This window comes from Polyodon spathula, chromosome 42, assembly GCF_017654505.1.
Source record: "Polyodon spathula isolate WHYD16114869_AA chromosome 42, ASM1765450v1, whole genome shotgun sequence".
NCBI lineage: Eukaryota > Metazoa > Chordata > Actinopteri > Acipenseriformes > Polyodontidae > Polyodon > Polyodon spathula.
In genome coordinates, this window is record NC_054575.1 from 1,646,261 (window position 1) to 1,790,439 (window position 144,179).

The 144,179-nt window shown below is 42.1% G+C and overlaps 4 protein-coding genes across 6 annotated transcripts in view; 2 read left to right on the plus strand and 2 right to left on the minus strand.

Annotated features, from left to right (window-relative positions):
* Positions 1 to 12,086, minus strand: part of c42h14orf119 (chromosome 42 C14orf119 homolog) — a 29,326-nt gene extending 17,240 nt beyond the window's left edge. Inside the window, exons 1-3 of the mRNA XM_041236919.1 lie at positions 11,896 to 12,086; positions 5,989 to 6,245; positions 5,331 to 5,477 (exon numbers count right to left, since the gene is read on the minus strand). Coding sequence (XP_041092853.1) covers positions 5,331 to 5,477; positions 5,989 to 6,243 — 402 coding nt within the window. The 5' untranslated portion in view covers positions 6,244 to 6,245; positions 11,896 to 12,086. The remainder of the gene's footprint in view (positions 1 to 5,330; positions 5,478 to 5,988; positions 6,246 to 11,895) is intronic.
* A 5,728-nt stretch (positions 12,087 to 17,814) lies between these two features.
* Positions 17,815 to 83,145, plus strand: LOC121305238 (apoptotic chromatin condensation inducer in the nucleus-like). The gene is made up of 18 exons (XM_041236786.1): positions 17,815 to 17,994; positions 26,669 to 26,734; positions 27,382 to 27,493; positions 35,586 to 35,674; positions 37,975 to 41,379; positions 41,502 to 41,702; positions 47,472 to 47,566; positions 56,541 to 56,676; positions 65,405 to 65,450; positions 68,892 to 69,085; positions 69,530 to 69,697; positions 70,053 to 70,206; positions 70,511 to 70,656; positions 75,196 to 75,303; positions 76,424 to 76,531; positions 77,205 to 77,580; positions 81,164 to 81,264; positions 81,603 to 83,145. Exons 1-18 carry the CDS (start codon positions 17,857 to 17,859, stop codon positions 81,891 to 81,893), a joined length of 5,934 nt encoding a protein of 1,977 aa, XP_041092720.1. The 5' UTR covers positions 17,815 to 17,856; the 3' UTR covers positions 81,894 to 83,145.
* Positions 83,146 to 94,458: 11,313 nt separating this feature from the next.
* LOC121305260 (LIM domain-containing protein ajuba-like) lies at positions 94,459 to 113,554 on the minus strand. Of its 3 annotated transcripts, none has more exons than XM_041236822.1 (8): positions 111,819 to 113,554; positions 104,045 to 104,146; positions 100,186 to 100,253; positions 99,042 to 99,104; positions 98,072 to 98,202; positions 97,512 to 97,563; positions 96,077 to 96,145; positions 94,459 to 95,212 (listed from the first exon to the last, which is right to left on the minus strand). In XM_041236822.1, the coding sequence occupies exons 1-8, from the start codon at positions 113,446 to 113,448 to the stop codon at positions 95,078 to 95,080; spliced, it is 2,250 nt and encodes a 749-aa protein (XP_041092756.1). In that variant the 5' UTR covers positions 113,449 to 113,554; the 3' UTR covers positions 94,459 to 95,077. The 3 variants fall into 3 exon arrangements, with proteins under 3 accessions (XP_041092756.1, XP_041092755.1, XP_041092757.1); XM_041236821.1 differs by having other exon boundaries at positions 100,159 to 100,253; XM_041236823.1 differs by lacking the exon at positions 97,512 to 97,563 and adding an exon at positions 97,602 to 97,690 and having other exon boundaries at positions 95,126 to 95,212; positions 100,159 to 100,253.
* Positions 113,555 to 125,853: 12,299 nt separating this feature from the next.
* Positions 125,854 to 144,179, plus strand: part of LOC121305269 (matrix metalloproteinase-14-like) — a 27,591-nt gene continuing 9,265 nt past the window's right edge. The window contains exons 1-6 of the mRNA XM_041236838.1: positions 125,854 to 126,052; positions 139,626 to 139,774; positions 140,144 to 140,266; positions 141,183 to 141,490; positions 141,941 to 142,102; positions 142,509 to 142,690. Coding sequence (XP_041092772.1) covers positions 125,948 to 126,052; positions 139,626 to 139,774; positions 140,144 to 140,266; positions 141,183 to 141,490; positions 141,941 to 142,102; positions 142,509 to 142,690 — 1,029 coding nt within the window. The 5' untranslated portion in view covers positions 125,854 to 125,947. The remainder of the gene's footprint in view (positions 126,053 to 139,625; positions 139,775 to 140,143; positions 140,267 to 141,182; positions 141,491 to 141,940; positions 142,103 to 142,508; positions 142,691 to 144,179) is intronic.

Consider the following 144,179-nt stretch of genomic DNA (forward strand, 5'->3'; position numbering starts at 1 on the left):
CATAGGGGGCAGTGTGTCGTCTCCGCTGAAGCGACGAGATCGACCTGCGCCTCTCCGAGCCGTTCCCAAATGCGCTCTACCACCTGAGAGTGGAGCCGCCACACCGACAGATGTGGGCCCTCCCTCGAAAGGAGGTCCGCTGCCTGATTCTCCACACCCAGAGCGTCACCCGAAGGGACTGTAAGTTCTGTTGGGCCCAAATCAGAAGCCTGAAGGCTAGGCAATGCAACCCGGTCACCCTGATGGTTGACATACACCACCACTGATGTATTATCTGTGCGGATCAGCACATGTCTGTTCTGCACCATGGGTAGGAAGTGCTGGAGGGAAAGGAACACTGCCTGCAGCTCCAGCATGTTGATATGAAGGGGCGTCCAACGGCCTGACCAGGGTCCGCTGACTCCTCTGCCTTCGCAGACCGCGCCCCAACCCGAGTTGGAGGCGTCTGTCGTCACCACCCTGCGGTTGTAAACCACTCCCATTCGGACTCCTAGGCGCAGGTGAGAGGGAATCCTCCACCAGCGCAGGACCGCTGTACATGCGAGGCACACTGTAAGCTGACGGTGCCTGTCGCGTTTGGGAAGTAACCGGAACGCACTGAGCCACACCTGTAGCGGGTGCATGCGCAATAAACCCAGCTCGATGGCTGATACCGCTGCTGCCATCATACCCAGTAATTGCTGGCACAAAACAAGGAGCGAAACAGGTGGTGTTGTAAAGCTGCTACCCTGTCGTCTGACAGGTATGTGCGCATCATAGTGGAGTCCAGCCGGAGCCCTAGGTACGTTCTGCACTGCTCCGGTGTTAGACGACTCTTGGCATCGTTAATGGTGAGGCCCAGCCTCACTAGATGCTCCGTCACTAGCGCCGTGTGGGCCATCGCTCCCTCCCGTGACTGGGAACAGATCAACCAGTCGTCGAGGTAATTCATCTCCCTGACTCCTTGCAGCCACAAGGGGGTGAGGATAGCGTCTACGCACTTTGAAAACATACGGGGAGCTAGGGAGAGGCCGAACAGCTGCACGGAAAACTCGTCCACGCCGCCCTGAAAGGCGAAGTGGAGGGATTTCCTGTGCTGTGGACGAATGGGAACGTGAAAATACATGTCCCGTAAGTCCATCATGGTGAACCAGTCTCCCGGCCGGACAGACTGGAGTATGTGACGATGAGTCAACTGAGCTGTGTCTGTCTGTCTGTCTGTCGGCTGCAGTGTCTGTGCTGTGTCTGTCTGTCTGTCGGCTGCAGTGTCTGTGCTGTATCTGTCTGTCTGTCTGCTCCAGTGTCTGTGCTGTGTCTGTCTGTCTGTCGGCTGCAGTGTCTGTGCTGTGTCTGTCTCTCTGTCTGTCTGTTCTGTGTTTGTCTGTCATCTGCAGTGTGTGTGCTGTGTCTGTCTGTCTGTCAGCTGCAGTGTCTGTGCTGTGTCTGTCTGTCTGTTCTGTGTTTGTCTGTCTGTCAGCTGCAGTGTCTGTAGTTGATTCTGTGTGTCTGTCGGGGTGTGTGTGTGTGCGTCTTTCTGTGGAACTCTTTCTGTTTTAGAAACCGGTTGAAAAACCACAGGTCCAGGATGGGGTGAAAGCCACTGTCCCGCTTCGGTACCAGAAAGTATCTCGAGTACAACCCCTCTCCGAGAGAGGTGGGATCTATGAGACGAACTGTGCACTTGTTCAGCAAGGCTGCCACTTCGGTCTGGAGCACCGAGGCCTGAAGCAGATCCTTCACGTACGTATTCGTGACACCGCGAAAAGGAGGGGATACCAAGTGAAAGTGAAGCGCTTAACCGTATTGTGTGGTTGCGAGCACCACATCGGAGGTGTAAGCGTGCCAGTAGTGCAGCTGTTGCACCGTGAATTGGGTCTGAGGCTGCCAGCCTTCAGAGGCCCTGCTAGGGCGGAAACCCTGGAACCGCCGTCACGGTTGTTGCTGTGTGGGCTGCCTACGGCCATGCCCACCACGCTGAGGGAGGGTCCTGCCTCTCGTCTGAGATGAGGCCTGTAGGCGATGCCTAAGGTCACCTGGCGGGGCTGTGGGAACTGGCACTGTCCGGGTGACTGTTCGCGTCTGAGTAGCGTGCCAGTGACCTGCACCAGAGCGGGTGGAGGGAGTAACGTGGCTACTTGTCTCGAGGCCTCACGTTCCCTAAGAGACCGCTGCAGGATCTCCTCTGAACACCGCGTGTACCGTGCAGCACCGCTATAATGAGCACCATGTGCACCAAGCACTGCGTGCACAGATGCACCAAGTACCGTGCAGTACCGGCGCGCTAGCCTGTATCTGTACAGCGAGACAATGGGCACCGTGGTACCGAAGTAGCACGGGCAGAGTCTTACGCACCGCGGTATTAAAAAACACCGGGGCACCTAGGCACACTGCCTACCCTGACCGCATAGTCACACAGCTGAGCAGCGTGTAGCATGCAACAGGGGGACAGGGCCGAAGCCGTGGCGGGCGATTGACTTACACACACAGTAAACACAGTAATACAAAACAGTATCAGTTTTACTCATCCCAAAAAGCAGGCTTTTTGCTACTTACTCTTTTCTACAGTGCCTCTTTTGTGTGCTATCTACACTGCTACCTGCCTCTGCTACCTTCTACCCTCTATGTTGTTCACTCTGTCCACTATGACTTCTACTCCTATCCCAGTCTTTCTCTCCTATCGTGGTTGCACAATCTCTCACGAGCACTGCTTTAACACTTCCAACCTGACCTCTCTACCACTCCCCCATCTATTCATTCCTCCTGCTCTCTCTACCACTCCCCCATCTATTCATTCCTCCTGCTCTCTCTACCACTCCCCCATCTATTCATCCATCCTTCTCTTTCTGGCACTGCCAGTCAGCTTGCAACAAGGCTGACTTCATCACTGCAGTCTGGCAGCTATCTTCTAAGTTTAGTGACATGTACACCAACAAAGAATTGCAATAATTAGATAATCAGTTACAAATGCATTAAATTGGCAACATTTCTCAAATGATAATATGCTATCCTCACAACAGAATTAATATGCAAATCAAAAGAAAGCTCAGGGTCCAAGATAACACCCAGCTTTTCTCTCTAGTGGAAGAAAATGGAATCGCCATCAAAAATAATATGGATTGGATTACATTTCGCTAAACCTAGTTTAGAGCCAATTAACAAAACCTCAGTTTTATCAGTGTTTACTTTCAACCAGCTTGTAGCCATCCACGATCGGCTCTCAGTTAAACACTTTGTAAGGGTATCTACTACCTGTACTGGAAATGATGCATAGGATTTGTGTATCAGCATAAAAATGAAAGCCAAGATTGTATTTCCTCATAATGTCCCAGAGTCCCACACTGAGCAACAAATGGTCCAAAACAGAGCCCTGAGGAACGACAAACTGTATAGCATTTCAGGTGCAGTAGCCCGATTAAGCTCTTTCTCAGTCTCCTAAAAACCTAGGTGTTAATCTCAACCTGTCCTTCTCTCAACACATCTCTTCCCTTACACACACTTGCCACATCTTTCTTAGCAGCATCTATCAAATCTGTCATTTTCGCACTACTTATTCCACTAAACTCCTGGTCCAAGCCCATGTACTCACCAGACTGGACTGTCTAGCTATCCACCCCCTTCAGCTCATTCAAAATTCTGCTACTCATCTTGTATTCTGTCAGTCTCGCTACTCTCATGATAGCCCTCTGCTTTGCACCCTACACTGGCTACTTATCTCTGCTCACATTCAATTCAAGACCCCTGTTCTTGCCTATTGCTCTCTTCACCCCACTGCCCCCTCCTACCTCCAAACCCTCGCATTTCCCTACACCCCTTCTCCACTCTCCATCCTCCCGTGCCCGCTTCTTCTCTTCCCTAACCCCTCTGTGGTGGAGCAGCTACTGGAGAACTTCAGGACTGCTCCGTCTCTCACTGCCTTCTGCTGCCTTCTCAAATAGAGAGACCCCTCCTACTCTGCACTGTATTTTCCTGACCTAAGCACCACAGTGACTGGATCCTCACCTGATGCACTATTGCACTAGTATGTCATTTTACATATACATTGTTGTAATCTGAACCTGGTGCATCTTATTTCATATTGTAATTTAGTAGTATTATTTGCACTTACTGTAAACTACACTGTATTTAAATACTGACCTTGCATTGAAACCCTGTAATATCTGTAAAACACCTTGGATAAAGACGTCTGCCAAATAAATAAATAAATAATATTAAATAACTAGTTTAGTTTTGCTAGTTTTATAACAGTTACAAAAGCTGTGGAGAAAAATATCACAATGTTAAGTTTTACAAAATTGCAAATATGTCTTATTGAAAAAATATAGAAGAAAATCTATTACAAATATAAACTATATTCTGGCACGTGAAGAATTCTTTATTCTTAAAGGAATTTGCTTTTTTATTATTCTTTTTTTTATTTTTTTAAATTACCGTCCTCTTATTTTTTACAATATTTGCAATCACTCTGAGTGGTTCTTATTACTTATATTTAGAGCAGTCTGTGTTGCTTTGACCGAGTTAGTAGCTGCTCTTCAGTTCTAGTTCCCAGCACTAGACACATTTAGGTTACAACAGCTAAAGCGTCTTCACAAAAGAGCCACCATCATCTAGTGAACTGCCACTTTGGATCAAAACTGTGTTTTGCTGCAGTACACTAGCTGTGCACTAGATGGAGCTGGTACTTTCTAATCTAAAGATGGATGATCTGTCCTACATTACATATGGCATGCAACTGGAACCGAAAATGATCACGTTTATCAAAAATAAACACAGTATTTCAGTAATTGCAATAAGAACTACTTAGAATAATTAGAAACAGATAAGGTGACATAACATAAAAAAAAAATACATATGCTTTAATCACTAAAAATCCATATTGCCACAGAAACATACAAAATAATATGCCAGTTGCAGAACAGCCAGCAAATTCTGCCCCAATTTCTAGAGAGGCTCGTTATCAATGCGCCACAGAAATAATAATAAGACTACAGAGCACCTTTGAATTCAGCACTGTCAAAATGTAATTTTACAAACAGAGAATACAGAATGAATCTCAGTGACGGACCAGATTCCCGGCTTCAGGACTGAGGAACATCCTGATAGAAACTACAGAGTGGCAGAGACATTTTCTCACCTCTTATTAGAGGTAACAAAACATATTTAAAGACGCTTTGGTTGAAAGAGGAGCAGTGGTAATGCTGTAAGTAAAGGGATAGCAGGATAGTTGCTCTAATGAAACTCTGTTTCATTTCTTTTTATTCACTTGTCTTTCCAACAGACAACCTTGTAGCTCAAATTCATCGGAGACTGAAATCAGTCTGAAGCGGCTAGTCCTTGCCCGCAGTGCCAGCCACCTCCTGGTAGAATCGAGCCACGAAGGCCGGCTCCACCCCCTCCAGCTGGTGCAGAAACTCGTTCCTCTCCTTCTCACTCCAGGTCTCAAACCACTGGGTCCAGAGTCGCAGCTGGCACTCAAAGATACTGGGAGCTCGGTCACGCACCTGGGGAAACAAATTATGTGGTCTGTTGTGATATTAAAAAGCCTAGTCAAACTAAATCTGCAATCATTGTTATTTTTATTACTCAAATGTTGTTCATAAGGTGCTTTGACTGTGAGTTCAGGAGTGGCTCTTTAGTTCTACTTGCTTGCCATAGATAAATGTAGGCTACATAAGCCCAAGTGTCTTTACAATAGCATGTGTTTCTTTCTGAACTGCACACTTGAGACCTGTGTGACGAATGGAAATGCACAGCAGGATTTATGGAATTGTTTTGTCAGCTATAAATTACTTCATCATCCCTATTCAGCTATGGAAATATGACTGCTATTGCAGTTTCCCCAATTCCAGGTTTTACTACAAGATTCATTAGCCCCACAGTGTTTATAGGCAACAAACTCATGTATTATTAAATTGAACCAGGAATTGTACAAACTGCTGTGCAATTGGAGTCTTATTTCCATCCCTGCTATTAAATACTCCATTGCTTTCCCACACTGCTTCCTCCTCTCACCTGCAGTAGCGACAGCCCTCCCAGCAGGGAGCACAGTTTCCCAGGCACAGCTTTTGAGACCAGGTCCTCCAGGAAGCGCTCTCTCTGCACGGGGCCCCAGCTCTCAAACCAGCTCAGCACACACCGCAGCTCCTGACACGTGATGTAGGACAGGGCCTCCCCTCCAGCAGGGGGCAGTGTCAGGGGGGGTGCCTGCTGAGCCGGACCCTGCAGGGGCTCGGAAGCACCACCTGCATGGCTACTCAACCACGACATCTCTATGGGAGCCAGGAAAAAGGCAATATTCAGTTGGACAAAACTGGTTTACAGACAGGTTTAAAACATTTATCTGATTGTCATGAAACTTGATATTAACATGAACCTGCGCTGCACGACTCACCCTGCACACCAGCTGCTCGCCCAGCAAATATAAGTAAATGTACTACTTCTGTGCCACCTATCCCACTCAAACAGCCTTTAGGGCAGGAAACATTTCATTTTCACTTAAACACACGTGCCAATTAAAGACATTCTATAAGTGTCACATTTCCGTCATTCTTTTGGCAAGTTTTTCTCAAGCTCATTATCGTAACGTCTATTATTATCATCATAACAACGCTTAAACGCCTATTATAATTATACAATTTTAAACCATCCAAAATGCCTCTGGAACCTCCAAATAAAAAGAAACACAAATTTGTATGTCAAGAACGGAAGGAAAAGACTACGAAAAAAGAAAATCTAAAAAAACCTGTTGTTAAAATCGAAGATGAACCCGGTGTGTGAGTTTTTCTGCCTCAGCTAATTGTCAGGGTCAGTTTAAGAACAGATTCCAGACCCTCACGATTCTCTGTGTAAAAAAGTGCCTCCTATTTTCTGTTCTGAATGCCCCTTTGTCTAATCGCTATTTGTGACCCCTGGTCCTTGTTTCTTTTTTCAAAAAAGTCCCTTGAGTCGACATTGTCAATAACACATATTTAATGTGTTATTCAATATTCACATAGTTCTGCATGCTACCAGATTTTTTAAAAAGATGCCTGTATTTGTAAATTTCAAATCGTTTTTTCTCTACACTACTGCATTTGTTGGAAGAAATGCATGACTTTTGTTGGGAATTGCTTTCTGATTTTGTTTTAAATTTGAACCCTAGTTTTGTTTTCAAAAGCATAACCTATTTTTGGACCATTCTGCCACTTATTGGTCTGGATTTTGAAATAATTTTGCATAGCATTTTTAGTTTTAATTGTATTTTATTTAAATTAGTTTAACAGCAGTTCTCCTAACTGGCTGAACTCTAGCCCCTCCTTCTTCCCCGAGCCAGTAAATCGAGTCCTGTTTATTTTTATATTTTTTTTAATGACCCACTTAAGTTTTTTTGTTACGAAGTCCTATTCGTTAATTTTAAAATACAAAATAACATACCCTTGTCTAGGGGCCGCATAGTTTACTAATCATGGTGTAGTTTTACTAAAATCTGTGATAAAAAGCAGGCACATCCATCACATTGGTAGGTAAGCATTTAAAAATATATATATTTTCAGAAAACATTAGTAAGTACTTAAGCCTAGTAATTAGAAAATACATTTTTTTCTGTTTTCAGAGGTATATTATGACCCTATCTCAGAATGGGGGTACACGGTAGACTAGATTTTCTGAAAAGGGGTACGGGGCCCAAAAGTTTGAAAACCACTGGGCTAGTTTACTCAAAATCTGTCAGTCTGAGTCTGTGTTGTGCTTCTGCTGTTTGCTATTTGATCATGATGAGATGTCAGATTTTTCTAGTTGAACAAGATTTCGTAACTGGAATTTCGGAACCAAAATTGTTAAAAATATTTTAGCCAGATGATAATGCAGATCTGCACTCTGATCCTAGAATCAGATGTGTTCAGATTCTTTAAGCCCCTTCTTAAAACAGTCGTGTCTGAAACTGAAACAAGATTTGAGCTTCTGCTAGTTTAGCTTCAACTATGGATTCATGTTTGACATGAAAAAATGTGCTACTGACATACAGAATTGAGAAGGCGTGCAAGGATTTCTCAGCACGTGCAGTTAAAGATCTGTCTGGAGTGGGAATGGTTAAAAACCTAGGAGTTTTTGTTGACTCAGAAATGTCTTCATCTAGACAATGTGGGGAAGCTATAAAAAAGGCTAACAAGATGCTCGGATACATTGTGAAAAGTGTTGAATTTAAATCAAGGGAAGTAATGTTAAAACTGTACAATGCATTAGTAAGACCTCATCTTGAATACTGTGTTCAGTTCTGGTCACCTCGCTATAAAAAAGATATTGCTGCTCTAGAAAGAGTGCAAAGAAGAGCGACCAGAATTATTCCGGGCTTAAAAGGCATGTCATATGCAGACAGGCTAAAAGAATTGAATCTGTTCAGTCTTGAACAAAGAAGACTACGTGGCGACCTAATTCAAGCATTCAAAATTCTAAAAGGTATTGACAGTGTCGACCCAAGGGACTTTTTCAGCCTGAAAAAAGAAACAAGGACCAGGGGTCACAAATGGAGTTTAGAAAAAGGGGCATTCAGAACAGAAAATAGGAGACACTTTTTTACACAGAGAATTGTGAGGGTCTGGAATCAACTCCCCAGTAATGTTGTTGAAGCTGACACCCTGGGATCCTTCAAGAAGCTGCTTGATGAGATTTTGGGATCAATAAGCAACTAACAACCAAACGAGCAAGATGGGCCGAATGGCCTCCTCTCGTTTGTAAACTTTCTTATGTTCTTATGTTCTTATGTTCTTAAGTTGAAGCTGATCAAGGGTATCTACGGTGGCAGATATCACAAAAGCAATTGAATGCTTTAGCTCTCCACTCAATCAAGGGGAAAGAAGCAGAATCAAACTTTGATACTGTACTTCAAAAATTTGCCTCTGGAAAACCAGAGACGGAAAGTCTTTTGTTATTGACTGATAACTGTCAATTCAGCCCGTCCGAATTCACTACTTTAACTACACAGTTACATTTAAATAAAAAAATTATTATTACTGTGAAGTGTGAGTTCTGTTTTCTGTTAACTGTGTACTATGTAGGCTTCAGTAAAAAGGAAAATTAGCTAAAATCATTTAATTTTAATTAAAAATAATCTGTTACTATTTTCACACTGTACAGTAAAGTGTAAAATGCAGCAGCACAAGTTGTTTTGTGTTACCGATAGGCTGAAGTAAAAAGAACGTGTGCTACAGGTATTCATTGATTTTAGTGAGGGACTACCAGTTATGAAAACCTTTTTGATAGAGAATTTGGGCATGAAGGTGGGGGGTTCCCACTCGGGGTCCATTGCCCGGTGCTGACAAAAACCTGGAGCCGTCCCTGCTGTCACACTTTCACATGCTTCAACAGAACAAGAATGTATCCACATGCATCCACACTGCATACACTGAGGCAGTCTCAAATCAGCTAGGTACATTTTTTTTTTGAAAAAAAAAAAAAGTACAAAAATATATATATATTTTTTTTTTTAATAAAATGTGCCCATTTGAATTTTTTGGCATAATCGACATGTTTTCAAATTATTATTATATTTATTTGCCATTTTGCCAACATTATTGTCATCTCAGGTGATCTCTCATCATAGAAATTTGCCAGATGGTGTATTGAAACAGAAATGTTCGGCTCTCATTGGTCAGTTTCCCTAGTTACGCCACATGTAGCTCCAGAACTGGATCAAGATTATGGATCAGTGGAGGAGAGCTCCCAAGGGGCGGTGCAGAACTGGCCGAGCGACGCCCAGGCGGGGGGGGGGGGGGGGGGGGGGGGGGGCGACACTTAGATCAGCCAGGGTGTCCTCGGTTCACCACACACCAGCGACCCCTTTGACTGGTCGCTTGCCTGTAAGCCTCCCAGAGCTGCGTGGTCCTCCGACGCTGTAGCTCTGAGATAGCTGCATGGCAGGCCTGCAGAGTGAAAAAAAGCAGTCGGCTGACGGCACACTTTTCGGAGGACAGCGTGTGTTTGTCTTCGCCCCTCCCGAGTCAGCGTGGCTGTGGTAGCGATTAAGCTGACCCTAAAATCAACTGGCCATTTCAAACTGGGAAAATAAAAAACCTGGTAAAAATCAACTCGTGACTGCTAAAATGTAATAAATAAATAAATACATAAAAAGATTACAGATCAGTGGAGTCTGATCCAGACCCGCTTAGTACAACACCTTTTTTTCCCCATTCATTTTCTCCCCAATTTTGGAAAGCCCAATTACGTTTTTTTTATTTCAGCCCTGCTCACCGCTGCCACCCTCACGCTGACGAACAGAAACATGCATCCTCTGAAGCGTGTACCATCAGCCATCTTCTTTTCACTCTGCAGGCCTGCCATGCAGCCACCCTAGGAGGACCACACAGCTCTGGGCAACTTACAGGCAGTCCCGCAGGCACCCGGACAGTCTATAGGGGTCGCTGGTGCATAGTGAGCCAAGGACACCCTGGCCGACCTAAGCATTCCCCACCCGGGCAGCGATTGGCCAATTGTGCTCTGCCCCCTGGGAACTGGACTGGAGCATAATGCGGCACGGAAGTTTACGAAAATGCAAGTGTAAACAAACAAGTAAAAATGCATTAATTTACTGCATATTGGTATTGTGTCTGGTCTGGGAAGGGGGACACACGGGCGTGTTTAGAGAAATTCAGCGGGACATCTTTTATTTCAGGGGGGCATTGGCACAATGGCGCAGCCTAGCAGGAACACTGATTACATATGAGAAATGCATTGATTTGGTTATCAAACAAACAAAAAAAGCTTTGCATTTTTTTTGCCCAGGCGCAAGTGTAAAACAAAAAAATTCTCCTGACAGCACTGAAAATGTGTGTTTTTCTGTGTTATTCCACTGCAGACGGATTCCTATGATCCTTGTTCATGGCATAGAAAGAGTTTAACTGAGGGCATCCTTTCGATATGTTTGATTGCTCTCTCAGCAGCGTGGATGAAAACAGACTGCTTGGCCTTGCACTGCTGCTGTATGTCCACAGAGACACGGAGGTGTCCAGGGAGGAAGTGTTACAGAGTTTCGACAGATCAGGCCATAGCAGGATTGGCAAACTCCATACTTAAAGTAAAGCCTTCTAAATCGTGGCATTATACAGACTCAGCAGTCCGATCAGTCGAAGCACTAGTATCAGCAATCTTACCAGTCTGACCAGTCCCAGCAGTGGCAGCACCAGTCTTACCAGTCCCAGCAGTGGCAGCACCAGTCTTACCAGTTTCAGTGCATTTCAGTAGCAGTGAACCAAAGGCATGTCTCTCAGTTATGGTATAAACCCCATCTACTGATTCATATTTATAAGTTATATTTTTCTTGTCCTTTTTAATATCACATTTTTGCCTCAGTAAAACTCTATTCTTAGCTACACCTGTAATGTCATCTAGGTCTAACAGTAACATACAACTAATCCCACACTTTTTATTAAACTATTTATTCATTGCCATGTCTTATACTATCCTGTGCATGCTGCTGATTACGTCGGCATGGTCATCAGCTTACAGCCGTGACCATGAAAGCTGGACATTTCAACAGCGAGTATCCGCACTCAGGATGTGTGCAATGTGCTGGTCACAAACATTAAGGTAAACTGTAGAATTAATAAAAGACTAAGTCAAGCAGGCAGGTGTTTTGGGAAAATTCCTGTTTTCTCTCCCTCCATACATCCCCCAGAAGATTTAATAACTTTCATTTTGAATAGTCTTAGCAAAAGGTTTAAATCACAACTTGATAAGCAGTCTCAGGTCAGCTGCTGCACGGTCCAACTGTTGTTTTTGAAAATGTCTCAACCGCGCAAGAAGAAAACTAATCATTTAAAAACCCGACGTGCGCGCTGCTCCACTCGTAACAAAAACATCTACATACTTATAATTTCATAAAGCCTACTTTTTATTTAAAAACAGTGTTTAACAGTGCTATATACAATTGTAAACATGTATACGTACCGTTTAGGAACACACCAAATAATGCTTTCTTTAGAAATGTTTACTTTGTTGCTCCTTCCACGAAATCGACATGCTGTTTGTGGTTGTTTTACTAAATCAGTGTTCCTTTATTTATTTATTTTTTTATTCAGCAATTCAACAACATCATTTCTCCATTTTAAACCATATTCGTCCACTTCCGGAAACAGACCTGAACGACGGGCCGAGTGTTTCCGAACTTGTAATTCCGAAGAAAGCCGAAGACTGTATATGTCGATCAGTACGTTTACATGAGATTTTCAGAAAACGAATGTAATGATTCGGAAAATTGTGTTGTTTTTTTAAAGCGACACATTTCTGTGTTTACATGACTTGGAATAGATAATCCAATCACACTTCCGATAAATTCAACTGTGTGCATGGATTAATATTTTTGGAAAATTAGTAACGAATAGGATGGGAACAGACAGGGCTCAGTTCAGTCTGCAGTAAGACTGAGGCATGCATTATCAGGTATTTTATATTTAGCAAATTAGTATGCTGTTTTCAACAGATTATTACCATGTGCATCTCTCCTGCTCTAATTCCCCAGCGTGTGCAAACTGCCTGTTCCTTGCAACAGCGTAATGAATGAGCAGTTTGTTAAGATTGAGGGTGGATATTTTACATTTCACAATTTATTATTATTATTATTATTATTATTATTATTATTATTATTATTATTATTATTATGCCAAAAGGTTGTCTCAGAGTTATGAAAACTCATGCGTAGGTAGATGCCTATGGGCAGAGTACCAGACAGGTGGGTCCTCTTGTGAAAAAGTTCACTGTTTGGCCACAAGGCTACATCTTGTGAAAATATTGGACAATTTTCAAAACTCTTGTAGACAAAAACGACTTAAGATGGAGATCTGACAATGTCAGCATACGAATGGCCTATAAAAACAAAATGTTGCAATAAAATCAATTGGACGGTTGGTTTGCTCGCCGCGTTGTTTTTGCGCAAAGTATTCAAATATCTTCTTGTCTGAAACCGCAGTGTTGATTGGCACCAAAATTGTCACGTTTGCTCATGACAAGGTCTCCTTTCTAAGTTTTGTAAAAATCCCGCTTTTCTGTTGAAAACCTGGACGCAGCGAACAAAATAACAATTTCATGAGTGCTATATTTAAATATATTAAAGTATAAATCCATACTGCAATACACTAGAGACATGAAACTGAGTATGGCAGTAGAAATGGTGTGTTTTGGTCACATGGTTTGGCGGCCATATTGGAATTTACATTTAAATTTTCTCTCCTAGGGTGTGCAAATGGGGTCATAGCTATAATGGAACACATATAGGAAGATATATGTGCTTTATGAAAAAATGTCATCACCCGTGACCTTTGACCTCTCCAAAATGCTGACCTCTGCTAAGGTTCAAAACCCACAAACTGGCCTATAGCTCCTCAGCTGTATCTAACACAGATCAGTGCACTTAAACTTCAGCGTAAGATTATGCTCTGTACACGATACAACTTAAGTAGCCCTTTAATTATAGGAAATGTAGCGAGCTGTATCAGCAATTATTTGTGATGATTGAAGCATGTTTTCTTCGGAAGCCTTTATAGTTGCTAGCAACTCTAGTTTTAATTGCAATCCATGACATTTTCTTTTACAGATTGCTTGTGATGGCTGCAGCCTCTGGTTCCATTTGCATTGCATTAATCCACAGCATCAGCCAGAAGATGTAGACCATTCATTTTTTTATTGCTGCAAGTGCATACAATAATTAGGCTTCCAAGTCACAAGGTTGCACACTCATGGATCTTCACAGAAATATGCCAGATGTATATTTCCATACTAGGCCCCCTGTATTCTTCTTCTTCTTCTTCTACTTCTTCTTCTTCTTCTTCTTCTTCTTCTTCTTCTTCTTCTTCTTCTTCTTCTGTCAACTTCAAACTAGTTTTACACGACTTTTTGTTGTTTATATTAAGTTTATTAAAGTTGTTTCAATTTTGTTTATTTTTAGCCCAGATATGCAAATATTGCTTTTTTTTTCTTCTTTTCCTTTGCTGTTGGCGGTAAAAATAAGGGACTGTTCAAATAAAACTTTGATTTGTAACATTATGTTCTGGTGTAGACAGCTTTTATTTTAAATTGTATTAATGCTAACAAACGGTCATTACAATATGCTGGTGCCTAAGCAAACTGCAGAAACAGTGTGCAGAGACCACATCCCATTAAACTCCAGTGCTTAATATAATTGAACACCTCCTCACAGGACAGTCTGTACAAAAAAACAAAACTAAAACATGACACCCGACTTCAACGCAGACTTCTAGGAGGAACGCGAACGCAGCCAGATATTTACGTGCAGTTTACACTGAGGGATAAAGACAGCTTTAACCAAACAGAAGAGTGAAATATATTTTTTAAAAAAGACACGCTGCACAGTAGTGTTGTGTTTTACTTGGTCTGACCTACTAATTGCTTATTATATGTTATCGAAGTCTTTCTGGGCTGTGATACCTCATTAATTAGATTACATTTCAGATACAGAATTTCACGTCAAAAACAATATATAGAATTGCTAAAAATAAATATAATGTGACGCTTTCATGCCTCAAACTAAGAAAAACAATAAGCCTGAATACATCACGGTAACTAATAGTGTGGCGTGTATACACAGGTATATTTGACATTCCAATTCAACTGTATAATAAAGAATACAAATGCACATGGACAATAAAATAGTGTGATAATGAAGGTTTAAAATGAAGGTTACGAGGTCAATTAGTATTATTATTACGTTTAATTTTAACCTCATACATTAATCAGAACAGTTTGCTACTTTCTTTTTGTGTTTAAATGACCCACGCTTCCTTGAAACTGGGCGAGGCACTATTTGTCATTACTCATCGTCTCTGCTTGCAGTCCCATTTAGGCCTACATTTCCATTTATTATAAAGATAACAAAGGTCTCAATGATCATGAAGCTCAAATGAGATGAAACTATAGCCAATACCTTCTCTCAATCGCTCCAGGACAGACTCTGGCACTTCGCGTGAACACAGAAATGATACAATTTCCACACTCATGATATCTGTATTTCATTCACTGTGAAATAAATTGGAAAAAATAAGTACATATATTTCAATAATATATTCAGTTATATATATATATATGCCATTGTTGCAGTGGGCCTGTTTATTTATTCTTCATTAATAGTGTATTAATTAATTAAGCCTTTACTGTTCATGCTGGTTGGGGTTGGGTTGTTCTGGTGTCAATAAAAAGTAAAACAAAACACTGTGACAGGTACTGTAATACCACACTGTATTACCCTTTGCATGAATATGTGCGTTAAATTACAGCCTCTGACTAGCAGACAACACAAATATAAAACGCACACATAAAAACACATCATTTCAGATCAGTCATAAACACACACCACTTTCAGCTTTATAAAATCAGACACAGTAGCCTAAATACTTAGATCTACTAAATTACACCACCATCAAAGAACAAACCCTCAAAGTAGCCATGATTTACGATGTGTTAAACTCCAATGCTTATTGGAATAAAACAGTTTACAGCCTCTTTGCTCAATTGTGGCATAAATACTGTGGGCCATGATCAAAAGCCACTCAAACAATTAATAATTTTATTTAAACAAAATGTGCATTTTCTTGTGTAGACCATCCAGTAAATTACCAATATGCCCACCTGTAGTATTTAGGGCTAGGTTTATGTGCAAAGGGATTGGTGTGGGCTGTGCAAAACACTAATACTGCAACAGTAAATCCTATTTTATTTTTACTACAACACAGTAAAATGTAGGCCTATACACAAATATTACGCACAATATTTTGTTCTTCCCAAAAAGAACTGAGGCTTTGAAAAGACAGCTCCATCTGGCAGAGATATCACGTCCTGCTATAGCCAACTGCCTTTGTTTTCTAAAAAAAAAAACTTCATTTCAGTATTTCATTTGTGTTTAATGAAAAGAAAAACGTTTCTGCAATTTGAATCTTGCAGCTGCAATTATTTACACCACGCTTATCCTCCTTACAGGTCCAGAAGTGTTGTCCTATGAAAAAGATTTGTTTTACGTGTTGCAATCAATTTCTGATAACTTGCGAGCACTGAATAGCATAGGCCTCCACATTCATGTTTGTATAGTTATTATCGATAATTTATCACAGACAACTTGGCATGGGCTGCCAGATCTGTTGTAGTTGTGTGACATTAAGGTTTTCAATGTGAAACATTAAAACTACTTACAAGTACAACGCATTATGCAGCGCCTGGTACTTCAACTTGTGAAAGCAATATAGATGAACTCATGATTAGAAGTTAAAAAGTCCAAAGTATGAGTTTAAAAGTCCTACGTATGTAATACTTTTTTTATTTTATTTTTTTTTTAATTTGCACCAGGACGCTTCTGTACGCAGCAGACAGATATTTACTTATTCTTGGGAGACAAGTGATCTCGCGGAATCATTCATTCATTCATATATATATATATACACACACACACACACTGAGTGTACAAAACATTAGGAACACCTTCCTAATATTGAGTTGCACCCCCTTTTGCCCTCAGAACAGCCTCAACTCGTCGGGGCATGGGCTCTACAACGCGTCGAAAGTGTTCCACAGGGATGCTGGCCCATGTTGACTCCAATGCTTCCCACAGTTGTGTCAAGTTGGCAGGTAGTGGATCTCTACTCCGAATAGCTCGTTCCATCTCATCCCACAGATGCTCAAATGGATTGCGATCTGGTGACTGGGCAGGCCACTGCAGCAAGCTGAATTCACTGTCATGTTCGTGGAACCATTCCTGGACAATCCTAACCTTGTGGCATGTGGCATTATCCTACTGAAAAAATCCATTAGCAGACGGATACACTGCTGCCATGAAGGGATGCACCTGATTGGCAATGATGTTCAGATATCCTGTGGCATTCAAGCGCTGCTCCACTTTTATCGAGGGGCCCAATGTGTGCCATGAAAACACACCCCACACCATCACACCACCACCACCAGCCTGCAATGTTGACACTCGGCATGATGGATGCATGTACTCATGTGGTTTTCTCCATACCCTAGTCCTCCCATCAGCGTGAAACAGCAGGAACCAGGATTCATCAGACCAGGCAATGTTTTTCCAATCTGAATGGCACACATTCTTGAACCTGTCTCCCCTTCATCTGCACTGATTGAAGTGGGTTTAACAGGTTACATCAATAAGGGATCCTAGCTTTCACCTGGATTCACCTCGTCAGTCTATTTCATGGAAAGAGCAGGTGTTCCTATTAGTTTGTACACTCAGTGTATATATACAGTGTGTATGTGTGTGTGTGTGTATATATATATATATATATATATATATATATATATATATATATATATATATATGAATGAAGAAAAGAAAAGGATATTTTAGGTACTAAAAAAGTAGAACAATTGATTACAAATCAATTATCAGGACGTTTCAGACTATAAGCCTTCATTGGCTGAATACAAATAAACAGAACTGTGGTTTGTTATGTTTTGTATTCAGCAGATACATATACTGATATTTGATTTAAAAAAAAATAATTCGAAATAAAATAATTAAGAGAAAGTTTTGTTTATAAAACAAAGAACAGTACTGACGCAGTTCTCTAATTTTTACAGAAATAGCACTTCTTCTTGGCGGTCCAGTCTGTTTACATTCCCCAAAGGCAGTTTCGTGAGGCTTCAATGGGTCTGGAAACGTATACAAAAAAAAAACATAACAAACGCATTTGAACCATCGCTGATTGGGGACTGCAGAGATAGCCAGGGCAGGCATGCCACGACTTGGCCGAAGTGAACCCGGAGGAACCCGAGCAGAAAGCCTGCAGTGTGCGCCTCCCCCCTCGCCGCTCTCCCCTCCCTTTCCGGGGCCGCCGAGCCCTGACGCGGGGGGAGGAAGGCGTTGCAGTGGCCGAGCTGGAAAAGAGGAGTAAGATGGCGGAGCTGGAGGACGTCTCGTTGGACGGGAAGCCGCTTCACTCGCTGCGGGTTGCGGACCTCAGGGCCGCCCTGGAGCAGCGAGGGCTCCCGAAGAGCGGCCAGAAGAACGCGCTCGTCAAGCGGCTCAAGGGGGTGAGTTTGACTGGGTTCGTTATACCGGGGGTGGGGGGCAGAGCGAGAGGCCGGCGGCCCGAAACTTTGCTTGTTGACGCGGGGGGGGGGGGTCGCCTGTTTACTCCTTGGGCCCGTTCGACTTAGTAATAATAATAATAATACTAATAATAATAATAATAAAGGGAGGAGAAGAGTTTTTCTCGTGTGAGGCCGCGGGGGGGTGTGTTTTTTGCTTTGCGGATCGGTTGAACAGGCGGCCGACGGCATTGATGCTGTTGATCTGTGTGTCAAAAATAAAAGGTTCATATCAGTTAGTGTAGCGCAGTCGGGACCGCGCTTTGAGGGGGGAGCGGGAGCGCGCAGACTCTCGGTAACGCGCATCCTTTAAAAAAAAAAAAAAAGTCTGGGGAGGGAGCGCGCTTAATTTAATTTTTTTGGGGGGGGGGGGTGCGCGCCTGCTTATGTGCAGCGGGTGGAGAAGGGGCTCACCCAAGCTCGCCTCCTATAATTATTTAATGCTGCAGCTGCTGCTATATGCATTTAATGCAATACGTGTCGTACATTAATGGCTAAATAAAGCATGCAATGGTGGCATTTGAAATGTATGTGCTGTGTTTGTGCAGGTCGCTGTAATAATGTGTGTGTGTTTTTTTGCATATTGCTCGGGTTGTTTAGTTGATTCCCGTGTGTCGTTAGTAAGTGTGCTGGTAATATATCTAGTTTACTTTCTTTCAATTTCTTTTTTTCACGTTAGTACTGTTAAACAACTAATATGTTTGGTTGTGCAATTAAAAATAAGTTTGTTTTGTAGTTCTGTAGATAATAGGTGTACAAAGACAAATGCTTGTGTTTTACTGCTTGTCTGCATTCTAGCATTTCAGATTTTTCGATTTTGGCCCTATGTTTAAAACTTACAGGATCCTTTATCGTGCCAGTAATAGGGTTTAACACGACAGCATTTCATTGGGTGATCATAAACACCACTCAAAAAAGCAACCCTTATCGCAACGTTAGAGTAACAGTCGTTTATTGTTCATATATCTGTGTTGTGCTGTTAATTGGCCCTTACTGGCATCATAATTAACACGTGCCTAGATCAGAGTTACCAGTATAATTTCCAAGGATAGTTTCTGTGTTTAGGAACATGTATTTAAGCCAGTAGTAATAATAAAAGGTATATGTTTAATTATCCATTAATTACGTAAGTGTTGTTATTTGTAACGCATACATTAAATTGCATTGGTAAGTCGTCTGAACAGGATAGGCTACTTTCTGGTTTGAAAACATATCAATCACGGCTTGTAGTAGGATTGGAACAGTAATCGATAATCACAATAATTTTATTGCAGTGAAAAACTGTCTAATGATAATTATCATCTGTGATCCAATGACCATAAAAACATAAAGTTTACAAACGAGAGTAGGCATTCGGCCCATCTTGCTCGTTTGGTTGTTAGTAGCTTATTGATCCCAGAATCTCATCAAGCAGCTTATTGAAGGATCCCAGGGCGTCAGCTTCAACAACATTACTGGGGAGTTGATTCGAAAACTAACAAAAAGTATGTCATGTAAACACAATTCGGAAAACTTATTGAAATGGCATCCTGCGCATGTGCACACTTTGATCCTTTTCTCCTGCACGTGGTTTTAGAAAACAGAGAAAACTATAATAATCTGCAGTCAGTCTGCATGCATCAGTTTGTCTAGTTAGGGATCAAGTAATACATTTGTTAAGGTCTGTGTGTATTTGTTGATAGCCCATAGTGAAGCAACAAATGTTTTCCAGCTTTACAATGACGTGAGAATTTAAAATAATGTGTGAAAGGAAGTGGTAATACAGAACAGGGTGGAAAGGCTGATTGCACATTGTGGGGAATCTGAACAGAGGTATAGGACAGTAATCTTTGAATTGAAGACCTGACACTTCGATACAGCACTTGGTTTATTGGATTGGTCTCTGCTCTGTCGCAGAAACGTCCGGTCTGTTCAAATCGTGCTTAGGCTACTACAGTACTTTGCATGCAAAAATATCCTGCCTTTTCCGAAAACGTCAATCCATGTATACAGTTGCATTCTAATTACATTTTCCACCAATCGTGTAAACACAGTAAAGCAACGTTTTAAGAAAATCAGTTTTCTGATTGTTTTTCGAAAACATTACTTTTCAGAAAACGCTTTGTCATGTAAACATACTGATTGGCAATACCTTTTAGAATTTTGATTGCTTGAATCAGATTGCTGCATAGTCTTCTTTGTTCAAGACTGACTAGATTCAATTTTAACCTTTCTGCATATGACATGCCTTTTAAACCCGGAATAATTCTGGTCGCTCTTCTTTGCACTCTTTCTAGAGCAGCAATATCCTTTTTTGTAGTGAGGTGACCAGAACTGAACACAATACTCTAGATGAGGTCTTACTAATGCACTGTATAGTTTTAACATTACTTCCCTTGATTTAAATTCAGCACTTTTCACAATGTATCTGAGCATCTTGTTAGCCTTTTTTATAGCTTCCCCACATTGTCTAGATGAAGACATTTCTGAGTCAACAAAAACTCCTAGGTCTTTTTCATAGATTCCTTCTTCAATTTCAGTATCTCCCATATGGTATTTATAATGTACATTTTTATTTCCTGCGTGCAGTACCTTACACTTTTCTCTATTAAATGTCATTTGCCATGTGTCTGCCCAGTTCTGAATCTTGTCTAGATCATTTTGAATGACCTTTGCTGCTGCAACAGTGTTTTTCCACTCCTCCTATTTTTGTGTTGTCTGCAAATTTAACAAGTTTGCTTACTATACCAGAATCTAAATCATTAATGTAGATTAGGAATAGCAGATGACCTAATACTGATCCATGTGGTACACCGCTGGTTACCACACTCCATTCTGAGGTTTCTCCTTCTGTTTTCTACATGTTAACCACTCCCTAATCCACGTGCATGGATTTCCTTGAATCCCTACTGCGTTCAGCTTGAAGGAGTTTGTCAAAAGCTTACTGGAAATTGAAATAAACCGTTTCATATGCTTTGCAGTTATACATTGTCAATGTTACATCCTCAAAAAAATCAAGCAGGTTAGTTAGACACGATCTTCCTTTCCTAAAACCATGTTGACTGTCTCCCAGGACCCTGTTACCATATAGGTAATTTTCCATTTTGGATCTTCTTATAGTTTCCATAAGTTTGCATGTAATAGAAGTCAGGCTTACTGGTCTGTAGTTACCTGGTTCAGTTTTTTTTCCCTCTTTGTGGATCGCTATTACGTTTGCAGTTCTCCAGTCTGTTGGTACAGTGCTCGAAGTAAGTTTTTTATTTTAGGTGCCAGCAGACTCCTTTTTTTTTCTTTGTGGTCATCAGAAAAAGAAAATGGTTGCCCATAGCTGCATTGAAATGTATTAAATATAAATACGAACGACTGTTCAAAATAATATATTAAATGTATACATTTTTTACTTGAACAATAATATGCATCTCCAAGTGTTTTATTTCCTTTAAAAAATACTAATTGTTATTAAATATTGAGAAGTGCATATGTTAAAATAAATAAATAAATACAGCACAAAGTGGCCTCCTGGAGGCGACTAAAATAATATTTACAGGGCCAAAAGAAAGCCATGGCAACTAAAATGATCGCTACTTCGAGCACTGCGGTACAACCCCTGTGTCAAGAGACTGTTGCATGATCTTGGTTAGCGGTTTGTAAATAACTTATTTCATTTCTTTGAGTACTATTGGGAGGATCTCATCCAGCCCAGGGGATTTGTTTATTTTAAGAGCTCCTAGTCCCTTTAACACTTTTGCCTCTGTTACGATAGTTATTTAAAACTGGAAATGAATACGTCGACGTGGGGCATGTTGTCTATCTCTTAAACGTGTAAACTCCTCTTTGAATGTTCTCTTGCTGTTGTAATATTGGAAAAAACTTTTTGGAATTGGTTTTGACCCCCTTAGCAATGTTTCTATTTCTCTCTTGGCCTTTCTAACTTCCTTTTTGACTTGTGTTTGCAGTTCTGTGTACTCTTTCTGTGTACTTTGTTTTTGGTCCCTTTTTAACGCTCTGTAAATTGCCTTTTTTCGCTGAATATTTTTTTTAATTGATCTATTAAACCATTTTGGCAATTTAATTTTACATTTAGATTTGTCTACTTTAGGGATATAATTGTTTTGCGCCTCTAGTACTACATTTTTGAAGAACAACCATCCTTCTGTGGGTGTTTTCTCTATTTTACTCCAATCTACTTCTGTTAGTCTCAGTTTCATACCTTCATAGTTTGCTTTTCTAAAATTGTAAACCTTAGCTTTAGTCTTTACTTTTGGGGTTTTTAAAAGCACTTAAAATGAGACCATGTTGTGGTCTGAGTTTGCTAGTGGTTCTCTGACCTTTTTATATGGGGGAAGTTGAAATCCCCCATCACTTGTGCACATGTAAGACCTCATCTTGAATATTGTGTGCAGTTCTGGTCACCTCGCTATAAAAAAGATATTGCTGCTCTAGAAAGAGTGCAAAGAAGAGCGACCAGAATTATTCCGGGCTTAAAAGGCATGTCATATGCAGACAGGCTAAAAGAATTGAATCTGTTCAGTCTTGAACAAAGAAGACTACGTGGCGACCTAATTCAAGCATTCAAAATTCTAAAAGGTATTGACAGTGTCGACCAAAGGGACTTTTTCAGCCTGAAAAAAGAAACAAGGACCAGGGGTCACAAATGGAGTTTAGAAAAAGGGGCATTCAGAACAGAAAATAGGAGACACTTTTTTACACAGAGAATTGTGAGGGTCTGGAATCAACTCCCCAGTAATGTTGTTGAAGCTGACACCCTGGGATCCTTCAAGAAGCTGCTTGATGAGATTTTGGGATCAATAAGCTACTAACAACCAAACGAGCAAGATGGGCCGAATGGCCTCCTCTCGTTTGTAAACTTTCTTATGTTCTTATGTTCTTATCAGTATGGCTTCTCCTTTGCTACATGCATTTCTAATGTCATTGTATAAGAGATTATTTTGCTTGGTGTCTGAATCTGGCGGCTTATAGCATGCTCCTATTATTATGCCCTTTGAACTTTTGTCCGTTATTCTGACCCATATTGATTGGGCTTTATTTTCTTTGTCCAGGTTTAACACCTGGGCTTCAAGACTGTTTCTTATGCAGAGCGCCATGGTCAAGCCCTGTCTAAACAGAGGGTCTCCAAATGTTTAGCAGATAGTCAGGACTGCCTATGAGCGAGCCAACTTGCCCCCTCCAAAACAGCTCAATGCCCATTTCACCAGGGGCATGGCAACTTAGTGGGCTTTATTCTAGGACATTTGCAATGTTCTACAGACTTAATGTCGTGGATGCCAAAACCCTGGTTTTGTAACTGGTGGCTTATCAGTCAACCTTTACAGCACAGGCATAGAGGCGAGTATTTTTTTTTTTTTTAGCTTAGCTACTTGTTATTGGCGTCCGCAGGGTAACGCACAAGGCCGCCTGTCAGCTTAGCCTTGCAACATCCCAGTCTTTCTGCAATATTGCCCTTTGCGAAGGCCAGGGCTTGATTTTCAGCGTGAGATCGCGGGAATCGTGCATTTTCCAAGTTGCTCCCGCGTATTTGCAACTTTCCGTGCGGGAAAATCCTGCAGAGATATTTGAAGACACCAAGCTACTGTATTTTTCACCCAATTTAGCGGGTGTCAGTGACGAAGCACTGTGAGCCTCATTCTGAGTAGTTCTGGTTAAAATAAATAAATAAACAAAAGTAGTGCTGGATATTTTAAGTGCCGCAAGACTTTATTCTCTCGTATGTGATTCTCGGCCGCTGTCTTTAAGGATTATAGAAACTCAGTACACTGCAGTAAGTAAACAGTTTTGAAAAAAAAGCCAATATTAAGTCTAGGTGTTTTGCAAGAGTGACTTTTGCTTTAATTCTTAATACTCGGCCCCATTCATTGCACCGAAGGGTACGGCCATATTGCTCAGACACTGTAAAAGCCACCTAACGGAACTAGGATCGCCTGAAGTTGAGCCTCTCATCATGTGACAGAGTTCACAGCTTGGGTTTCGTTTTGGGTCCACTGCTACGTCATTGTAGCAGCTAGACTGAAAGGGGCGGTATTGTTGGAAACCTTAGAGGCTTAGATTCCCCCCCATGTTCATTTCATACTGAGGTTAAATGGTGCAGTGTGGGTTTTTGATTACTATATATATATCTATATCTATATATATCTACACACACACACAGTACCAGTCAAAAGTGTGAGTACACCTGCTTGAAATCAGGTTTTTCATGATTATCTATGCTTTTAACTGTATAAACTTGTCTATAAACACTTAATATTTCATTATATGATACGTGTACTTATATAAGCGGATAATCATAAGTGAATTGCATTCAAAAATTTAATTGTCAAAATGTAAATCTTGTCAGTTTTAATGAAATGGTCACCCAAAGCAAGGGGATTTCGGTCTGAAGCCCAAGTCAGTTAAGTCTGAAAAGTTTATAACACGGTGTTAGAACACTGGTCTAAGTATAAAAGTGTCTTTGTTAGATGTTCTGTGAGTTAACTAGCATGTTACCTAATTAACCTTTTGTCACCAATTATTGTTAACAGGTGAGGGTCCATGATTAATATAAATATAGGTAGCATAGGCACAAGTTTGTCATTCCTGAATGTAAGGGAGCAAAAAATGGCAAAATATGCTCAGTTCAGCAAAGGGGAAAAAAGAGTCTGTAATTACTTTAAGAAATTAAGGTCAATCTTTAAGACAACTAGCAAGAACTTTGCAAGTGTCTGTAACTGTTGTGGCCAAGACCATCAAACGATCTGAAGAAACTGGCACTCATGAGGACCAAACAAGGTCAGGCAGGCCAAGGGTGACCTCAGAATCAGAGAACAAGTTCATACGAGTTACAAGTCTGCGAAACCTGCAATTAGCTGCCCCTGAAATAGAAGCTCAGCTAAATGCTACTAGAAGTACAGATGTTTCAACATCAGCTGTTCAGAGGAGATTGCGTGAAGCTGGCCTAACTGGAAGAATTGCTGCAGATAAACCATTGTTAAGAGTGCAGAATAAGAGGAAGAGACTTGCCTGGGCCAAAAAACACAGAAACTGGACGTTTGAGGAGTGGACGTTGGTCTTATGGACTGATGAGTCAAAATTTGAAATATTTGGGTCCAACCGCCGAGTATTTGCAAGACGCAGAGAGGGTGAGCGCATGAGTTCTGCATGTGTGGTTCCCACTGTCAAGCATGGAGGAGGCAGTGTCATGGTCTGGGGTTGCTTTGCTGGTGACAGAGTTGGTGATCTTTACCAAGTCCATGGCAAGCTCAACCAGCATGGCTATCATAGCATATTTAAGAGGCATGCCATTCCATCAGGATTACGGCTAGTTGGGCAGTCCTTCATTTTTCAGCAAGATAATGACCCGAAACACACCTCCAGAGATGTGCAAGAACTATCTGGCGAAGAAGGAAAGTGAAGGACAGCTCAATCCAATGACCTGGCCTGCCCAGTCTCCAGACCTCAATCCCATAGAACTTGTATGAGACGAACTGGACAGAAGAGTCAAAGCAAAGCTACCCACAAGTGTCCTGCATCTCTGGGAATTGCTGCTGGGAAGACATGTCTGGTGATTCCCTGCTGAAACTTGTTAACCGAATGCCTTGTGTTTGTGAGGCTGTTATTAAGGAAAAGGGTGGCTATTTTGAGGAATCCAAGATTTAGAGGCAATTTTCTTGAACATTGCTTTGATACTCCTTATGTTTTGTTTTGTATATTGTAACATGTGTTTTCATATTCAAGTATTTACAGAAACGTATATGACATTCAATTATGAAAAAAAAACTAGTTTCCAGCAAGTGTACTCAAACTTCTACAGTGCATGCTACGATTGTGGCCATAAACACAGGTTTAAAGCTGTTTTGTTCTTGTGGTCACAGACTCGGGGATTGGACTGCCCTTGCATTTAAGATTTAATATATATTACAAAACCATAAAGAAGTGCTACACATTTATTTAAAATAAAAAACACTGGTAGGTAATGTTACTCACAGCTTACAATACCAGAACTGCTGTTTGTCTGTTATTTTTTAGCAATATTCAGAATGTAGCATACAATTCAAATTCAGCTGGCAAATAGTCTTTAAAAATACATTTAAAAAAAATGTACTGGTGCAGTTCTTAAATTGGTGATGAATAAAACTGCTGAGCGGTTAATGTGATTCGTACTTGTATTGGATGCTGAGCTCCAGAAAAAAGACCGGGGGAGGATGTGATATTCTACAGCGTGGTGATTGAAGTACTGTGCTGGAGATATAGCAAAAATAAAAAAAATCCCTAAATGTTTATTCGAGGGCGGCCTCTTTTATAAAGCGGATATGTGACTGTGGCGTCAATACGAGGGCGTTTTTATTGAGGGCGGTGCCAAATTTAAGTAATACGGTAGTTTTTTATATGCAAAAGTGCCTTTTCTTTTGCCATCCTTACACTGTCGGTGCACTAGAGCAGACATTTTGAAAAAGAGCTTTGAAAGACTTTAATGTTGTAAATGTAAAAAATTGTCAGGATGTTAATGAAAAGAAAAATTCCAGGTACATAATTTAAACATGTGGGGAGGTGGAACGCTGTATTTTTCTGAACCCCGCATCTTAAACTTTAAGTTGTTAAGAAAGACCATTCATGTCATTTCATGTTTGTTTCTCTGGCTTTTCAGGCGCTCATGTTGGAGAATCTGCAGAAGCACTCAACCCCTCACTCTGGTTTGCAGCCCAACTCGCAGGTAAGAACCACACAAGAGAATTCATGAATGAGAGGAGGCTGTTTGCCCATCAGTGCTTGACTGGTTACTACTGTCTGAGTGATCTCAAAACAAGTTTTAAAGGACCGCAGTGATTCAGCATGACTAGGTAACCCATTCCATACCCTCACGAGACTCTGGTCCTGTTTCTGTGCTGCTCTTAAAGCAGGTTAATGAATGCACAGAGGGGTTGTCATGTTGCAGGTGGGGTCCTAATAGCTGCTACACAGGGAGAGTGAATCTACAGTGTAGGGGTCATAGTTAAAAAAAAAAAAAAAAAAAAAAAAGTGAAAAATAAAGCCTGAAACTAAATGACCCATAGAAAAAAATAAGGGACTAAGTCATGCTTTTGAGTGGGATAACAGCCTCCCTGAATGATTGGAAACATTCCCATTCCTATATTGTATAATGTAAATTACTAGGGAACAAGACTTGTATTAATCATTGTGGTTCCTGGCCCTTATCGATTTTTAGAAATACTAAAATAATTAAATGACAAGCGCTTCGACTAGAAGTCTTTCTCTGGGTCTTCGATGTGATTGAATTGACTAAGTTTCATTGAGAAGAAATTCTGTTCTGTTGAATGTATTGCGTTTCTGAATTGAGTGATTTGCTTTCTGCATTCGCAGATCGGCGAGGAGATGAGTCAGAACAGCTTCATCAAGCAGTACCTGGCCAAACAGCAGGAGCTCCTGAGGCAGCGGCTGGAAAGGAAGGCGCGGGAGGCGGCCGAGGCTGAGGGTGGGTCTCTGTGACTGGCCTGCAGCAATACGATATTATTACAATAAATGCAGGGTTTTCAAAATAAGCAGGCGACCGGCGCGATCCAGTGCCTAATACTATATTTGTGCCAGGTACTATAGGTCAGCTCAGGTATAAATATAAAACCCGACCATGGCCAATCTGAACCAAGCCAGAGACCTTTTAATTTTTTCATACCCGACCTGACCTGACCCCAATATTGCTATAAATAATATCAGACATGCTATTGAAAAAGAGAAACATATTTCCAGTCAAAACTCAAATTAAGAAGAAAACAAATACTCTCAGAGCGAAGCAGGCAGTTAGATGAACGTTTTACTTGGTAGTCTCAGATACAGACATATTTGGATAAACCTAGCTAAAAACAGCAAAGTTAACGTTGAACATCAAATTATATGTCGATGACTTGTCATTATATCACACCAGACTTTAAACTCAATGCCAGTTTTAACGTGTCCACTGGAGGACGTCAAAACTGGTGAAAACAACGTCATTTACGTTTCTCAAACCACGGAATTACCAGGAACGACTGACTTGGCCCTGCTGCAGGGCGAGTACGTCCGTTTTCATTGACCACTGCAAAGATGAATTTCCAGTCTTTTTGCTGTTATATTTAAGTAAATGTTTGCAATATTTGCACTGTACAAATCCACTTGAACTTTTACTAATAGAATATTTAGCCTTTCCGGTGACAACTTTCCACTGCTAAACATTCTCCAGTAGACAGCTTTCTTTTTATATCAACAACCTCCATACTTAATAATGTAGAATCACGTTTTGGCTGTATTTTTTACAGCATAAACACGAGAAAGCTTTGCTCACGTGGGACCCATGATAAGTCGTAAGTAAGGAGGCATTTGCAAGAGGAAATCATGTATAGAGGCTGTATGCCATTAAGAAGAAAAGCATGATGGGATATCGGGTGAAACCCAATATTAGGGGCTTTTTTTAGAGTAAACGTTGCAAACCCAGGCGGAAAATGCGCATTTTTTAAATTTTCTCGTTAGGAAATTTCGTATATGTGGCTTTTGTTCTGTTTTGCAGTGCAACAGCATACTCTGCTGGTTTAGGGCGTGTTGTTTGAGTGATTTGTTTGCATTGCATCTGTGCGGCTGTCCAGTCACATTAACCTGCAGTCTGATGCAGTATGCGTCATGTGTTTTTCTTGGTGCGTGCGCCTGTGCGTCGGGTTTTACTGGTGAAGTGGTGTTTGACGAGCCTGTCACTAAAAAGCAAAAACGACCGAACGCAGTGGGGGGGGGGAATAAACGGATTCGATCACATGCCCACGGTCAAGTCATCCAGTTAAGATTGGGAATATAATTAGGATTTCATGGACCTGTTTAAACATTAAATGCACCTAAAAACAGTGGTACTTGCTTCCTTACTAAAACAGAGTGCCGTCATTTAATAAATACAAGCAGGCAACAGTTGCTACCCACATTCTCTGGTGTGGATTTGCCCATACTTTGAGACTGCACGTCTGCACCCACTGAAACACATTTATAATCCCGCTTCCCCATGGCAGACCCATCCCAGCACGTGTCGCATTTAAGTTAGAAAAAGCCAAGGCGAGGCGTTCCCTAATCGTCTCTGATCGGAAAAGAGGCAGAGGCAACCGAATAGACCATTTACAAGCTGAGCCAAGCCGAATTGAACAGACTGAGACGCACAGAGTGAGAATGGCGCAGAGAAGATAGTCAAGGCAGTCTGAAGAACTTGCACAGATGAAGACAGAAAGTACAGACAGAAGTAGTTTGGATGATGTAGTTTTGATCAATCTAGTGACAAGGAAGTAAATATTACACTATCTAAGGAAAGTGACCATAAACCAGACGTTCAGCCGGAGGGCGACTGGAGACGCTCATCGGTAAGTGCAGATGCTTTCACAAAACTCCCATTTATTGTGATAAATAAGGGATTTCAAGGGAGTACTACTTTGAGGACAGAACTGGAGTTTTCTCAGCTTTTTTTCACAAACGCTTTGTTTACTGAAATTGTAAATGAAACCAATAGCGAGTGTAAAACTAACAGGACCGCTGCGTCATAATTCTGTTTGGAACTCCTGCAAACCTGTTATCTTATCAGAGATGAAGGCATTTTCTGGTGTTCTGCTGAATATGGGGCTGAATGTAAAAACAGACATAGAATAGTATTTCTTAGAGGAATGGGCCGACAGAATGGAGTTTTTCAAAGATGTGTTCAAGAGATCACGTTTCTTGGAGATATTTTGGATGCTACAACTTTACACTCCCAGGTGCCTCAGGCTGCTTTTGTTAGCAGAGGACAACAACAAAAAGTCAGGAATGTGGTCAGCTACAGAGACACAAAATGCCATGAGCTATTTATCCCAGGTAGAGACATTTGCATTGATGCTCAGGACACTTCTCTCCCTGTCGTTTCATCTGCAACAGCGCAGACTGGTTTATGCTGTACTTGCTGTACAACTGCTTGCATGTGTTTCTTGTATACCCTGGACAGATAGAGTTGCCTTAGTTGGAGCAGGGCTCTTCAACTATTCTTTTAATTTAAGCGTGCCAGATTGGAAAAAGTTATGGTAGTCGGGCCAGAGTATTTTACTCTGCACATTTTTAAGTAATAATAAATATTACATCATGTTTATATATTGAACAAGACTTAAACATTTTACCATATGAATAGCACTTTAATAATAGAACAGTGTGAACATTTAACAGAGTATCATTACAAACATTTAGAAAGTTATGTGACATATCAATAGTATAACTGTTAAAAAGAGATCAGCGCTTCTAACTACTGTGCCCTCTGAATACGCATTTCCCAAAGCTCCTTGTTTGGTTTCATAATGCCTTTTCGTGTTGTATTCCTTAACCATTGACGCACATTCACTGCACTGTAAACACGCTGGCTTTGCGTTTTCTGTTCTTACTACAGTAACATTATTTTTTTTTTAAATATATAAAAGGTGCTGTTGCAAAACAGAATTCCATTCCCAAAATGTCAATTCTATTCCCAGTCCCTATTTCCACGATTCCATCTGATTCCGCGATTGTGGAAAATCGGTAGCCCTAAGGGGGGCGGTGCCAGGGTACACCAAGTCATCGGCTCAGAAGGGAAGCAATCTGGCAAGTGCGGATTGGAGGAGAAACGGTTGCACTCGCTAACCGGGGGCGTGGCTAAATGATCTGTTCCTTTGTTATGGTTGCGAGTGAACCCATGAAGGAGAGTAAAAAAGTAACAGAGTATTTAGTGTTTTTTTTTGTCGTTTGTTGTTATTAGACAGCTAGCACGTACCAGGAGCTGTCGCTTAATGCCAGCACCAACCAGGACAACACTTCACCACTGTGCACTAATAAATTGTATTTCACCACTTGCACGTTAGCACGCAGTATGTAGACCAGCCATGCAGCTAACCCAGAGCTACAGCGTCGGAGGACAACGCAGCTCTGGGCAGCTTACAGGCAAACCCGCAGGCACCCAGCCAGACCACCCTGGACAACCCAAGCCCTCCCACTCCGATTTCGTGCCGTTGAGTTGTCGATTGTGCCAATTAGGGTACCTCTGCATTGGTTCTGTGAAGTTACTAATTGAATAGGTTAATGTGGCTCTAACGTCAATGCTGGTTTGTAAATGATAAACAGTTAGCCTTGCTGAAGCACTAAGTCTCTATCTGTTATCTTAACTGGTGTCAGGCTTGTTTTTAATGAAGGAATCCCTGCTCCATAAATATGTCCCATTGCAGTGTATTTAAAAAAAGGGGTAGCAGCTAGAGTCAGGAGTTTTTTGGCTGCTTGCTGTCCAGTGCAAGTTTGGTTCGTTTCATTTATTCACTAAATAAGTAGGGAAAGAAAATCAGTTTAAAATGATTATCTCTGAACTTTTGTCAGATAAATACTATTACGGATTCCTATGGGGGCGAATTCAAGGATGAAAATTGAGGAAGGTCATGGTATAATTAAGTCTGATTTTTATCTGTCAAACAAGCACTTTGATACAGAAGGTTTATTTCCTTTCTCCCACATTACCATATTGACAGATTCATGCCCTGACATGGACAGTGTGCAACTGAACTACGGTCTCTATTAAAGTGTCATTTTTTGGCTAACGTTTGACAGTACACTTAGCTCAGACCTGGTGTAATACTGGATTGTAATTGATTGCTTAATATAGATGTATATTGGATTTACTGAAGTAAGTAATGGATTAGAGGGGGAGTGCATGTTTATTTGTAGCGTATTGTTGGGTGGTCTTCAATTATGTGAGAGAGAGGTGTATAGAAATATGCATTTGTATTGCATATGGAAGTTAAATTAAATTCTTCTATTGAGATAGCTGTACGAAGCATGATGCATGACCGTTACATTTGATGGTGTGTGCTTTTTTATTGACTCTGCAAATGGTATACTTGGTGGTTATGTGGAACAAGGGGGGCGGTGAGAGGTCTCAGGGATCTACGTTTTGGTTGACACTAGAACAGCCGAGATTTCGGACTTTATACAACTGCCACACCTGCGGCTCCATTTTAAAACGGCTTCGATATGAAAATGAAAAACAAACAGTTGGATACAACTTAATATTTTTATTTGTGAACATCATACATAACATTTTCAGAGCAGACATTACATTGAACATTTTTTTTTAGCACATACACGTAAACTGAACGACTAATAAAATAAACTTTACGCAATAAACTTCTGTATAAACAGGTGTAGAAAGCTGTATACACATGTAAAATTATAAATCATAAATAAACTAGTCATAAAAATATCATAAAACAAAAATATAACATGAAAGCACTTTGAGTGACTCATAGTTCAAAGGCTCTGGTAGTCTGTCAGAGTTCATTACAGCTTTCGAAGTACAGTCTACACAGAAAACACGCTTTTCAACTGTACCAGTGCATTTGCCACAGGTTGCCTTTTCACAACAGATGCAGACATCAAAAGTTCTGTTTTTATTGCATTTAGTAACCTGGCATTGTCTTTTATTCCGTGTGCCAGTGGGAGCAGCGCTGGCTGAAGGTTGAGGGGCATTTGCCAGCCGCCTTTCGTGTCTCTTATCAAAATGTTTCTGCTGTAGCTCTAGCGCTAGCTGCAGAAGCAACTCCATCCGAGTGATTGTGTTGCCAGTGCACTCCTTTACAAAACCAAAGCGTTGATGGCTGCCAGGTCGAAAACATTATAAAAAAAACAGCCACAGGCCACCTCTTAAGTGCCACCTTTGACAGAATACAGCCTTGCCATTTGATCCAGTATATCCACACCGTACTTCGTTGCATTTGGTTTTCATATAACATCAGTCCTGACGGTCACTGATTTGTGCAGAGAGCTTAGAATAAGCACAGTCGTTGTCCCTGAGGAGTGTAGTGGAGTGCAGGGGGGGCTCGCACGGCTTTAGCTGTTGGTGGTAACTGTCGTCTTGCCTTATTCACAGTCCCTACCAAGGTTTTGTTTTTGTTTTGTTTTTTTCCCTGGCCAAATGGAGAGAAGTAAAAAAAATAAATAAATAAAATTTGACATTTTTGGTGACATTTCGTCCTTTGCCCAAGTACTGTGCGCCCTCAGCCTCAGCACAGCACTGTCTCCTGGTCTCTTTACCAGCAGGGCACGTTTCATCCTTTCCCAGGTAGGGGAAATTGTTTACAAGGTATTAGAAATCCACGTCATCTGCAAGCCAGAATTTGATGCCAGACTTGTTTGGTTTGTTGGCGATGTACTGTGTCCAGCGACAGCGTGCCTTTGTGGGAAACAGCTGCTTATCCACGGTGATGTTAGGGCCAGGCTTATAGCAGGCAGTTCTATTTGTGATGAAGCTGTCCCAAACCTCTGATGCCATGGCAGATTTGTTTGTTCATTACAAATAAGTCGGGGTGCTCTTGTTCTCAAATCAAAACATATGAATCTCAGGATTTCCCGAAAGCGAGTCTGTGACATTGTTTCCTTGAAGGAGGGAAGACCCCACTCTTGTGAGCAGTAGATCTCCACATAAATGCTTTTGCCTGCATATGCGCCACGCACATGAAAGCTTGTAATTCCTGCATAGAGCTCAACACCAGAAATACACTGAGTGGGGTGTCTGTGTTTCATTTTGTGGGCAGCGTTGGGCCTGAAGCTTCAGACAAAACCATTTTCTGATGTGCATTTTCTCAAAGGATCAACACCAGGATTTATAATTTTCCAAACTGTCCTGTCTTTGCCTGTCTCCTGAATTACGCTTGGAGACACTGATGCAGTAGGTGGTAGTGGTGGTGGTGCTAAAGCAGCAGCTGCAGGAGGAACCACAGGGACAGCAGCTGTTTCTCCAGTACTGGATCTGCCGCTCCATCTCCTCTCCGCCTGGTCAGCGCTTGTTGTGTTTGACCTGCAGGTAAATTCTGCTCAGTGTCATATGACATTATCACTCATCTTGCCATCAGAATCTCCTTCAGCCAAATCTTGTAATAGTTCAAGCACTTCTTCGGTATTCAGTACTCGTCTTTGAGCCATCTTCTCAGTCAGTATACAGATAATAACGAATTGGAGTGCCCACAGCAGAGTCAAAAAAACGCTAACACCAGCCAGCCTGTCGCCAGCCCTACTGCTAATACAGTTAGCATACAAGAGGTGGCTGATCAAGGCATTGATCACAACACCTGGGTTTGCAATGTTCTCAAGATTTGAATTACATATATTACATATATATATTGTTTTGTAGCGTGCAACGCTGCAGTAGTTTTATACACATTTTAATATAACTGTTAAAAAGACAGCTGCAGTAGCTCTAGGTGTGTGTGTGTGTGTGTGCATCCGGTAGCTCTAGTGTTTCTGCTTTAATCAGCAGTGTCTTCTGGGTGGGGACAATTCTACTCTCCAAATGACCCAAGAAGTGCAAGACCAGCTAAAAGCATTTTCTTTATCCAAGTGTAGTACCAGATATGACAAATACATGTTTGCATGGATTTTTATTCTCTTCTGTACAATCACTAACTGGTAACTCCAGAGGGGTTTGCAGCAGGGTACAGCCAGCCATAGCCCACGCTTCAGTTTAGTTTCCTACTACTTGAAACTTGCACTAGCACTACACCCAGTCCTGATTATTGAGGAATAATTTAGGACTCCCATTGTGTTCGTTTTAGCCACCCCAGGTTTCGCTGTGACCCTTCAATGAACATAAGAACATAAGAAAGTTTACAAACGAGAGGAGGCCATTCGGCCCATCTTGCTCGTTTGGTTGTTAGTAGCTTATTGATCCCAAAATCTCATCAAGCAGCTTCTTGAAGGATCCCAGGGTGTCAGCTTCAACAACATTACTGGGGAGTTGATTCCAGACCCTCACAATTCTCTGTGTAAAAAAGTGTCTCCTATTTTCTGTTCTGAATGCCCCTTTTTCTAAACTCCATTTGTGACCCCTGGTCCTTGTTTCTTTTTTCAGGCTGAAAAAGTCCCTTGGGTCGACACTGTCAATACCTTTTAGAATTTTGAATGCTTGAATTAGGTCGCCACGTAGTCTTCTTTGTTCAAGACTGAACAGATTCAATTCTTTTAGCCTGTCTGCATATGACATGCCTTTTAAGCCCGGAATAATTCTGGTCGCTCTTCTTTGCACTCTTTCTAGAGCAGCAATATCTTTTTTATAGCGAGGTGACCAGAACTGAACACAATATTCAAGATGAGGTCTTACTAGTGCATTGTACAGTTTTAACATTACTTCCCTTGATTTAAATTCAACACTTTTCACAATGTATCCGAGCATCTTGTTAGCCTTTTTTATAGCTTCCCCACATTGTCTAGATGAAGACATTTCTGAGTCAACAAAAACTCCTAGGTCTTTTTCATAGATTCCTTCTCCAATTTCAATATCTCCCATATGATATTTATAATGTACATTTTTATTTCCTGCATGCAGTACCTTACACTTTTCTCTATTAAATGTCATTTGCCATGTGTCTGCCCAGTTCTGAATCTTGTCTAGATCATTTTGAATGACCTTTGCTGCTGCAACAGTGTTTGCCACTCCTCCTACTTTTGTGTCGTTTGTATCAATGAAAGTAAGTGACAGTCACCTGCCTGTTTCTGTGCTGTGTGTAATGTTTTGGATGTGTTTCCTATTTCAGAGACGGACAGCACTTCCGTACAGGAAGAAGAGTCGCCTCAGGAGGATAAGTCAGAGGGCTACGACAGCGTATCCTGTCAAGCAGACCAGGTCAGCACACAGTCCTTTATTTAAAATTCAGCCCAGGGTAAACCATTGAGATCACACATCTTTATCAAGGATGTCTAGGAAGGTTACACTTTCCATCCGTTCATTCCTGCATTTATTCATTCACTTACCTTTAGCTGATGTGTCCATAACAGGTACAGGTGGTTGCGGCAGACTATCTAATTTTACCTTAAATAAGCTGTTTGTGAAACCAGCTGATAAGAGAAACTTATTAAATTCAATGACAGAAGGCTCTCGCTGTCTTCAAAGACACTGAGAGATACGTCTCATCAAAACTTTTTTTGAGTTTCAGTTTCTTGTAGTATTTCTAAATTCCCCACTGCTGAGTGCTTAATAGTTACGGTGTCACAGGTACGGTGTTGGTTTTTTTGTATTATATATATACATTTTATCTTCAGGAAATTGCTTGCTGTGTTTTATTTTTTATGACGTGAATACATATTTTAAAAGCATTTATTTGTCTGTGTAATTTATGTCTATGCATAGTTAAAATCACTGCTTGCCAAATGTGTATTTCCTTTAAAAAATGTTGTTCATGAACATGTCATATACTGTGGGGTAAGCAAATAAGTGTTTATGTAAGTGGGTACAAACACTTTTCTTCATGTAGAGAATAATGTTTTTGATGATGTAATGAAGTCTACAGGATATATAAAAACCTTAATATAGAAAACGTACGTGTTTTTAGTGGAAGATGGTGTTTTAAGGTGTATCTGTAATCTGAGAAACGCACAAAACGATTGGCTTCCTATACATACCGTCCGAAAGTGCAGTTATATTATTAAATGAACATCTGTAAATTCCTGGTTGACATGGTGAGTGTACTCGCACAGCCCCAAGTACTGTACTAATAATTAACATGGCTCTCCAATTTAATCTAGTACCTTCTGCAAATCTCTGATTCTCACTTCAACAATTGAAGTCCCCACTCTTCAGTCGTTGTATTTCAGGAAAGATAAGAACATAGTTTGCAAACGAGAGGAGGCCATTCGGCCCATCTTGCTCATTTGGTTGTTAGTAGCTTATTGATCCCAGAATCTCATCGAGCAGCTTCTTGAAGGATCCCAGGGTAAAACGTCATCTCACAGGTTATACTTTTTACTTGTAGATTATTATGTGAAACTCTGTGTGAGAACTTGCTCTTAACGATATTTTCTAATTATTATGTTTTAAACCAGATCTCATTTATCAAATGAAAAGATATCATGAATATAATGTAGATATCATATAGCATTCATTGCATACCATACAGTAATACTATATACATATCTCAATAACAAAGATACTGGTATTTAAAAAGTGCACTTTTATTAAAACAACCAATGCACACCACATGTACACAATTCAAAATATACAAAACTATATATAATAAAAACAGAGTTGTAAGGATAGGTATGGGAACAGAAGGATTACATAAGGTGTGGTCTAACTCCATGCTGGAGGTTTTTTAGGAATATATCATTAACCAAGTATTAAGCGTCTGATTGCGAGATAAGTGTCCGGTGTTTCAAAACTGTCTGATAGCTTTCAATACGGTCTTAGGACCGCAGTATATAGGCTAATTGCAAGTCAAAATAAATCGCATGACAAATGATAAATTTTTTCAGTTTGTCATAACCCATATACAAAATGATGCATGTGTTGTATTTATTTCTGTTTCGCTAATTCTTGCAAATATATTGCAAGTACATGCATGAAGAAAACCTAGAATAAAGTAGCCAGCGGTTTAATGTAAACTACATAGCCTAAAGTTAACATCATATTAAATAATAATATGAAAAAGATGTTAATATTACAGCGACGTGTTTTAGATTTTTACCACCTATAATGTAGCTTTTAATAAAGATCCTGAAAAATTTAAGGGTAAAACAATTTACTTGACACACTGGAAACATCGCAATAACGGTCTGTTCTGAATAAAAGTACACAGACAAAGTCGACAGCTTAACCTTGCCTTTAAGCCCTAAGATTCGCGCATGCATGGAAACTCAAAAAGGCAAACGCTTATTTCACAGCTAACTTATTCCCTGTGACAACGCATAATGTTGTAATAAACAAATCATTTAAAAACAGTAATGCACGCCCTTCTTTGAGAGGAAATATTATTTCAGCTTGACGGGACATGACAACCAAAGGAACACTTTCCAAGTAGCGAGTTTATACAGACTATTTAAGAATTTAAATGTCAGTCAACTGCAGTTATTTCATTTTAACCTGTCCTCCTAGCTTGTGACGGTGGGTCCTTGAGTATTGTGTTAATGCCGTCCTTTTTTCTCTCCTAGGAGGAAAGCCTCGCTGCCTCCCTCCCTAAATGCAAGGCAGTGCCAGCCAGGGCTTCCTCTTCCCCTCAGTCCCAGCGCCGCTCCAGTACCAGAACGGTCAGACAGAGCCCGGCCCGGCCACAACCAGCAGAATTGGACAGCGAAAATCTGCTGTGTCCTGTTACTGCTTATTCCCCAGTCCCAGAACTGCAGACTGCAGAACCTGCCCGGACCAGACGGTCGAGGCACTCCAGAGACGACTTCTCCCTGGATCCCAGCAGCTCCCCAGTCCCGGACAGGACTGCAGACGGAGCAGAGCAGTCTCCCAGAGAGTCCAGAGCAAGACGGTCATCTTTTAGGGAGAGCAAGGACTCCTTGGCTGCTCCCAGCACTGTGTCGGTCGTGGCACCTCCACCACCAGCACAACAGACCGGTCATGCTGATCTGGTAGTCCGTGCTGAAGCCCAGTCGCCTGGCCCCAGAGCTGTGGCTTCGCTGTCTGTGCGGGTGGTAGGTGGAAGCACTAAAATCAGTGGGAGCTCTGTTGTGATGTCAGGTGTTAGTGGAGGAGTTGATGGAGAAATCAGAGGTGCTCCTCCCACTTACGTCAAACCCCAACAACAGGAGTCAGCTGAAATGGGCAAAGATGTCATGTTGACTGAGGGAGCTAGCGGGGTAGAGGTGGTAGGAGGTGGGGAAGAGAAAGCGGCCCCCAAAGAAAGTCGCCTGGCCACGACCATGAAAGACAACGACGACGATGAAGATAAAGGACGAGATGAAGAGCTTAATCTGACTTTGGAAAAGAGAAAAAGCATGCCTGAAGTCGTGGCTGTGGGAAGCGTGCAAGGGTCAATCCTGAAGCATGCCTCTGTAGAAAAGACCAAGGCTAAATTAGATCTGTCTGCAGGTAGCTCGCTAATGTTGGCAAAAGCCGAAGAAGACCCAGAAGCTCCCAGAGGAAGGCCTAGAGAGGTCCTGGGAAAGGGAGGGATCATGGAAACTGGTTTTACAGAGACCCTAGAAAAGTCTAAGGCAAAGGAATCTTCCGGGGCACCACTGAAAGTGGAAGAGGCACAGAAAACACTGGAAATGCTTGGTAAACCTGCCGAGGTCTCCAAACCAGTAGCTTCAGAAATTTTAGGATTGGGGCAGACCAGCAGGTCTACTGAGAGGAAAGAGGGTGAACTTCCCGAAAAAGCAAAACTCATTTCAATAACAAGTCCAGAAGGGCATTGGAAGAGTTCTCCAGCAGTATTGAGAGCGGTTGGAGGGAGCGTACCAATGAGCGTCGAACCGAAACTGGCTTTAGAGATGTCAAAAGAGGTTGATTCTGTGACCGATAATAAACCAGTTCAGGATTCTACAGCTGCACCAGTGGAGAAAACAGTTGCTGAGACATTTGTGAGCGCCACGAAACAGAGAGAGACTGAAAAAAATGAAAAAGCAGACGCTGTTTTGCTACATTATTCTTCAGCATCTGTGGAACAGGCAGCACAGATTGATAAGCCTGAAGAGGGTGCCTCAGAAAAGATCACCAAGCAGGCCACTAGAGAAAAAGAAATAGAGATTGACAAACGTAAAGATCCCAAAGAGGTTTCTACAGCAAAGACAACAGACAAACAGGAGCTGGACACGCAGGCATTCAAGCCTAAAGAGGTTTCTGGAGAGAGTAGCCAGGCGTCCGAGAAAGGTGCAGTCAAACAACGTAAAGAAGTTCCTGCTGTGCCGGAAAACCTCCCTTTCAATCTGAAACTGCAGACAGCAATGCCGCAGAAAGACCCTGCAATTCCTAAACAGGGTCCTCACAAAGGCGCTGCTTCCGAAGAAGCTGAAGCAACAGTAAAAGTTACAACTGAAGAGGTGTTTCAGCCGGGTAAAACGGAGGGCGTCCAGATTCTCAAACTGGACAGGGTCCTGCAGCCTGAAAAGGGAGTCGGGGAGATGACAGGAGTGCCAGAGCAGGCCAGGGCTATCCAGAGCCACCTTCCGTTGTCAAAACGGGGCAGGGATTTGGGCACATCGGATAAGAAACAAGAGGAGACCGACATCAAAATGCCTGCCACTGAAATGGAGAGTTCTCTAAAAGCAGCGCATCCTGAAAAGCTAGCAGGGGGGGAGGACAGTTCAAAGATTTCTCAAACTCCACTTAAGGAAGTCCCAGCGCTACACAAACTGGCACAAGAGACTTGTAGATTCTCTGAAAACCTGACTGTGGGGAGCCCGGCTCCTGAACCCGAATCTGTGGAGGTTACAGCAGAAGTTTTATCACAAAAGCAAAAGGAGACTTTGGTTATTCCCACACAGACTCCACTGACACTACAGGTTCAATCCTCTCCCAAGAATTTCAGAGTCTTTCGAGACACCCCTCCTTCTCCAGAGGCTGGGGCACCACCCAAAAAGATACAGGTCTTCGAGGATGGGCTGCCGGCTCCGGAGCACCCCAAGAAAAGCTTTCAGACCTGTGGGTTCGCCGAAAGAAGCATCCCTGAACCAAAACCTGAGAAAGCACCTCTGGTGCAGCAGGAGACGGAGAGGCTGGCTAGCCTGGAACAAGCTTCAGAGGCTGGGCAGTTGCCAAAGGAGTCTGGGTACGCTACTTCCAGAGAGGAAGGACCGAGAGATGCCACAAAGGTTACGGAAACGTGGAAGGAAGGGGAGGTGAGCACGACTGCAGAAATGAGCCCTTCAGACCCCAAACCAGGGTCAGAAAGCGTGTCCCTCAAACCAGTAGGCCCCCCAGCGCCAGTGGAGAAAGAAGGGCCGAAGCCAGAAGAGCAGAATTCACATGCTGTTGCCAAAAAGCCTGAAAAGAAAAGGGAGAAGACCCCGGCACCTGAAAACGAACCTCCGAAAAAAGCAGGAGGAGTTTCCCCTGAGACGGAAAAGGAGAGCGGCCCTCTCAAAAGAAAAGTAGGTGAGAGCTCCACCCTGGACAAAGACCCCCCCAAGCCAGCAGAAAAAGCAGCAGAAACTTGCAGCAGGCAGCAGGCACATAAAGAGATGCCTGAAAAACAGGAAGAGAAGACCCCCATGGCAGCTTCAGGGAAACAGGCAGAAGCCGCTAAATCATCAACCTCCGAGACACCCAGGAAGCCAGAAGAAAAGCTCGCGGCAGAGACGCCCAAATCTCCAGAGGGGCGGCTGATGAAAGCTGTGAAGGAGTTGGAGAAGGAGCCGATGGGCCCCGTCCTGCCACCCTCTCCTCCCCCCGAGGAAACGGAGAGCGGCCACCCGCCGACACCACCCCTCTCAGCCCCTGACACGGACAGGGAGAGAGGGAGGCGGAGCAGGGAGGGCGCCTCTCCTTCCTCTTCATCATCATCATCATCATCATCATCATCTTCCTCCTCAAACTCCTCGTCTTCGGCCTCTTCCTCCCGTTCGTCGTCGTCTTCCAGGTCGAGGTCCCCCTCAAGTGACAGGAGGGTGAGTTGTTGTGGTTTTGTTACAGTTATTCCTGTTGGATTATTTTTCATTAAGAGAGTTTACAGTATTTCCCACCCCCCTGCCCAATCCCAACCCTGTTTTTCTCGGTCATCTGTTTCCAGTCTGTAAGCCCCCAGCATGACTCTCTGTCCAGAGACAGCGGTGCTTTCTGCCAGCCTGAGGGGTCCCCCGATTCAGGACGCCCCGACGACCCCCCCGCACCCCGACACCACGAGCGGCGCAAGAGACGAGCGGAGAGAGAGAATGAAAGAGAGGAGGAGGAAGGGGAGCATGAGGAGAGAGCCGGGACCAGCCAAAGCAAGGTGAGACAGTCAGACAGATTAAGTTATTGTAGCTATCTGGTACAACAATAGGCAAAAGACATCTCAGTTTGCACAAGCCATGCTTTTAGACTGCCTTGTACTTCCAGGGTGAAGTTGTCTCCACCTCTTCACTGGCTTCTTTCCTGTCATTAGCCATCTATCTGCCCAGTTTTTATTTTTTTGCATCTCTTAGTCCTCAAATAAGCAATTTGGACAGTTTTCAAAACAGTTTTTAAAAACACACACTTTTTCATTTTTACTGTATTAGCCATCCATCTGTTATCAGTAACCGCTTAATCCTTTAAAGGGTCACGATGAGCTGGAGCCTAACCCGGCATGCACAGGGTGCAAGTCGGGAGCACACCCTGGACGGGATGCCAGTCCGTCGCAGAGTAGCTCACACACACGCACACACACACACGACCAAATCATGCGAGGATTGCTCCATGTAACGCCACTGACAACGTCCTGATAACTCAAGCAATCCTGTTCAGGCAGCACACTGGTATGTGTCACGTGACTCTGTCTGCTCCAGTGAAACGAAGGGCAAAATGGACACTGTGACACCACACCCCTGTGGTGTGTATAAGTGTAGCACGTTAACATTGCCGTTTTTATTTATTAACTTTGCAGTACCAAGTGCAGCAACAGTCTCGGGTCCAAACCGTCAGGCGAGTGTAGATAAAGTGCCTAGAAAGTCTACACCCCCTTGAACTTTTTTCACATTTTGTTGTGTCAGTGCCTCAGAGTTTCATGCATTTAAATGAGGATTTTTTTCCACTTATCTACTCGCCATACTCCACACTGCTAAGGGGAAAAGAGTTTTTATTGAGAAAGATTATATATTAAAAATACAAAACTGAAAGATCATAATTGGATAAGTCTCCACCCCCCTGAGTTAATCCTTGGTGGAAGCACCTTTGGCAGCAATTCCAGCTGTGAGTCTGTTGGGATAGGTTTCTACCAACTTTGCACACCTACATTTGGCAATATTTGACCATTCTTCTTTACAAAACTGGGTTCAAGCTCTGTCAAGTTCCTTGGGGAGCGTTGATGGACCGCAATCTTCAAGTCATGCCACAAATTTTTTGATTGGATTTAGGTCGGGGCTCTGACTGGGCCACTCAAGGACATTTCCCTTTTTGTTCCTCAGCCACTCCAGTGTAGCTTTGGCTGTGTGCTTTGGGTTGTTGTCATGGTGAAAGGTGAACTTCCGTCCCAGTTTCAGCTTTCTTGCAGAGGGCAGCAGGTTTTCCTCAAGGACTTCTCTGTTCTTTGCTCCATTGATTTTCCCTTCTATCCTGACAAGTGCCTCAGTCCCTACCGATGAGAAACATCTCCATAACATGATGCTGCCCCCACCATGCTTCACAGTAGACATGGTGTTCTTTGAGTGATGCGCTGTGTTGGGTTTGCGCCAAACATAACGCTTTGCATTTAGACCACAAGACTTTTTTCCACATGGCTGCCGAATCTCCTGAGTTGTTTCTTTGCTTACTTCAAACAGGATTCAACGTGGGCTTTCTTGAGTAATGGCTTCCTTCTTGCCACCCTACCATACAGGCCAGATTTGTGGAGTGCTTGGGATGTTGTTGTCACATGCACACTTTGACCAGTCTTGGCCATAAAAGCCTGTAGCTCTTGCAAAGTTGCCATTGGTCTCATGGTAGCCTCTCTGATAAGTCTCCTTGTTTGGAGGGACGGCCTGATCTAAGCAGGGTCTTGGTGGTGCCATACACCTTCCACTTCTTTGTAATCGTCTTGACCGTGCTCCAATGGATATTCAAGGCCTTTTGATATGTTTTTTATACCTATCCCCTGATCTCTGCCTTTCAGCAACTTTGTCCGGAGTTCTTTTGAAAGTGTCTTGGTGCTCATTGTTGAGTCTTTGCTTTGAAATGCACTACCCAGCAGAGGGAACCTACAGAAACTGCTGACTTCATGCGAATCACTACAGTTTAACACAGGTAGAGACCACTTAACTTGGTGTGCGGTTTTGAAGGCGATTGGTTACACCTGAGCTAATTTAGGATTGCTATTACAAGGAGGGTGGGCACTTATCCAAGCAAGCTATTTCAGTTTTTATTTTTAATTTTCTACAAATTTCTAGAATATTCTTTTCTCTTGGAAGTTGTGGGGTAGGATGTGTAGATAAATGAAAAAAAAACAACCCTATTTTAATGCATTTTAATTCCAGGCTATAAGGCAACAAAAGGTGAACATTTTGAAAGGGGGAGTAGATTTTCTATAGGCACTGTTTACTATTTACATCCTCGCTATAGCCTTCATTATACGATTTAAATACTGATTTAAAAAATAATAATAATCAAACTGCTGCTGACGTTGGCTCGTACAGCTCTGTGCAACCGGCTGTGCGGCTGCTGGACTATGTGGATAACTATCGAAAAACTAGTAGAAACTAATTAAAACAAGTCTGGAAAAACAAATGGTATGGAATTTTGATGTTGAAAAAGTGCATGAACCCTGTTATGAACCCAGCTGCTTCTCTTGTTGACGGACATGCTCTCGGTGAGTAAGACAGTGCTGAGGTGACCCACTAAGTAAAGCTGTGACAGTCTTCCTGGAAGGCAAGGAAAGCCTAGTACCAGAAGTCTGTTTTGAAGTTTAAATGCATGTGAGGCTTTTTCAGAACTGCAAATTTGAGACCTGTGTAGGTAGTGAAGGTGCAAATGGGTAAAATTACTACACACAGTCATAAGATAAAAAATATTATTAAACACTGGCATACTATTGGTAGGAAAATATTTCAATCTGTGCCCCTTTTTATACACTGTAGAGGCAGAAATGTGCGGGCTGTTAAATCAGATTCTTTTGAAGTTACTGCTAAAAATTTAGAAATGGAGTACAGTCATGAACGGTTTCTTTCCATGTCGGAAATGTGCAGCTTGTAACAGTGCTATTAAAACTAAAACTTTTAAGTTTTAAACCGAAAAAGAATGCAAGATTTCACAAGTTATTACCTGCACATACGATTTTGTAGTTTAATTTCCTGTCCTTGCAACTACAATATGTTGATAAAACCAAAAGAAAACTATAGGTGCGCATTAATAAACATAAAAGGGCTGTCCGTAGGAAAGGCGAATGCTCGCCACTGCCGAGACATTTTTCACAGGTAAGTAATTCCATTTCGGACTTCATTTTGTGGTATGCAAAGATTATTTCAGTCTTGTAAAGGAGGTGACTTGAATCAAAAACTACTTAACTCTCAGGACAGTACAGCCAGAAGGCATTAATGAAGAACGTGAATCATCATGTTATCTATAATATGTAATTATATATATTTTTTTTTATTGCTTCCATCATCTTAAAACCGTGATTTTTTGAGCATTTGGTTTACCTGGTCAAATTGTTGCCTGAGTGTCGGCTTTACTGAGTCACTGTAATACCAGGATGTGCACAACGCTACATGGGATACTGAGACCTCAGCGGCTTTGTTTATTTATTTATTTAAATGCTGGGAGCAGTGGAACCATTTTTACACTTTGCATTGCATAAAACTACTTCATAATATAAATGACATTATTGGATGGTATGAAAAGGGTAAATGTTCTTTTACATATGTGTTTTAGAAATGCTACCCCCGAGTATAAATTAAGAAAAACAACCAAGATCGTTCCAAACGTTGTGTCTTTGGTCAGAAGTGTTGAGCATCCTGGCAGCGTTGGGTATTCAGTAATTCTGTGCAGATTAGGGATGCACCAAATTCAAGTTTGGGATTTGTCCGAATTACTGAATCTACAAAAACTGTCAAGAAAACTGAAAGAAACTGTTGAATGAAAAACAGACTGGCAGCTACTAACAAAGGACTCGTGCAATGTATAGTTTTGAGCCTTTTAGTTAATAGTATTTTTTGTTACTGAATGGAACTATATCCTTGAAATAAGATTTCAGTTTGAAACTTGCACAGTTTACCGCTAGACCCCTCCCGCCATGACAGAAACGTCAAAATACAGAACCGTTTACTTTACTTTTACAAGAAAGGAGAGCTGCATCTTTGCCGCTGTTTTCTTTAATCACGTTTCAGCCTGTGTCACCTGATCTGAGAGTAGGGTTGCCAACAGGCTCCAGAATCTCGCGACACTAAGTCAGGACAGGTTTTGCAACTCTCCTCTCTAAACTGCAGTGTATTCAGTAAAGTGAGTGTGAATTGTACGAACTGTCGCTGAATTAATTGAATTGTTTAACTTAGTTGTTACCAAAAGCACGCATACCTGCGAGAATTGTTTCCATCAATCAGATCTGTACAGCAGTGTGGCAGAGCAGAGCAGAGCTCTGCCCTTTATAGATTGGCAGGGATGGGGTTAAATTCCCCAACCTGCCTGGGTTTATTGTGTTCAGGTGGCTGGGGTTGATTGGAGTAATTAATGATCAATCATCACCAAGCCACCTGACATAGAGGCCTTAGCTTCCCATTAGGGGAGGAGGGAGCTGAGGAAGCAAGCTGGTGTTTGTGCTTGCTTTTGTTTGGTTTGCTGTTTTGGTTTTTGTATTTTCTGATCGAGTGATCAGACCTTTTATTTTTGTAAGTCTTGTTTTGTGTCTTTCTATTTGTGTTTAAATACCTTTGGTTTGGCCTGTGTGCCCTTTTATTTTGTGCTTGTAATAAAAGTATTGTTTTTTTTTTTTTTAACTGCAGTCTCTTTCTGGGCCTCTATCCACTCGCTAGCCTGTCGCACTTGATGTGAGAAGTGGGACTATAGCGCCTCCATTAAGCTCAGAGCAGTACTGCAGGGTTTTTTTTTTTTTTTTTTTTTTTTTTTTTTAACTTTTGGGCAAAAAGCAGGCAGAGGCAAAGGCAGAAGGAGAGGCAGCAGCAGAAGAAATGTAAGCTGCTGCAGCCACCTCTGGAGAAACCGTCCAGCCTCTTCCCCTGATGTTCCTGGTGCGGGAAGGAGGACCACCGCTGGAGGTCCTGCCCAGAAGTGCCACCGACAGACTGGTGTGGACATTGAGAGGAGGACAGCTGCAACTTGGCAGAATGCCCCTACAATCAGGCCCAGGAAGAGGAGCAGTTCTCACCCTGGCCATCAGCGGCCACCCCACTACCTCCAGCACCACCACCTTCACCACCGTCCCAGGAGATATGGGACTGGCTGAAGAGCCCAGAGAGGGAGGAGCCGCCGCTCCCGAGAGGCCAGAGAGGGAGGAGCCGCCGCTCCCGAGAGGCCAGAGAGGGAGGAGCCGCCGCTCCCGAGAGGCCAGAGAGGGAGGAGCCGCCGCTCCCGAGAGGCCAGAGAGGGAGGAGCCGCCGCTCCCAGAGGGAGGAGCCGCCGCTCCCGAGAGAGAGAGGGAGGAGCCCAGAGAGGGAGGAGCCGCCGCTCCCAGAGCCAGAGAGGGGAGGAGCCGCCGCTCCCGAGAGCCAGAGAGGGAGGAGCCGCCGCTCCCGAGAGGCCAGAGAGGGAGGAGCCGCCGCTCCCGAGAGGCCAGAGAGGGAGGAGCCGCCGCTCCCGAGAGGCCAGAGAGGGAGGAGCCGCCGCTCCCGAGAGGCCAGAGAGGGAGAAGGTTGACGCTCCACAGCAGCCTTTACATGTGCTGCTGAGAGAAGCCCAGCGGAGGCGCGCCTGATCGTTACGGCAGGTACCAGCCCTGCCTCAGAGGCCACTAGAATGGCCACAGCCACACACACACTGGTCAACAACATTACCTTGTAAGAAGTGCCCATGTAGCGTTGCTATTGCCGTACTGTGAAACTGTTTATATCCTTGGCGGGTGTTTGTGTTTCTGACCTGCCTTGTCTTGTGTTTACAGAAGCCTTGCTTGACAGCGGAGAGAAGGGGCATTGCGGATGAAAAGGAATGGAGAAGAGCTGGGGAAGGAGAGAGCAGGGCTAAACACACAGCTAGGTGAGCTTTCTATACTTTTGTACCAGTCTGAAACCTTAATAACAGACTGGAAATAAGAGCATTTAGCAGGCGAGAGGAGGAGGAGGAGAGGAGGGAGCGGTAGAGGTCTAGGGCTGCAGGGAGTTTAGTTCTCTTCCATTTTTTTTAAAGAGCACAGTTTGATTCTTGCCGAGTGGAGCACAGAGGAGAGCCAGGGGAGGGGCGGGCAGGTAGGGAGGTTAGGGGACTGAGGGAGGAGGTGAAGGAGAAGAAGGTAGAGGTAGCAGAGTCTACAGAGAGTTGGGAGTTGTTGTCGATACGAAGGAGGCGAGAGAGAGCAGTGGAGGCAAGGACAGAGGGGTAAAGAGAGTGGAGGTTACAGCGAGAGGTGACAGTGGGGGTAGGTGGAGTAGGGAGAGAGGGGAGAGACGGAGAAAGAGGTGAAATAGTGAGCAGAGAGGTCCAGAGGGGTGAAAGGGTGGAGGGGCAGCAGGCCCTGGAGAAGGTGATGTCCAGTTGACGGCCAGCTTTGTGGGTAGGAGGGGATGGAGAGAGGAAGGAATCCGGCAGAGTGGTTGGGGTTGGAGAGATGGATATTGAAATCACCTAACAGGACAGTTGGGGTAGACAGAGAGGGGAGGGAGGAGAGGAGATGGTCGAGTTCATCGAGAAAGTGAGTGAGAGGTCCAAGGGGATGTTAAAGTACAAGTAGCAGGAGTTGACAGAAAGAGGTTAGTTGGACAGTGTGAAATTCAAAAGAAGAGGAAGAGGAAGAGAGGAGAAGTCCCACCTCCCTGTCCAGTGATACGCGGACTATGGACAGGCCATAGAGAGAACACAGGGCAGCAGGAGTCACAAGAGAGCCAGGTTTCAGTGAGAGCAAGGAAATCTCGAGAGAGGTTGGAGGCAAAGGCAGAGAAGAAATCAGCTTTGTTAGCATAAGAGTGACTGTCCCAGAGGGCACCAGAGTGCAGAAAAGATGAGTGTGTGGGAGGGGAAGGAGAGGCAGAGGGGTCAGGGGAGCAGCAGAGGAGAGAGGACGACGGGAGTGAGGACAGAATGACAGGGATGTGCGAGACAGTCACAGCAGGACAGGTGAGTCAGTGAGGTACAGTTCTAGTGGGAGAGTACAGATCTGTCTAGTAGTTGGCGTCTTCCAGAGCGCTGCTAGGTTTGGATTTTCTGCAACAGCCTCTCCGCGCACCCTCACTTTTCAAGGGAACTGGTTAACAGCTGCTAACCTGCGCTAAGACAATACTTAAGCAGTACAATAGTTTCAGTGCACTTCAGTGGGATTGCACAACTATAAAAGCTGTGTGGAAAACAATCAAATTGCAAATCAACCTATATTCAATTTAACCACACTCACCTGGTATAAAAGTCTTTTTCTCTCTCTCTCTCTCTCTCTCTCTCTCTCTCTCTCTCTCTCTCTCTCTATATATATATATATATATATATATATATATATATATATATATATATATATATATATATACATACATATAACATCCAACTAGGTTTCTGTGTGCACTTACTGAGAATTGTAATATATGTAGTCTAGACAAGATATTAAATTAGGTGTTCAAGGGATTACTGTAGCTTTAAATTAATAAAACTGTGCAAACTCGCCCTTGCGGTATAATACCAACAAGAATAAAAATTACAGGTAAAATAAAAACTACAATTATGAAACAACAACAATAATAGTGAGAATACACGCAGGCCCGTCAGTGGTTGTTATGGGAACACCCCATGAGAGCGCTCTGGAATATTCTGCAGTATTTGCAAACCCAGCTTGTTAATGAAAAAACAAGATCTTTAAAAAGGGCTCTGTTTGATGCCGTGTGTAATCTGATGGTACTTTGGTTACATGCATGAAACATAACCAATAATAATAATAATAATAATAATAATAATAAAGGCTATATATTTTAAAACATTTACGAGTTCCCAGCTTTTTTTTGTATGTTTATTAAAATGCCAAAATTCACAAGATAAACAAACAGGATGTGAAACGGCTTGACAATTATACTTCAGTCGGTTTATTTGATGTTTTGTGTATTTTATACTAGTGTAAAAAGACACATGCTCAATTATATACTAAAAAAAATACAGGCTTCCATACCATTTTCAGGGGCATTTTAAGCTAGCGTTTGATTTTTCGTGTTTCGTTACAAAAACATAAAACAGTATTGCGACATTTTCTCGAATGACATTGAGAAACACACATTAAAAAAAAAAAAAAAAGCGTCCAAAGCAAATGTTTAATGGTGTGAAGAAACGAAAACAGACGCCTGCTGTTAGTGCTGGAATTGTAATCAGGCGTTCTGTCTGGCCGCCAGCCGGTGTGGCTCCTGGAAGGAGACGGGGTCCTCGCCCTCTCCCGCAGACCGCACTCGGGTAAACATGGCCGCCGTGTGCTGCTTGTGCTGCTGAAGAGAGCGCAGCCGGTAAAGGTCCGTGAAAAACAAGCCCTTTATATTAAGAAATAAATCCAGTAAACCTCGTCCGACAACGGTCTTCCCTGTTAGACTACTCGAGAGAAGAAAAGGCCGTTATTGAGCGGAATTTACCCCGGGAAAATGCTGTCTGAGACCAACAAAGAGGGGTGAGTTGGGGTCTGCAGGGGCATTGCTGTGTTAGTGTCCGAGGAAACCAGATTCTGTGCTCCTGCCCTCCATTCATTTACTAGGATCGTAGCTTAAATATTAAATAGTGATTATAAAGATTGCATTTGAGGTTGTTTTGCTGGTTACGCAAGTCTGAAAACGCATTGTAATTTACATGTGTAAAACGTGTTGTAAAGTTTTTCAGTTGGGGTTGTATTTTCTAACGTTGCTTGTTTACATTTTGGAAGCACGGATAGTAACTGCAGACAACGCTTGTCGAGTAAAAGCTTGATTGGTTTTAAAGACACGTTTCCTGTGTCTGCTGTAACCCATAAGAGCTGTACATGTAAGTAGGGATGTTTGTATGTTATATTTATTAATCCTACGAACATACATTTTCTTATCTTCATTATTTCCGCCTAAAACTAGGCAGGCAACTGATAGGCTATTTTAAATGAGACGGTTATCAAGTTTCTCACTTTTAAATATAACCTGTCTAAATTCTTAAAGAATCCTATAACATTATTTACATATAGCTAAAGGGCTTAACTGTATAACGAGGTTAGAACCAAAACTGCTTTGGAAAATGAACTACCTCAAGCTTACTGTTATTTTGCTGTTAGAATATTTAACATGAGAGGCAGCTATTCAGTTAGGTGGTAATGATAGAGGGGGGGGGGGGGCATCCCTGTGAACACAGTTTTATTCAAATGTTTCAGATATGTACTGTAACTTTAGGTGACAAACTATACTGTTGGGTCACAGTGAAATTAAAAAATAACACAAGATTAACCACTATAGAGCAGGGGTGGCCAAGCCTTCATACCCTTCATACTGTACAGTGTATTAAACTTAAATGTAACACTGGTATTTTTTCATTGTTTCTTTTTATACTGTATGTATTATGCACTTTAAATAAAATATATTAAGATTGTTATGAAACAAAATATGATAACTGCCCTGATTTCACAGCACATAGACTCAGTTAAGTAAGTGAGCAGCTCAGTAAAAGAATCAGCTTAACGACCTGTTCAGTTCCGCTCCTGCTGAGCCACTCAGAGCGCTCCTGGGCATTTCCCATCAGTGATCAGAGGGAGCGGACATGATGGACACCTGCAGGAAACAAGCGGAGATGACAGGCAGGATTGACAAGTACGTTTGTCAAGAACGATTAACTGGTTTCCACTTATGAAGTTATGTATTAATTAGTTAAATAAGACGGTGAAAATGTGTTCAAATTTGTATCATTAAATTTCGGATGTTAGTTTGCCAGCCAGGAATTCGAAGGTCGTTCTAAAACTTTGAAGGTTCGTCAGGCGGCATTCACATACTGTTTTTTTTTTTTTTTCTGTTAACAGAAACAGTTTGCATACTGTAAATCACACCTTAAATGTCACTCGCATGCACAATTCAATATTTTGATCTGTATAGTGCGTATTACTAAAACAAAAGTTGTATTAAAATCCACTACCAAATTGTTATACGTTAGAGCAGGGTATATTATTCTGAAACACTGGGGGTGGTGGGGTTACTTATAGCGGCTGTATTGCTTCATTAAAATGTGTACTGAATACATAGTGTACAAGAAACACTAACAATTTTAATTTTGAAAAAAACTGAGAACCCCCCCCCCCCATTCAGCTCGTGTTTATTTGATACCGCGACAGCAAAACGTTGTATAGGGTAAGCTGTATTGAAATAAATGTTTCATGCCCTTTGCAGTTTGGGATTTATTTGTTAAATGTCCATATGACCAAAAACATGTTGAATGCAAACTGTGCAAGCGACTTGATGTATCGTGGAGGCACAAACTGCTAAATGCACCACCTGCAAGCTTCTCAGACATGGTCTTTCTTCTGGATGTCTTTGCAGGAGTCCAGTTTGTAATCCTGTAATAATGGATACTGCTGCACCTCATAAATGAACTTTTTTCTGTTTTGAGTCGTGACGTGTTTTGAGGCATGTGTTTGACGTGTGTCAAGACTGTTAACCTTGCTTCTGATTTGGTCAGTTTCACTCAAGTTGAAAGCCCCCATATTAGCACAATCCACACAGATGTAGTGCTTATCAACTTTTCATGTGCAGTTATCGCATACTGCTCTTTCACACTGAGCACAGATATATCAGAAGTTTTATTTTTATTGCATTTAGTAACTTGTCATTGTTTTCTGTTGCATGTGTCACTTGATGCGCACTGTATCCAGATTGAGCTGCGTTTCCCTGCCGCTTTGCAGCTTTCTGATCGAAATGTTTCTGCCAAAGCTCCGTGGCTAGCATCAAAATGAAATCTCTTCTACTGATTCCCCCCCCACGTTCATTGTACAAAATGAAGGAATTGATGATTGCCATGTCCAGTACATTGCAAAATACAGCAACTGGGCACCAGTGATTGTTTTCACTGAGAACTAATTTTTGCGCAGATGGTGGAAACATTCTTCTCACTTTGTTTACTAATCCAACCAGACCCCCCCCCCCCCCCCCCCAACTGTTTTGCTATTTACAGTGAAGTAAAAACCAGCTGCAGGGAGAGTTTCATCTTTGCACAGGCAGAGTCCGCTGCCAGCCAAAACTGGATCCCGAATTTGACTGGTTTGTTTGATGTATTGTGTCCAGCGACACTGTGCTTTTGTCGGAAACAGCTGCTTGTCCATGTAATGTTTTATATTTAGCTTGAAGCAGGCAATGCTGTTTTAAATTAAGTCGTTCCAATTTCTGATGCCAAGGAAAATGATCTGTAGTTGCTCTGAGATCAAAATGTAAAAAACATAGGATTTCTCAAAATTCTTGTAATAGTATTATAAGACAGAAGACTAATACATGCTCACCAGCCACGTTGCAGTGAATTACAATAGATATTTGGATAACACACATCAGACTTCAAGAGCAATATTCTATTCAAATACATACTGCTGTAAAGTCACTGGAGGTAGAGATAATAAACTGGCTTGTACACTTGTAACAAATAGCATATTGTAAGTTATAGTAACAATAATGACTACTTTTGGCGGTTCTAGGTAGAAGTGCTTAACTTATTTTATTTTTGTGATTCTGACTTTCAAACACCGTCAGGGTGTTCTAATACATGTATTTAGGAAAAGTCAAGAACAGACAACCATGGATCTGTAACACACGCAGAATAATTAATTTTAAAAGTGTAACATGTCGAAATGACTACCATGGCAGTTCTAATGTGAAGAAAGCAGGATCAGTTATTTCCTAATCTACAAAACACGTTACACGTTTGTGTTTCAGTTCTAGACTTCAGAAACTCGTGGCTCACTTGAAATATACCCGGACTGTCTTTCTAGTAACAGAACGAGCATAGGAAAAATAAATAAATAAAAACTACTTGCCTGACGGGCAAAGTATAACGGCAAAAGTTGTTGTCCTGGGCATGAGGTGATAAGAGTTGCACATCCCTGCATACGTGCGCATACATGTGTCGCACCTGAAACAAACTCAAATCAGTTTTCATGAAACCAGTGGTGGTAGTAGGAACAGTTTACCTAACGGACATTGTCTGATATCCCTCAGGATAATGCACAAATAATAAAAAATGAAAATACGAAAAAAGATTATTTTGATTTATTTTTTTTTCTAGCCAAGTTATTCTATTTGTATGCCTTTTTTCAACTTGTCCGTCACTATCTTCATTTCTTTTGGAATTGGAATGTGTTTGAATGTACCTAAAGCTTCAAGTAAGTGCACGTTGTTTTTCAGTTTGACAGAAACTGTGATCTGGAGTATAGAGAGTGATACATCATCAGAATGTGATGCATGTACCAAAACTTAACTTGAGTAATGTCAGAGTGGTACGCTGTCAGATTTTGGTACGCTGTTTTTTGGAAACTTAAACGCAAACGATCAATTTCTCTAAAGGAGAAACAATTTGCAAAGCTGCACAAGTAAGAATGTGCACGACCCAATGTATTGCATATGAGAAATATTCAACTACTGTTTTCATAATGGTAGAAAAATATGGTAAATTACATAAACGATGTAAAAGACTGGAAAATATGGTACATTAAAAAAAAAATACTTGAAAATAACACTACACCGCTAAGAAGTTAGTTTCACCTGTGACTACAGCATCTACTGTGACTTCAGTTTGGGTAAAATCTGCCAGTCCGATCTAGGACATTGCCAGAACAGTGTACTGTGTTTAAATAGTAAATTTAGTATGTATTATTTCTTTTGCAAAACAGAAACAGTTTCACTTTTATGCATTTGCAATTTTAAGTCTGCAATACAATGGTTCCTTTACAAGATTGTGCTTCAGATAATGTATTTACCTTTTCCCTTTTACTGTCATTTTTTTTTTTTTGCGCTTGTTGCTATCAATCAGTTATGTCCTATCAGTCTGGTATCTGCCTGTTTGACTGTCGGCAATTTTTGATTTGAGACTATAGCGTCTGGTTTTACGCTGATTTTGCCGGGTGAATTCATTGATGTTGCTTGCAAACAAGTGATGGCGTGTATTGGGAACGAGTGGAGATGCAAAGCACAGAATATTTAATCACACTACAACTTTCTGATATGAATTAACCAGCTCTAAAAGTGTGATTTATAACTATGATTTATTCTTTTTTTCATTAATTTGTTTTCAGTAAACTCAATTAAGGTGACCATTTTTTTATTTTCAGTGCAAACAAATAAATTCTATTTTTCAGGGATCTCTGCAAAATCAAATTATCTACTTTAAGAATACAGAAATTTTAGAAATGTATTTCTACAGTGCTTAAACTTAGAACACAGTTTAAAGTAAGAATTACTTGTTTACCATGCTGACGTTATTTATTCCTTTTAAAACTTAATGCAAAAGAGAGGCGCTTGGTCTACAATGGTTGCAGTTGGATTTGTGTATGGAGGGTGTTTACACTACAACCTAGCTGTCTTCCAGTTTCTTATTCTTACTAGGACTGGCTGCAGAGACGAGTCTTACAAGTCTGGTTCTGCATTATCTGAATTCTGCTGCTCTTCCAGGATTGAGCACATTTATATAAGTTTAATTTGTATTTTAATATTATCTGTATCCTTATATTAAAATGAATTTATTTCCTAATCATTAACACGTCATTGCCAAGTTATGTTATTAGTGATTTATTGTAACTGCTTGCTTTGTCAACATGTAAGAAGTTTGCCATGCTTAGGGGGTGAGTAATGATTAGTTGTATTGATTGTGAATAACAGTTTTGTGAGCTAGTTTTTCCCTTAGTTTGTCTGTATTTCAAAAAGGTTTATTTGTACCTTTTTTATTGCTGGCGTGGGCTATTTGGACATCACTGTAGTTGTCCAAATATCTGTGGCGGACCAATGAGTCAAAATTTGAAATATTTGGGTCCAGCCGCCGAGTATTTGTAAGACGCAGAGAGGGTGAGCGCATGAGTTCTGCATGTGTGGTTCCCACTGTCAAGCAGTGAGGAGGCAGTGTCATGGTCTGGGGTTGCTTTGCTGGTGACAGAGTTGGTGATCTTTACCAAGTCCATGGCAAGCTCAACCAGCACGGCTATCCTAGCATACTTCAGAGGCATGCCATTCCATCAGGATTATGGCTAGTCAGGCAGTCCTTCATTCTTCAGCACGATACTGACCCGAAACACACCTCAAAGTTGTGGAAGAACTATCTGGCGAAGAAGGAAAGTGAAGCACAACTCAATCCAATGACCTGGCCTGCCCAGTCTCCACACCTCAATCCCATAGAACTTGTATGGGATGAACTGGACAGAAGAGTCAAAGCAAAGCTACCCACAAGTGTCCTGCATCTCTGGGAATTGCTGCTGGGAAGACATGTCTGGTGATTTCCTGCTGAAACTTGTTAACCGAATGCCTTGTGTTTGTGAGGTGGCTGGATAGGGTGGCTATTTTGAGGAATCCAAGATTTAGAGACAATTTTCTTGAACATTGCTTTGATACTCACATTTTGTATATTGTAACATGTTTTTTTATTTAAGTATTTACAGAAACGTATACAACGTAAAACATTGTCAATTATGAAAAAAAGAGTTTCCAGAAAGTGTACTCAAACTTTTGTCTGGTACTGTGCATCTGCGCAGGTAACTGGCAACACTGCTAAAATGCTTTGGAGAGAACTTTGTTCCCAGCCGTCCCCGTTATTATTTTTTACTGAAAAGATGAAATTCAAAAGCTGTGTCCAGGTCTTTTTCAGGTATCTGATGAAAAGTTATCGTTTCTCCCACTGAACACAAATATGATGTGAGGTTTATGTTAGTGTTTTTCTTGCATTTTCATTTTCCTGCACTTTTAAAAAAGTTTTTGTTTTTTGTGTGTACAGTAGCTGTTGATTTGTAATCCTAAAGTTTTAATTTAAGAACTGGGACGTGTAAGGAATGTAGCACCCCTCATTCACCCTTTCCATCCTGTTGCAGTGAGCTGAAGCAGGACCACGTGCCTGCTGTGATGGAGTCAGAGAGACGCGCCGAGGCAGAAGTCTCTGCAGGTGGCCAGTCTGAGAGCCATTCTGAGCACAGGGATGAAAGGGGGAACAAGGGCCGAGCAGAGGAGGTAAGAGGGGCGTGAAAAACAGATGGAGAAAAGCAAGCCAGAGCAATTTTAAAATATTTGCTTTGTTTTTTCAGATAGTAAAGAATTTAGGGTTGGACTAATTGGGTTAGTCCATCCCTGGGTCGAAGGGTGATTAGGGGAGACCAGAGTAGACAGGGCCCTGTTTATATTTAATAAAAGGGTAATTCTGTTGGAATGGTGGCTGATTCATCAATATTAGACCACTGGCAAGCCCAAAGATTTTCTGATAATCTAACTTGTGTATTAGGATAGACTTACAGTATTCCTAAAAGCATTGGGCTACCCATTTGTCTTGTACTGAGTACTTATCAGTGTAGTGTTTTCATGGAATGACCCTATACATTAAATACATTCCACCATGCTGGATATCTGGCAATGAGAAATAGGTTGGCACTTTTTAAATTTAATACAATACAGCTTCTTAGTAAGAACTGAATAGTGTGCATGATAGTTCATTTAAAATAAGTGTAATTGTCATCAAGAAAAGCCCAGCAGTCACAGTGAGCAGGGTTAGCTGTATAGTCCAGTCACAGGGAGCAGGGTTAGCTGTATAGTCCAGTCACAGGGAGCAGGGTTAGCTGTATAGTCCAGTCACAGTGAGCAGGGTTAGCTGTATAGTCCAGTCACAGTGAGCAGGGTTAGCTGTATAGTCCAGTCACAGTGAGCAGGGTTAGCTGTATAGTCCAGTCACAGTGAGCAGGGTTAGCTGTATAGTCCAGTCACAGTGAGCAGGGTTAGCTGTATAGTCCAGTCACAGTGAGCAGGGTGAGCTGTATAGTCCAGTCACAGTGAGCAGGGTTAGCTGTATAGTCCAGTCACAGTGAGCAGGGTTAGCTGTATAGTCCAGTCACAGTGAGCAGGGTTAGCTGTATAGTCCAGTCACAGTGAGCAGGGTTAGCTGTATAGTCCAGTCACAGTGAGCAGGGTTAGCTGTATAGTCCAGTCACAGTGAGCAGGGTTAGCTGTATAGTTCAGCAGTCACAGTGAGCAGGGTTAGCTGTATAGCCAGATTTCAAAAGTAGTGTGTCAACCTATTAAAACTTACCAGATTTTTAGTAAACGGTTCAATGAAATGAGATAAATACAGCATTTTTATAAACAAGCAGGGAAGCAGATTTAGTTTGTAATATATGCAAAAACATGTTCTGGTGCTCCAATAGACTTGGGAACTGTTTTAATTTACAAAGAACAAGCTATTGAAAATGGTGGTGATGTTTAGTTTAAAAGGATGGATATACAGGCTGGCTTATCAGTTGTCCCTCTTTGTTGCATAGCCCTGATTTACCCAGCACCCCAAGTCCTCTGTTTAATTACTCATATTTATCTCAAGAACTACAGTATCTAGCGAGGTGATACTAAAATAATGACTTCCAGCAGTCAGTGCAACCAGGCTTCTGAGAATTAATTAAATGTAAAGTACTAAACAGTGTTGTATTGCTATTTGTAGATATTATGTAGCGTGCATTTTAAATGTATTTCAAACAATATTACCATGCATGCGTGTTTTTTTTTTTAAGGCTCCTTATCTGCTTACCTCTCAGTAATAATCAATTTAGTCAATCTTGAATGATTTTTTTTGTGAAGACATCAATACTGTCAACACTGCATTTCCAGAAATGCCCTCTTTTATATTACAAAATAAATACCCAATAGATCTGAGTGAATGCTTGTTTATGTTACTGGCAATTGGGTTTAACTTGAATTGGAGTTTTAAGTAGTAAACTGACGTGGAGGTTAAAGGGCCAGTATATAAAGGAGGCAACTGATATTGTATCAGGTATATACTGAGTTTAAAAAGGGCTTTTGAAGACTTATTTGAAATAAACTGGAGTCTAATTTGGCATGTTTTACTTTTAAATTGTAAAATAATGTATATGAGACCAATGGCAAGTTTCCTATAACAAATGTAATATTCAGTTTAGTGTTTATTTTAATAGATACACAGTCTATAAGTAAAATAGTCCTGCGAAACTTGGACTGAACAATTCTTATTTAAGTGTGTTTATTTTTATTTGTTAATGACCCATTCTTCAAAGCTGTGTCTTAAACTTTATTAGCACACTTTTAATAGAAACATGTACTTCGGACTGCTAGAATAGCAATTCCTTTGTGTTAGTCTGATAAAAGGATTACTTATTCCAGCCTGCTTGTAAGTTTAGCCTTTTAAAAAAATAAAAACAATAAATACGGGAAGTTTTGACAGATGAACTTGTCCTACAGCCAGTCTTGTCTGTTTTATACATATCTCCCTGTTTGTTTTGCTATACACATAGAATATTGAAATGAATGAGTTAGTGAAGGGTCATTAACTGTAATATAGTACTACAAGTCATCATGGCCTCGCTGTGAGTTAACCACATTTGTAAAAGGAAGGTGGTTCTGGATTCATATGTACATATTGTAATGTGCACCAGAAAACAATGCAAGCTTAAACAACATATATATTCTGGTTGAAATGAAAAAAAGAATGGAAATAGGACTCCTATTTAATAGAAGTTTCACCTGTTCACGTTTTACTATGAGCTTGATTAGCCCCGGTCGTTATAGGTAAAAAGCTCAGGTATCTCCTATTAAGCTTGTACTAGTAACAGGAAAGGATCGATCTTATGTAATGGGAGCCTTATTTCCATCCATAAACACATTTATTTCATGGCCAGGATTGTCGGACACTGCTATACAGTTTAGTGCAAGTACATGTTTCTGTTAAAGGTCTAAACCCTAGGGAAATAAGCACAGAGCATTTAAACTATTGTAAAGAAAGACTGAATAATTACCATTTTCTATGGAGACTGTTATTAAAACTGAAAAGGCAGAGAAAGATAGCTGCTAGAACAAGGGCGGCTTTAACTTCTAAAAACTATTTTAAATTACCTTTTATATAATCACAGAGCAACTTCATTGCAAATATGCAGACAAAAATGTTTTCACATATCAGAATAAGACAGTGTTAAAGTGTTTTTGGGTGGGTCTTACCCTCCCAGGGGTATATATCAGTAAGCTTATATACATATATCTGCTTATATTGGCAAAAGGAACTGATGTGACAATTGCTTTGTTGTGTAAGGTGCTCGCTCCTCTCTTGCACACTTTGGTAACAGAGTGGCTTTCACCTGCTGTACACCTGTCTTGGTAGTTCCTTGCTAGTAGGCACAGCATTCAAGTTAAATCCCACCTATCTACCTACCTACCTACTACTGGCGGAACCCTGGGAGTAGTACACTGAGGCCCCCCCCCCCCAACTCCCTACAGTGAGAGCTTGCTTGGGGGTGAGAGAGAGAGAGAGAGAGAGGAGGCTGACCTAATGATCCAGCATATCGCCATGGAGACGGCTGTGAAAGGGGAGGGGATAGCATGCAGGGGGAGTGGCCTGTTTGCTGTTAGGGCATCTCCCCCTTTTCTTTATAAACCTTCCCTTGAAAAAGAAACTGAAATCCCCATTTAAAGACATAAAGGTGAACCAAGTTTAAAATATTGCAGACTGAGAGAGAGACATTGGATGATGGGGTCAACCTTACTGTCTTAACAGCCCTCCTACTTCACATCCTACAGACTTTAATCTGAAAATAAAATGGTTTCGGCCCTTTAGTGAGCAATTTGTCTTTCTTCAGTCAAGCAACAAAGATTTTGGGGGTTTTGTTTGCATCATTTGAAAAGAGCTTCTGTTTTGGATTGTTTCAAAGACGTTTTCAAAAGGATTTTAAATATCAACACGGACCACTGGATTGAAAAGACCAGCGTTCACTACTTGCACTGCCATGATTCCAAAGTTTGGTTTTTACAGTAAAAGAAACAGCTACAAAACTGTAGCAGGAGATTTCATTTTGGTTTTTGGGGAAAAATCCAAACAAGATGTTAACCGTGGATTTAACAGAAGCGAAAAGGTTATTGAAGATCACAATTCACCGTTCATGCTGGACTGGTTCAAATAACTTTCTTGGGTGTGTGACCCAATTGTTTATGGGAGTTAATGCGAGTTAAAGCTGCATTTTACCCACAGGAAAAGAGACTTCTGGTTTCAAATGTCAACAAACCAACTACATAAATCTTCCCTGTTGGATTATAAAAAAAAAAAAAAAAATACCTTCTGTGATTATTTTTAAAACTGGACTAACCTGTTGGGAGTCATTTATGGACATTTACTATTGGAATGACCGTCCAACCAGCTCCCCAATTTGTCCCTTTTCAAATCTGGGACTCCTCGACATTCTGATTGGACCTTGGAAAGTTATGGGACATTCCTATTGGCTACTTGTCATTGGAACTTTTCTGAAGCCCTCTCTAAATGGTACAGGTGATAGCACATTTCGCCATCTGTGCAGAAGCTTGTGGATTTTACTTAAAAAAAAAAAAAAAAAAATAATGGATGATAAATATCGTACACACAAAACTAAATGCCATTTTCTACCCAACTTTGAACAGACAAACAAAACAAAAACGCTCTCTTAAAGGCAAATGACTTTATCCCACTGCTACCTCCTACAAACAACGTCTGTAATTCGGTTGGACCCCCTTTTAAAAGAACCAGAGAGAAATAAGGATTATTCTTGTACAAGGACTATAACTCTTGATTTACTTTCAGAAACTTTTGATTTGAAAGCCAGTATTGGACTGTCTGGTTCCACCATGCCTGCCTCTCTATGAAAGATAGAACACTGTGCCATCCTCTGTACCACCAGTCAGCCTCACTCTCATAAAGCCCGCCTGCCCGACACTGATTGGACCATTGTTGCCTAGATACATTACACACTGCCGTGCGATTGGTCGATAGCAACCCCAGGCCACCCAGGAATTGCAGGTCACAAGGGTACCTGGAAAATTTGTCCTTTTTAATTTATTTCTGTATTTAACATGTTTATGTAGTTGTCTGCAGTATGTGTGTGTGTATGTATGTAATATATATACACACACATACACAATATATTAATTAAAACAGCAAATTAGCTGAATTTAGTTTGTTTAGCTTTCAAGATGAGCACTGCAGGTTTTATGTTTTAGCATTAATATATATTTTAAATGTTTTTAAACATTTTATAAACATAGGGTTTTGTATCAGGATGCTTAATGGGGTCGATTTAAATAATCTTTAAGATCCTTCCCCCTTAAAATGTGGGTAGGTGTAACTGCAGTGCCATCCGAAATGAATTTTTTTTTTTTTTTAAAGCCCTCACTATAACCTGTATTGCTGTTATTCCTTCTCCAGGTTTCAGACAGTGACTTGGTAAGGTGGCGTGACTGAATTGGGTGGTGAAGGGGTTGATACTGCAATAATTAACATAGATAATGACTGTTGATTTAAACAGTTTCCTAGCAGTCATCCACAGTAGCTAACAATTGGGCAAAACAAATTAACATACAAACATTTGGGAGAGAGGAGGCCGGTCCTGCCCATCAAGGCTATTACATGCATTGATAACTTGAAACAGTATTAATGTCATCTCATCCAGCTCGGCTGCATTCAAGTAGTGACTCAGCATTACTATTGAACTGACTAATGGGCATCTTTTTCACATTTTATGTAGGCAGAGCACTTGTAATCACTGTGGTATAACCATGTGGTTGCAGTTTAATTTGATGTAGCTGTATATTATAAGCTTTTTAATGTCGGCATTTGTCACACTAAACTTATATAATAATAATAATAATAATAATCATAATGTCATCATCTTTATTTAGCATAATGCTTTTCACAATAAAAATTGCAGCAAAGCGTTTCACATATAAGGCCCGGTAGAGATCATTTTGGCCGGTAGTTATGAAGCACCACAGACCCGACTGGGCCCGTTAGATTTTTTTAACTGATATATAGTACGAGTATATTGCACATGGCTTCCATATGATGAATTGAGGAAAATGGACCATGAGTATCGTTTATACACATACAATTTTAAGCCTTAATAGTATTTTCATTTTCTGATCAACGCACAGGTTTGTTCATGTTAAATGGCTGAAATAAAGTATATTGTAAAGCTTTGCTCAGCCACTTTCTTTGTTATTTGAGAGACGTGGGCTGGCTTTGGTTACCCTATACCAGCTGTGGCCAATACATGGATCGCAAAAGATTTTCGGTGGATCTCGGGACAAATCGAACAAGCACTAGCATATAGGCGTACGACGTTTTTTTGTTTCGGCTGATGGGCAGACTGGGTTGTATTGTACTGAAAATATGTTAAACAGTGCTTCAAAACGGCACGCAATGTGGAAATGCAGACCATCCCGTTACCATAAACATGCAAGTAGCACATTCTGAGCAACATGCTGCCAGGCAGTTTAAAAAAAAATAAAAATAAATAAATTGTCAATTTTAATTTTGTTGATGCAAAAGTATTGAACTGCACAAGTATTATGTAAGAAAGCAAAGAACAAATATTTGTAGATTTCCCTTACATTTTCTCACTTACCTAAGAAAATTGTAATAGTTACAAGTTGTTTGAACAAAACTGTGTTGATAATAAGTAGGTTATCCTGCTGCAGTCGTGGGTCTGTGCTAGTTTTATTTGAGACATTGGTCGTGTTCTTATAGCACAGATTTCTGCAAAGCTGCACAGAATCTCAGAGATGCGCTGTAGACGTCACTCAACACCCACAGAAATATGTGCAGATTCTGCATAGCCCAGCGCAGCTTTGAAATGTTATTGCGGGAGGCTGGCTGCGGCTATGAACCAAAGGGACGATGCAAAGATCACAAGTGACCTGCTAATCGTAATGCAAATAACCACTAAAACTACTGCTGCCACTTTGTTAGCGGAGGCGAACAACATTTTATCATTATACAGTGAAGCCGTGAACAGCCTTGTCCACGCTATATTAAATAAATTATTTAAAAAAAAATGTACTAAATTCTTTAAGTGATGTATAATTTTACAATAGTTAATATTAATTGATTACATTAAACTGGCTGGTGATAATCCAGACAAATGTAAATATAGCATGCTGATAGTGTGTGCTGTGCTGCAAGGTTTGGAGAAGGCATTTCTCTAAAAGCGGCGTGTGAAGTCAGAAAGACAGCAGCCAAGAGCAGCAGGCGCACCAAGCTCTGGGTAACAGAACGCAGCTATTGAAACGTGTATTCTGTGTCGTTGACCGTTTCCTTCAAAACCATTATCAAAATACAGTATCGGTTCACAAAAAAAAAATCTTTCTCAGACACTTTGCTAAGGCTGCAAGTACCATCGCTTGATTTAGAATCGTGTTTGCCATTGAAGAATGCTTTAACCGGTGTATAACCGAATTACAATAATTGCGGTTTAGAATAAAATCAACTGTATTAATACCGTAATGTACCTAAACCACGGTAAACCGAAAAATTGGTATAACACCTTAATCTATTCTGAATCAGAAACTTCTTCTCTACTGCGTATGATTTGTAATATTTTCCCCTGTGCATGATGTATCGACTTGAGGTCTAATTAACATTTGGGCTAATGGTTCAATCCAGAGAAGCTTGGATGGAATCTTCCTTAAGCTGCTTCCAGGCCATTAATTGCACTGTGTCATCATCTTTCACCCAGGTCAACCCTGCTTTACCAAAAGCTGTGTGAAATCATGCGCGCCAACCTGCATGACACAGGGTCCCGACCCTGGTAGATTCCGACCCGGGTAGAGCTTGCCAGCGTGAAGAGGCTTTAGTGTGTGCTTTACTTGGAATTTGCTGGGTGCTACATAGTCAACGTGAACCACTAATAGCATTGTTTTTCTTATAAAAATGCCAGTGCATTTTGCACAGGGGTTTGAATTAAAGCTCCAGTTGCATAGCGGTATGAGAGCCACCACAAGTTTTATTACTGCCACAGCCTTACTTTTTTAGTAAAGACCACTGGGATTAATCGCTGTGCATCCCGGCATTGCAATCTTATTCGTCACCTGCTTTCAGCATTGTATGAACGCCTAAGAAACATTTGTTAATTTATTACCATGTGTTTATGCCTTTTTTAATATTTTGGACATTTATTTAATTATGAATTTAACAGAATATTGCGACATTCAGAAATGAAGCAAAAAAGTACTTTTTTTTTTTTTTAAAACTGAAGAAAGCATTACCGAAAAGTTTGTCAGCTGCATGACTTGGTTTCTTCTAGTTTTTATGGACTCAAGTTCTGGATGAACTGCCTTAATAGAGCTTCACAAGATCCACTCAGCAAGAAGAAACATGCATTATCCCAATGAAAGCATGAGCTGAAACATTGAACTGCTTGGCTTAGATTTTTCTAGTTTTACCTCTGCAGTTTCATTTTGTATAGATGAACTATACTACAACATCACAAGATGAAGAAGCTTTCATTGTGTCTCGATCAGATGAAGCACCCTGTTTGATTTTAAGTCTCCTAGTTTCCTAGAAAATAACGCAAGGTGCTCAACAAACACAAGGAGAAAATGTCTCTCACACACACATTGCACTGAAAGCATTAACAGAAACGCTCGACTTTCTAGCTTCTAATTTGACTTCCTTAGGGATAAAAGGGAGGCACTTGGTAAAACCTGGACTGGCTCTGTCTGTTATGCAGCTGGAGTATTGATTTCCCCCCTCCTGCTCACTGATTCCTGGAGAAAGGTATAATGGCATGTGTTTTTTTTTTTTTTTTTTTTGTTCTCTAGTTCTATAGCTCTTGAGTTTTTATAAAATTGAGTTCTCCCCCCCCCCCCCCCCCCCCCCACTCCACTTCTCTCGGTCTGACCACATCTTCCTGTTGTGGGGTTTCTATCTTTTCAGGGCATGCAACCCAAAACATTTACATCCAGGAAGATCTCGGTCTTGTGTAAGTATATATTTAATTTTATTATCTCCAAGCTGTGTATGAAGTCCCCTGTGAAGGGGATATAGTGGAGGTGGTCATGCGTTGATTGTGATGAAACTGTATTAACATTTAGATGCTGTCAGAATTCAGTGATATATACATATATATATATATATATATATATGTGTGTGGAGGTGTCTGTCTGTTCATCCATCTGTCTGTCACACTTATCTGAAGAATCACTTACTAAAGTTCCATTGTAATTTAATATGAACATTATTTAACATCAGTTCTTGAGTATCAGATTCCTTTCAAGTAGGGAATATTAACCAATACAAAATGGGTGTTTCCCCTTTAAGACACACAGACCTGAAACTTTATACCAAAGTCCTCTCTTCAGAGCAGTGTGACGTGGCTGCTGCTGGCCCCCGAGAGCAATATAGGAGCTGCGCACACTAACAACGATTTTCCTTTTCAAATGAACCTGAATACATCAGGGAACGTTGATAAAAAATGATCATCTTTCTAATTACCTTTTTCACATTTTTAGCTGCTTTGAAATGCTAAATGAATATATTGAATCACTGAAGTAAAAACTGATTATTTCTAGCTTTTCCTGCATTACGGCAGAGTGCTCTGCGGGAAGCCTGCGGCTCAAGTGCCATCCTTCCCAGGACCTTAGCAAGTCGGTTTCTGCTCGGCTGAGTTTAAGATTTGTGGATCTGTTTGCTTTGCTTTCTCATTTGTTTGTGTGTAATTATTATATGTTATTGTAATATGTTAATTTTATGTTTCTTTTTTCTTAGAGTTAGGATTGAAACGAAATGGAGCAGCTACTGTGGGCGTGCCTACTTTAGCAGCTTGTTGCCGAGTCAGTGCAGCTATCAGGCACACTTTTACAAAGGCTTGTTTACAAGAAGGGTGCTTCCAGTCTCCTGTCTGTACTAACTGGAAGGTTATCCATCCCTGTTAGCACAACATTAATTGTAACTGCGACACTGTAGCTCCTGGTACCAACACCAGGGCCGAGGTTATCATTGGTACAGAGTGTCGGTGCCGAGTGCACAGTGTCTCAGTACAGAGTGACAATTGACACTGTCTACTGTATGTACTGACAGTCTACTGTGTGCACTGATACCTGATGCTGTCTGTTTACTGTTATTACTGTGTGCACTGCTACATAGTACAGAGCCCTGCTGTGCCATGCCTGGGTTTCATGCATGTGTCTTTCAAGGTTAAGTTACCTTCAGAGGATGAACGTGATAAATGCATCACCTGTCTGGCTCTTGAACACACTCCTTTCAGGGAACAGAATACCAGTTCTGTGTTCTGCCGTTTTGGCCTCTCTAGCTCCACGCGTTTTTACAAAATGCATGGAGGCTATACTGGCCCTGTTGAGTTCTCAACTGCCTGGACAAACCAGTTACTGGTCATCACCACAGATGTGTGTAGAGGCATACAATGTGCTGTGGGCACAAGAGAACCTCGTCTCACTCCAGGCAATCCATCTGCTTGGACTGATCAGTTGGGCTGCAGATCTCCTCTCGAGGTCCCCAGCAGTGCAGAGTGCAGAGACTCCATCCTGAGGCTGTGAGCCTCATTTGGGATAGCAGAGGTAGACCTTTTTGCCTCTCAGGAGTTGGCACACTGTCTCCTGTGGTTCTCCATAAAAGGACACCGATGGCCAGCATGTCTACTGTATGCATTTCTACCGCTTGCGCTGCTCCCACTGTGCCTGGAGAAAGTCAGGCAGGACTGGGCCAGGGTGCTACTAGTCGTCCCATTCTGGCGGGACGACTCTAATGCAGCTTCTGAGCAGCCCACTGTGGGAATTGCCGATGCTCCCCAACCTGCTCGGCCAGGCGCAGGGCGCTTTGTGGCACCCCAACCCATCGAGCCTACAGCTCTGGGTCTGGCCCCTGAACGGCTCCATTTGAGCAGGCTGAGCTTATCGAACAGGGTGATTGACGTTGACGCCCTGCAAAATGTCAGGGCAGCCTCTACCCGTTCCCAATACGGGTACAACTGGGGCGTGTTCCAGGCGTGGTGCTTCTGTCATGGTTTCGAACCTGCGACATGCCCTCTGGCAGATGAACTGCAATTTTTACAGGACCTTTTTGATGAGGGGAAATCCTCCTCTACCTTTTTAAAGGTCTATTTGGCAGCCATCACTGTGCCAAGTAAAAATCAATTCAGTCTCCCAGGAGCTAGTTTTCTGGTGGGGCACTTTTTGGAGTCACCTGGCAGCTTAGGCCACTGATGAAGGATATAGTTCCTGGTTGGAGGTTGAATGTAGTGCTTTTCATGTTAAGAAGTCAGTGGAATTGGAGTCTTCCCACCCCCCTCCTTTTCAATCTGACAGAGACCTTCAGCTCCATGCGCTTTGCCCCCCAGTGTGGACATTAGCGTATTATGTTGACAGGACTGAAAGCTGGAAGCAGTCGGAAAATGGTCTGCTATGGGGCTAAATACCAGGGTCAGGCTCTGTCCAAGCAGCATCTAAGTGGTTGACAGGCACAGTTAAGACTGCTTGTGAACTGGCCAATCTGCCATTCCACCTGGGTCAAGGGACTTCATGAACTTTGTTCCAGGGTGCATCTGTGCAGGACATAAATAAGAGCATAAAGTTTACACGCAGTGCAGCAGTGTAGGTTCCCCCCCATACTTTTACAAGATTCTACCGACTGAATGTCATAGATCCACAGAACCCTGAGTTCGGCACTAGAGTGCTGAAGAGCTTCCCATTCCATCCTCACAAAAGAACATTAGGTGTTTTCATCCTAAATGTTTTTCTTCCAGTTATTGCTGGGATACTAATTAAGAAGCACAGAGTGGTTTTGGCTTAGCTTTGTAGCTCAGTGGTATACAACCATGTCTTGGGTATACTCACCCATTTTGTAGTGGTGAATATTCTTTACTTGAAAGGAAACGTACGTTAAGTTATTGACTTAACCCTGGTTCCCTGAACTAGGAATATAAACCATTAATGTTGAGGTCTCGACGTTCGTGATCGCAGTTCTCTAAGGAAAGTCGTTGTCAGTGTGCGCAGCTCCTATATTGCTCTTGCAGTGGAACAGCAGCTGTGTCACACTGCTCTGATAGTCTGGTATAAAGTTTCAGGTTCAGGTATCTTAAAGGGGAAACACCCATTTTGTAGTGGTTAATATTCCTGTTTCAGAGAACCTAAACTGGCCTTCACTGTACTGCAGTGTAAACACTAAGGCCTGTATAATTGACAGTGGTTAACATTCTAAGCGTTTAACCCTTGGCTAACCCCCATACTCACAGCACTTGCTGCAGGAATGATTTGAACTTTACTCTCCCAGTGGAGATATTAATAGCTGTAACCCTGAAAAATCCAATAATGAAAAGTAAATCCGTAGACACCACAAATAAAGTAGTGGCTTTCAACTGGTGTTTTTGGATTGATTTTCATTTCCCCTCTCTTTATGGTGTCTTCAGCAGCCAATAAGTTTCTTCCTGCAGTTTCCACCAGCGAGCCAGCAGGGGGCAGTGCAGCAGCAGCAGTCCCAGCTGAGGGAGCAGGTGGAGGGGAAGCAGACGGGAGCCAGATAGGAAGGAAGAGGCGCTGGGGTTCCAGCACCGCTGGCACTGCCAAGAAACCTTCCATCAGCATCACAACAGAATCGCTCAAGGTAAAGTGTGACGAGGCATTGAAATAGAGGAATACCAGCCTGAGGGTAATCCATCTCCTCGTTAAATATCACACTGGTCAACAGTAATCCTTTGGACAAACAAGCAACATTTGTTTACAGATTAGAAATACAAAAATAAACGGTGTAATTCAGTGTCTTGAAGATTTAAGATTTCTAGTCAAAGCGCCTGTCATTGGATTTACCAAGCTTATCTTGGTAGTGAGTTGTTTTTGTTTTTTACATGCATGGATTCGCAGAAAAAAATTATTTCTGGATTGCTTTTTCTCCTGCACATAGAACCACAATCCAATTTAATGTAAATTCGGAGGTTTTGAGATTCACTGACGCATCTACATTCCCAAAGTTCTTGTATTTTAATTGAACTTTAAAGATGTGTGTCCACTGCCCCACCACTAATGTTAATCTGTCTCCTGTCTGTTCCAGAGCCTGATTCCTGATATGAAGCCAGTGTCTGTGGCAGGCCAGGAGGCCGTCTTGGATCTGCACCCTGACGAAGGGCGCCTGTCTGGGGAGGAGAATGAGAGGGGAGAGGGTAGAGAGGAACCCGGGCAGCAGGACAGGGGACTCAAAATCTGCAGGACTGTCACACAGGTAAACAAACTCACAAAACAAACAAGTTTGCTGAAGGGTCAGAATCTGGAATTAATATGGAGGCACTGTCTAACTCTAAAGCTTGACATACTAGGAGACAGACATTAACTAGGGGTCTAATTAGCTAATTGTGGTGACACTTGGTGACGACATTCTGTATCGCAGGTTTAATGAGAATCTGGGTGTGTGTGGAGGTGCCTGTCTGTCTTGAATGTCTCGGGTGAATAGGTTGTCTAGACAACTGTTTTTGCAAATTGTGATGTAACTTGGTAAGGGTATTCTGTAGCACAAATATGTCGGTGTCTGCCCCTCTGTATTGGGCACTTAGTGGTTCGCCTGTATTTTTGTTTTTCAGGTGGTACCTGCAGAAGCCCAGGAGAATGGACAGAAGGAAACTCACAAGGAGGGAGGAAAGGAGCATTCCAGGTGTGAGGGAGAGAGGCTGGAACCCCAGAGCATAACCATGGAGACTCAGCCGCCAGTCACCGGGGAAACTGACGTCAAGAAAGGTGTGTGGAATTGCTTTATAGCAGAACCAAACAATGCCAAAAAAACCTAACAAAAGTCATTATTGATGTTGGGAGGTGCCAAAAGGTAATTTTTTTTTAAAGACTTCTAATGAAAACGCTTGCAACTGAATTTGTTTCTTTTAGTATTTAGAGGTTCGGCATTATTGAATGTTTAATAACTGAAAAGGCATTGAAACTACATAAATGTATCTTATAATGTAAATTGTTTATTTCAGATGTAGTTTAGTCACAAAATAAAGTAAATATTAAGGTGTACAGCCTTACCCCTCTCCTGTCTCCACAGCAACACCTAGTGGCACTCTAGTGCGGCGCTCCATCAACCAACAGAAGAGTGGGGTGTCTGTCACCATCGACGACCCGGTCCGCACCACCCAGCACCCCTCCCCTCCCCGTGGCAAAACCACCAACATCGTGCACGTCTCAAACCTGGTGAGGGCAGAGACTAGGAGTCTATTTTAAAATAGAGGGAGTAATCTCATTGGTTAACAAGTGTTCCAACCTGTGCAGATGTCACCCTACCAGAACTTTTGGAACCACTCTGCCCGATACCCTTGACAACCAGCTCACTCCAGGGTGTTCAAATATGGACCAGAATGCGGCGGGGATACAGCGGAAGTGGTCGTACATGTGTCACGCTGCACACATTTTAAACCATCTGGAGAAGCCCTTAATGAAACTTGCTAGCAGAGGTTTTTTTGAGTGTTCCCTGTCAAGTACGAAATGTAACCATTACCTCATGGGTATTGTGTTCTTTTAATACTGTCTAACCTGAATAGATAGGTCAAAGCTGCAAGTAGTGCTTGTGATGTAGTGGTGCCCGTCCCCAAGGGAATGACCACTGACACAAGTATTGTCATCATTTTTCCTTTCACCGCCTGGAGAGAGATCTACAAACAGATAAGTCACAGTGTTATATCCGACTTTTTGCTTGCGTTGTAACACTGCGATTTGTTTTCACGTGTTCTAGTAATATTTACTTCGTTTGTGCACTCATCTGTGGTTGTTTTGTTAGTCCCTCAGCGGCCTTGTGCCCCCGCACTAAGCCAGCAACTCCGTTACTCCTTCCCTGGGATTGAACATCGTAAGTTGTCTACTGGTGCTCTCTCTTAAGCTGCTAACTTCATCAAAATTCTGATGAAATACAGATAAATTTTACTGTAGATAAATAAAACAAATATTTTTTAGTTAGGGAAAGGTTTTGACTAAAATAACATGTAGGCAATAAACAACAAGGTGGAACAACCCCAACAACACGTCCTAACAAAATAGGGCAAGAGAGAGAGACGAATAAATCCTATCCAGGTAAACAGGTTGTGGGAGCGGAGTGAGTTAGTGTCTAACGCAGCGTATGAGACTCGAAGCATGGAGCAACACACAGAGCTTGGCACCGCCTCTTCGCTGTCACTTGATGTTGATGGTAAATATATATGTAATTCAGTAAATATCTGGCAGAGACCAATAAAATATGTTACGGAGACCTAGTGTTACACTATTATGTGATCAGGAGTTTTGTAGGCTCAGTAGTTCAAGTTTAAATCTGCAGAATGTACTGGTACGTTCATACTACTCAAAGGTTAAATGCCCCATGGCCTGTAGCCAATCCCGTTCCTTCTCAGGTATATCCTCTGGTACATCTGGATTTCCTCTTTTGAAGTGCATTTATCCTAGGGTCACCCGACTATAGCACCTTCATGTTCCTTGGGGACGCTGTACAGCTTACATGAGGCAGAAAAGCTTGGCTTGGCTGATTTTTCCACCAGTAGATGCTGCCATTGCATCACTAGTGCAAGCCCCAAAGCTAGCGCTTTTGAACAAGGAGACTACCTGCCCAAATAAATAATGCAGGGTTTCAGAGATTATTCTCAAGAAAGCTTGCTCAGCTGGTGTGTTTTGCTGCGTGGCTGGGCAGTTACAACAGCATCTTGGTGGGACAGGAGTCTGCGAAGGAACTGGCGTGTCTGCTTCCCAAGCGTATGTAGAGCAGCTCCCAACTGGCAGCCAAGATTCCAATAAGCTCGGAGGCCGGCCCAGCCGTCTCCTGCTAAAGCCAGAGGAGGTTTTCACAACCGACCTGCAGTTGCACAAAGAGGAAACTTCAGTAAGTTCCACTGTCAAGCGCAGAGGCAAAAGCCTCAGGCTAAGGCATTTGTGTTGTCTCGGGAGGCGACAGCACTGCTGCGGAAGCAGGCTGTTTGCACAGTTCATCCTCTTCACTTCAAAGAAGGTTTTTACTCCAGGTACTTCCTGGTGCCCAAACGAGATGGTGGCCTCAAACCAACCGTCGACCTCAGACAGGTCAGTCCATGTGAGTCGACGGAGGTTTAGAACGTTATCTATGCAGAGGTTGCTGCAGTCAGTAAGACCAGGTGACTGGTTCGCTATGGTGGACTTGAAATACGCTTATTTTCACATCCTGATAAAATCAGGGCAAAGGAGGTACCTTAGGGTTTGCTTTCCAAGGGATAGCGTACGAGTTTTGGGTTTTGCCATTCGGCCTCTCTTTAACCCCCTATGCCTTTTCAAAGTGCATGGAGGCTGTGCTGACCCCTTTGAGACTTGGGCATCAGAGTGCTCAATTACCTGGACGATTTGGTTCATTTGTGTTCAGTCTCCAGCGCAGGCAAGGACTTGCATGAAACACGTCACCAGACCACCTGCTTCAGCTAGGTCTGTCTGAACCTGTCTCGCACCTTCAGACAGCCTCGTCTTTAGGAGTGTGTCTGGATTCCAGGACCATGCTGTCCACTCTGTTGGAGGACAGAGTGCAGAGAATAGCCGCTTGTCTGAAGCTTTTTCAGCTCAACGGCAAGCTCACAGTAGTGCTGTTTCAGCGGCTCCTGGGCTTGATGGCAGCAGCTTCCCAGACCCTCCTTTTGGGTCTTCTGTGCATGCGCCCTCTCGAAGGCTGGTTCAACAGCAGGGTTTTTCAGCCCGCATTGAATTGCTGCCGTCTGCTGACAGTGTCTCGGTACTGTCCTGGTGGACATTTTTACAATTTGTAGCTGCTACTGTAAAAAATCATTTTTATTGGAAGAGCATCAACTACAGCCAAGTAACCCCTGGTCCTGGGGGAGCATCCCACTGAAAAATGCTTGGTCCTGAAAGGGTTATTGTTATAGCCCTGTTTACTTATACTGGGTTTCTCGTGGTAACGCGCAAGGTGGTCTTTGCCAAGCTTTGTAGCATGCCAGTTGGTTTGCAATATTGCCTTGCAACATCTTCGATATTCCTACCCATTAGGTAATGGTTACATTTTGTACTTGAAAGGGAACATTAGGTTATTATAACCCTGGTTCCCTGAAATAGAAATGTAACCTTTAACCTTCAAGGTCGCTACATCCATGATTGCAGCAGTCTTGAAGGAAAAATTTATGATACTTGTCAGTGGTCATTTATGCCCTTGGGGGGGCGGGCATGACTAAGTCATAAGCACTACGTGCAGCTTTGGTATATCTGTTCAGGTTAGACGGTGTTTAAAGGATAAATACCCATGAGGTAATTGTTACATTACATTTTCGATTAGTTTTGAAGTATGTGGCACTTACAAGGTAGTAGGCTGCACCAATGTCAGTGAGGCGCATTGGCATGTTTTTGCATTGTTTAAGTGTGTGCCAGACTAGTAGCGGTCTGCTAGTAGTTTGTGATAAAGCTCCTTCTTTGCACTAATGTAGTACTTCAGCACTGCTCGCAGCAAGACAAGATCAGCAAGAAAAATTTACTTTTGGATCATCAAGGCTCCTGCAATACAAGGCTGGCTGTAAAAAGAATTGGTGTTTGCTAAGAAAATCGAGGAATACTCTGACGCAGAATATTCCTTTCACTTAAATATGCTGATTTCCTCAGCATCGTTGATGTAAAAGTCCTTTTGGAGGGTTTGTCTTTCACGGGGCAGTCTGGAAGCCCGTTGAGGCTATATGAGAGAGACCGACCTCTGCTACGGCATGTCTCCCAAAGGTAGACAAATTCTAAAGTGCCGTTTGTTTAAACTACCCAAGATAGATTGCATCCTAGCTACACCAAAAGTGGCTACATCCTCCAGACCCCCAACATCAGATTACAAAGGTGGAGACATCCCTGAAAAGGAGCTACATGGCTTCAACGTGGTATAAGTGTCAGTAATCGCCAGGTGTATATACTGCAAAATGCCAGCATAAATTATGGAAGCATAAAAGTATATCCAAGATGCAACTTCAAGGTGGTTGTGACGCAAATGACACCAATGGCAAAGGTGTGGCAAGTGCAGTGGCCCCTCGAAGATGGGAGGGGGGGTTAGGTCCGTCAGGGTGTCCTCGGCTCACCTCGCACCAGCGACTCCTGTAGTCTGGCCGGGCGCCTGCAGGCTTCCCTGTTAGCTGCCCTGGGAGCTGCGTTGTCCTCCGACGCTGTAGCTCCTGATGGCTGCATGGTGAGCCTGCAGTGTGTAAAGAAGCGGGCGGTTGACTGCATGCACTTTGGAGGACAGCGTGTGTTTGTCTTCGCCACTCCCGAGTCAGCGCAGGGGTGGTAGCGGTGAGCTGAGCCTATATAATTGGGCATTTCAGATTGGGAGAAAATAACAACAAAAAATAATTGCCAACAACTAAAAAAAAAAAAATAAAAACACCTCTGCAAATGTCTGTGATTCTTTGAGCGCTGGATGCGGAAGCAGCTGTCTCCTTTCCTTGTGTCTGTGGTGCGTGGGGCTACTGTATTGCTCAGATACGCCCTTCTCGTCCAGCCATTAAAGTTTTCTCTGCTTTTTCCGGAGGAAAAAACGACTAGAGACCTGTGCTTAACGTCTTTTTGATGTCGGACAGGAAAGGGAAAATTGTAATGTTGGACTTGGTCCGACATAAGACTGCAAAGGGTTAACATTACTTGGCAGTTTTGGGGAATATCTGATTCTAGGGAATAAGTGTATCCAAACTCGCTCATTGCTGGTTTGTAGTAATCTAACCCCCCTCCCTCGTCTCTGGTGTTATATTCCAGGTCAGACCATTCACACTGGGCCAGTTGAAAGAGCTACTGAACAGAACCGGTACCCTGGTGGATGAAGGATTCTGGATCGATAAGATAAAATCTCACTGCTATGTAACGGTAAGGGGGGGGGGGGGGGGTTACACTTATCAAAATTCTGACTGTATAGAAACTGTGAAGTAGACCTGTGTTTTGGCTAGTTGCCTGTTGAAAAACTAAATGTAGACCTCTGCACCAACAAGCAGTGTTGGGTCTCAGGAGGTGATATTTAAGTGTGCCTATTCAGCAAGTGCATTCGCTGGACAACTTTATCAGCAGTCAGGCCATCACAGCAACAGCTGGATGAGTTGAGCCTGATAAATAAGAGCCTGCTGAGTTTGTCTAAACTAAACAGGCATGCGGTGGGTAGAAACCTGGCTGTGCAGTCAGCTTTGGCTTTCCCAGATGTATGCCCCTATTACACGGGGTCAGACCTTTGGTCCCACAGTGGGCGAGATGCTGCAGCGCTGTCTGCATGCACGGCAATCCATGAAGAAACTGGTGCGCTTGTTTCCAAAAAAAAAAATCCATGATTGCAGCAGGCTTGAAGGCAAAATGATGATGAGATTTGTGATTGTGTGTCAGGCTCATCCGAGCAGCTATTGGTATAGAATATTCAAAGTTCATGGTCTTTTAGAAGATAAAAACACATAAGGTAGTAGTTACATTTCTATTTCGGGAAACCAGGGTTATGGTAATAACTTAGTTGTCTTCCTTGCATTACCTAATTGGTCATCCCTGTAGGGTGGGTTATGTAGGTTGATCAATGAGATCAGGGCTAGAAATAAGACCCCCATTGTAGCACTGTGATTATTCCCTCCCGTGTATGTGTGTGTGTATTATAGATACACAGGGCTATACCAAGACTCCCACTGCATAACAGTTTGATCAGTTCCTGTTTTAACTAACTAAACACACCTGATCCTGTTACCTGTACACACAGACTAATCAAGCACATAGTAAAACCTGGAATGGATGAAACTGCTTTGCAATAGGAGTCTTATTTCCGTCCCTATACCTCGACCATTGGCGTGAATGTTAAATACAACGTGAAGTGATGACCAAGTACCAGGAAGCAACAACAGCAACATTTCCTCCATTGCGTTGTCTTTGAGATCTCTGTATTGAAACATGCAAAGAAGCAGGAGGAGAGGGAGGCGGTGGTGAAAGGTTTCTCTGACTTGTTGCTTGTCCCCCCCAGTATTCTTTGACGGAAGAGGCCGTGGCCACGAGGAATGCGCTGCATGGGGTCAAGTGGCCGCAGTCCAACCCCAAATTCCTTTCGGTGGAATTTTCAGAGCAAGATGAGGTAAACAGACCAACACGAGCGTGTGTATCAGTCTCGGCGTGTGTCATCCATAATTATTAAGCATGCAATAGAGCATGAAATACTAATAATCTAAAATTCAGTGACAAACGGTTTGTTTAGAAACATTAGTCATTGAATTCTGTTCTTTTTAGTATTTGTGTCTATAGGGGATGTTCCTGGTTTTAGATGATGGAAAGCAGGTTTAAGCTGTAGTGCCAAGATGCCCGACAATGTTATTAATGTAGCGGAGACTGTCGTATGTGTGTCCTCTGTCCTGATTTCTACATATATCTGGAGAACCGCTTATCCATGTAACATTAATTGTATGACATGGTAGTCCATTACTGGTAGCCCTGACTCATTGAATGGTAAAGTGACAGTCAACTAATCGCACGTCACGTGACTGAAGCTTGCCGTTTCAGATGAAGGAATGCAGTACATTAATGTATAAACAAGCAGGTACACATTTTAACAAAGCTTTTCTTATAAATTTCAAGCCGTTTTAATATCTACGTAACGTTCACAAAGAGCAACAGACATCCAACGACGTGATTGTGCCCGTTGATTTTGAAGGCTGTACGTTATGGTAGATGACCGCGACTGAAGTTGTGCATCCTTAGCCAAAGCCGAGGCCCTTTGTGTAATTTTGTATTTATTAAACTCCCTTTTACAGCTCAACTTCCACAAAGGCCTGGTGGCAGACCCCGGGCCAGCAGAGGGCCCCAGACAGTCGGACAATTCTCTCCATCGCTCTTCCAACGTTGCCCCCCCCTCCTCCGGGCCCCCGCAGACTCACCCCTCGGAAAGGGCCGTGAGGGACCAGTGGGCGGAGAGGGAGCGGGAGATGGAGAGGCGCGAGAGGACCAGGGCGGAGAGGGAGTGGGACAGGGACAAGGTGCGGGATTACAACAGCAAGCACCATGGGGGCGCTAGGGGGCCACACGCAGGATCCGAGGGGCCAGGGAGAGTCGGCCACAGGTCCAGGTCTCGATCCCGGGACAGGAGGCGCAAAGAGCGAGCCAAGTCCAAAGAGAAGACGGCAGACAAAGGTAGAGAGAGAGAGAGGTCATCCATACTGACAAACTGAATTGTGCAACAGAGAAATACTGCAAGACCTAGTAAATTCAAAGACAGTTGTTTCGACTAGAAGTTCGCATAGTCATTTCAATGTCTTCAGTTAAAATAAACTAGTATAAATTAATATAACAAACATTTTGAATAGAAGTCTTTCTCAATGTCATTGAATTGAAGACATTTGAGAAAGACTTGATAGCCGTTTGCCAATTGTGATTAAAGTTCCCTATCAAGTATGAAGTGTAACCATTACTGTATGGGTGTTCACCTCCTAAAGACCCCAAAACCTTAATAGGTGCTGAGGTCGATGTAAGTGCGGCTTTTTTTGTCTTAGATAGGTTTTTTTTCTGCAGAAATAAGAGCGCAGCTGCTGGGCTCAGCAGCTCTGCGTTGACAGAGATACGTGCTTTGGCTGAGATTGCTTGCAGTATTTGCCACAGAATCCCGTTGCTGTCTTGGCAACTGTTTGCAGCACCATTACGAAGGCTGTTAGGACTCAAGCTATGCAGAGAATAGTCCACTGGTTTTTGACTTGGTGGATGGTCGTGTTTGTGTGCTCTCTTTTTCTTGGCGAGGACGTGCCTGGGTTGCTATTTCTTATTGAACCTCCTCGTGGTGTATTATTTTCCCAGGAAGCTTGATGGTTGTCGATCGAATATATTGGACGGACACACAAACAAAATAAAATCAATACAGCCAGGCCGTTGGGGGAGTTGAAACGCATCAGCTGTCGGTTTTTTCCGCTTAGTTGTGGGCATTATGTTTGAAGTGTAGTAGGGGTGGGGTCTTTTTTTTGGTGTGTCGTGTTGTTCGGGTGGGGGGGGGGTGAGTTTAGCTAGGTGTATGTGGGCTCGGACTTGCTGTTGTGTCGGTAGGGGGTGTTGGGTGAGGGTTGATGGTGCTGACGTGGCATGTGGTGGAGGCCACTGAGATGTGGTAGCTAGTGGGGAATTGGGATTTATTAGGTAGACGAAATGTTATGCACTGGATCCCTGTGGTACCCACTGGTTACCAATCCACTTCCATGGGTACTCCACTGGTTACCTCCTACTGAGGTTTCAGTACTTTGTGTTCTAATCAAGATAGTTTCGACACGAACACAAGGGATCTACGACCATCCAAAAAAAAGACGTTTTATTCTCGCGTCGACGCCCGAGTGTGTCGAGACGCATACGTCTCATGCACGAAACCGCACTCTAACGAAAGTGATAAAACGGTGTCTTAGGCAACGACAGAACCGTTGACAAATAACGTCGTGGTAATGCTTCGACAAAATCCTGAGGTGTCGACCGAAAGAATCAGAACATACACAAACCAAAATGGTATTCGATACATCCACCCGTAGGGAACATGACGAAGAACGCCATTGGGCATGGCTGGCAATACTCTAATGGTAATTGGAATGTGCTCACAATTGGTAATGGCCATGAACTGGTTGGGCCGGGGCAGGGGTCATGTTCGGCCCAAGGTACGACAAGGCTGTCAAAGTAGATCCATTGTGTTTGTGGAGGAGAGTGCCGTACGCATGTGGACGGGCCCCACCTTTTGGACCTGCCGTCTGAAGAGGAAACAGATCATATCAACTTGGATACGCGGAGTCACTGCAGGATCCCTCATGTTAACCACTCCCTAAATCCATGTACATGCATTTCCTTGAAAACCTACTGCATTCAGTTTGAGAATTAATCTTTTATGCAGGACTTTGTCAAAAGTTTTCTGGAAATCTAAATAAACCATGTTATGCTTTGCTATACCAGAATCTAAATCATTAATGAGATAATCTAAATCCTTATCGTATCCTTGGCTTACGACTCGGACACCATGTGTTGCCCAATGGTGTGAGGGTCAGACCCCAAGAGGAGATTAGATCATGAAAAGACAAAGATGTAACATTGTGAGGGGGATTAGGTACACGTGCCTAAAAGGAACTTAGGGATGACGAATAGTTAAACTATTTATATGTAGAAAATACGTCCCGAAAAACAGTTTTGGTGTAAGACTTGTTCGATACATTTGGTACCAGTATACGAAACCGTTAATAGGTAACAGTACAACGGAGTGTCAATGTTGCATCCTCAAAAAAATCAAGCAAGTTAGTTAGACATGATCTCCCTTTCCTAAAGACCATGCGGACTGTCTCCCAGGATACTGTTGCCATATAGGTAATTTTCCATTTTGGATCTTATAGTTTACATAAGTTTGCATATAATAGAAGTCAGGCTTATTGGTCTGTAGTTATCTGGTTTGGTTTTGTCTCCTTTTTTTTGGATCTGTGTCATGTTAGCAATTCTCCAATCTGTCGGTACAACCCCTGTCTGCTCTGACGTTTGTAAATAACGTCTTTCATTTCTTTGAGTACTATTGGGAGGATCTCATCCGACCCAGGGGATATGTTTATTTTAAGAGCTCCTAGTCCCTTTAACACTTATGCCTCATTACAATAGTTATTTAAAACCGGATAGGGACATATGGGTCATGTTGTCTGTATCCTCCTTTTGTAAAAACTTGTGAAAAGTAATTATTTAATATATTTGCAATTTTTTTTTCTCTTCATCTATGATGTTGCTATTTGTATCTCTTAGACATTTTACTTCCTCCTTGAATGTTCTTTTGCTGTTATAATATTGGAAAACCTTTTTGGAATTGGTTTAGCCCCCTTGGCAATGTTCATTTCTCTCTTGGTCTTTCTAACTTCCTTTTTGACTAGCGCTTGCAGTTTCAAGTATGATGTGAGCCTCATTTGGTAGAGATTCGGGAGAGCAGAGAGATCTCTTTGCCTCTCGGGGTAATCAACCCACTGTCCCCTCTGGTTCTGTATAATAGGAGACGGGGAGCCAACTTGCCCCCTCCAAGAATCTCACTGCCCATTTCTTCAGGGGCATGGTAACTTCATGGGCTTTATTCCAGGGTGCATCTGTCACACGTGGCCGTGGGCTTAATCCCATTCCCATTTGTCATTCTTTCTATAGCGAACTTGTGCCGCAAGTGGACCTTCTGCACTAAAACGCTGGGAAACGAAACGAGTTGTTAAGGTACATTCCCTGTCGAAGCGCCTTTGGGAAAGTGGACATGGTTGGGGAAGTTCTCCCATCCATTTTTAGACCTAGTACTGTTTCTTGTGGAGATGTCTTACGTGCAGACACTCAAAGGTTTTTGATGCTTAGCCTTGTAGCATTCCAGTTGGTGTGCAATATTGCCTTGTGACAGCTTTGGTATTCCTACCCATTAGGTAATGGTTACATTTCATACGTGATAGGGAACATTAAGTTATTGTCATAACCATGGTTCCCTGAAATAGAAATGTAACCATTAACCTTAAAGGTCGTGCAATATTGCGTGACAGCTTTGATTCATACCCATTAGCAGTCTTGAAGGAAAAAGGATGACTTTTGTGCCCTTGGGGGCGGGCAAGACTGTGTCGCAGGGACTGTCGTGCAGCTTTGATATCTTCAGGTTTTCACGGTCTTTAGAGTAAACACCCATCAGGTAATGGTTGCGTTTCTATTTCAGGGAACCAGGGTTATGATAATAACCTAATGTTTTTCTTCTTTATTTTAGAAAAAGCCCCAGAGGAGCCTCCAGCTAAACTCCTGGACGACCTCTTCTGCAAAACCAAAGCGGCGCCCTGCATCTACTGGCTCCCTCTAACAGACAAGCAGGTACAAGCAAAACCAGTGTGAAACTAGCCTGAAATCATCACATTGTTTTTTCATCACTCACTATTATAAATGGTTTCCAATCTTCTGGTACTGTTCCAAAATCTTAAGTTAGCTGTGGTGAATCCATAATTAAAAAATCAACTTGGACCCCAGAGTGCTAACTAACTGTAGGCCAATGTTCGTGTTCCCATTTTATCTAAAATTCTAGAATTGGTAGTAGCAAATCAATTAAAATTATTTCTTGCCTTAACCCTTTGCGGTCCTATGTCGGACCTGGTCCAGCATTACAATTTTCATTACAGCATTATAATAAACTAACATTTTCTTTCTTTCCCCAGGTGGTGCTGAAAGAGGAGGAGCGTGCGGAAAGGATGAAAGAGCGAATCAAGCGCCGCAAAGAGCAGGAAGAGGAGGAGAAGAGGAGGGATGAGGAGAGGAGGGAGAGGCTTAAGGAGCGAGAGAAAGAGGTGGCGGAGAGGGAGCGAGTGAGGGAGCTGGAGAAGAGGAGAGAACAAAGGAGAGGGGGAGTGGGAGGAGGAGGGGAGCGGGGTGGAGGGAGAGGGGGCAGCAACAAGGGAACACGAAGCCGGAGTCAGAGCACTCCACCGCCCAGAGACCGAAGGCGCTGAGCACCAAACGGCCATCGAGCAACATTTGACTTTAAGTAAGAGGGAGATGAAAACTAAGGACCCAAAATGTACAACAGTGTAGAGAGAGGATTTTGGTTTGGGTATTTAATTGGGACAGAAATATGACCGCAAACGGCAACAGAGCTGTCTTTTAAACTAGGTGATAAGGATTTGTTTAATTATGCAAGCCTTGTAAATTAGAGGGCAAGAGAGAAACGAGACGAAACAAATATATATTTTTGAAAAATCTGCTAGCCATCAAACAAAACCGTGACTTTTAAAATCAGAGAAACAAGCTATTTAAATAGCATGACCATGATTAAATGAAAATGTGAGTTTCTAAAATGATTTAAAAATGCTGTTGAGCTCCTGGGCTATGTTGGGGAGAGAAACCAGACATGGCTTTAACAAAACAAAACCATGACAATAAAACAAACTATTCAAATTCAAACCATAACTGTATTCAGGTGTCTGTCTTTCTTTAATTGAGTAAAAAGAAGAAACACCAGAACAGCAGCAAAACAAAGCGATCTTCACTAAACAAAACAAGATTAACGTCACCCTAAGTAATCTAAAATATAGCTTTCTCATCCATCCCTGTCATTTAAGAAATAGTTGAAGTCTCTCTCCAAATCTCTTGCTCCATGTGTTTATTTAAGGGAGTTTTCAGAAAAGATGACAAACCTTCAAACTCTGCCAACCCCCTTCTGCTATTCCTAGCCTTCCATTGCATTTATTTAAAATGATCTGTAATATTTGAAGGAATCTTTGCACAGAGCATGTGTCACTATATATCTATCTTGTCATTTTGGAATCTATCTTGCATTAGGTATAACATGATGCTTTAGTGAAAGGATATATATATATATTGACAATTCAGACAATTATGGGTTGTTTTAAATAAGGGATTTGTTTGTTTTTAGTTTGTAATGTCTACAGACAACCCTTGAGAATCGAATAACTCGTTTTGTTTTTTTAAACCGCATTATCTTTGGTTTTGATTTAAAGCTGTAGAAGTTTAAATGTGTTTAAAAAATAAATATATATATATATATAAATATATATAAAATAATCCTGAGGTTTTCCTTTTTTTACTAAATGTTTAACCGATACAATACTGTATTATGAAGATCTCTTAATTTTAATTTCAGTGTCCTCTTGTACAGTATGATCGTGATATACTGTGCTTTAATACTGTGTTGAACATCAATTAATGAATGTGAAATTTGAAATAAATACAAAAGTTAAAATACCAGAGCAGATTTGTACCTTTTTAAAAAATATATAAAATAAATATTTGTTTAGCACTTTCTTCTAATGAAGCAAGTAGTTCTAGCTCTTTGCACGCACTACATTAGATGCATTTCCAGAGAAGACATTTTCTCATATATACATAAACACACACACACACACACACACAGTGGCTCTCAAAAGTATCCACACCCCCCTTGGACTTTTCCACATTTTATTGTGTTACAACATGGAATCAAATGGATTTAATTAGTTTTTGACACTGATCAACACAAAGAGAGTCCATAATGTCAAAGTGAAAAATAAAATCTACAAATTGTTCCAAGTTAATTACAAATACAAAACAGAAAATAATTGATTGCATTAGTATTCACCCCCTTGAGTCAATATAGTAGAGGCCCCTTTGACAGCCATGAGTCTATTTGGATAAGTCTCTACCAGCTTTGCACATCTGGACACTGCAATTTTTGCCCATTCTTCTTTGCAAAATTGTTAAAGCTCTGTCAAGTTGGATGGGGACCTTTTGATGAACAGCAATTTTCAACTCTTTACACATTCTCAATTGGATTGAGGTCCGGGCTTTGACTGACTGGGCCACTCCAGGGCTCTTTGTTTTTAAACCACTCCAGTGTGGCTTTGGCTGTATGATTGGGGTCATTGTCCTGCTGGAAGATGAATCTTCTCCTAAGTCCCAGGTCTCTTGCAGACTTCAGCAGGTTTTCCTCCAGGATTTCTTTGTACTTTGCTGCATCCATTTTGCCCTCTATCTTCCGAAGCTTTCCAGGCCCTGACGCAGAGAAGCATCCCCACGTCACAGTAGGGATGGTGTTCTCCGCATGATGTGCGGTGTTAAGCTTACGCTTAGCGTTGAGGCGAAAAAGCTCAGTCTCCCGCATACCTGCTGGCAAACTCTGGCCGAGATCTGACGTGAGTTTTTTCAACAATGGCTTTCTTTTTGCATTTCTCCCATAAAGGCCAGTTTCGTGAAACACCCGGGCTATTGTTGCAGTATGCAGTGTCTCCCAGCTCAGCCATGGAAAACTAACTCCTTTAGGTTGCCATAGGCCTCTTGGTGGCCTCCCTGACTAGTGCCCTTCTTGCCCAGATACTCAGTTTTTAAGGACGGCCTGTTCTAGACAGATTCACAGTTGTGCCATATTCTGTCCATTTCTTAATAATGGACTTTACTGTGCTCTGAGGGATATTCAATGCCTTGAAAATGTTCTTTTATCCTACCCCTGATTGGTGCTTTTGAAGAACCTTATTCCGGATTTGCCTCTTCTTCATGATGTAGTTTTTGTTAGGAAATGTACTAACCAACTGTGGGACCTCCCAGAGACAGGTGTATTTAACCTGAAATCATGTGAAACACCTTAATTGCACACAGGTGGACTTCATTCAACTATTTATGTGACTTCTAAAGACAATCGGTTGCACCAGAGCTTATTTAGGTGTGTCATAGCAAAGGGGGTGAATACTTACGCAATCAGTTATTTTCTGTTTTATATTTGTAATTATTTTAGAACAATCTGTAGATTTTATTTCTCAGTTTGACATGATGGACTTTTTTTGTGTTGATCAGTGGCAAAAACTCCTAATTAAATCCATTTTGATTCCATGTTGTAACACATAAAATGTGGACCCAACAGGGGGGGGGGGGGGGGGGGGGGGGGGGGGTGAATACTTTTGAGAGCCACTTTGTACCTGCACTCTAAGCATATTAAGCCACTTTTGCAACTCCAGGTTCCAGGGTCAAATTTATGTATAAAATTATCTTGTACATCCCCAAGGATCCGTGACACAATGTGTTCCATAGTAACCATGACCCTATATGCACTCTCTAAGAAGTTATAAAGCCAGTTTTGCAACTGATTATTGCAGAGATCAGAGGTCACAGGCGAGGAAAATTTTTGATAGATCATACATACATGGTTTCCTATATGTGTTCCATAGTAACCATGCCCATAGCTGTACTCTCAAATTATTTATAAGCAAGTTTTGCATTTGAGTTTTGGCAGAGGGCAGAGGTCACGGACAAGGGGATTTTTTGACAGAACATATATAGGTTCTTATATGTGTTCTATAGTAACCATGACCCTATCTGCACTCTAAGGAGTTAAAAGCTAGGTTTACATTTGACCTTAATGACAGGTTACATTAATTCCCATAGGCCTATACTGCTCTGTGAAGATTCATGAGTCTACAACATTCTGCTTTAGATAAATACTGCAATATACGCAAATATGTGCAAATTGACCATAGCTGAAATTTGATTGACTCAAGGTGCCCATGCTTTTTTAATGTAGCGACTCAAACTTGACAGACAACCTTGCTAAGGCTATATATGCAAAGTTTTGCTTCAATAGGCATAGCGGTTTCTGAAAAGACATTTTAAGTATTTTTGACAACTCCAACGCGGTTTCGAGAAGAATATATTTTTTTTAATTCTCCAAAAAGACCCAAGGGACTTTTTCAGCCTGAAAAAAGAAACAAGGACCAGGGGTCTCAAATGGAGATTAGACAAAGGGGCATTCAGAACAGAAAATAGGAAGCACTTTTTTACACAAAGAATTGTGAGGGTCTGGAATCAACTCCCCAGTAATGTTGTTGAAGCCGACACCCTGGGATCCTTCAAGAAGCTGCTTGATGAGATTTTGGGATCAATAAGCTACTAACAACCAAACGAGCAAGATGGGCCGAATGACCTCCGTTTGTAAATTTTCTTATGTTCTTAACATTCTTGAAAAATCCAATATGGCTGCCAAACCATGTCATCTATGACCTTCTTTTTCGCTTTGACACAACCTCCCAAGGCCTCTACCACCCTACCAAGCTTCATGCAACAGTTTTCATTTTATGCAAGTTTTAAGTTCTCTGCAGAAAGGAAAATATTAATAATTAGAGCTTAGCAACTTTATGGCTTCCAGTACCAAACACTTTAGCAAATAGTGCAGAATGCATACATGGGTTAGTGTACGTGTTCTATGATAACCATGACCCTACCTGCACTCTCTCAAGAGTTATAAACCAGTTTTACATGAGGTCAAAGGTGATGGGCAGTGACATTTTTCGATAGATCATGCATGGTTTGCTATATGTGTTCCATAGTAACCATGGCCCTATATCCACTCTACAAGGAGTTATTAGCCAGTTCTATAAGTTGATGATGTCATCCAACGTGGCCGACATGTTTTTTTTTTTTTATTGTAGCAACTTCCCTTGAACACCCTTTTAAAGACAACTACACTAGGATCATGTGTGCTAATGTTTGGTTCAATCGTTCTAGAGGTTTCAGAGACTTAAGTTTTTGTAAGCCAGTTTTGTATGTTAGAACATAAAGTTTACAAACGAGAGGAGGTCACTTGCTCGTTTGGTTGTTAGCAGCTTATTGAGCCCAGAATCTCCTCAAGCAGCTTCTTGAAGGATCCCAGTGTGTCAGCTTCTATTTAAATATAGCTGATACACGAGTAAATAAATAACTAACAGAACATGTTTTTGAAGTTAATACCATAGTTAGCAAGCTTTGTATCCATCTCTGTCTGGTTTGCAGACTGCTGCATAATCCAGTTTATATCATATTTGTTACGTTGAGTTGAATTTGTTTGAATTTCAGAAAGTTGGAAAACTGACATTTGAATCACCATTTTAGAGAAAGGCGTTCCTTTGAAAAGGGGCGGGACTGACAGTGATGTGAAACAAGCACATGGCAAACCAAGACTACTGAGCAGTGGGTAAGGATGTCAGATTATTCTATTTTTTCCTCCTGTGATGAGGTTTTTAACCAATCACATGCCATGATTTACAATCACTGATTCAGTCATTCATATATATATATATATATATATATATATATATATATATATATATATATATATATATTAAACACATTTAAAATCAGACATAACAGCAGGTCAGAAATTAAAAATAAAGAACAGAAAGCTTTATATTACAGCCTAATAAAAATGAGTGTGCAGTGTCTTTGATATGATATCAAATAACTTTCCCGTTGTATTATATGCTTTCAGAATTATTTTCAGCAAATTGAGAGATCTCGCTAGGAACGAAGGATCGATGAGGGAGGCAGCGCCTGTTCTGTGTCGTTTTTCATCAAGTTGTCAGCTTTAGCTTGGTCAGTTTTGGAAGAAAAAAACAATGTCAGCTGCATGAAAAAACTGCAGTCTAATGCTGGACTGGTTCGATTGTTTCTGGAGAGGGTGGTTAGATTATTTATGAGAGTTTGGGGGAGAGAGATTTGGAAAGGGTTCAAACTGAAATATATCTGATAGCAAGACATCCTACACACAACATATGAACTGCTTGTAAATTACACAAAATTACCCAGAAAACAATAAAAAAAGAGCTATACTTTTAATGTTACAAACTTTGTTGTGTAGTCTTGTGAAGCGTACACAGGATACCACTGGCATCTTGACAATCCATCACTACCACTGTTTGATTTCTTACACTTCTGTACAATGCACTAGTAAGACCTCATCTTGAATATTGTGTTCAGTTCTGGTCACCTCGCTATAAAAAAGATATTGCTGCTCTAGAAAGAGTGCAAAGAAGAGCGACCAGAATTATTCCGGGCTTAAAAGGCATGTCATATGCAGACAGGCTAAAAGAATTGAATCTGTTCAGTCTTGAACAAAGAAGACTACGTGGCGACCTAATTCAAGCATTCAAAATTCTAAAAGGTATTGACAGTGTCGACCCAAGGGACTTTTTCAGCCTGAAAAAAGAAACAAGGACCAGGGGTCACAAATGGAGTTTAGAAAAAGGGGCATTCAGAACAGAAAATAGGAGACACTTTTTTACACAGAGAATCGTGAGGGTCTGGAATCAACTCCCCAGTAATGTTGTTGAAGCTGACACCCTGGGATCCTTCAAGAAGCTGCTTGATGAGATTTTGGGATCAATAAGCTACTAACAACCAAACGAGCAAGATGGGCCGAATGGCCTCCTCTCGTTTGTAAACTTTCTTATGTTCTTATGTTCTTATTACAGATGGCAGCACAGCACGCTATTGCTGAAATGTATGATTTTCGTTGAAGTAAGAATCACTGTGGAAACCCCACATAAGTTATTCATTTTCCAGGAAAGGCCAAAGTGGAATTCACAAAACTTAAGAACAGTTTTAAAGGAATTTTTATTTTATTTTTAAAATTAAGAACTGTATGTAAACACAGGTTAAAACACTACTTTGAAAATAAGAATACACTTCTAACGGTCTCTAACCCAAATGAAGTGAAGTCAATTAACTAATCACTTGATTTTATGAACCTGATTAGCCCCTAAAGCTTTGTGATCAAGGTTCAGTAGCTGGAACTGCATTCGAGTTTGTCAGCTTTTCTGAAGGCAGGCCTGGAACCGGTCTTGCTAAACCGCGCTGGACCCCTGCAGAGTGAAATACTTTTTTTTTGTGGGTTTGTCTGCCTAATTGTTTTCTTCCTGGTTTTATAATATTTACAGATGTTTCTTTACAGAAAATACTACTTAGAAATACTAAAATTCAAATTCACTGACATGTTTTGACTGGAAAGTCTATCTCAATGACAAATATTTCTACTAAATCATTCTCACTGAGAAAGACCTCCAAACGTCTGTCAGTGGATTTATAAACTCAGTTCAACACATCTGGATAACCTCTGTATAAATACACACTTAAAAGAATATGTCAGTCATGCCACTTAAATAATATGCAATAGCAAAACAAATAGAACAGCATACAAACTCTTAAAAAGAAAAAGTAGCAATTAAAACAAAATGCAGTCAGTAAAAGTGCAAAATAATTGCTAGTAAAAGAAACAAACAAATACAGTAAACAAGTTTCTAAACACAACAGGTCTTGCTTTACAAACAGAGGCACAGGATTCCTGTTTGCTTACAGTGTTTGTATTATACAGCACTTCATTTTTACTTGCCAGAATTCTAGTACAGTCTATGAAATGAAGTTCAAACTGCAGTTAAAATGTAATCTAGTCCAGTGAGCAGACTGTGTCACAAAGTATTGTAAACCTCACAGAGCATTTACCGTACAGTGAAGAATATTAACATTTAAATACTGGTACCTTTTAAACGGGTGGAATAAAATACCTGTGGTATACTGTAACTGAACACACAGTGCAACAAAAAACTAGCAGTAAATCAGTCTATTTTTTTGTGCTTTAACATTGACCTGTTTGTTTTAACTAGAGGACTTTTAGCCCCTAACTACTGGGGAAGTCATAAAGGAAATGCTTCCCTTGTACCAAAGTAGGAGATCTCTCAAGTAACACAAGGGATTACTATGGAATGTTCAGTTTGGGGCAAGCCAAGGTTTCAAAATCCATACTCGCCCCTCTTAGTAGCTAAAAAAAAAATCTACTTTAACAGAAGAAAATCTACAAAATCGGAGGATGCCATTCTGCCCCTCAGTGATCGCCTGGTTCCGACGATCTCAAAACTCAAGTTGAGTCTTGACGGATCCCAATGATTCAGTATCAACAACACAGCTGCCACCCCCTCACCACTCTCTGTGAACAAGTGCCTCCTTCCCTCCAAGTCTTCCTCCACGCTAGTTTCTGTATTTTGTTCTAGACTTATTTATTTTCATTTATTTGGGGATGAAGCCATTTCATCCTACTGCTGCCACAACACAAAGTTTGATGGAGGTGCTGAACTTGCTCTCCAGATGCACTTCTTTACTTCCTTACCTAGATAACAGCCTCTCACTATGTTCTGTAGGCTGAGGGAACCGTGTATGTGGGGGTCAGGAGGTGTCCCATTATCTGGGACACAGGAAGGAAGGAAGAAGTGCACCTGGAGGGCAAACCAAGTTAGCCCTGCATCGGGTCTGGTACCCCTGAGTGACCAGCAAAAGCGGGTCGGGATCGGGTTGGAAGGTGAACTGTTTTGTGGTTTGCGGGTCAGGTCAACATTTTTTATTTCAGGTCAGGCTCGGGTCTGACTTTGAATCACCAAAAATGTTTTGTCCTTTCAGCACACTGGTCTGTAACTCTTTCACAAATAATGTAGTAGACGGTAACTGTCCCGCTACTTCCAGCACTAAAGCAGAAGGCGATTGGGGAGGGCAGCTGGCCAAGCAGTATCGTTCTCTGTTTGTTTTGCCGCTTGTTTTATTAAAGTGGGTTGGGTCGCTGGTAGAAGACAGTGCTGCAGTGGGTTCAGGTCAGGTCCTGTAGGAGCAGGTCTGGGTCAGAAGCGGGTTGTAAAAATCAGACCCACGCGGGACTCTGAACCGAGTTCTATACCGCCATCAAACTTAAGAGTTGTGGCAGCTCAACCCCAGATAAATGACAATAAAGTCTGAAAGCAGAAATAACTACAGCAAAACTCAGAGGGGCTCGGGTGAATGATGCACTGAATGAGAGACGCGAACGTATTTTACAAGTTTTGATTAAAAGTCATAATCAGTAAACTACGCAAATATGCAGACGACACAAAACTGGGAGGGGTAGCCCACTCTCAATCAGCAACTTCAATAATACAAAGAGACTGAGACAAGACTCAAGCTTGGGCTGACATGGCAGATGAAATTGAATGTAATAAAGGCAAAGTCTTGCATACAGGGCGTAAAAGTACAGCATGAATAGTAACAAAATATGAAAAGGAGTTGGGGGAATAGCGTATGAATCGCTAAGCCACCTAGTAATAAGCCATAATAATAGGAGCAAGCTATAGACCGCCAGATTCAGACGGTGAGCACAATAATCTGTTATACAATGACATTAGAAATGTGTGTAGCAAAGGAGAAGCCATACTAATAGGGGATTTCAACTTCCCCCAAATAAAATGGGAAAACACGGTGGGGAGCACGAAGGATGAAATAGAAATGGTGGAAATGACAAATGACTGCTTCCTAACACAATTTGTGAAGGCACCCACTAGAGGGGAGGCATGCCTTGATTTAGTCTTTTCAAATAACGAAGACAGAATAACTAAAACAGAGGTCAGAGAACCACTGGCAAACTCAGACCACAACATGGTCTCATTTGAAGTGTTTTTTAAATCCCCAAAAGTAATGACTAAAGCTAAGGTTTACAATTTTAGAAAAGCAAACTATGAAGGTATGAAACAGAGACTAATAGAAGTAGATTGGAGTAAAATAGAGAAAACACCCACAGAAGAAGGATGGTTGTTCTTCAAAAATGTAGTACTAGAGGTGCAAAACAATTACATCCCTAAAGTAGACAAATCTAAATGTGAAACTAAATTGCCAAAATGGTTTAATAGATCAATTAAAAAAAATATTCAGCGAAAAAAGGCACTTTATAGAGCATTAAAAAAGGACCAAAAAGAAAGTATGCAGAAAGAGTACACAGAACTGCAAACGCAAGTCAAAAAGGAAGTTAGAAAGGCCAAGAGAGAAATAGAAATGAACATTGCTAAGGGAGCTAAAACCAATTCCAAAATGTTTTTCCAATATTACAACAGCAAGAGAACATTCAAAGAGGAGATTAAATGTTTAAGAGATACAAATGGCAAAATCGTAGAGGAAGAAAAAAAATAGCAAATATATTAAATGATTACTTTTCACAAGTTTTTACAAAGGAAGATACTGACAACATGCCCCACATGTCATCCAGTTCCTATCCAGTTTTAAATAACTTTAGCATAACAGAGGCAGAAGTGTTAAAGGGACTAGGAGCTCTTAAAATAAACAAATCCCCTGGGCTGGATGAGATCCTCCCAGTAGTACTCAAAGAAATGAAAGAAGTTATTTACAAACCGCTAACCAAGATCATGCAGCAGTCTCTTGACACAGGGGTGGTACCGACAGACTGGAAAATTGCAAACGTAATACCGATCCACAAAAAGGGAAACAAAACTGAACCAGGTAACTACAGACCAGTAAGCCTGACTTCTATTATATGCAAACTTATGGAAACTATAATAAGATCCAAAATGGAAAATTACCTATATGGTAACAGGGTCCTGGGAGACAGTCAACATGGTTTTAGGAAAGGGAGATCGTGCCTAACTAACTTGCTTGATTTTTTTGAGGATGCAACATCGATAATGGATAATTGCAAAGCATATGACATGGTTTATTTAGATTTCCAGAAAGCTTTTGACAAAGTCCCGCACAAAAGATTAATTCTCAAACTGAACGCAGTTGGGATTCAAGGAAACACATGTACATGGATTAGGGAGTGGTTAACATGTAGAAAACAGAAAGTACTGATTAGAGGAAAAACCTCAGAATGGAGTGTGGTAACCAGCGGTGTACCACAGGGATCAGTATTAGGTCCTCTGCTATTCCTAATCTACATTAATGATTTAGATTCTGGTATAGTAAGCAAACTTGTTAAATTTGCAGACGACACAAAAGTAGGAGGAGTGGCAAACACTGTTGCAGCAGCAAAGGTCATTCAAAATGATCTAGACAAGATTCAGAACTGGGCAGACACATGGCAAATGACATTTAATAGAGAAAAGTGTAAGGTACTGCACGCAGGAAATAAAAATGTACATTATAAATATCATATGGGAGATATTGAAATTGGAGAAGGAATCTATGAAAAAGACCTAGGAGTTTTTGTTGACTCAGAAATGTCTTCATCTAGACAATGTGGGGAAGCTATAAAAAAGGCTAACAAGATGCTCGGATACATTGTGAAAAGTGTTGAATTTAAATCAAGGGAAGTAATGTTAAAACTGTACAATGCATTAGTAAGACCTCATCTTGAATACTGTGTTCAGTTCTGGTCACCTCGCTATAAAAAAGATATTGCTGCTCTAGAAAGAGTGCAAAGAAGAGCGACCAGAATTATTCCGGGCTTAAAAGGCATGTCATATGCAGACAGGCTAAAAGAATTGAATCTGTTCAGTCTTGAACAAAGAAGACTATGTGGCGACCTAAAACAACATTCAAAATACTAAAAGGTATTGACAGTGTCGACCCAAGGGACTTTTTCAGCCTGAAAAAAGAAACAAGGACCAGGGGTCACAAATGGAGATTAGACAAAGGGACATTCAGAACGAAAATAGGAGGCACTTTTTTACACAGAGAATCGTGAGGGTCTGGAATCAACTCCCCAGTAATGTTGTTGAAGCCGACACCCTGGGATCCTTCAAGAAGCTGCTTGATGAGATTTGGGGATCAATAAGCTACTAACAACCAAACGAGCAAGATGGGCCGAATGGCCTCCTCTCGTTTGTAAACTTTCTTATGTTCTTATGTTCTTAGTGCATAGCTAAAAAAAGGTAAATAGAATGTTAGGTTATATAGCCAAGGCAGTTGAATTCAAATCTAGATAGGTTACATTAGAATTATACAATGCACCGGTACAATCACACCTACAATACTGCGTCCAGTTCTGGTCCCTATAGCATAAGAAAGACATTGAGGCATTGGAGAGAGTACCACGATTAATCCCAGGATTGAAGGGCATATGAAAATAGACTGAAAAAGCTGAATCTGTATATCCTAGAAATGAGGAGAGCCAAAGGGACTTAATGGAGGTATTTAACCCTTCATGGTCCATTTACTCAGAGCCTGTCAGGCGCGTCGGGTCCAATTTATTTTCACGTGCCGTTTAAAAGTAATTTTATTCAAAGTAAAACAGGTTTAACAGGCCCTGCATATCAACAGCACACTCAGTACTGCATCTCCAGCCAAGCCCCACCCCTTGTTGACTGTATTTTTCACACACCTCTTTATAGACGTGCGCACTGATAAATCCTCTCCTGATCACTCGTTTTATCACCAAACTCCTCAATAACGTGATCCAAGTCATTATTTTATTAGTGTAACATCTCAAAGCCCTGCAGGTGTCTGTGATGTTCTGAGCGCTGGGTGCAGAAGCAGCGACCTTGTTTGTTTATGGCGGTGGTGCTGAGGCTGTGTGTTTTGCTCAGATCCGGCCCTTTTTTTTTTCCCGGCTTCTCTCGGCTCACTCGGCTATTGAAAGGTCTTCTCTGCTTTCCCCGGAGAAAAAAAATGACTAGAGACCTGCGCTTGACGTCTTTTTGATGATGCCAGACCGGAAAGGGAAAATTGTAATGTCTGACCCGGTCAAGCATAGGACCGCAAAGGGTTAAAATTGTCAAGGGGTTCAAGTAACTGCTGAGAATTATTTTTCACACAAAACAGAACCAGGGGCCACAGGTAGAAGCTGAAGGGCGGCACATTCAGAACCGAAGGGAGAAGGAGCTTTTTCACGGAAAGGGTGGTGAGCCATTGAAACGGCTGCTGTTGAAGCAGAGACTATCTGATCCTTCAAGAATAGACTGGATGCTGTCATGAACAATACTGTATAACCCTCTCTGTGACCAATAAGACCTTTAGCTAGCTGTCTGGAGGAAGGGCGGTCCGTTTAGCCACGGATTCCCAGAGGTTTAATTTCCCTTGCTAACCTGGTTAGGGTTTTTTTTGTTTTCTCCTGAGCGTTAATGGTCTGTGCTTGCATTAAGTGAGCAAGTATAGGTGGGCCAAATGGCCTTTCCTCGTTCTAGAAATTCTTATAAAGTAGTGCTGGGGCACACAGTATTTGTAACAAGCACTGAAATGTATTTTGAGGCAAAAATGCCTACGTTTGTATTTGTTCACATAACACAATTTATAAAACGACACAATTTGAAAAAGATTCAAAGGAATCCAGTGTATGAATGAAGTGTGAAATCAACTGCACCTGTTCTACTACTCTTTCTGTAATGAGGGGGGACCAAGGTGCTTTTCGTTTCCTACTCCCGACAGATTTATATTTAATGTAATGGGGAACAAAAATATATTTTTAATATAATTATTATTATATAAATAAGTTCTGAAACCAGTAACACCTTCTGCTGTAGAGAAGATTGTTCCTCTGCTCGTTCCGTAGGGAATCAGAGCTGTTTTACACTATGTTTGTTTGCCTGTCCCTGTAGGTTCTTTTCCCAGGGGAAGGAATAGCAGGTGCATACGGAAGGTAGGGTGGAACCCCAGGGCCTCAGTGGTTGTAGCCGAGGGAAGGTGTTTGTGGCTGCACGCTGGCTCTCCTCAGGTGACAGCAGTGACACAGCAGGTGTCCCTCCAATGGGAAGCACTGTTGACCTTCCTTATCGCTCAGCTGCATCCCACAGTCCTAGAGGCAGACAGACACAGGAGATGTCAAAATGTGCTCCACAATCATGTTCATTTTGACACTATGATATCATTTATTCTTGGTGTCTGTGTCAGTTTACCTCATTCTGAAAAGAGTTTAGTTTCAATAAAGCTGCAGGCCGTGTCCCACAGTCCTGTTAAGAATACACTATAGTTTCAAGTGTTGAGAGAGTATCGTGGCTCTGAGTTTATGTCTATACCCTTGAATTGATTATCTGAACTTTCCCATGAAGAATGAATCATTTACTCATGACAACAGATTTAATTAAGTAATTTACTTTTGTCTACCTGTATATGGCTCACTATTTAGGTAGACCCTCTCAAATTCAGCCACAATTAAGCACAAAAGGTTTGATATTTCTTAGCATCAAAATTTGAATATACAGGTCACCTCTCAATAATACAAATTTCAACAGTCCAGTACCAAAATGTGTCATCAGTAATCTGTATTATCATCAGTGTGCAACGAATACATACTGTCAGCTTCAATTGAATTTACAGGAACAAATTTAAATTACACAATAATGAAAAGCATTATAAATGCAAGAGTGCTTTATAGTTTATTAAACACAGCTGTACGTGAACTTTTAAAAGGTATACATTGCAAATGAAGTGCACTTGAAACATGTCCCATTCGATCACGTTACTTTTCAACCCCATATTAATTATTTATTCAAAATAATTTGCACTACCAGGAAATTATTTAAGTGAATTCGTATTATAAGAATTCATTTTCAATAAGTGACTATAAAACTTGTCCAGAAGCATGTAGAAAATTGGTTGTATCAGGACATTGGTTGCAATGTACATTGGCTATATTAATGGCTTCAAGCCCCTGTCTCACCTCACAGTGGTAGCACTCGAAGTGGTAATCTTTATTCATGGAGACCACTCTGAATATTTCCTCCGAGCCCTGGAAACACAATGAACACAGGTGAGGAGGCGAGGACGCTGCTGTTCGTAAAGCTACTTTAAACAGGATGAGGAGGCGAGGACGCTGCTGTTCGTAAAGCTACTTTAAACAGGATGAGGAGGCGAGGACGCTGCTGTTCGTAAAGCTACTTTAAACAGGATGAGGAGGCGAGGGCACTGCTGTTCGTGAAGCTACTATAAACCTGATCAACTCCAGGCGCACCAGGGGCTGGTTTTTCAAAACGTTTAATCTACATCAACGTGATACGGATGTTGTAACCCTATATTTTGTGATCGAGATTACTTTTATTTGAATTGTTTTGATCAGTTTTTTCAGAAAATGTAGCTGCTGGATTACTTTTATCCAGACTACAAATAATTACGATTACGAAATTGTTTATATATATATATATATATATATATATATATATATATATATATATATATAGAGATTCCTTATATATAAAAAAAAAAAACAATTTTATCATTGTAATTAAAATCCATCTTATAAATTTGGTTTAACCTGCCCCTGGAGGTACCAGAGATCAGTTTATTTAACAATGATCAGGGTCATTTATTATAGTAATACTGAAAGAGAGTTGAACTAGAAGCCTTTCTCAGTTTGTAAAAGTACATTACAATCCCATCCCCATTGGATCCTATTAGCAGCAGCAACCCTTATAATATCTCTGAGGAGTGTAGATCTACACTGTGTCGGGGCAGTCAACGACAAAGCATTCCAAACATAAACAACACCAGGTTCTATAAAACATTAAGTATTAATATCAAGGTTTCATCTTTTTTACTTACATTTATTGACTACTGTGGGTCCCTCTAACCGTGCTTCATTCTCTGACAGACCCCCCCCTCCCACAGCAAATAGTGCAAGAGAATGAAACACAATCCCAACATGATAGAGAGAGACACCCAACACTTAGAAACATATTATCAGAGACACCCGACACACCATAGATTAACTGAGAAATACCATACGATACTGAGGTGCAGGGAGAGGGCAGAGGGAGGGTCCATCATATATAGAGTGCAAGAGAATGAAACACAATCCCAACATGACAGAGAGAGACACCTGACACTTAACATACATTAAACAAAACCATTTTAAACATGTGGGGTTCGTTTAATTATTGTTTAAACCCAGAAATAATAATAATAATAATAATAATAATAATAATAATAATAATAATAATAATGGTTAAATAAACATCCCCCTATTAAACCAACTATTAGACTGTATTTAAAACTGTAGCTAGAATTACAGAGTCAAAGAAATATTTCAGTAAATGATATCATAATTAACAAATATATGAATATTATAATGAAGAAACCCAGAGTGAGCAAATGCTTACCCCTGCAGGTAGAATAGGCTGACCGCAGGAGGAACATTTTGGTGCGAATATCCTAAAAATAAATAAATATAAAATCAAACTCGTCTGTACCATGAACAAGTTGATAAGCGTGAGATTCACACCCCCAGATTCTGACACTCTCAATGTCTTGTGCCAAAGAAGGTCCGACAAGCGGTTCTCTAGAAAGACAGATGTAAAAACTGAAGTAATATTTTTATGATACAGTAGGTGGTGCTAGCACCTTGGTTCAGAGTGGGAGTAGTTTACAGATCAGACACGAGGGCACCCATCTATAAAAGATCAAATCGGGAAGGTACAGTAAGACCTCTGAATCCAAGTTTAGAGTGTTTTCCCATGTATAGAATTGTTGGGTAGTTCTGTACAGGGTTTTACATCGTACGGTCCCGCCAGCATTGCCCTGTGTACAGCACAGCACAGCAAGGCTCTACCCAGCACACAGCAGGCAATGCCAGCGCATTAGATTACAACTTCATACAGACACCATGTTGGGTAGCTGCTGTAGTTTTGTACAGTGTTATATAGTTCAGCAGGATTGCTACCTGTGGTAGTCAGTGACACAGTACACCTTGTTGGAGAAGTCCACAGTGAAAGGAACGCCATCGAGGGCTTTGTTGCAGATGACACAGCGGAAACAGCCAGGGTGATAGCTGTTCCCCAGAGCCTGTAAAATCTGAACCCAAAGAAAGAAAAAGTTACAACAGTAGCTCCAAAAGTCATTTTAACCAGCTCCAGAAGGAGCATTTGCAATACCATGCTGTGCCTGTGTACTTCAAGGTTTGCTGTCTGTTCTGTTTTTTTTCCAATCTGATCTCTCTGTATTCATGCCGGTCAGGAGGTGAGTGGTGTAGCTGACAAAGTGAATGTCCAAAAAGTCAGTTTTAATTAATAATAATCACTCTACTGTGTTGTTTTGTAAAACCATGTTGTTTGGGACTAAAAACCATCTGTTTTACCCCCACACCATTGCTGGTATAGGGGTAAAATGGCCAGTTTTCAGTGTAAGTGGTTGTTTTTGCTGCAATATTGAGTTATCACAGAGTTAGCAACTCACACTAGCCCTGCTGCAGCACTCAGTCCTGGGGTTCAGAACTCCCCTCAATGAAGTCTATTATTATTATTATTATTATTATTATTAGCCAGGAGTTTGAACAATCAGACCCCTGGTAAGTATTCTCTGAATGAACAGATTCACATCACAGCATGAATACATCTCACCTGTGAGTCGCAGGTCTTATTAATAGGACGTGTTCATGAAACATCGCACTCTGGCTCCTGACAGTGAAGCTGTAATTTACCTAAATCTGCTAGATTGTGAACAGCTTTACTCATTCCATTCAACCGTGTGACAACGTGACCTTTCAACTGTGCCAGCCCTGATATTTCAGCTAGTACCTTCTTCAGTGGCACTATTGGCCGAAAAGTCCGTCTGCTTGACTTGGTTTCGTATTTGTTAGGATTGCAAGGACCTTTTTGATTCTGTAGTTGGGTTTTTTTCGTGTCTCTGCTCACCTTTTCTAGAATGAGATGCCCACACACACAGCACTTCTCAGCAGCTTCCTGGAATCCAGAGAACTAAAACACATAAATACAAGCCCAGCTGAAGAAGAGCCAGCTGATTTCTCAAGTGCCATTTTAACTGCTCTTGAATGGGGTTTGTTATATTTTAAGGCAGTGTTTAAGGTGTTTACTGATGGCACTGCATCTGTGCAGGGCTAGTTAAGAGCGTTGTGCTACAATTACAAATTGTATCGACCGAGCTACAGTGCCTTCCGATTATTGTCTCAGGTAAGATGGCAAGAAAGTAAAGTGAGTAATGTTTGGGATACTCCGGTAACACAATTAATTTGCGTGACCAATTAATGAGACGGCACCCTGCAAAACTTCAAACAAATTTATTCATTTGAACCCCATTCATTTTTTTTTTTTGCTTTGACCCCCCAACTGGTACAAATCAACATGATTACGGTAGTTAAAAAAAAAAAAGACTTTTGAAACTGTAATTTAATTAAATTATTTAATATATATAATATATATAATACACACACACACACACACACACACACACACACACACACACACACACATTCACCACACACACATTACTATATGCATAAAATGATGTCATCAATTTAATATGCATAATAGTTTTTAAAGTGCTATTAGCAATGTTACACAGTAATCCGCAGCTCCATATGTATTACTGCAGGGTTTTTTAGTTTTTTTTTTATCCATTTCATAGCATTGATTAATCGATGCACCAATACATCGATAGTGAAATTGTAGGCATTGCCCCATGGTTCTGCATTACTTTGATACGGAGTTATCAATAGAACTGCCTCTCCGGCTTTGTGCTGCTTTGACTTGTCTGGAGAATCCCAAGTGCCGGGGAACTGAACATCCTTCCTCATTCCAGTCACATCATGTAACATTTGAACCCCATTTGAACCCCCTAACTATGAAAACACTCAGTAGTGCTCAATTCTTAAATACTAAGAAACGTAATAAATTACAATGGCAAATCTCCAAGTCTTTATCAATGGCAAAACCTTTGTCATGGGATTTATTAGGTTTATTTCAGTACATGTATTTGTAGATCTTTAACTCTGCTGGCCCAGCTTTTACATACAGAGAGGTCAGGCTTTGCTGTTTTTACCATGTAATCCTCTTCGCAATAGACTGACCCGTTCACATTGTAGAAGGCTTTCCCTCGTAATGTCCTGCCTGAGAGAGAAAGAGAGAGAGAGAAAACAGAATGGGGACATCCTTAGAAAAGCCTCCCACAGTAAAAGCACAGCAAAGTGTAATAAAGCACAGTGCAAGCATGGTGAAGTGTAATAAAGCACAGTGCAAGCATTGTGAAGTGTAATAAAGCACAGTGCAAGCATTGTGAAGTGTAATAAAGCACAGTGAAAGCACAGTGCGTGTAAAAGCACAGTGGAAAGCAATGGTGAAGTGTAATTAACGCACCGTGAAAGCACAGGGAAGTGTATATACGCACAGAGCAAGATGGTGAAGGTAATTAAAGCACAGTGAAAGCATGGTAAGTGTAATAAAGCACAGTGAAAGCACAGTGAAGTGTAATAAAGCACAGAGCAAGCATGGTGAAGTGTAATAAAGCACAGTGAAAGCACAGCGAAGTGTAATAAAGCACAGTGCAAGCATGGTGAAGTGTAATAAAGCACAGTGAAAGCACAGTGAAGTGTAATAAAGCACAGTGCAAGCATGGTGAAGTGTAATAAAGCACAGTGAAAGCACAGTGAAGTGTAATAAAGCACAGTGCAAGCATGGTGAAGTGTAATAAAGCACAGTGAAAGCACAGCGAAGTGTAATAAAGTGCAAGCATGGTGAAGTGTAATAAAGCACAGTGCAAGCATAGTGAAGTGTAATAAAGCACAGTACAAGCATGGAAAAGTGTAATAAAGCACAGTGAAAGCATAGCGAAGTGTAATAAAGTGCAGGCATGGTGAAGTGTAATAAAGCACAGTGCAAGCATAGTGAAGTGTAATAAAGCACAGTGCAAGCATGGTAAAAGCACAGAGAGGTATTGGAAGCATAAAAAAAGCATTGTAAACTATGGTAAATGCATAGTATTAACATGGGAAAAATGCAAAAACAGTGTAGTAAACGTTTATAAGGGTGCTTTGCTTTAGTGTATTACAATGTAGACCAGGAATCATAAGTGGGATTTGTGGCTGGTTTGGACACATGCTCCCTCCACTCACTGAGTTAACTAATCAGAGCATTATTGTTCTATCTTACTCACTAGCCCTTCAGTACTGTAATATGCATTTTGATTCATGTCGAATAGTGACCTGCTACTTAGCTCTCAGTGTCACTGAAAGATAGAAAGAATGAAGGAAAGTAACAACTAATGGATGAAAGATCGAGAAATAATGAGAAAGGACAAACAACGTTAAATGAAAGCAGCTCACCATGACACCCACCATCACCCATCCACAACACATCCACCTACACCCATCACCACCCCACATCCACAACAAACCACACCCACAACACACATCCACAACCCCCCACACCCACAACACACCACCCACCCAACACACCACACCCACAACACATCCACCCACCATCACCCATCCACAACACACCACACCCACAACACACACCCACAACACACCACACCCACAACACACACCCACAACACACCACACCCACAACACATCCACCCACCATCACCCATCCACAACAAACCACACCCACAACACACATCCACAACACACCATCCACAACACATCCACACCACACAACACACACCACACACCATCACCCATCCACAACCCACCCCACATCACACATCCACAACACACCACACCCACAACACACACCCACAACCCCCCACACCCACAACACCCACCCCACAACACAACACACCACACCAGCACCCCATCCACCAGGCAACAACACACCACACAAACAACACATCCACAACACCACCACACCCAAACACAACACCACCACATCACACCACAACACAAGCATCCACAACAAACCCCCACACCCACAAACCCCACACACCACCACCATCAACCCATCCACAACCCACCCCACCAACAAGGTCCACAACATCAGCACCACCACAACACCACACCCACCAACACATCACACCACAATCACACATCCACAACCCCAACACAAGGGGTGGTAGTGGGTCACACACCACAACACAACACCACACAACCACCACAACACATCACAACAGTTCACACCCACCACAACCCACCACACACACACCACACACCAACACCCACCATCACCACACCCACAACACACCACCCACCATCACCCATCCACAACACACACCCACAACACCACACCCATCACACACACCCACACCCACAACACACCATCACCCACAACAACACCCACCATCACCCATCCACAACACATCACACCCACCATCACCCATCCACAACAAACCACACCCACAACACACATCCACAACACACCACACCCACAACACATCCACCCACCATCACCCATCCACAACACATCCACCTACCATCACCCATCCACAACAAACCACACCCACAACACACATCCACAACACACCACACCCACAACACATCCACCCACCACCCACACACACACATCCACCTCACCATCACCCATCCACAACAAACCACACCCACAACACACATCCACAACACACCACACCCACAACACACACAACACCCACCATCACCCATCCACAACAAACCACATACACACAACACATCCACAACCACACCACACCCACAACACATCCACCCATCACACACACATCCACCCACCATCACCCATCCACAACCCACCCACATACACATCACATCCATCCACAACACACCCATCCACAACACACCCACCCACAACATCACCCCCACCCACAACACACCCACCACACACATCCACCATCCACATCCACAACACACCCACCCACCATCACCCATCCACAACACACCACACAACACACACATCCACCACACCCACCCACAACACACACCCACCAACACACACACACACCACACCACACCCACACACACACCACACCCACAACACATCCACCCACCATCACCCATCCACAACGCATCCACAACCATCACCCATCCACAACAAACCACACCATCCACAACCACCACACACATCCACAACACACCCACAACACACCATACACACAACACACACACCCACCATCACCCATCCACAACACACACCACAACACACAACACAACACACACCATCACCCATCCACAACACACCACACCCACAACACACACCCACCCACCCAACAACACCACACCCACAACACACACCCACAACACACCACACAACACACACACACCCACCACAACACAACCATCCACAACACCCACCCACACCACACAACACATCCACCACCATCACCCATCCACAACCCCCACCCACAACACATCCACCCACCATCACCCATCCACAACAAACCCACATACACACAACACACACCCACCATCACCCATCCACAACGCCCACACAACACATCCACCCACCATCACCCATCCACAACACATCCACCCACCATCACCCATCCACAACACACCACACACAACACACACCCACCATCACCCATCCACAACACACCCCACAACACACACAACACACCCAGCCACCATCACCCATCCACAACCCCCCACACCCACAAACACATCCACCACACATCACCCAGACAACGCATCCACAACACACACCCACCATCACCCATCCACAACACACCACACCCACAACACACATCCACAACACCCCACACCCACGACACATCCACCCACCACCACCCACCCACCCACCAGGTGGTGTGTGGTTTTTGGGGAGTCCAAAACTGTTAGGGATGGTTGGAAAGTTACCAACCTTCAAACCTTGGTTATTTAAATCTTTTTTACAAAAAATTTTGTTTTATTAACAAATAAAGTTGACAATAAAAACCCCCACCCCCCCCACCCCCCCCCCCCCCCACTGTGCCATCGCTCCCACGCCATACTCACCACAGGAGCTGCAGACGAAACACCGCGTGTGAAATAAACTGTCCAGCGCTTGACAGGCATTGTCTGCTCCGTACACCCGCTTGTTACACTTCATACACGTCCCTGCAAAGAAGACACGACAAGGCCTCAATCCACCGAGCACAGGAGTACAATGAGCAACACAGCCAGCATTGCTGTGTACAGCACGGCCCAGCGAGGCTCTGCCCAGCACACAGCAGGCAATGCTACTATGGAAAACTTTTAAGGGAAGTGAGGAGTTTTAAAAACGAGAGGAAATTGAGTTTTATAAACATATTCAAAGTAAAACCTGCAGCGTGGTTGGTTTCTCCCCCTCACGCTCTCCTGATTCCTGCCGGGAATTCTCTCTCTGGAGCCAGGCTCAAGCCCAGGCTTGTTCCAGTTGTGCGGTGTGCCAACTAGGGAGCCCATCACTGCCTGCATGGAGTATGTGTGCCCAGCACACTCCTACCCTCCTCCCAGCTTCCTGCTCACCAGCACTCACACGCAGACAGTCACGGTTGAACCACACTGAAGTTATAATAGTAGACCCTGATATCGATGTGATACAGCCATTTCAACATTTTTTTTTTTTATCTCAAGGTGGCTTGTATCGGTTAGTTTGTTTCACCTATGCTGTTTAACCCTTTGCGGTCCTATGTTGGACCAGGTCCGACATTACGATTTTCCCTTTCCAGGCCGATGTCGGACCCTATCCCACATCATTAAAAAGACGTCAAGCACAGGTCTCCAGTCATTTTTTCTCTGGAAAAACCAGAGAAAACCATTAAATGGCCGAGATGTTATAGTAATAAAATAATGACTGGGATCGAATTATTGAGGAGTTTGGTGATAAAAATAGTGATCAGGAGAGGATTTATCAGTAGGCACGTCTATAAAGAGGTGTGAAAAATACAGTGAACAAGGGTTGGGGCTTGGCTGGAGATGCCGTCCTGATGTCATTTTGCCATGGAATGTGTTTAAAACCTATTTTACTCAGAAAAAAATATTTTAAACAGGGCATGTGAAAATAAATTGGACCTGAAGCACCTGACAAGCCCTGAATAAATGGACTGCAAATGATTAATCATTCTGATCATGTTCAATCATGGGGTGTGGGGGGGGGGGCGCTGTGTAGGGTGATTGTAGCAACGATAGAAATAAGATCCCCCGCTGCAGAGCAGTTTCGTACATTCGTGGTTTTACTAGGAGTTTAATAAGACACTGTCACAAAGCCAGCCGCAGTGGGGGACGTCAGACCAGGAAATAAACGACAGACAGAGGTGGAGTTTGGTGGAGCTGAGCGAATGGTTTCGCTCAGCGTTTAATGAGTGAACAGAACAGTAAATAAAAAGGTTGTAACAAAAGCAGCACACGGCACGTGAGGCCAAAATAAACAGACAAACAAAACAGACTAACACTTACACAAACAGTGGATTAACAAACAAGATGAGTGAAAACAACGGTTATATATATTACTTTGTTTCGTTTTCTCATTCTTAATTATCTCCTCTCCACTCCACTCACCGAACACACAACCACGAGTGAGTGAAAACACACTGCTTTTATGCAGCTGTACCATGACTTGACTGCTAATCAATCATTCAATTGGAGTCTCGGTACAACTGCACGTGAATTAATAAAGTGCAATTCCCCGAGCTCACATATTATTACTTTTTACTTGCACGTGAAGTCCTGTGCAATCCTCGTGCCTAAATACAAATATACATTTTAAACACTCTTGTTACACAGACCTGTTTATATCCCGTGTACCAATGACTATACACCAACATTAACATACAACATATAACACAAAATACGTGCCCGCCCGTGAAACCCACATTATGCCACCCCCCCCCCCCCCCCCCCCCCCCCGTGCAAAGCACATATGGCTTCAATGGCCACCTCCCCCCTTAAAATCGCAAAAGTTTCGCTCAAAGTCCTGGGCCAAGAACAGGGACTTTAAGGGGTTGATGGGTGGCAATGTTGCCAGTAGCCAGGCTGCTACTGGCCATGCTGTCAGCAGACGTGCTGACACTGGAGCGAATCTCTCCTCCCGCTGTACCACTGGCAGAGGATATGCTGCCAATGGTGCGGCTGTCAGCAGATGTGCTGACAGGTCCCAGACTGACTCCTTCAGCCGGGGCAAGTCCAGCAGCGGAAAAGCTGCTGGGGTTGGTGGTCTCCAGACCTCCGGCAGTGAAACTGCTGCGGGGGAAGGTGGTCTCCTGACCTCTCCCCCCTTTATAGTCGGCAGCTCCCTCTGGGGGGACTCCAGCCCCCAGAACTCCTGCAGCGAAACTGCTGTGGGAGAAGGTGGTCTCCTGACCTCTCCCCCCTTTTTCATAGCCAGCAGCTCCCTCTGGTGGGGCTCCAGCCACACTGAACCCTGCGGCCAAGCAGCGCTGACTGCAACCCCTGGCGAAGTAGTTCCAGCGACCCCAGGCGATGCGGAGCACCAGGCAACCCCAGGCGATGCCAGGCAGGCATCCTTGGGCAAAGCGAGGCAGGCATCCTTGGGCAAAGCGAGGCAGGCATCCTTGGGCGAAGCGAGGCAGGCATCCTTGGGCGAAGCGAGGCAGGCATCCTTGGGCGAAGCGAGGCAGGCATCCTTGGGCAAAGCGAGGCAGGCATCCTTGGGCAAAGTGAGGCAGGCATCCTTGGGCAAAGTGAGGCAGGCATCCTTGGGCAAAGTGAGGCAGGCATCCTTGGGCAAAGTGAGGCTGGGAGTCAGGACAAGCTGGGGTGCGGGTGTTGGCCCTCTTCTCGGCCACTGTGGCCGGACGGTTCTTCCCCGTGCTTCCTTCACAGCCTATGCAAGGGCTGCTGAGGACCTTCAGCATCTAGTCCTGGTCCTTCTGGTGCAGGGAGAGGCAGCTCCTGCTCCTCTCCCCCTGATGGAGGTGGAGGCAGACGCAGCTCCAGCTCCTCTCCTCGTGATGGAGGGGGAAGTGATACCAGCAGGCATTCACCCTCTGCTGGTGGAGGTGGTGGAGGCAGAGGCAGCTCTTAAGAGGGTGGCCATTATACGAGGGCGACCTTTATTAAAATACTATGATTTTCAAAAGCTGCAATATTCTATTACATGATTCATGACATTTTTTAAGTATCGCGGTTGCTTATTTTCTATAATATGGCAGCCTACCTGTATGCAGCAGCGTGTGTGGCTAACCTACTTTGACTACAGCACATTTACTGGCGATAGTTACTGAAAGCCTATTAGGTGGGAGTTGGAAGGTCAGGGGAGTACTGTACCAGCGAATCAGGAGTGTGAATTGTTTGTTAAGGGGCGGGACAATGCTAGTGTGGCAGTTAAATACAAATGCGACGCAGATGTTTTTCTGCACTTCAGAATATCAGTTTGATTTCTGTAAAAACTACAATATATCCTACTCGGTTATTTGTTTTCCTCACTAACTTGTTTATTTGTAATTTCTCTGCAAGACAAACCAAACCTACATCTTCTCATAGATAGTAAGCTCATTGTTTTTATTTGTACAGGACTGAGGACGGGAATTACAATTGAACAAAGCAACAAAACCACCTATAAGATCTTCAGAAGGACTGCTGTTCTGTACACAGTTTATCTTCCATTTTCTTTTAGAACTGTAACGTGCTTACCGTGTGTGTGTACGTGCTAGATTAAGGTTACAATCAGTACATAACGTTTATTTGTTTACTCTGTGTGTGTGTTGTTTTTTAGTAGAGGGAGAAAAAAATACATTAACGTTTCTTTATTGATAGCGGCGTTTATTCGAGGGCGGCCTCTATTATAAAGCTGATATATGAATGCGGCGTCAATATGAGGGCGTCTTTAATTAGAGAGCGGCACCTACTTGAATACAGTGTGTGTGTGTGTGTATATATATATATTATATATATATCCTGCCACACACACACACACACACACACAACAATACACACTCCTACTGGGTTACTTTTCCAAACAAAATAATTCTCCTTTTCCACATTTAACTGTTCACCTTTCACCCAGTCGACACACAAGTCTCCAAACCATCTCTGACTTGCCAACAAGGAGCACAAAGAACCCTTTCAAATATGTTCCTTGATTAGCAGATTGGAGACAGCTTAACTTGAGCTGCTCCTACAGTGAGCTATTTAACCCTGTGAGAGACAAGTTCAAGTGCCTCCCAGCCCCTAGTGGACATTTCGAAAGATTACCATCTCTGAGTGAACTACTTCAACTTTAGTTAAACTAAAATGTCTTTAGTTTTCTGGGAACATCGCCCTCTTCATTCATAAACTGACAAATACATGTTTTCTAACACATTTCAACATTGAACTTACTTTATATATTAAGTATATATATATATATATATATATATATATATATATATACACATACATATATACATACATATATATACATACACACACACACACAGTACCAGTCAAAAGTTTGAGTACACTTGCTGGAAACAAGGTTTTTTTCACAATTAACAATGTTTTACATCGTATACCTTTCTGTAAATACTTGAAAATGAAAACACGTTACAATATACAAAACATAAGGAGTATCAAAGCAACGTTCAAGAAAATTGAAAATTGTCTCTAAAGCTTAGATTCCTCAAAATAGCCTAATAACAGCCTCACGAACACGAGGCATTCGGTTAACAAGCTTCAGCAGGAAATCACCCGACATGTCTTCCCAGCAGCAATTCCCAGAGATGCAGGACACTTGTGGGTAGCTTTGCTTTGACTCTTCTGTCCAGTTCGTCTCATACAAGTTCTATGGGATTGAGGTGTGGAGACTGGGCAGGCCAGGTCATTAGATTGAGTTGTGCTTCACTTTCCTTCTTCGCCAGATAGTTCTTGCACAACTCTGAGGTGTGTTTCGGGTCATTATCTTGCTGAAGAATGAAGGACTGCCCAACTAGCCGTAATCCTGATGGAATGGCATGCCTCTTAAATATGCTATGATAGCCATGCTGGTTGAGCTTGCCATGGACTTGGTAAAGATCACCAACTCTGTCACCAGCAAAGCAACCCCAGACCATGACACTGCCTCCTCACTGCTTGACAGTGGGAACCACACATGCAGAACTCATGCGCTCACCCTCTCTGCGTCTTACAAATACTCGGCGGTTGGACCCAAATATTTCAAATTTTGACTCATCGGTCCATAAGACCGACTTCCACTCCTCAAACGTCCAGTTTCTGTGTTTTTTGGCCCAGGCAAGTCTCTTCTTATTCTGCACGCTTAACAATGGTTTCTTTGCAGCAATTCTTCCAGTTAGGCCAGCTTCACGCAATCTCCTCTGAACAGCTGATGTTGAAACATCTGTACTTCTAGTAGCATTTAGCTGAGCTTGTATTTCAGTGGCAGGTAATCGCCGGTTTCACAGACTTGTGACTCGAATGAACTTGTTCTCTGATTCTGAAGTCACCCTTGGCCTGCCTGACCCTGCTGCATGCCGATTGGTCCATCAGTGTTCCAAGCCATTACAATATCCAGCACAATGTCACGATTAGGAACTACTGGTACTTAGGAAGAAAGGCAAATCACTGCACCTGTACTAAACCAGTTATCAGTGCGCCACCTATATCAAAGAAAACACCTTCAACTCCAGAGACTGTCAGCTGTGCCTGCCCAAGAGGCTTAATTTACTGATTGGCCAGTATGAGAATGCAGCAAATGGCTTTCTTGTGAATGGTTGGCCAATCAGTCAATTATCCCCCTAGGTTGGCACCACACCCTATAAAAAAAAAAAAAAAAAAAAGTTTTCTTTTGTTGGAGAAAAACCACAAGGAAAGAGAAGAACACTGTTTCGAAAATCTCGCTCCCGGTCCCAGTTCATACCTACAATCATTTTAACTTTGATGATTACTGAAGTTTGTGATGTGTGGTTTCTATAGCAGCTGTTAACCAACCACATTCTGCGTGCAACTTTTAAAATGTTTAAGATCCTTTCCTTTTGTGAGATTTTTAGTTTGATTCTAGTAGGAGTAGATGTGAAAGTCTAGTGACGCGGAAGTCGTTAACTCCACAAGTTCCTTAAGTTTACCATTGTAATCTATTTTTTGTGTTTTCTATCAATTGGTAGCTTCAAATGAGTCACTGTAACAAAGAAATCTAAGATCCACACACAAGTTCATAACCCCTCCATGCCAGTGCCACTGGAAGCACACCCTGTCACCTAGATCTAACCCCAGACAATGCAAAACTGAAGAACTCCACCACTTCAGTTAGGGTTATGTGGTACTCTCACCAAAGAGGCCATAAGCAATGCTCGAATGCATGACAAACGCAACTTCAAAAATCTGCCCAAAATACAAAATCCGCAGATACCAAAATGTTTTGCTTGACTCTTGTAGATCTCATCAACATCTATCCAAAAATATCTTTGGATGATTTTTTTTTGACCCCCCCGGCAAGTTATTTTGGCCTAAACTTGGTAGAAATACCAAAAATTCAAATATCAGAGGGGGTTAATGACCAGTGGGGGGGGGGACCTGAAACCAAAAGCATTTCAGAAAATTTGGAAGAGTGGTCCCTAAGGTTCTATAGCAATACTAACATATTAGAACCCCCATGCCCTACAGGGTAAAGGGTTGGGCTGACCCCTCATCCCGCAACTTGCCAAGAAAAGGGAGTTAAGTGCTCCTGGTATTTTTTTCTCGAAAGCCCTCTTCATCACGAGTTGAACGAGGTGGTACACACGATGGTAGCGTCCAAGTTGAGCCCAGGGTGATTTTTCTAGTCAGGGTCACTTGTTCACTTCAGGTTGACCTTTGCCATGTCACAGCCCAGAGGTGAATTTTTCTAGAAATGGTTCTGAAATGGTTGGGCATCTGCTCTGGTTGACTTGGTATGGAATGACCCCCAATGCAAAAACGGGCCAATGCACCTCAATGACATTGGTGCCCCTACTACCTTGTAAGTGCCACATACTTCAAAACTAATTGAAAACCCCATACATGGGTCTCAAAGCTCCATGTACCTGCCTTGCCTTCCTGGAAGTATATTACTGCTTTACTTCACTGGCCATTTCACCCCAGCAGTGTTTTTTGGCTGAAATGTTTAACACACCTTTGTTTTGATCACATGAGTGCGAGAAGAATCCTGCTAACATGAGCTACGGGACACAGCTTGCTTTTCATGTGATAGTATGTGCAATCACAGTGTAATTTCCACTGGCTGTGACAGAAAAGCCCTGCACACAGTCTTCGGTTTCATTAAGAAGGTGCCAGGAGTTTAAGCAATCTTCTAAATATGAATGAACTGGTCACGCTTCTCACACAACATGTATAAGTTACATCTCAGAAGGGTTACTATTGGAGGTGCGATTGCTCAAACTCCTGGCTCCTGATCGTTTCAATAATAGACTTCATTGAGTTCTGAAAGCCAGGACTGGGTGCAGCAGGGATAGTGGGAGTTTTGAACCCTAATAAATTACTGTCTGTGCAAAGTCAACAAGTGAGACTGCAGTTAGAGCCAGGCTCTACGGCCAAATTTCAACAAGGCTGTATCACTGGAACTGCACACAACAACCATCCAATGATTAACATACATAAAAAGGCAGATTTAGTGTTCCAGAAATTTCATTTTTCAAGCCAGACTGGGCCACAAAAAGGCACTGACTCCTCCCAGCCAATCAGATCGCAGAACTCAAACTGAATCCCATGACCTAAATTCTATTATTGGTCACCCTATTTTATTTATTTTTTACTAAGCAATTATATATGAAAGTTATTATAATTAGTAAATATATATATTACAGAAAATAATTTAAAAAAAAACACAACAACTACTCACCGAAATATTCCTCTTTCGACTCCCCCGGCTCTCGTCCTGGCTGACCCCGCGTCGGTTGCTCCTGGGGCCGGGTGAGAGTGTGGCTCACCCGGGCGGAACTGACCTGGTGGACGAGAGCGCCCTGTTGCTTGCTGGCCTGTGCAGCAGCAGGGGGGGCACTGTGGGTATTCTGGGCTCCGGCTGGAATATCAGTGGGCACCTGTGCTTCTTGAGCCAGAGTCCCACTAACAGAGGCGCCCTTGATGGCGTGTTCCTTTAACCAGCGCTCTCGACTCAGCAGGTACGCCAGCTCTTCTTGGTAACGGGCCCCGGCTGAGCTGCGGGCTTGCTCTTGAGGGTAACCGGTAACGGAGCGGCGAGCCATGTCCCTTTCGAAGAAACTTGCCGCCGCTGGACTACCAAGAGCAGGAGGGTATGAGTGACGATTATCCGGGCTTCCCACATGATACAGCCCCCGTTGCTGGTGCCTAAAAGCGGCTCCGACCTCAAAGTCTGCTCCCCAACATGCCGGTGGGTTGTAATTAACTGACGACCCGCCTCGGGCGCTCGCCCCTGCTGCTGCTGCTGCGACGACCATGCTGGAGCGCGGGCTGTGGTAGAACTGACAACCCAGATGCAGTTGTTGCAGGCCGGCACTTAACTGCGGGCTCTCCGTGCTCGATCCCCCGAAGCCGTACCTCGAGTCGTAGCCCATGCTGATGCCGCTGGTCCGGTTGCTGCTCGAACAGCTCTCGAAGTTGACACTTGTCCGGGAGTCCCCCCCGCTGGCCGTGCTGGCAAAGCTGGATCGCGGACTGGTCAGTATGGACTCGTAGAGACTGTAAGAGGAACGGGGACTCAAGCCCGGGTTGCTGCCGCTCCCAGCGTTGTTGTAAGGTGGGGGGTAATAACTTGGAATTGGGCCGGGGTCTAGCCGCGACTGCGGCGGGGATAAAAAGCTGTGCCTGTCCGAAAAGTCGCTGCCACTGCTGAAGCGTTTCGTTGGAGACTCCTGCAAGGAGAGCCGCTTGGGTCGCTCCCCAATGGGTGTGGGCGACTCATAAAACTCGCTGCCACTGAAACGGTGATTCAAACCTGCTAAGTGCTGCTGCTGCTGCTGCATCAGCTGCTGGATTTCCAGAGAATAGCGCCGCCTGCAGCTCAACCGCTCAAACTCATTGTCCTGGACACTGAAGTCCTTCCCAATGTTAGAGTCTGCTAGTTGCAAACCGGCGCTGTGTCGTGCTTCCAGCAAGTAACCCCTTGGTGGGTCAATGGCCGCTCCACGGCCGTATTCAACCACTGCATACTCCCCAGTGTTAGCATCCACACTGGGGCTGTCCCGGGTCAGAGGCGGCCGCCTCAGGGAGCACCGGAGACCGGTTCCCGAGCAGGCCTCAAGTGAAGCCGCAGGGGCCGGCTGCGCATTGCCCGGGACGAGTTGCTGATACACACCGGTGGTCCCTCTGTTCAAGCCGGGCAGTTCCTCCTGAGTAGACGCTGGGGGTCCCCTCTCTGTTTTACTGGCCGGTTTGGCGTTGGCCGTGTTTTGCGCATGATTACAAGAGTCGTCTTTCTTTCTATTGAATTTAACGCTGCCAGAGTCGGTCAGTTTTAACTTTTCAAGAAGTTTGCTTCCCAAACGATCCATTGAATTTTTGTATTGTAACGAAATATTACCGAATCCCACAGTATGTGTATTTTTAAATAATAATAATAATAATAATAATAATAATAATAATAATAATAATAATAATAATAATAATAATGACAACACCGTTCAATATTTGTATTCTAACATAAGAATAATAATAATAATAATAATAATAATAATAATAATAATAATAAGCAAGAAAAGTAATAATTTAAAAAGAAAAAACGACAATATAGTTTTAAAATGTAAAGCAGTTGTTCTGTAACAGCATCAGGCAGTTTCTGTATTTCCCTAATTTCAGTTATAATGCGTTATACTGTATAATAAAACATATAAAAATGTCTCTAGGTCGGTTCTTTGCGCCTGTGTCGTAAAAATACAAAACAAAGGAGAAAAAAAAATAAACGCACACAATGGGCAACAATACCGGCAGTTTTAAACAAACATACCTTGTAACTTATAACTCTTCCCGTGTCAACTAAAATATGTTTTATTATAAAAAGTTAAAAGCGTTACTATCTGATCCCGTCGCTGCTTTGATTTTGATCCGATCCATCTCGGTTTCTTTATGCTGTGTCCAAAACCTGAAGATGTTTTTTTTGTAATCCGTGTATTGCACAAAAAAAAAAAAAAACCCACGTTACTTTATTTTCAGTTTCTGTTTTGCTAATTGCAAAGTAAAAAGTTTAAAGTTTAAAAATCCGTGCGGAAAAGAAAACGAACGTATTTTTTTGTGTTTTTTTTTTTTTTTTTTTTTTTTTTTTGCCACACAAACTTTTTTTTTTTTTTTTTTTAACTTGATTCACCCGTTTTTTTTTTTTTTTTTTTTTTTTTTTTTTTTTTTTTTTGTGAAACGTAGGCGGATCGCAATTGCGCATTGATACACCCAGAGGAAGACTCAAACAAAAGTTTTACAACTTAACAATTCCAGACCTTTTATTTGAATTATATGTTTTTTAATAACACGCTTTTATGATATATATATATATATTTTTTTTTTCGGTTGAGGTTTGAATTCGAACTTGTTCTTTCACAGGTTTTCTGAAGCGGGATTACTTTTGTTAGGTTACTGGAATGTGCGGAACGGGTAAGGAGCGGGGGATGGGTCGGTTGTGCGGCTTAGGCGATTATTGTGTGTGTTAGCTACAGTTTAATATATTTAATTTATTATAAAAACATATTTAAAAGGTACAGTAATGCTAAACTAACTATATTTACAAAAAAAAAAAAGAACATTATAAATATTGCACACATTATGCATTATCTGATATTGTCTCTTAGTAAAGTCCATTATTGCAACTGTAGTGCCACTGTCTGTCTGCATTGCCATTGAAGATCATTTGGGAAGGGTATAGTTAGCAAACCATGGTCCTGTTCTACCAATGGCTACAAGCCCATAATAATATCCCTTTGGTTATTGTTGAAACCTCTTGAGTCTTCCTGCGTACTCTCTGGGACCCTTAGAAGTTCCCCATGGTTTTAAACCCCTGCTGTACAGTACTGTAACAGCGCGTGAAGCTCTCGGATACACCACCATGAACAATGTGAAAGCTTACAGGTTTTGTTATCCTTTTAATTCTCACCATGTACTGTACATGTACAGCATAGCAGCAAAGTAAACTGCGTTATAAACACTATTGTGATCGATGCTAGCACTAGGGTTGATCACTGCAATGCCTGCAGCCCCAGCTGCCTCAGTTTTGAGGTCACAAAATTGGCTGATGGAAATCTTTAAAATCTTAAAAGGAACTGACAAAGTTAACCTGAACCAATTAAGCGCAGAAACCAGGAGCAGAAAGACACGTTGGTAAGAAGACACGTTGTTCACATACATGTTTCAACTAGAACTCTTTCTCACTGTCTTCCACTTGAAGACAGTGAGAAAGACTTCAGGTTGAGATGTTTGTCATGGTATTGGAGGGTTTTCATAGCAGTGCTCAATTCAACGCTGGTGATTGTTTAGTGGGTATGGATGAAAGAGGCACTGTCCTTTACAGGAACTCTGTTCCAGAGAGGTACGTGGAGTGCTGCACGTTGTGAAAGCGCACTCTGATCACCGCAGCGTGTAGCTGCTTGTCATCGACACACAGTGAAGCTCTGCTGCTTGTATTTATTGTACAGTGGAATGCTGGAAAGAGGGAGAGGCCGAGTGATGAAGCTGTGATTAAATGCACGCTGACTGCAGCTACAATTAACCACACTCCAGTTTATTCACAGTCTAAGATGAAGAAGATTTAGGGGGCCGATGGGCACTTCAGTAACTCGTCCGGTTCCAAGCAGCTAATTGGTCTCACAACTTTGTCAAGTCGGGTCAGTGGTACTGCACTAACATGTTTGGGTAACCATACTCTCATGGACTGGCCTGACCCTGCTGCTGCACAACTCTGACGTCATAGCAGATCTCAAGCTGGGAAGAAGCACTGACCAGGCCAGACCCCGAGGCTGCTGCTTGTGTCAATTACATGCAAATCAGTGTTATCAGCACGCCCCCCCCTTGCAGCTTTGTGATGCTTGTAATCGTTCTGAGTGCAGTTACTCCAATACTCTGCCTTTCTAGTTTGTCATCATTGCTTTGAGTGTGTTTTCAAGAGCTGCTCTACAGTTCTAGCTGCCTGCCATAGACATGTGTAACCCAGGCTAGATCAGACAAGGTGTCTTAGCAGTAAGAGCCAGCAGCGCCATCTAGTGGTCTGCCACTTTTGATCAAGTTTGTTTTGCTGGCAGTACAGTAGCTGTGCACGCGATATTTAATATACTGACACTGGCTGGTCTATCCTGTGTTGCGCGTGTCTATGGCAGCACAGCTACAGCTGAAGAGCAGCCCCTGAACTCAAAGTCAAAACAACGCAGACTAATTCTTTAAGAAAATGTAATTCCTTTTTCTAGGCTGAAGATTGATCAGCCTCCTCATAGATCAGATCAGTCTCGTTCTCTGTACTTTCTCAAATGCAAAGTGCTGTGAGGTGACTAGAATGTACTATTAATCTTTGACATCGAACCTTATTTGAACAGCACACTCAAACAGACACAAAAAAATTACTAGTCGTTTAGCCCCCAAATGCAAACAAGCCAAGCTTTGATCTCTGCAGATGACAGAAAACAAAGGAAAATAACGAATCTGTGTGCGTGTGTCGCTGTCTCATTTTCAGGCAGGAGGGATGAGAGACACAGAGATTAAAGCACTTTAGCCTTTGAGTCACTTAAGTTCAGAGCGAAGAACACAAGTTTCAGCTTGCCGTGCATTCCTATTGAACTATAGAGTAACACAGCCTAATAAATCGTACCTGTTTTGCACTGCATTTGCTACACAGGTCTTCTCATGTTAAAACAGACAGCTGGTACTCACTGGGTTAAAAAAAAAAAAAAAACATCTTGGGTTTCATGCTTTCAGGAAATACGTTACACTTCCTAGGTCATCTGTGTTGCCTTTGATATATATATCAACAGTATACACAGAACAGTACATCATAAGACATGGGTAGTTTGATATTGTTACTTCAATACATTATATAATCTGCTATATACTAGGTTCAAGAAATTTCTGTTTGCAAGCCATGCTTTCAAATATTCTTGCACTACCTAGGTCTCCCGGAGGGTGGAATTGCTCCATTAAAACAGCTTATTTCCTCTCATTAACTAACCAGATTCTTCCCCGATTGACTGACATGCTTTCAGCTAGTATTATGGCCCAGAAGACGCTGATCAAGTTATCTAGCAACGTGCAGGTTTACCAGTTGCCCTGTGTAAGGCATGGTAACTGAGAGCGTTGTCCTACTGTTGTGCCAGGCGTTTAAAACTGTTTATTTAAGACTGCTCATGTGTAGCGAATGGAATAGCAGGACAGGTAAGCTTCATGGAATGGTTTTGTTAGTCAAATTATCTCATCTCGTGGCTGCAGTGTTGAGTAATACAAACCACACCCAAAAATCAATGTGCAGGCTGTGTCTGAATTTCACTTCTTGTGCCCTTAGGGTAATACTTTTTTTTTTAACCTCTGCGCTTGAAAAGGATATACTGAACAGCCTTCTTCTGTACTGGTGGAGTAGACAAAGATAAAGGGAGGCTCTTCTGCTCTCTCAACAGCCTCCCTCTGCTCTGTGCTGGTTGAACAGAGAAGTGTGTTTTTTTATATTTGCTTAACAGATCATAGAGATGCTGTTCAGTGAGTACAGAGCATCCCTTTCAGCACATACAGAGGCTGTTCAGAGAATAGGAGGCCTCCCTTTCTCCCTCATTTCACTCTCAGGAGGGCACAGAGGTGGGAGAGTGAAGGAGTGAGTAAAGAGCCCCCTTTCACTTATATTCTTCCAACCAAGAGACTTCTTTACTCCACCAACACAGAGGGAGGCTGTTCAGCGAGTGTAACAATATTTTTTTTCTGTTCCATATTTTAAGTCAGTTTATTTTTTACAATATTTCGAACTGACAAAATATTTCTCAGTACGTAGTCACGACCGCCATCTAGCGGTTAGACATCGGTAGCGCTTTTAGGAAAACCCATCCAATTGAATGGGGCCCCGAGGCAGTGTGGCCGTGGCTGTAACTAACTTTCTTACTTACTTACTTACTTACTTACTTACTTACTTAGCCACTGTGCCGTTCTTTTTATGTATCTGCCACAAGCCAGTAACTGAAATGCTACAACGTGTAGGCGTTTAACGATGTGCGCAAGTTTATACCAATTATTGAACTGCTTTTAATATCAGAAAAGCAGAATGCCCGTGGTAAGGATTTTACCACCAGCTTTACACCTCGACTTTTAGTCTCTGCTTGGCCACACCGAGGCGCCGTGAATGTAGATACAGCCATTAACCTTTCCAAGATCAGAAACATTCACGCTCGTTTCTATGATGCGACCGAGGGACCGCTGTAAAGTTTGCTTGACTTTCTATATTCGACACGATTAGCTTGATATTCGCACTGCATATTGCAATTATATTACAGTCCAGGCATGCGGGAAATGGCTTTTTTGTTTTGTTTTACCTTTATTTATAGCCGCTTTCAAAACAACTGTACATTGAAGAAGACTCATTGTGAATTATTTCACCACCATTGTTTTACCTGTGAAAAACCGAAAAAAACACACACACACAGTTGTAGTGCAACCGTTTAAAACTATATGAAAAAGACCTAGGAGTTTTTGTTGACTCAGAAATGTCTTCATCTAGACAATGTGGGGAAGCTATAAAAAAGGCTAACAAGATGCTCGGATACATTGTGAAAAGTGTTGAATTTAAATCTAGGGAAGTAATGTTAAAACTGTACAATGCACTAGTAAGACCTCATCTTGAATATTGTGTTCAGTTCTGGTCACCTCGCTATAAAAAAGATATTGCTGCTCTAGAAAGAGTGCAAAGAAGAGCGACCAGAATTATTCCGGGCTTAAAAGGCATGTCATATGCAGACAGGCTAAAAGAATTGAATCTGTTCAGTCTTGAACAAAGAAGACTACGTGGCGACCTAATTCAAGCATTCAAAATTCTAAAAGGTATTGACAGTGTCGACGCAAGGGACTTTTTCAGCCTGAAAAAAGAAACAAGGACCAGGGGTCACAAATGGAGTTTAGAAAAAGGGGCATTCAGAACAGAAAATAGGAGACACTTTTTTACACAGAGAATTGTGAGGGTCTGGAATCAACTCCCCAGTAATGTTGTTGAAGCTGACACCCTGGGATCCTTCAAGAAGCTGCTGGATGAGATTTTGGGATCAATAAGCTACTAACAACCAAACGAGCAAGATGGGCCGAATGGCCTCCTCTCGTTTGTAAACTTTCTTATGTTCTTATGTTCTTAAATAAATGATGAGTCCCCTCGCTATTTGTGGTCTGCCATCTAGTGGAGTAGTAAGGTTATGTATTATATGGTAAAGGAAGCGGTATTTGTGACCAGAAAAGGAGAATACAGATTAATCTGGCATTGCTGATTTCACCCCGCATGTTTTGTCTTATTCCATCAGTGAGATATTTCGTCGTCTCGAACGCTGCATTGGTGTTAGAAGTGGATGCAGGTACCCTGGCACACTCTCGTCGGACTGTAGCCTGGTGAGCAAGTCCAGGGCCGACTTGAGGCTGGCAGGGGAGAGTGTAGCGTGCATGGGGGAAGATGACGTATTCACATACAAAGACATAAGCCTGATATACACTCCTTGCAAAAGAGCCGACTCTTTTGTGCAGCGGTATCATGCTATGCTTTAGTGCAAGAGGTCCTGGGTTCACACCCACCCTCCGCCTGTGTGTGGATTGCCTCGCCCTGTGTGAGGCGCCTGCCTGCGGGAACCGAGATCGCTACAGTAGCAACACATGGGACCATGTAACACACACTTTAAAAAAAAAAAACACATTTTAAGAACATAAGAACATAAGAAAGTTTACAAATGAGAGGAGGAAGCCCCATCTTGCTCGTTTGGTTGTTAGTAGCTTATTGATCCCAAAATCTCATCCAGCAGCTTCTTGAAGGATCCCAGGGTGTCAGCTTCAACAACATTACTGGGGAGTTGATTCCAGACCCTCACAATTCTCTGTAAAAAAGTGCCTCCTATTTTCTGTTCTGAATGCCCCTTTGTCTAATCTCCATTTGTGACCCCTAGTCCTTGTTTCTTTTTTCAGGCTGAAAAAGTCCCTTGGGTCGACACTGTCACCTTTTAGGAGGAAGAATACTTTTCAAAGTTGCAATACTACTTTTCCCCAAGATTATATTTTACTTTGCAACCTTCAAGTGGATTGGTTCAGTGACGATATGTGCCAATCGCTCCACCGATTCTCAAGAAGAAATATTTGGAATTAAAAAAAGAAAACATTGCCGCAATATAAAAAGTAATATGGGTTAGGGAATGGGACAGCTAGATCCATGTGAAGGGAATGGCACAGCTAGATCCATGTGAAGGGAATGGCACAGCTAGATCCATGTGAAGGGAATGGCACAGCTAGATCCATGTGAAGGGAATGGCACAGCTAGATCCATGTGAAGGGAATGGCACAGCTAGATCCATCTGAAGGGAATGGCACAGCTAGATCCATGTGAAGAGAATGGCACAGCTAGATCCACCTGAAGAGAATGGCACAGCTAGATCCATCTGAAGGGAATGACACAGCTAGATCCATGTGAAGGGAATGGCACAGCTAGATCCACCTGAAGGGAATGGTACAGCTAGATCCATGTGAAGGGAATGGCACATCACTCCTGGAAGCCATCGTTTGTTTCCAGTTCTTCCTTAGAAACTGTGTTACGTCTCATCTTGTTCCTACTGTGCGTGAATGAAGTGCTTGTGGTGAAAAGGCAGTTCATAGTGGAAAGTGTCTAGCATCGTGCTAGTAATCTTGAAAACAGACAAAACAAACAAACAAACAAACTTTACAAGACAGACTAACAGAACATTCACGGTTTCTTTTAAATGCAGGGACTCCTTTTGGGTTGTTTTCTAACCATTTACAAAGGAACAGATTCCCTTTCAATTTGAATGACAACCATTACCGAATGGGAAGAGCCTCTTTGACCATCAATCACTGAGCTTATATAAAAAAGCTGCCCTATCAGGGCCCTGCTGTGAGGGGGAAGTCCCTCCCGCCTCCTGCTGTAGAGGGACGTCCTCACAGTGGCACATCGCCATTTTCTCTCTCATCTCACTGAGACAGGTCAGATTGCGTTTTGCTTTCTTGAACTGAAATTGGCTGATTTGTTGGTTTTATCCGCAAATTCCACGGTAAAATCTTGCTTCGAGCATGTCTAAGAGTGCTCTTGCTTTATTCTCGCATCAGTTTTCTGACTAGAGCAGGTTTCGACCCCTCTCAAGGGATTAGCGAGCGGCCATTGCTCTTTTCAGTACACAAGGCCTTGTCTAGTTGTTACACCACGTGGAGCGCTGTTGTGGTGCTGTAAGGAGGGCTCGCGGCGTTGTCCTCTACGTGGATTTAATCGGTCACAGCGACCAAAAGAAAAAACAGCTCGGGCCTAGTGCCCCTCTCAATCCTCGGGCTTTCCTAGTGCGGCTGCGCTTGCCCTCGGCGGCCACGCAGACTGAATCGGCTGCATACCCCACGAGGTTGAGAAAGACAGCGCCAACCCAGTCCCGATTGACTCGGCACCGGTGTAAACATCTACAGCCCGGCCCCGACTGTGCCTACCATCGGCACCGACCTTGGAAGAGGTCCACTCGGCACCGACTGTCTCGGCATCGACATCGCTTGCCTCAACGGCAATTCATTCGGCATTGGTGAATCGCTCAAAACCGTCTACAGCCCGGCACCTACCGCGCTACTATCAGCTGCAAAACCATGTCGGTCCAATCAATTGGGTCCTCCAGTGGGTTCCACCAGTGCGACCAATGGCCGGCAAAGCTACCAAGGCAGGAGGAGCACCGGTCCTGCGCCAAATGCCTAGGACCAGAACATGCGGCCAAAGCACTGGCAGATGAGCTGGACTGCTCTCCACGTTGGAAGTTGTAAGCGACAGGGAGCAGCCCTATCCCCAGCAGAGTCTCTCTCCTCCAACCAGGGGAGAATGAGATCAGTGGTGTAAGAGCCTCCGCAGAAGTCACCCAGAACCCCCCCAGAACCCCCCCCCAGGGAGCTCTCACGTTAATCTGGGTCACCCTCCCCTACCCCACCACCGGTACAGAGGCGCAGACACCTCTCAAGGGAGGCGAGAGGCCGCCAGCGACCTCCCTGATGCTTGACCTAACTCCCCTATTAGGTCGGTCATCGCCTTAGCTACTGCCTGGAGCTCCCCTGTGTCCTCTTGTGTAGCTCTCTCCTGTAGCCTCTCTGCCAACTGATTCTGGTAGAGCACTAGTATGGCCATGGCATTTGCTGCTCGGGCTGACAGCGCTGTCAATGCATTAGCTTTTTTAAGCATCGCATCTGTTGTTCTGCAAGGCTTGGATGGACAGGTTTGGTCCTTATCCCCCCTGGTGAAGGTGGAACCTTGCACCAAAACCGTGACCCTGTCCCCAATAGTGGGGAATATGCCTAGGCCCTTGAGCTCCTACAGCACACGCTATGCCCAGTTTGGGCTCTGTGCTGTTATCTGGATAGGACGTCGTCCTGGAGACAGTCCAACCAGCTGTTTGTCTGCTATGGGTCCCACTCTAGAGGTCAGGCCCTATCGATGCAATGTCTACCGCACTGGGTGGCAGATGCGACACGCTTGGCATATGAAGAGACGGACTCCCCCTTACCGGGGGACATTATGGCCCATTCTACCAGGGGCCAGGCAACTTCATGGGCTTTCCTTCATGGCGCCTCCATAGATGGGTTATGCAATGCTGCTACATGGACAGGTAATCAGACAGTTGCGTGTTTCTACCGCCTTGATGTTGCAAACCGAGCAAGACCCTCTCTGGGCTCTAGGGTGTTGCAGGCGGCATGCACTTAGGTGTCATGTGGACTTTGAGGCTATGGCAGTGGGGCTTTCTCTTCACAGCAGGGCCCTGAGAGGGCAGCTTTTTTATATGTGCTCAGTGATTAGTGGTCAGAGAGGGCTCTTCCTATTTGGTAATGGTTGTCATTCTCTTTCAGGGAACCAGAGTTCCCTTTCAATTGAATGACAACCATTATCGAGTGGGAAGCTGTATCAATCCTAAACGTATCATTGCTAACTGTATAAAAGTACGCTGTCCCACTCTCGCACACGATAAGTCTGGGTAGGTCATGTGAGTAGTCCAGACCCAATGAGAAACTATCATCCTCTCAGAATCAAAATATCATCCTGTGGCAGGCTGGCGAGTGGATAGAGGCCCAGAGACAGACTGCAGTTCAAAAAAATAACTATTTTATTATAAATAAACACAAAATGAAAGGGCACAAGGGCCAAAACAAAGCAATTTAAACACAAAAAAGATAAAAAGCAAAACTTACAAAAATAACAGTTTCCAGGCTGGGCAATGCCTTCACTGGATTCAAACTTTCTAAACAACCAAAAAAACCCAACCTGCTTCCTCAGCTCCCTCCCTCTAAATGAGAAGCAGAGGCCTCCTTTTATATCAGGTGGCTGGGCGCTGATTGATCGTTAATCAACCTAATCAACTAATCAACCCCAGCCACCTGAACATAATAAACCCAGGCAGGTAGGGGAAGTTAACCCCATCCCTGCCAATTTCTAAAGAGCAGAGCTTTGCTCTGCCACACATCCAATCAAAATTTTGAGCATGGGGGCCCCCTAAATGGCCCTAGACAGCCGCCTTGCTAGCCTTGCGTTAAGACCACAAACTGCAGTGTGGCTAGTTGACAGCAGATGGCGAAACTTCCCCAGTTTCTGTTCAGTATTTTCAGTTTTCTCGTGCGAATCTTGCATCATTTATCTTGCTGGTTTTTATTCCAAGAAAATCTTGTGATAGTCAGAGCTGTTTTTTCCACTCGTCGCATTCCTTCTTTTTCAATCAGTTTAAGTGTGTTTAGAAAGAAAGGCCTAATCGGAACAACGTGTAAAGGAGCTTCACTGAAGTGATTACTTAACTAACATGAAAAATGTACTTGCAATGGTTTCACTAAACGAGTGGCAGGATAAGACATCCTCAAACTTATTCTCACAAAATATCTTGGGAGTGTCACTGACTGACTTTGAGTTTGTTTCCTCATAAGACCAGCTTGTAGGGGATTTTTGTCCAATTTCAGTAGAACAAATACAATATTATACTTCTGGAAAAAAAAAAAATGTGTTTTTACTTCCTTCCTCTTTGGAGATGTCATTTCTAGCTTCATGCAGGCTGCTGCTCAGAATAGCATGGGGAATGCCTGTGTGGTAGAATAGCTGACACACAATCATTACATCTTAGTGTACAACTGGATTGGATTGCCAGTCAGTAGCTAGCAAAATAAATGGAAACAACCACTGGTTAAAGCAATCTGCTTACAGACATGCTTTTAGATAGTGTTGCACTTCTTTGCTCAATTCCCCACAGCTGTGTCGTTAACCAGCCAGCTGCTTTAACTTCAGTGATTTTCCGCCAGTAAAAACGATGCCAGAGATTCCCTAAAACTAAGACATGGAAGCTGAGAACGCTCTTCAACCAAATTTAGCACCAAATGTAAACTTAAAATCCATGTTTGCTATAACACCATTTGAGATGTATACGGTAACAGAAGTGCAAAGCAGGGTACATGTATGTACTTGTACTTGTAAACTACAGTACAATCACTCTCTTAAGATATATTAGAGCAAGCTAAACCCTTTCCAGAATGTAGTAAACTAACCCAGACGCCAAGAAGGAATTCATTCCAGCGTCAATCTGAACAGGGTTGTGGGACACTGGCATAATGAAAGCGAAGTTAATGATAAAGCCAGGTTCAATGTACAATGATACTAAACAGAGGCGGCTTGGTGGTCCTGTGGTCAAAGAAAGGGAATTCTTACCAGCAGGAAAATAACAAAGACATAACGTCAACTATTTGTTGACAATGGGCCTGTCATTGAAATGTATTCAAATCAAAAGAACTCCAATTTAATAAAACAAAACCTGTCTTCAACCTCACCTCCAATGGAGTTCAAATATCGGGCACGCATTCCATTGACTAAATAATCCCGTTGTTACTGCTATCAAAGACGGGCCTTTCATTTTACAGGCTAAATGATGACATAGGAGCCACATCTAGATCTTCCCCTACCCCCGTCACTACAGGCAGTCTGTGCGGGCTAAGAATGTAGCACCAGCGGCAAGGCATGAGCTACAATTGCGATATGTGGATACACACCACCGGCAGTATACGCTAGAGTCCATAAACTGCACACACCAAGCAGCAGTTTCACAAAACCCTACTTCACAGCCCAGTTACAACGCGATTTACATACGTGCTTTAAAAAACATATCAATATTAAATAATCAAAGTACAAGAGAAAAAAACGACACATCCAAAAGAAAGCGTAACACTGTTACAGAGGGACACTGATATAATAAGTATAATTATGTGCATTCTCCATTGCATTCTTTCACGGCCCGTTATTTTCTTCTGTGTTATAATGCGTAATATTTGCCAGCAGTTTTTCCTGATAATGTCATACGCACTTTATAACACCGTTTTGTGTTCCCATGTTGGGGGAAATGGTATTAACGGGGTTGGGTGATAGTAAGCGGGGTGCGCTGTGTGACTGTGAGGTACCCGGGGGCCTCTCCGCTCCATTTAACCCTGCCCACTTGCGTACGAGACGGATTTAAGGGGAACAAATTCCCATCTTCTTCCAGTTACAGTTTGGGCTGGACCCACGGAGAGCGACAGACCACGTCCTCACATCAGGGGAAAAAGAACGAAATCAATCCCGATACGTGTAAAAGCCTGCCGCTTTTATTTATTAACAAAACTTTAAGAAGTGTAGAAGAAAATAAAGTGTTCCACGCAGAAGCTCGAGGAGAAAACTTTTTTTTTTTTTTTTTTTTTTTTTTTTTTTTTTTTTTTTTTTTTTTATTTATTTTATTTTTATTTATTTGTATTTGTTTACACTTCGGGAAGTCACGGTTTAAATAGTTACAGAAAAAAAAAACAAACAAACAAAAAAAAAAACATTCAAACATGTGCAAGATACTAAAAGTGTTCCAGGCTGGGATACTGACGTGTTTTCTAGGAGGATGGGTCTGCAGTGCCACGGCAAAAGCGAATGAAAAATTTGCACCAGAGGTATGTACAAATGAACACAATTTTATACATAAATAAATAACTGCATTAAATATATATACACACAAAATAACGTGTAGCTGTACTGTATTGAAGAACTGTACTAAAGCACAGGGTTAGAATTAGCTTCGCTCAGCAGTATCGTCGTGTTTATCTCGGTTAATTTTTAACTTGATACATTTTGCCTAGTTTTATAATGACGTTAGTTATAAACATGACTTTTTTGTAGCTAAGAGTCTGGTAGTCGTGCTTGTAGTATATTATTAGTTAACTCTGAGTTTTGCTCGGTGCTTGCCAGTGTTGGTTGCACCAGGAGTTGAGCAACATTCTGTGTTGACGGTTTTTTGGGGAGAGAACAAGAAATGTGATTTTGATTCGTTTTGGATAAGGGCACGCTGTCTTGTTCCATGTATTTTTGTTTTGAAGCGTTCAAACCTTTTGGGGATGTGGGAGTATAAGGCTAAGACTTTGAAGAAGCGAATTCTAACTCTTTGTCCTCGGGGATTTGATCTTGGCGTCTGTTCTAAGCTATTTTGCAATACATTGTAATTTGTTTTTGCATTGAATGTGTTTTATGGGCGTATTTACATATTTGTGTAGTTTTTCTCTCTCTCTCTCTCTCTCTCTCTCTCTCTCTCTCTCTCTCTCATATATATATATATATATATATATATATATATATATATATATATATATATATATGTAAACAATACAATAACTTACTGAGCAACTAATAAAGCTTTACATGTACAAGTATTTACTTGTTTTTAGCAATTACTTTGTAATTGTAGAGGAGATTGGGTCAGATTTCTTTCTTGGTCGTGATACAGATAACTCTGGAAAATGTTTGATGTGAGGAGAGAGGCACAGATAGGTAGGTACACGCACACAGAGTGAAAGTTAGTAACCGCTCTCCACACTTGGCTACAGACACAAAGATCTAGTTCAAGACACTTTCAACTTGAAAGGCTCCTTTTTCTGGATTTGTTTTATGTGATACTGTGCCAGAATGTGAAGGGGGGGAGGGTAGTGAATGACAACACGCTTTTATACTGAGAAGACAAGATCACTGTCTCAAATACATTCCCCCTATCTATGCATTATATAGCTATATTATAGACTGCAGCTGTTCAAGAAATATACGTATATATACACGATTCTAATCTCTTATATAACATGAGGGAATAAAATCTAATGTTTTTTATGTACGTAACTTGGGCACAACAAATGTATTGATACCGGTTGATCCATCTGTAGTTCTAACTGTTTTCTCTTGTTGTCTGTAATGGCAGACAAAATATTACAAAAACTAGAAGAAACTAAAAACAATCAAGCAGACAAATGTTTGGGCTGATGCCTTCATCAGTGTAATGTGAAATACTGAAAACCGTTAATTAGTGAAGGGCCCTTTTAAATAGCAAAATACAGGACTACAAATGATTGCTGACATGGCCTGACAGTGAATTAATCGACATCGAGGGAACAGCGTATCTGTGTTTTTGAAAGCTGCATCTCCCTGTGGCAAGTCAGTTACAGACGGTCACCCTGTGATTGAGGGCTAATAGGAGGAGGACTCAGTTGGCAGGTGCTTCCTTCCTTCCTTCCTTCCCTATCACAGACTGCACTAATAATTCAAGAGAAACAGCAGCCTCCAAAGAGAAGTGAGGATATGACTAGGCTATGTGGTCCAGTGGTTAACAAAAAGGAGCTTGTAACCACGAGGTCCCCAATTCAAATCCCGGCTCAACCACTGACTCACAGTGTGACCTTGAGCAAGTCACTGAACCTCCTTGTGCTCCATTGTTCGGGTGAGATGTTACTGTAAGTGACTCTGCAGCTGATGCATAGCTCACACACCCTAGTCTTCCTAAGTCACCTTTGATAAAGGTAAAATAAACTAATAATAATAATAATAATAATAGGGCCATTCTGTACTGGAGAACAGACTTGCAGTTTTAAGAACCAAGGTCTGTTTATTTGATTGTCAAAGTGAACAGGAGTTTGTCTGTCTGTCTGCAGCTTTAATAAACTGGGAGAATGTACTAAACTAACACAGACACCAAGCAAGAATTGTAATGTACACTGTTTGTCTGTCAGTCCTTAAATCTGTAAACTTTGCAACAAGTTGATTTGCTGGCAATTAGGGGTTAAGTCCGCTGTGGGGAATTGCTGACAAACACAGAGGCACAAAGCAGACGCTACCTCAGCAAGCCTCCTGTAGAAAACACAAGCTGTAATTAGGACGCGATGCTAGCAGATCATTTAGACTTTACCGGGTGAGTGAGAGGAGGCTGGGATTATCAACTACTTACAGTACCTGCCTTTACAAGTGACAGTGTCTCTGTCTAATGTAGCTCACAGCTTCCCAATTAAAGAAGTGCTAACCAAGGGTTCCATTTTCTCACCTCCTCTTAGCACTAGCAACATATTCATAGCCCCCCTTCTTTAAACGAGTGCTTAGCAAGTTTTTAATATCCATTTTCTTACCTCTTCTTAGCACAAGCTACATTATCACTGGCCATCTATTAATCAATCAGTTATGTTTAACTTCAATTTGGAATAAGTAGCTGTTTCAAAGACAACGCTATTGAACTAAACACTCCAGCTGCTGCCTGGTATGACATCACATCCTGTACAGTAGCTCAGTTCCACTCCAATGGCTTTAGCTGCAACCAGGCTGTGTGATCTGTCATACAGGAAGAGATTACTTACCAGAAAGAAACTCTTATCTAGGGTTATAAAAAGTTAAGGAAATTGACTTCCAAAGCCCTCCTTTTAAATGGGGGACACATGGTAATGCTGCAGGTGCTAATAACAGGTAAGAAGTTGTGTTTTCAAAGAACTTAACACAATCTTACTACAACTTTACAATCCTACTACAGAAGTGTTGTTGTGTAAATGGGTAATTGTAACTGGCAGAGGGTGGGCTGAGGAGGGGGAGAGAGAGAGAGGAGACAGTCTGGTCTAGTGTAGGAATGATTTTAGTCTAATAGAGGTTTGGAATGAGTTTTGAAAAAGCAGTTCTTGTTAGTTTTTTTTTTTGTGGTAAACGAGTCAGCAGACAGAGCAATGAATGTGGTAGCTGTAATATGCCTCAGCTTCAAGTCTTACACACAGACGCACAAGGACTTTGCATTGACTTCAATGAAGATCTTTTGACCATGTAAGCATTGCAACCAGAACAGGCTACAGTACAATCACTCTCTTAAGATATATTAGAGCAAGCTAAACCCTTTCCAGAATGTAGTAAACTAACCCAGACGCCAAGAAGGAATTCATTCCAGCGTCAATCTAGGCTGTCGGACCCACAGACTCACACTATCAATATATTAATTTCTAAAGCTAGAAAAAGATACAGATTTGCTTGACCTATACGCTGGATTACATCAATTACTTATTTTTAATCCTGGGAAATAGGTTGAAATCCAGCTGTGGTTTGTCAGGGTATACAGCTGTGGCCAAAAGTTTTGCATCTCCTAGCATTTTAGGATTGAGACATCATTAAAAAAAAAAAAAAAAAAAAAATTTATACACAATAGGTGGGCTTCAGTGAGTTATAGGAAAATAATTCCATCTAGGGTTTCTGTAACGTCATAAATTATGAGACCGAATTCTTGTTTATGGTGCGGATCAAGTCTCTGTGTTTTTTCAATTCCTTATTTTTTTCAGAGAGTTTAATGCAGATCCTGTGTAAACAGAGTCAAAGGCTTTTTCATAGTCGATGAATCAAAGTGGTAGTTCGTGCTCGTTGCTGGTTTGAATTATTTGCTCTACACCTTGAAGATGATCCATTGTGCTAAATCCACTCTTGAGTCCTGCTTGCTCATTTGATTGTGCCGAGTCAAATTTATCTTGAAGTCTGTTGGGGAGTATGTTGGTAAAAATGTTGTAGACTATAGGAAGCAAGCTAATAGGTCTGTAGTTCTTGAGGTCTTTTTTTAAATCTTCTTTCTTATGTAAAAGTGTCACCGATGCGTTGTTCCCGTCATTTGGCACTGTCTTTTGCTCAATACAATCATTGCTGATCATTGGTTAATCAGCCTTCTCTGAGTGCCTTTCCTGTCTATATGTTTGATAGCATGTTTTGCTTCTTCCGGTAGAACATCTAGAACTTCATTTTTTCCTGTTTCTGCAGTTACTTGTGGCACTTTCTCATCGATTTTGTTTACCTTGATTGCTTCATCTTTTTGAAGATCATGAAGAGCGCTGATTCAGTTCCAGTTGAAACAGCAGGCTTTGCTTCTGGAGCATTTCTGTGTTGATTGTATTGGATTTCGTCATCACAAGTTTTGCTTGTTTAGCATGGAGACCTCTTGTATGCTTCTTGTTGGTGAGCATGTAGTCAATTCAATTCTTCACTCCGTTGGGTCCTCTCCGTGTCCATTTCCTGATGGGTTTCTTCTGGGAGGAGGTGTTCATGATGAATAAGTTCTTGTTCTCAGCAAATTTGACTAGTCTGTCGCCCCTCTCGTTCCTGTCTCCATGTCCAGATTTGCCGACTGAATTCTCGTCTTCTTGCTGGGCTCCTATTTTGACATTAAAGTCATTGATGATGAACTTATAATGACTATTGCCAATTTCGTTTAGTTCTTGTACTTCATAAAAATCTCCAACTTCATTTAAGTAGCTTGTTGTTGGTGCATATGCTTGGATGATCTGAAGTTCATAATTCCTGGAAACTTTCACTATCAGTCTGTCAATCTACATTAGATGTTATTCTTGATCCTCTTGTGGACAATGAGTCCAGAGCCTCCTGTTTGTCCATTTGTAGTGCCTTGGTAGAAGAGAAGATGTCCACTCTTGAGTTCTATTAGTCCTTCATTTTTTCGCCGTACTTTGCTTAGTCCTACTTTGTCCCACTTGATTCTGCCAAGTTCTTCTTCCAACTTTTGAAGTCTTGCTTCACCTGAAAGATATCTGCAGTTGTACGTGGGCAGGGTCAGTGTTCTGTGGCAGGCTAAAATCTGATTCTTAGCACCCGGCCCCTGCCTTGGTCAGCAGCAATCCAGCCTCCAGGGAATGAAGGCCGTGTTTTTGTCTATGCTTTCATCCAAGGGGGGAGGGTGTTTGCACATAACTCGCCACGCTGGCCAGGCAGGTTGGTGAGTGCCCAAGTTTTCACAGCATGGGTCAACCTGGCAGAATGAAGGGATCCCCAGTGTACATCGTCTTGAGAACCTGTTGTCACCCTCCTGCCACTTTGAGGCAGTGGAAGATGGACTTTAGGAGGGATATATATATATATATATATATATATATATATATATATATATATAAATGTGTTAAAGCACATGTTTCACTAGTTAAACAGGAGAAGAATGCAAGGTAATGATAATCTATTATAAAAACATAACTGATTAATGCACCTCAAGACTGTATTTCATCTATTGTTCGTACTGATAAAACAAGGAAGACGGTATTTGGATCATGGTAACATTGTAGCAAGCTATTTGCACCTGTGTGTTTTTTTTTTTTGTAGTCAGAATTAATAATGTATTAATTATCTACCTATTATGTGTTCATTTTTTGCGTGGGTGAAACCAGGGCTAACATTATAACGAGATTTTTTAGACACTGAATAAAATTAATTTCTGGTTATGTCATTGCCTGTTATCTTTTAAAATCGTAATGTTTTTAACAGTTATTTAATTTTACTTTTGATCTATAAAATAAACGTTATACCTTTTTAAATTGTATCCACTGTTCTGTACTGTAGGTGTTTGTACTCCACTGTCCAATATGATTTGCAATGTGGGACTCGCATGTATATAGATGGTGCGGTACAATCCTCAGTCATCTATTGGGAAGCTCTATTGGCAATGGTTTCCCGCTTTATAAAAGATACTAATAATGTAGGGTGTTAAAAAAAACCAGACAACTAATACCGGTAGTTGTGTATGTATTCACAGGGTCGCTCAAATACTGCAGCGTAAGGGATCAGAAAAATGCTACTGCATTTAAAAAAAAAAAAAAAAAAAAAAAAAAAACTAGTACCAAATTAAAATGCTACCAGATATACGTTAACTTCAAGACTTGATTACATGTACAATCCTATATAAAATCGCTACACAACCTTTTCAGGAATTTGGGCACTGTTTAAGCGAGGCATTTCAGAATGACGTGCTTGCCGTTTTTCTGTCCCATGAGATTCTGGCTCGCACTAAAGCGGCACAGCACGTTTTTGTCCCAGATGGCTTTCTGTAGAGATCACTAGGAGTGTGCATGCATAATCTGGAATGTTTACTTCGTGCTGTCTAAAACTTTTAAATAGAAGCTCAAGAGCTGCTGTGTTGATCCAGTTTTTATTTTATATATATTGCACCCCGTTCACACTTTGTGGTTTAGGCCAGCCCAGGGCTGCAAGGTCTCGTGTGTGAACGCTTGAAAAATGAAAAGGCTGTCCTGGGCCGGGTGAAATTTAGACCAGCTATGCTGCCTACAGTACTGATGCCACCTCCGGGCCGGTCTATGGGATCCTTCAAGAAGCTGCTTGATGAGATTTTGGGATCAATAAGCTACTAACAACCAAACGAGCAAGCTGGGGCTTCCTCCTCTCGTTTGTAAACTTTCTTATGTTCTTATCTGCGTGTGTGAACCCAACGCAGGCCCTGGGCCGGCCTCAACGCGTCAGTGCGGTGACGTAGCTCAAGCCACTCCCCTACTAGGCCGAGCGTAGTGGATCTTAAGGGCGGGGTAAACAATAAAATGGAATGGAATTCAATTTAACGTAGCGTTGTTATGCAGGTTTCATTCAACTTTATGGATCAAAATGAGTTCATTCTGTAGGGTGATGCAAAACACATTTAGCCATAGCTGTAGTCTGATCAAGGCACAAAGTAGACAACTTTTAATGTGTGCATCTGTCTTGTGGTACCGTCATATCGGTAGTTCATCCAGAACTCCAAACACTCAATCCTAAACTCCAGTCAAAATCTGGGAATATAAGGAGATGTGTGCCACTTGGTTAGGACAGGCTGCTGAGTACCAGAATCTTGCTGTGTGTGGAGTCTGCCTGTCTGACGCACTTCTGTTTTTCTTTGTTGTACAGAGGATGTAGGTCATGTTACTTTTCGTTCGTGCTTTTTCATTAGATGGCTCATACTAACATACTTGTTAAATACATTTAAAAAAAAAAAAAATGCCGCTGTAGGAGCTCCCGAGTGGTGCATCCAGTAAAAGCGCTCTGCGTGAATGCAGGATGCGCCCTATAGCCTGGGCGTCGCTGGTTAGAGTCTGGGCTATTCCACAGCTGACTGTGGACGGGAGCTCCCAGGAGGCGGCGCTCAATTGGCTGAGTGTTGCCAGGGGGGGAGGGTTTAGGTTGGCCAGGGTGTCCTCGGCTCACCGCGCACCAGCGACCCCTGTAGTCTGGCCGGGCGCCTGCGGGCTTGCCTGTTAGCTGCCCGGGAGCTGCGTTGTCCTCCGACGCTGTAGCTCCTGATGGCTGCATGGTGAGTCTGCAGTGTGCAAAGAAGCGGGCGGCTGACGGCACGCTCTTCGGAGGACAGCGTGTGTCCGTCTTCGCCGCTCCCGAGTCAGCGCAGGGGTGGTAGCGGTGAGCCGAGCAACAAAATAATAATTGGGCATTTCAAAGAAAATAACAAAACATTATTGGCAATGACTAAATAAAAAAAAAAAAAAAATGCAACTGTACGAGGCACTGCACTTTTATATACGAGCAGCTTTTATTAGTGACAGTCCTGTTCTTAGTCTGTGGTATTGGATTTGTGGGGGAAATGGTATCCATCTGTCAAGGAACAACGTTTTTTGTGTCAATATAGCATTTTTTTTGCTTGGCTTGAAAAATAATTCCATATCTTGGGCAACCTGGTTTTTTTAAATACAAAAAAAAAAAGGATAACTTTGAAGTGAAATAATTTGTCATTATTTTTTCCGATGTAAAAGCCAAGCTTCAAGTACGTGCTACAGTAAGAACCTGCACACCACTTATACCAAGTTCTTATCTTTATGAAGGGAGTATTGTTAACCATCAATTGCCATAAAATGACTGTAAAACCTACTGAACTACAGCAAATATATTTAAAGTTATTGAAACTATAAAGTTGTAATCTACTGTGTTACAGTAGCATTGCCTGCTGTGTGCTGGGCAGAGCCTCGCTGGGCTGTACACTGGGCAATGCTGGCAGGAACACACTATATAACACTAATATAAAACCCCGTGCAGAACTACAGCAGCTACACAACAGGTTGTCTACAGCAATGGCTAAATGTTTTACAATACCTTTGATGTTAGGATTGAGACAATTAAAAAAAAAAAAATGTAAATACTGTATTACTTCAATTTGGCAGCGCTGCATTAATTTTAAATTGATCAAAATGACTGCGGCGCTTAAACGAGGGCGGACGCTATTAATAATACTACTATTATAAAGCTGATCTATGACTGCGGTGTCAATGCGAGGGCGCCTTTTAATACGAGGGTGCCTTTAATATGAGGGCGGCACCAAATTGAAGTAATAAGAGATATATGTATATATTTTTTTTTACATTGTGTTATCACAAAAACTACAAAATTATATTGAAAAAAGTCATTCGACTTTATGATGCAAAATGTGTTAATTCTATAGGGTCATGCAAAGCTTTGGCCACAGCTATACAGTTATTTATGCAAGCATTGCCTGCTGTGTTATGATGTGAATGCATTGTTCAGACCTCTTGCTATCCCTGAATAGATCTCTGTCTCTCTCTGTCTGCCTGTTTTACTGCCAAAGAACTGCCCACCAGCTCTTGAACTAAATGTAGTTGGACTATGTAGTACCTAATGCAGTGGCCACATCCTTTCTGTGTATATGTGTGTTTTTATTTAGCATTTTTTGTACCAAAAGCCATTTGTTTGTTTCTAGTGCAGAATATGTAATGTCTGCCTCTGTTTTGGACAGACTCCATTCCAAACACACCTTCCCACATTGGAAACTGTTGTCTGTGACTCCTACAGTATGTCTTCTTTCAAAGCAAGAGCCTTCCTTTTATAAATGAATTAGAAATACATACACTTTTATTTTTGATGAAGCGCTGGAATAAATGCACCATTTGAAAGAAATTAAAATCAAGTGGAGATTATCATATTTAAAAAAACATTACAAAAAATATTATGCCTATATAATTTCTTCAGTGATCAGTCCTCTCATGTATTCTGTCATGTGGTTTGGAACCTCAGAACTGAGTGCAGCAGGGTTAGTGTGAGTTCTAACCCTGTCTAACATTGAAATGCTTCTCAAATATTTCACATGTTTCTCCTTCACTGTTTGACTTTTAGTTAATCTTTCTGTGTGTCTTGGGGATTGTTACACAGGTTTACAGAGAGATCATGATACTTTTTTGCCCAGGCTAAATGCAACAGTGACAAAACCTAGCTGTTTGTTTTGGCTGCTGTTTCTCCCCTTCTGAAATATTTGATTTGCATTGAGCCAACATTAAGAGTGTTTGTTTCTGGCACATGAATGTTGCCTGCTTAGAAATCCTTCATGTTTAAAGATACGTTCCTTTCTACTGGTGCTAGATTTAGGTATTGGTTTTTAACATAGGATGTTTTTAACATGGGAGCTGCTACAGGTTTCTTTAAAGCGCAGCACAATACATTCCCACAATCCCCCAGTGACCTGATGATGCAGGACAAGAACTTCCGAATTTGGCCACATTAGGGGAAAAAAAACACAAAAACATCTGTCTGTTGTCCTGGGCTGGCCCGCACCAGCCCTGGTCCTGCAGTGGAAACGAGGCAGGCTATCTTGCGGATCTTGGCATGTTAATCGTTATCCTGCCCCAAGAAAGAATGTGTAGCCTGGAGGTTGAGATAAAGGTTGCTGGCAGGACCAGGGGAATCTATGAAAACAGAAAACAACACAAAGCAACAACCTTCTATTTGATGTGCTAATAGAGGGAGGAACAGGAAGCCAGCTTCACTGTTCCCCTCTGGAGGACCGGCTTCCTATTTCACTCGACTTCATGAGCCATTTCACGGCTTGACTGACTAGTTTTTAACCTGTGCAGCGTTTCTGATTGAAGTTATGTTGTGGTGAACCACCTAAACAAACGCAAGATTCACTCAAGAAACAGCCATTTCCAATATCTCTCTCTCACACACACACACACACACATTAAACTCATGAAGGCATTATTGACTGCTTGACTTTCTTCATTTCTTCTAGTTTTTAACCTGTGCAGAGTTTCTGATTTCAAGTTGTGTTTTGAAGTTTGGTTGAGCTGCTAATAACATTACAAGATCCAGTTAACAAGAGACAGATATTTACAGATATAACAGATATTACAGTTCAAATATCTCTCGGACACACATTACACTCTCCTGGGCACTGGCTGAAGCTCAGATTGAAGTTGAACTGCCACTCAAGAAACAAACACAAGGAGAAACAGATGCTTGCTAGAGTTGTGTGTTTCCTTGTTAAATTTACTTTGGTTTTTCTCGACACTTCATGTCCAGACAGGAAACAAGAAAAGGTTTCCCTTTCCCACGAGGCTGTAAATGACTGACACAAACGTGTAAGGAAGAGCTGACTGAACGTTCCCAGCAGGGTGACATTAGATACAGTGGTTTCCAAGTGACCGAATTTACATTAAAACTCACAGACCCGTGACTGTCCTTGTACAGCCTGCAAAATAAATCCTCTATGTAAGATCGTGTAAACAAAATCATATGATTGTTGACTCATATGTCCTTGAAGGGTTCTTAATTCAAGTTGCAGATGATGTAACCAATGTTGTTTTCTTTTACGGAGTTGAAATATGGTTTTAATCATTTAGATCAGATTATCATCCCAAATTTTCTTGTGGAAGGGGGGGTGGTTTTGCCGTGGTTATACAATGACATGTTTTTTTTAATATGCTTTACCAGACCTCTCTGTGCTTTACAATGCTTCCCTATGCTTTACCAGACCTCTCTGTGCTTTACAATGCTTCCCTGTGCTTTACCAGACCTCTCTGTGCTTTACAATGCTTCCCTGTGCTTTACCAGACCTCTCTGTGCTTTACAATGCTTCCCTGTGCTTTACCAGACCTCTCTGTGCTTTACAATGCTTCCCTATGCTTTACCAGACCTCTCTGTGCTTTACAATGCTTCCCTATGCTTTACCAGACCTCTCTGTGCTTTACAATGCTTCCCTGTGCTTTACCAGACCTCTCTGTGCTTTACAATGCTTCCCTATGCTTTACCAGACCTCTCTGTGCTTTACAATGCTTGCCTATGCTTTACCAGACCCCTCTGTGCTTTTACTGTGGGACACTTTTATAAGCTACCAACAGTAGGTATATGTAACCTGAAAAAAAAAAAAAAAACACATTGGAAATGTGAAAAAACGGCAAGTTATTAGAAGTGCCCAGTCCTTAAAGTAGAGCTTTCAAAAACACAAACCGTTTCAAGACACCATTGGGGCAACCTTGCCCAGCACAAAGCAAACAGGCACAACTGTAAACCTGATGGGGGGCCAAGGTTACTTGTATCAAAAAAACAAGCAAAGTTAGCAGAAACAATTGGGGCAACCTTGGCACTTTTCCAATGCGTTTGTTTCAGATAGATGTCACAATAAGTGCGTTCCCTAGCATGTTTCCATGTCGACAAAACAAGTTAATTGTTATTAAAATCGGGTGTCCTCTAATATACATATGCGAGGATAAAAGTGCCTGGGGTCTTCAAAAATCTGCAAAAAAAAAATGTTTGGAGAAAAAGGAGAGGGACTTCCTTTGACGTATTTCTCTTACTGTTTGACAGGTATTGACTTGTAATTTTCTACACGTTAAGAGTGTTGGGAACTACAAATTAAATGTGAAGTGGTACTTTTGGCTGATTTAGTTTTGCTGCTGCCATATCCTATCCATGCTGTGTAGAGAGTCGCTGGCAGTTCTCGTGCTTCACTGTAACTTGACCCGAGTGACTACCGTCCCTCTTGATAGAATGCCTCCATGTTCTAGAAACTCCAAACAAGATACGAGACGGTCACACTTAGGGCCATTCTGCAGCAGGTTTAACAGGTAAAAAGCAGCTCAGCTTTGAGGATTAATTGGTTCAGTTAATCAATTCAGTGCATGTCTGTTGTAAACACCGTTTTCCGTTTTGCAATTCATAGGCAATGAGTCCTATGTCACTCTCAGAATATATCACTGTAGATAGAGAAGTAGAGAGACACACAGTTGTGCGCCACTTCTATCTTTTCAATGCAAATTGCTCCAGCACATGAAATCCCCTGATAAAATGTGTTTACCTGATACTGTGATTTCTTTACCCTCCCACCTTAGATCACTAATCTTGCTAATTTTGTAGACCCTCCCTAACCTGGAATGTGACGCTTTCTCAAAAGACAAGACCGGTCCTGCACATGAAGATCCCTGAGATCATTCTAAGATTTAGTAAGAATTACACTGATGTAGTTCTGCTTGGTTTTATAGTGTGCCCTGTGTACAGCACAGCATAGCGAGGCTCTGCCCAGCACACAGCAGCTAATGCCAGTGCACTTGATTACGCCTTTAAATAGAAAAAACTGTGTTGTAGTTGTGTCCAGGGTTTTATATCGGTGTTATACAGTGTGGTCCCGCCTGCATTGCCCTGTGTTAAGTGCGCACAGCAGGCAATGCAATGCACTAGATTACAACTTTATATAGACACCATGCTGGGTAGCTGCTGTTTTTTTTTTTTTTTTGTATAGTTTTCACAGAATGTGTAGTTATTTTTAATGCAACGTTTGGTAGTCTTGAATCTTTGTGACCACAGTGATGCGCTTTATTTCCATCTGTTCTGCCCACACAACACACACTGAATGCACATGGGTACTTTTTGGACAGAATTAAATTAGAAGCACATATTTTTTTTTATTTCCACTGTTCTGTTTATTGGAGAGAGAGAGACACACTAAGGTTGTAAATCCTTTTGTTAATGTGGGGGGCTGGCAGAGTTGAAAGGTCATGTAGTCACATGCTTTGAACGGAATGAGGAAGGCTACTATTTTATGATGTTCATTGAGTAGTTTAGGGTTCTTCTGCTTCAATTCTTCTCATTTTCTCTAAATCTGCCTTTCCTGGTTTTGAGCTGATTTGGGCTTAACTCCGTTTTTGGAGAAACAGAACCCAGAACTGTCCAGAATGATTGCAAACGTCATAAAGTAGGAAAGAAAATGTAAAAAAGCAATTCAAGTGAGATTTGAAACGACTTACAACATGTATATGAAGTAGACTATGAATAAAAACTAATTATCATACAAGCAACCTGACACTGTGCTTACTACTGTATGAAGTAATACCTTGACACTGTGGGCTTACTACTGTATAAGCACAGTGGCCAGTCTCTGTGCAGGGGGATTCAGAATGCACACAACGTTGTTTCGCTTTGTGTTCAGTTCTACATAAAAGTAGACATTATGGAACATCCCTGTTGAGGCTAGATGGCACGTCAGTGCCTCTGTCACAGCCTTGTCTGTCCTCCATGCACACTCTACTTTTCTGGATTCTCCGACAGTGTTGTGCAACTAATGAATTGGCCTGTTTTTCTCGTTTTTAAGGAAGGTTTTGTTTATCGTTAAGCTCCCTCTTCCTCCCTCTCGCTCCTCTGCAGGGCTGGCTGCAGCAGTATGGCTACCTGCCTCCAGGTGACCTGCGCACCCACACTGTGCGCTCTGAGCAGACCATCTCCTCGGCCATCGCGGACATGCAGCGTTTCTACGGGCTCAGAGTCACGGGCACCATTGACCCCAAGACCGTCCAGTGAGATTTCCAACATACATCATCCATAACTGTGAAAACTTCATGAATTCAATTGCAGACATTTCCACTGAGATATTGCAAAAGACTGTCATTTAAATCGCATTTCTTTAATTTCTAAACCAGCTGCAACCTTCTTTCTTGCCAGAACTATAAATTAAAGGGTTAAATGAACTCAAAAGTGAACCAGAAATAAAGGTGTTTTATTAGAAATACACAAACATTGTCATTTAATATGTGACATTTATTACACTGCAAATAAGTAGAAAGCATAGACAGATATTGTAGATCATATTCAGTTTTAGGTGCTGTTATTAATGAATGCACTGTATCATGAGGTGTATGGAACTGATAAGCTTTGCTGCTTTTCAGAGCAATGCAGCGCCCGCGGTGCGGAGTTCCTGACAAATTCGGCTCAGAATTGAAAACCAACTTGCGGCGAAAACGCTACGCCATCCAGGGGCTGAGATGGAACCACAACGAAATCACCTTCTGGTGAGTGCCTCCTTTCCCAGACATTTAGACATTTTTTTTAAATGGATAACTTTATACCTTTGCCTATTTCAAAGACGTGGTAGCCACGCGACATTCCCACAGCCCTGTTAAAGATGTTTAAGGGCGACACCATGAATGTTATTCAGTGAATGTGGATGAGTCCTAACAACTTGTCTACGTCTCTCCGTGGGTTTTATAACCACTGCACTGTTTATACAACAAGTATAGAGACTTATAGAAAAGAATGTTTGCTTATCCCTCAATTAAACAGCTGTGTTTGGAGGATTACTTTCCTTACTTTCCTCTGCATCTGCTTTTGGCAACGCAACGTAATTTGGAACAGTGCAGTTCTCCTGGGGAAGTTGAGTTTCAAAATCTGATCTGGTAAAAACTATTTAGCAGCAGTATCAAATATGACAAAAGTTATTCGATGCTAGATAGTCTCAACAATTTTCATTCATAATCAAAACACTTAATCCGACTTTATGAAGTAAAATTAGAAGAAACTTAAGTAGACAAATGTTTTGGCTGGTGCCTTCTAGAAGTTTCTTATAAAATAAAAAAAAGTTCTCTGTAGGGCTCCCGTGTGGTGCATCAGTAAAGGCGCTCTGGGTGGAGTGCAGGATGCACATTGTAGCCTGGAGGTCCTGTAGACTGGCCGTACGCCTGCAGGCTTGTCTGTAAACTGCCCAGAGCTGCGTGGTCCTCCGATGCTGTAGCTCTGAGGTGGCTGCACGATGGGCCGCTGACGACACACGTTTCGGAGGACGCATGTGTCCGTCTTCGTCCCTCCCGAGTCAGCGTGGGGGTGACAGCGGTGAGCCGTGTTGAAACAAAGTAATTGTGGAGAAAAATGAGATATAATAATTGCCAATTCCAAATTAAAAATAAAGTTCTCTCTCTCTCTCTCTCTCAGTATTCAGAACTATACTCCCAAGGTGGGGGAGTACGAGACGTTTGAAGCAATCCGCCGTGCGTTCAAAGTCTGGGAACGCGTGATCCCGCTGCGCTTCAGAGAGATCCCCTATCACCTTATCAGGGACAAGCATGAGAAGTTTGCTGACATCATGCTGATGTTCGCCGACGGTTTCCATGGGGACAGCACCCCCTTCGATGGCGAGGGGGGCTTCCTGGCACACGCGTACTTCCCTGGCCAGGGCATAGGGGGCGACACTCACTTTGACTCCTCCGAACCATGGACTGTCGGGAACTCGGACCTCTCTGGTGAGTTTCATAACTGCTAATGCTGTAGTACAGTCTTTAAGGTAACTAGTGCTTTCAAATCCATCTCTTGCCTCTTATTAGCACCAGCAACATTATCACTGCACCTTTTTTGTGGCGTGCTAAACAAAGTCATTTCTTTCTTGGCTTCAGAAACCCCCAAAGATCTTCATTTGAAGCCCATAGAAGAAAACAGTTATTTGAGAAAATGATTCTTAATCTGTTATTATAGGGGAATGTAATGATTTAAAAGTCTTAAGAAAACCATTTTTAATGTATTTACCCCCATACCATGAATAAATGGTTTCTCCCTTATGTCTGCATTAACAACTCGGAGCAGATTTAGTAGTGCCTGATCAAAATCCTGGCTCCTGATCATTTCAATAATGTGCCTAAGCAAGGGGAGTGGACGAGTAGACCCTGTTAGAGCCACGCTGTGTTCTGGTCTCCTAGGTAACGATGTGTTCCTGGTAGCGGTTCATGAGCTAGGCCACGCCCTCGGCCTAGAACATTCCAATGACCCCTCTGCGATCATGGCACCTTTCTACCAGTGGATGGATACAGAGAACTTCGAACTGCCTGACGATGACCGCAGAGGAATCCAACAGCTCTACGGTAAGCAGATCCAGACGTTAAAAAAAATAAAAGCGTGTTCTACTAACTCTGCTGTGATCCGTACAACATGGGATACGGCAAAGGTCAAAGAATCTAATGGAATTTTGTGTAGTTCTATTTATTTAAAGTTTTTCTTACTTTTTATGTTGATTGCGATCATTTTGAATAGTTCGGAGTTGCTCCGATATTAAATCAAAATAATTTGTTTGGATCACAATGCACCTGGAAGTGATTCCATTTGAACTTCCTTTTTGCTATTGGTATGGCGCCAGCAGAGTTGAAAGGTTACGGCATCATCGTGTGTTTTCTGGGACTGGGATTCTACACCTCGGTTAATGCAGGTGAATGCTGAAAGCTTCTTCCTTTCTTACTGTGTTGCTGACCTGCTTTTGTTTTATCTTCACAGGTAGCTCAGCGTTCCCAGCACCCACCGTCCCCCCGAGGAAGCCCGACACCACCACCACCACCAGGCGACCCCACGTCCCCAGGACCCCCGGCAAACCAAACGGACCCCCGTACGGACCCAGCGTGTGTGAGGGTGGCTTTGATACCATTGCTATGCTGCGCGGGGAAATGTTCGTCTTCAAGGTAAACTGTGAGCCAAACAGGAGTAGGAGAGATAGTGCCTTTTATTTAACAGATAAATGCACATTTAAACTGCCTTTGCAATGTTGTGCTTCTATTCCTGTGTGTGTGTGTGTGTGTGTGTGTTTGTTATATATATATATATATATCTAGTAGTACATATAATACATAAAGATAGCAATGTATGTCTAATAGTTACAGTATTACAGGTTATTACAGTCTGTGTTCCAGAATGTCCTGCAGTGTTTGAGAAACACATCACGTTACCTTTACTGTATCTCATGTTCATCTTGCAGCAATCTTTTTTTTTTCTTCAACATTCACTAGGAGAGATCTTTTTCTTCCTAAAATCGCAGTGTATCCAGGTCATGCTCCTCTTGCATCATAGGAACATAAGAACATAAAGTTTACGAACGAGAGAAGGCCATTCGGCCCATCTTGCTCGTTTGGTTGTTAGTAGCTTATTGATCCCAGAATCTCAGAGCAGCTTCTTGAAGGATCCCAGGGTGTCGGCTTCAACAACATTACTGGGGAGTTGGTTCCAGACCCTCACAATTCTTTGTAAAAAAGTGCTTCCTATTTTCTGTTCTGAATGCCCCTTTATCTCCATTTGTGACCCCTGGTTCTTGTTTCTTTTTTCAGGTTGAAAAAGTCCTTCAAGACTTTTCACAATATATCTGAGAATCTTGTTTGCCTTTTTATAGCTTCCCCACATTTGTGTAGATGAAGACATTTCTGAGTCAACAAAAACTCCTAGGTCTTTTTCATTGATTCCTTCTTTAATTTCACTATCTCCCATATGATATTTGTAATTAGGGCTTCTGTTTTTCGGTTTTTATTAATTTATGTTTTTCTGTTTTTTGATATACTTTTTGTTTACGTTCCAAAATGCTTGAGCGTTTTTTTGGTTGTGTTTTCTGTCACAATATGTATCGTAGTAACTGGACAGTAATTGCACTGTTCCACGACAGAATCGTTCTGGTCGCAGGCACATTCTTCTGGGGTTTTTGTGTGGAGGCATTTTTGTACAGTTCACCAGAGTGAAGTATTCAGAACGAATCAATGATAGATACAAGTCAGGAAGGCGGGACGTTGCCCAGCAGCACCGGGAAATGTATTTACTATTTTTGTAGTAGTTTTTATTTTTTAATAGGAAAAGGGTAAAGTCAGAGTGAATTGATGAACCATTTCCACTGTTTTTTCTAGTGTTTTATCGGATCAGAAGCCCTATTTATGAATGCACATTTTTATTTCCTGCGTGCAGTACCTTACACTTTTCTCTATTAAATGTCATTTGCCATGTGTCTGCCCAGTTCTGAATCTTGTCTAGATCATTTTGAATGACCTTTGCTGCTGCAACAGTGTTTACCAATCCCTTCTTGTGTAGTTTGCAAATTTAACAAGTTTGCTTACTATACCAGAATCTAAATCATTAATGTAGATTAGGAATAGCAGAGGACCTAATACTGATCCCTGTGGTACACCGCTGGTT

Excerpts from the sequence above, each read along its gene's own strand:
- LOC121305238 (XM_041236786.1), top strand. The coding sequence starts at position 17,857 with ATGGCGGAGCTGGAGGACGTCTCGTTGGACGGGAAGCCGCTTCACTCG. Across the intron at positions 77,581-81,163 it reads AGAGAAGACGGCAGACAAAG|AAAAAGCCCCAGAGGAGCCT; the intron begins GTAGAGAGAGAG and ends TCTTTATTTTAG. Across the intron at positions 81,265-81,602 it reads TCCCTCTAACAGACAAGCAG|GTGGTGCTGAAAGAGGAGGA; the intron begins GTACAAGCAAAA and ends TTCTTTCCCCAG.
- LOC121305260 (XM_041236821.1), bottom strand. The coding sequence starts at position 113,448 with ATGGATCGTTTGGGAAGCAAACTTCTTGAAAAGTTAAAACTGACCGAC. Across the intron at positions 99,105-100,158 it reads CAGCAAAGCCTGACCTCTCT|TTCTCTGGATTCCAGGAAGC; the intron begins GTATGTAAAAGC and ends TATGTGTTTTAG. Across the intron at positions 96,146-97,511 it reads AGCCTATTCTACCTGCAGGG|GGCTCGGAGGAAATATTCAG; the intron begins GTAAGCATTTGC and ends TTGTGTTTCCAG.